The 144,179-nt window shown below is 42.4% G+C and overlaps 1 protein-coding gene across 1 annotated transcript; it reads right to left on the reverse strand.

Moving 5' to 3' along the window:
* Nucleotides 1–15,637: 15,637 nt before the first annotated feature.
* Nucleotides 15,638–94,783, reverse strand: PTPRJ (protein tyrosine phosphatase receptor type J; the record flags this gene model as incomplete). The annotated part of the gene is made up of 23 exons (XM_082000760.1): nucleotides 15,638–16,216; nucleotides 16,931–17,066; nucleotides 17,549–17,709; nucleotides 18,478–18,597; nucleotides 18,972–19,106; nucleotides 19,264–19,337; nucleotides 20,138–20,228; nucleotides 21,371–21,458; nucleotides 22,390–22,431; nucleotides 23,539–23,626; nucleotides 24,199–24,317; nucleotides 24,463–24,673; nucleotides 27,226–27,360; nucleotides 27,607–27,894; nucleotides 31,586–31,852; nucleotides 32,994–33,260; nucleotides 37,402–37,668; nucleotides 38,287–38,553; nucleotides 41,450–41,716; nucleotides 42,274–42,540; nucleotides 43,257–43,418; nucleotides 45,939–45,957; nucleotides 94,721–94,783. 23 exons carry the CDS (start codon nucleotides 94,781–94,783, stop codon nucleotides 16,058–16,060), a joined length of 3,693 nt encoding a protein of 1,230 aa, XP_081856886.1. The 3' UTR covers nucleotides 15,638–16,057.
* Between the last annotated feature and the right edge of the window lie 49,396 nt (nucleotides 94,784–144,179).

Here is a 144,179-nt window from a genome sequence, read left to right on the forward strand (position 1 = left end):
TTCATTTGAAGCCACTGTACACTGACATACTGCCCATTTAACAGCAGTGCTGTGCAGGCAGAACATGCCACCTTGAAGGCATGCTGGGTGCTCCCTCAAAAGGGTCCTTGGTGCTGTGGAAAGAGGCTTGTCAAGTAGTAGCTTAGGAAAACAGTGTCTTGGCTGCAAAGAGGAGCAGGACATATACTTACTGGAAGCAGCTGTCTTAAGGAAACTAGGGAAACATGACAAGCAAGTGAGGAGCCTCCATACCTTTGGGAGTAGGAGAGCACAAAGCCAGCAGCAGGCCAGGGCCCACACCAGTGGTATACGGAAGAGGGGGACACCAAGCAGGTTACCATAGCAGCCTGCCTCCAGAAACTTCTTAATTTTCATATAGCTGATGATAAAAGAAAAATCAGTCAGCCAGGCAGCTGTGCTGGTATCCCATCCCGCTGGCAAGCGTTAGAGGATTGATTTATTCTGCAAGTTGTGCACACTGCGCTAGAAACCTGGTAAATACCTACATTTTCTCCTTCTGTGTATTTGGAGTGTGGTCAAACTGCAGAGCGAGCTGCTAATGCAGGATTTGGTTTATCATTCATCATAAATTTTAGTTTCAGTGTTTAAATGTAGTAATGGAAAGCATTTTCTAAGCTACTTTCTACACATATTTGAGGTGGTTTTGGCTCTAATTAATTTGGAACAGGGCAGGGAGTTCAGAAATTTTCCTCTTCTCTCTCACATCCCTGTGTCCCACTTTACTTTTAAAGTGGTAAGGCCCATCTAGATTAAGGCACTAGGAAGAAAAGGGAGAGAAAGAAAAAAATCTAGCTGAACTAGAGATGGCTGACAGGGCATTTCATCATCACAATCGTGTGCTCAAAAGCTTTTCAGAAACCATAACATGAGTGGCCATGCAAATCAGTGAGTCATTGCAACAGCTGAAGGGGAAAAACCCTACCAAAAAGGAAAGAAAAGAAAAAAGCCAAACTGCTCACCTGCTGAACCTGCTCATTGAGGAGTTTCCATAGTACGCTTTGTGCTTTGCCTGGCCATAGCACATTTTCATTCTCTTTACTGCATTTATCCTTAGGATGGCTTTTGTGAAGTAGGGCGTTACTTCTGGAAAAGTTACATTACCTTCTTACTACTGGGAAAGCCCAGCAGTGTGCAGGAAGCCTACAACACTTCAAGGTACGGAAGCATATTTTTGTAGTTATGGTTAAAGCTGTTAAAACTGCATTGGGCTTCTCTGTAACACAAGATCAAAAGCTGCTTCCCTCCTCCCCATTCCTTCCAGCACCTGAATATGCGGCTGCATCAGTGTGTCCTCAGTGAGGGGCTTGTGCAGTCTTAGCCTTTTAACAGCAGTCTCCCATTTTTGCGTATTTTATGGGCTCAGTATTTGCATATTTTTAAAATATATGTATTTTTTTTTATGTATAGATGACCTCAATGTTTAAAGAGAACATACTGATTTTTGGGGGACAGCTGCTTTATACTCAACCCTTCAGACCTACTTTGCACGCAAGTGACAGCAAGGTGGTGTCACGTTCCATAGTTGTACCCTTTCTAGCAAGGAATGATGAAAGACCATGTATAGGAAAAACAATCAGAAGAACTCAGACTATTTTCTCCCCCACCTCATGTCTAAGCAGTCCTTGAGGGTATGGTTCTGTCAACTCCAAAAACATGGAGAAATCCAAGTGCAAACCTAGGCAAAGAACTACAAAATGCACCAGAAAGCACACATCACCTAGAGTAGAAAAACACAGCCTGCAGAGGGTAACAGATACCCTCTCTTGGGAGCAGGCAGGTCAGCAGGCATGACATCCTGTGGCCCTTGCTTTAAGGGGGAAGACAGCTCTGGAGCCGGCAGAGCTTGGAGGGAGAGACCAGATGAAAGGACGGGTGTTTCAGTAAGCCCTTGTGTGAAGGGTGCAGGAGTGGTAGGAAGGGCTCAGTGCTCAGGTACTCATGGCTTCACACAATCCTACTCCACATGCAGCCCATGATGAGCAAAAGGGATGAAGCCAGCTCTGTCAAAGCTGGGGTTTTTGTGTGCCAGAGTAGCTGTACCAGCTATCAGTAATAAACACCTTCTGTGTATGGTGTCTTGTGATCTACCCTGACAAATATCTAGCTTATTCATTAACACAGGAAAGGAGACCTTAGGTGATTCACAAGGGAAAAAAAAGTCATGTTGCTCAGTACTCAGTTTGATTCAGATGAAGCAACTTTGCAAGTCTAATAAAGCAGCTTTTGGCCTTTAGTGTTACAAAAAACTGGAAGGGACTGGGGTTTTTATTCACACCCCCTCCCCCGTCTTCCAACCAGTTTGACACATCATAGAATCGATGCCCTCTGGTTGGCAGCCTCATTACCATCTGTAGTGAATGTAACATCTTAAAATATAGATAATTTGTGTTGTAACAGCAAATACAGTTTGGAAGGAAGACATTTGGGGAAACTGGGATCAGAAAAGGCTAGAGGGAGTCAACATGGGCCTTTCGGTTTCCATGGAATTAGGAGCATTACCCTACCCACTTAACTTCAATCAAACTGCAGTCCAGACAACTGGGACGACTCTCAGCACGGGAAATATTACATCAGATTATCAAATAGGAAAGTCTAGTCTGAAGCAAGGAGGGTGATCTCCCAGGCGGGGAGCATGCTGGACTGGGACCCAGCAGGAACCAAATTTGTTTTCCAGCTGAGTTGCCAATTTCTGTCCCACCCTAGGCAGAACCCCTAACTGCAAGGGAAAGGAAATCTGTATAAATAAATGAAAAATTTTAGCAAACATCTGTTCTGGCATAAATACCTTGTCACACCCCATTTTATGCTTGTTGAAACAAACTTTATCCATGCTTCTTCTGCTGTGCTTGGACTAATTTATCATGCATTATGTATGTTGCTCCATCTCAGTATTTAATTATTCATGAATCCCTCCACCCTCGCCCCCTTTCCCCTTCCACTTGCACAACGATCAATCAATCAGCACAATTCATCTGCCTAAGCCCTTCATTGCCACCAGCCCTCAAGAGTGTGAGCCTGCAGCCCAGCCTGGCTCTGGGCATTGCTAACTTCTGCCAGGGAAACCATAATCCTGCATTTTTACTGACTGGTTTGGTTCAGTAAAACAAAAACCTTGGGAAGGCGTTGGAGAACTGTGTTAGACCAGGAGGCTGAGGCACTGAAATGTCAGCCTCCCTGTGGGCTTCCTAACAACCTTCCTGCCCCTCAAGCAGGTGCTATGGGCTGGGGAGAGCCTGGTGTACCCCCAAAAAGCATGCTGCAGCCACCAACACATGCCCCAGAATCCCTGATGTAAGGTCAAAACAACCTCCCCTCAGCCCCCAAACTGGTGGGGGGCCCTGAGGAGCTGCCTCAGCTTCCCCTCCCGCCTGCCCCAGGGCAGCGCCAGCCCCGGCAGGCCCCAAGGACACTCTCACCTGGGATGAGACTCCCTGTTTCTCTCAGCAACATTTTCACTTCATTTCTATTTGGAGGGAAATGTCTGAAGAAGGTAGACCTACCTGCTGGGTGACACAAGAGCCGGACGCTGCCTCAGGGCTGGGTGACAGCTGCAGGGCCATGCCTGTCCTGTCCCAAGCACTGGAGTGGGTTTGACGTGGTGGCCAGGTCAGACAAGGAGCCTGGGCCTAATGGCAGCGTGGTGGCAAGGAGAAGGTCCACACTGGGGGTTGGTGCTCGGGTGCTGGCAGTGGGGGGGGCACAGCAAGGCGGCCGTTCTGAGGAGAAGTGGCCGGGTCTGCCCTGTGCTGGGGGAAACCGGTTCCATCCGGTTCCAGCTGGTTCCACAGGGGCCCCACCACAGGGCACCGCCCAGTCTGTCAGTGGAGCTGGTGGCACCTCAGCCAGAGCGTTCACCAGAAAGGGCACAATGCCACACAGGCAGCGAGGACAAAGTGTGAGAAACAGCCCTGCTGGCAGCCAGCCTGGAGGGGAGGAAGGGCAGGGGGAGGTGTGAGGAGAACGGAGGGTGGAGGGACCGTTATGGCTGGCCGCAGCCCCACTCACCATCACCCTGCGCCTCCCTGGGCAGAGGAGTTGGGAATGAAGGAGCAAAGATGAGCCTGAGGAAAAGGAGTGGTCATGGTAGTATTTTAATTTGTCTTTGTTTCTCACTATCCAAATATATTTTAATCGGCAATACATTAATATTCCCCAAGCCAAGTCCATTTTGCTCATGACAGTAAATGGTAGGCAGTCTCCCTGTCTTTATTTCAGCCCATGAGCTTATTTTCTCCCCCATCCTGTTGGGGAGAGGGTGTGAGAGAGCAGCTTGGGTGGGGGTTTCCAGCCGGCCGAGGTCAACCCACTGCATATTATTATTTATAAAACAACAAGCCTTGCAGTTGTTCTTTTCTCCCCTGTTAGCTTTATGCTTGTATCTCCACTATTTATCCTTCTTTACATTTGCTGTACATGTTTCTGTGGGCAACATGGACAATTGCCCTGTGTGTCTCGCTCGCTCTAGCACACTTGGCTTTCTTCACGTCTCTATGCCTCAAGGTACGTTCCCTCAGGGTGGCAGGTACACCTTTGCTCCCACAGCAGTACCACCTCTGTGTTTAGTCCACTGATTTCAGGGCGCTTGTATATAAGCCCATGGAATAAGGTACTACATGCAGCACAGTAGCTTCTTCTGTGAGCCAGTATCTTAAAAGCTGTTCTCAACTGCCAGTGCCACAGGAGTCTTGGTTTAACTCATGTATGTGCTGAACAGGATCATGCATGGAAGCCATAAGCCTTCGTTAGAAGAAAACCTTTGATGCTGGCCTGGTACTTCCGAGTCAGCTCCCCAGCGTGCAAGACCATAGGCATAGCCAAACTGAGGAAAAGTAAGAAATTATTACTGGCTTCTGTAATCTAAGTACCAGATTTCATTGCTTGCATTTTATTCCAGCCCCCATTTCCAAACAGCCACAAATAGATTTCTGTTAAAATAAACCCCTTTCTCCTCCTTTTAGTAAGAGTGATGTGCTGCAGTTAAGAAGAGGTATAAATCTGTTGTTACCACTGTTCTGCTGGCCCGGCTCCCTCACCTGCGCTGTATTGCAATTTCAGTTAGTGCAGAATGCCTCAGACAGCATCACTGGCAAATGCATCAAGTATAATGTGCTTTTTTTAACTTTTAAGGCTTCCCCTCCAGCTGGTATAACATTACACAGTCGATCTCTTAATTTCCTACATGCAAAAATCAAGCTCTTTGTTCTGAAACCACATAGCTTTCATCTGCTGCCAAAGGGGAATCCATCTGGGTGCTGTGACTTCCGCCCTTTGAAATGCGCCCTCCCCACACAGGTTAGCAGGCAGCAGGCCTGTGGCTGCGTTCAGGATGCCTGCCTGGTTATGGTTTACCAGGGGAGCAGGGAGGATTAGAGACAGCAGGCGTACTCAGGCTGCTCACAAACCCCTCCTTGCAAGTAAATCAGTCAGCTTCCAGGGCAGAGGGATTTGCCCAGATGTAGCAAGAGCCTAATCATCACTGTGTTTTCTGTTTGCCTTCTGCCCTTGCTGTGAAATTACTTAGGAGTAGTTGGCATTTCAGTTAACTGTATGAGTTATTTTGGGTTTTCCCATCCATTGCAGCCCTTCTGGTTTCCTGTGCTGTGGCTCTGCTTGGTGCAGAGGGCCCTGGGCTAATCCCGGGGACTGGCCCATGCCAGGGAGACGGAGCCCTGCCAGCTGCTTTGCAACACCGACAAGGTACCGCAGGGAGATTCTGCTCTGACCACTGCAACTTCTTGGGCTGGCCCCTCAGCTGCTTTTGGATAGCAAGAACCAGATCAAAAAGCCAGGCACATCCTTAGATGACTGACTGACCCCAAATGTCTCTTCCCCCACCCACAGTCTTCAGCACCGGCAAGTCTCCCCAACCTGGCCACGTTCATGCCTGCTGCCTGTGACTTTGGCAGCTCTGACCGCACCTTGTGTTTCAGTTTTATCATTGAGGTTATTTATTGCTGTAATTAGTCAATTGATTCCCCCATATGTGAATGCTGAACTATCCTGAGACTGTCACTTTGAAGGACTTTTGTCACATTTGTCACCAATAATTAAACCATCTCCACCCAAGCAGACTGTGCTTTTGATCAAGAATATGCAGTTTGCTCCTGACTGTGGGCCAAGGAAAGCCATGATTTGATCATAGCGCTGGCAGATGTCCTAGTGAGCAGGGGAAGCGTGCTTTGTTATGCTTAGCAGCTCCTGCCTTTCAATCATGGGAAATCATAATTTGACTATTAGCATGTAGGAATTTTCCTTACACACCAGCAAAGTTAAAAGGCTGCTGTCAGCTTGGAGCATGATGCCTTCCCTGTGGAGGCTGATGAGAGACTCCACACTAATCTCACCCTGCTGTTTGCCTGCTGGTTTCTGGTACAGTCCCAGGTTATTAAGATGTTATATTAGTTGCAATGGAATTATTTGACTATGTGAAAATGCTTTATTTTTTCCCTTCTCTGTTGCGTGAAACAAGAAGAGGCACCACAGCCTCACTTCTGCAAATATTTGCAGTGTACACCTGCAGTGAAACACACAGGTTTTCCCCACCACAGCCCCTCAGCTCCAGCACAGCAAGAGCGCATTCTGCTTCCCCCAGCCCACGGGAAAGCGATTCAGCCCTACAGTGCAGGTGCTGGCGAAGATGTCAGTTCATTTTGCCACTCCTTTTTGTGGTATTTCATAGGTGATTGTGCATCTTTGTTAATGATACTAACATCCACTGTCTAGGCTTTGAATTGCCCACAAACCCTTCTGATTTTATTCCCAGTCCTGTTTTGTTCCCGTTTTACTGAAAGGAACTACTTGTGAAGACTTTGTAGAACCGCCTTCAAATATCTCCTAAAAATTTTGTATCTAAGAAGTCCAGAAAATGGTAGACAATTGCAAATGCTGCTTATTAGGGTGACCATGGTCATCACACTGCTGTCTCGTGCCTCACTCAGCTGCTGGTTGTATTTATCTCCTGCCTCTGGTCATACCATTTATTGCAAACTCTCATCAGGAGATGGTCCTTCCCTCCTCAGCAGCTCCATCCCCAGCTCAGAAAGCAGCCAGCTTGCCTCCCCTAGAGCCATCCTGCCTTTTCCAAAATAAACTAAATAGCGAAGTTCCTTGAAAGTTGAAATGTTTGCTGAGTGAAAGGCCAATCCTGGCAAAAATGCATGCAGTGTCGTGCTTTCCCTGAGTGCAGAGAGAGCAGCCTCTGCAGACTGCGGTGCTGGCAGTTATGTTTTCACATAGATTCTGGCTCTACCTAGTCAAAGCACTTAAAGCACATTGATCACTTTATGTAATAAATTGGCAACTACAACCATGTTTCATCTGGAACCAATTGGCCATATTCTATAGGAAAATACTTCCACATACTTCTAATATCATTTACAGCTGGTGACTTAGAGAGAGGCTTAAGGCTTTGGTTTAGTAATAACATTTTGGCTTCCTCAGACTGACTTGTAAAATTTCAGCCTCCCAGCCATGCACACTTACACAGCATTGGCTAGAGGCAAAACAATTAAGAAAAAATATCTAACTTCTGTCTGTGAAATGGAAAGATTACCTAAATACACATGACAGTGGCTCAGTGCAATGCTCTAGAGGAAAAAGCATATCCTTTCCACAGCTGCTTATAATAAGGCCCTAACTCAAATCTATAAATCAGATAAGAGAATACTGTGGAAAAAATACATTGACCTATTTATTTTCATTGACCTATTGGTATTTCATGACCTATTTCAATACCAAAATCTACATATAGGAGCATTATCAGTGTTACAGTAACTTGTCTTGAGTTCTAGATAGCTCAGATTACTATCTGCGAAGAGTTTAAAGGGATGTTACCGATTGACATCCATATATATTTAGATTCCCTATTCTCTGGCCCACCATTTTCTAACTGGGTGCTTAATTTTTCTCAAAAAATAAAAAAGAAGTTCGGTTTGCCAAGGCCCTGCACAAGCTCTGGGCATGTCTCCATTCGTTCTCTCGTCTGACTTGCAAGGGTAGGGGAGCAGGGAGAAGGTCATCTTCCACATGTGACTGAAACTGGTGCTTTCTTTGGACTTCTCAGTATTTCAGTCCCCTTGACTACAAAAACACATTTTAGAGAAACAAAAATGGAATATACTCTTAAATCCTTATTGAAACAGACAATGTTCATATTTACTTTAAATTGCTTTAAAAAAATGTCCAAATGGTGAAAAAATTAAATGGAAAGAAATTCCCAAGAAATATTTTTTTCAGGTACTGTGGAACTGTTAAAATCTTGCTTTGGTGGCATTTTTTAAAGGCAATGCTCTCTAAAACCCTAAAAAGCTCATTTTTGAAATACCAAGTGCCAATATCAGGTGTCTTAACAGAAATAACATGACTGGTACTAACATGCTGGCAATGAGCTTGACGAATGAAAACGTTGATGGTCTTACCGCAGCTAAGACTATGAAATCTATTTTGCTGGCATCTCAGTCACATTTTAGGAAAATACAGAGGAAAAACAGTTCAATAGCTTTAGACATGGCTTATTATTCAATTACAATGGTTTTAAAGGTTTGATTGATTCTTATTGTTCAAAAATTTTTCTCAGTATTTTGCTAACTGGCCTACAAACAGCCCCCAGAGCTCAGCTTTCCTCCCGCACCTGCCAACCTGGCCCGTCACTGTCAGCGCTGGGAGCATCGCTCAGGCCAGGGGCAGCAGTCAAGAGCCACTCAGCCCAGCCAAACCCCGCTCACAGCAGTGCAAGCATGGGAAGTTTGGATGTGAAGTGTTATTTCTAGTTTTGATTTATTCCTCATTCAAAGGTGGAAGGGTTTGTAAGCAGCTGGGTAGCTGTAGATACATCATCCAGTAGATTCAGAGCATTTGCTGATGCTCCCTCACACACCTATCTCCATTATAGCTGTGCTTGTAATAATATCTACCTATCACTAGAGCTTTGCATTGAAATCTTGCTGTATTTCAGGCTGGAGCTGGAAGAAGCCAAAGTAACCCAGCAGATGTTGTCAGATGCTTTAAAAGGTACATTTAAAACCTCTCGAAGGACCTACGTAAAAAAGGGCATGGAAGAATCACGGTTAGTGTTACACACACACACAAAAACAGATCCATTAACTGAAATAGCCTTTTAACTGTTATTCATATTGAGCGGTATGAGCAAGCACATTGCTGTTCACTGTCTTTATTGATGTATTTGCACTGTGTTCAGCAATCTTATAAATCCGTTATCGCTGGGAACAGCTGTGGAGCAGACTGTTAAGCTGGGAAATGAGCACACAGCCAATAATGCTGAATAACCAACTCCAGACTGGTCCAAGCCAGAGTCCTTACACCTTGGACTACACGCACCATCAGAAGATAGGTATCAGCAGGACTCAAGCGTAAAAGCACTTCCCAAGGAAGCAGAGGATTATTTGGCATTGTCAGGCTATTGCTGAACTTAAGAGTTTCTGAAAAAAAAAAAAAGTCACCTGGTCAGGTGTACAACACTCTACAGATGAGCATGAGCTACCTAACCCCCATTGGAGTAGGCAGACAGCCTTACACAGCCACGGTGACCTTGGCTTGACCACTGACATGGGCCAGGGCTGGAGGGGACATTAGGCGGCGCTGGAGGAGACAGGCTTTGTACCTACAACGTGGGGAGAAGGAAAGGGAAACAGCACATGGGGTGGAGGGAGGTTATTAGAATCTGGGAAGGAAGTGAAAAAGCGAGCAGCCTCGCAGGAAGAGTGGAAAGAACAGTGGTATCATGTGCCATCTGCAGGCTTAAAGCAGAAATGATCAGGCTGTATTTCCCTTCTGGAGTGACAGCAATCACCTTTTAGGTAGATACATACCTTAATCAGAGCTGACACTAGATCAGCCTGTTTTCCTTCTGATAGTACATTCCCAACACTAGAAACACCACATCTGAAAACTGCCAGATTAAAAAAAAAAAAAAGTCCAGAAATCTCTTACAGAGGATACATCTACTTGCCCATCCTGCCCTGTATTGAAACAAGGGCAGAGACATGGCATGGTGCGTGGAGAACACTCTGTCCCCAGCACACAGCTCTTGTGTCCCTAGAAAGCTTCTTGTAAGCACTACTAATATACTAAGGATGTCCATGAAACCCTAGCATTACATCCAGAACATCATTCCAAAGAATCTGGCTTTTTCCTGGTCACTTGGAAAGTTGGAGGTAAAACGTGAGTTAAAGTAACTAATTTTGTATCAAAGTAGACTACCTTTTCTCAGTGAGAGGGGCTAATTTGCCAGCTTTGCTTCTGGCTGTCAGGAGATTACGGCTATCAACTTAAGATGAAAAAAAAAAAAAGGCAACTTGAATTATTACTTGAATTAAGTAACAGAGACAAAGAAGAACAGGCCTGGATCCTGAATCTTTTTCTTCAGAGGTAATAAATAGTCCAAGAGGGGCTCTCAGCTTCTCCCCCTTGTGATATGTACAAAGAGCTCTTTCCCTTCTGCCAGCGAAGCAGGCAGGAAGCTGCTCCTCCTGGTGCTTCCAAGTCAGGTTTTCTGCTTCGTTTGCCTCCTCTTCCTCCCCTGCAGGCAGGAGGATGGCTTGGGCGAAGAGTTTGCCCAAGCTGAGAGGAGGGAGAATGGCATGAAGCACAATGCTAGAGAGAGGTGCTGTTTGGTACCAACTCCATAAACATTTCTGCAAAGTGCTGGAAATGAAACTGTTTAAAGCCGTTGGTTTCAACAACACGATGTCTTCTGTGAAGAGCAGAAAGGGACTCCCTGAGGCAGAGCCATGGTGACTGGAAAAAGGAAGTACAGTAACTTTGCTGGTGGGTATGAGAAGTGGGAGAACGCTGTACCTACCTACTTCAGAAGCAAGTAAACCATGGATCTTTGCTTGCCCCTCATTCTGCCCCTGGATAAAAGTGATTGCATCTGCATCTTTTAATTAGTTTTTACTCAGATCACCCATTAAGACCTATTAAGACCTAGTATCCTTCCCATCGCTAAGAGGCTTTTTCTTTTTGCTTGGACAAAGCAGAATGCACAAAGCTTTCAAGTATTTTTCCTTTCCAAGCTCCCACTTCTGACCCTCTTCTGCAAGAACATCCACAACTGTTCATCTCCAAAGTCCATGCTGGAGATAACACCCAGCCAGGGAGGGCATACAAGGGCAACAGTATTTCTGACTGCATCCCATTTATCAAGCAAATAACTGGGCAAAAATGTTACATCCTCTCCTCTCTGACCTCCACCTTTTTAGTCTCAAAGGCAGTAACACCAGTAAATGACAAGACCAGGTACAGAACGTGATTTCCAGATACATGGGTTCAACTCAGAATCACAGAATCACTAGGTTGGAAAGGACCTTTAAGATCATCAAGTCCAACCATTAATCCAGCGCCACCATGTCCCCTAAACCATGTCCTGAAGCGCCACATCCACACGTTTTTTGAACACTTCCAGAGATGGCGACTCCACCACCTCCCTGGGCAGCCTGTTCCAATGCCTGACCACACCCTCAGTGAAGAAATTTTTCCTAATATCCAATCTAAACCTCCCCTGGCGCAACTTGAGGCCATTTCCTCTTGTCCTATCACTAGTTACTTGGGAGAAGAGGCCAACACCCTTGTCGCCACAACCCCCTTTCAGGTAGTTGTAGAGAGCGATAAGGTCTCCTCTCAGCCTCCTCTTCTCCAGACTAAACAACCCCTGTTCCCTCAGCCGCTCCTCATAAGACTTGTGCTCCAGACCCCTCACCAGCTTCGTTGCCCCTTCTCTGGACACGCTCCAGCACCTCAACATCCTTCTTGTAGTGAGCGGCCCAAAACTGAACACAGTATTCAAGGTGCGGCCTCACCAGTGCTGAGTACAGGGGCACGATCACTTCCCTACTCCTGCTGGCCACACTATTCCTGACACAGGCCAGGACGCTGTTGGCCTTCTTGGCCACCTGGGCACACTGCCGGCTCATGTTCTCTACCCGCCCGAACAAACTAACACTCCAAATGACAGCCAAAACAGTTGGTTTTACTGAAGTTCTAGCATTTCAAACAAACCTATGTGATTTAAAGTGTGTGGGGGGGAGGGAAGTGAGGAATTTTGCTCCCTGAAAGTCTCCCTGAGGCTGATTGCCCCTGGCACTGATGGTCAGCTGCTGCAGGTCCTGCACTGGGAGGTTCATTGTCACAGCTTCTCTTCTGCAGCCTGAGTCTCAGCAAGAGCACTCAGACAACCATTGTGTGGCTGGCACATGCTCCCACTGGAAGATGATGAGACAATCATGCTTTGCTCTCACCATCTCACCATGCAGTCATTTCCAAAAACGCAGCTGAGTTACCATGGAGGATCACAAGATTCTACAGCGTCAGCACCCAGTGAGGAATTGGAAAGCTGCTGAGTTCCACTATTACCCTCCAGGCATGTGATCCTCCTTGAGAGTGAGTCAGATGACAACCAGGAATGGAAACTAAGAATTTTAGAAGAAATGGACTTAACTGAGGTAATTTTATATGCATCTGCAGCCAGGTAATCTGTAATCAAGATGACAGCTGTAACAAAGATATTTCTGCACCCCTTCAACAATCTCCTCCTGACAAAAGAAAATCCCCTTCAAGGGACAAAAGAGTCCTCACTCTTGTTTTTCTGGAAGTAAATGAGTCCTAGAAACACGGGTCCTCTCCCAAGGCTATTTCAGGGAGTGGAAATCTTTTGATTGACCACAGAGGAAGGTATTGTTCCTTTAACTGGTACCAAGCTCTTCGTTTAGAGAAGCCACCAACTGCCAGGACACATAAGCATCAGGCCCTGCTCCTGCCAGGCAAGTCTCAATGACAGATGAACACCCTCGCAGGGAGCCTCAGTGACTGTAACACACACCTGACTCAAGTGGACTGGAGTCCACTTTCCTTATCCATTCTAAAGCCCTTATAAATGAAATGGGCAATTTGTCAAACTGATTTTATTCAACAGGAACTGAAAAAAAAAAAAATCCAAGAAAGAAAACAAGACAGAAAATGCTCTAGGATGATGCTTTTTAATTGTTATTTTTATATCTTTAAAAAGAAATCAAACCATTAAAAACATTATAGACATGTGCTGAAACTTCCTGTACAACAAATATGAAAACAATAAAATTTGTACATCATTTCAAGATATTCAACAGTCACTTATTTGAAACACATCAACTTTTCCCTTCTTAAGCAGGCCTCAAATGGGAAAAAGAGTAGAACAGAAATGCAGGAGATGCTATTGCCACACAGCGGAGCTTTCAGCCCAAAAAGCAGATAGGCAACAACAAGAGAAAACATTGACCAAAGAGACAGATCTCTGCAATTGTAACACCGAGAACATCAGAAGGCAGGGAAAAGTTATTTGGAGGAATTCAAGTCATCTCGACCAAGACAGTTCCACAAGGTAGTAGAGCGTTATCTGCAATCCTCCTCCTCCTGCAGAGCTACCCTATGAGGCAAGTCCTCCTTATTCCCATTGACACTATGGCCAACTTCATGTTTACAACATTTTAAGCCTTACCAACTTTTTCCAACTATGCCTGGGATCAGTAGGTCATTTACTTCAGTCTCTTCTTACAATGAGTCAGTTTTGGGAAAACACGTGCATACAGTTGTATTAAAAATGGATACTCATTAGATGATGACACAAGCGAGAATTTGGCACCTGCTTACAACATCAGAATTATAGGAAAGATACTTTTGTGTTCTGCAAGAATATCTGGGCAGTGGTTAGGCAGAAACAGATACGATTCTAGCTAGTTTTCTGATGTTCTCCTGCAATGTAACGCAAACGCATGATCTAGCATAGAAGATCCATCTCCCTCTCTCCTGTGCTATAGAAAACAAGGGCCTTCTGTAGCAAGAGAGCATTCATCACTCTAAGGCAGCAAGTTCTTGTGAGACCTGGAATAATGAATACTGGCTCTGTGCTCTGCACAGATGTGCAGTAATTAAAAGATAATGAGAGAAAAAAACAATGCGACTGTAAGGGACAGGCTTTCCTCCCTCCCAGTTCCTTTGGAATGGTTCTGTTTGGTCCAGGTGGTTTATCTTTGTTTGTCATCCGACAGCAGCTTAGGAAGAATGCTGGGGAGAGATCCACTATGTGAACTGCCAGTTTGGATGGAGTTGGGCAGGATTATCAATGCTGTTTTTTTTAAAAAAAAATTTTTTTTTTTTAAAGTATTTCAGAGAAAGAGAGAAAAAAGTATATTCAAGAACACACAAGTGGCTGCTACAAAAAAAAAGCTGAAGCGCACTGTGGTTTGTCCTCCAGTTTTGCTCACGTAGCACACCACAATTTCACACTAGGTTGTAAAAAATTCCTCTGGGTGTCTGTAAAGTTACAGTTGTGCACCAGGAATTCCCGTGTTTTCCTTCAGCTGACAGTGGATTCTGCAAGGTTGCCAGGTTCCACTGTAATGCCACATATACTCCTAGTATCTGTAGCTTTTTCTTACAACTCTGCTAAAACAAACAAAAACAAAAAAAATCCAAAAAAGCAGCAGAATTCCAGGGACTCTGGTTATTAAACCTTCATAAGATTTTTCACCACTTTATAGCTATTCTATAGCATTATTCATAAACTTCATATTCCTCTGCAATGCAACCAGTGCAATGACCCGAAGACCAACCCGCCCCCCCAGCTAATTAAGAAGTCCTTCAATGGTAATGCCTTCGTAAATCTAACAGTTCTGTACCAGCAAAATAAATCCATGCTAATTCCTGACTCGTAAAATCAGCAACTAGGGGTCTTCTGCTTGTTTGTTCTGTTTTTAAAAGGACCAGTTAAAACAACAGCAGCAGTATATCACAAATAATTATAAAACAATCATTAATGAGATGCAGGCAAGTAAGATGTGTCTCAGTTCTGAATGGCTAAAACAACTGAGAAATTGGTCTTTACAGCAGAATTTTGTGCAATTTGTTCTGGTAGAAATAGTAAAGCCAGTCAATCTGTTTGGGAGTGCTTGGACACTTGGAACCTTAGTTCGACATTTTCACAGATTTCTATATTTGAGGAAAAAGAACAACAATAATAAGACACCAACCTGAGTAAAACTCTATTAGAATAGAGTGATCATTATTCAGTAAATCATATATTGCACCTTTAAATAAGTCATTATAAATTGTATAAAAACAGGAATATCAGCCAGGAACAGGGAGGAGCTATTCTGTCCTTCATACACACTCACACACACCCCCGCACACACGTTCATGTATTCGCTTGCTCAGGTTTTTTACTTATAGTTAAAGCTTGGAGTGACAGACCACACTCCTCTTCCTCTAGCAGAGGCACCGAAACATTAAGGCAGGGGATATTTGTGGTGAAATGCAAAAAGAAAGCTCACCTCCAAACTTCTGGAGAGTCCTGCCAACAGTGCAACTACAGTTAAGTTTGACATAAGCCTTAGTTAAAAAAAATCTGTGTTCTCATTAAGAGTTTCAGTATAAAAATAGAATCTCTGCTGGTTTTTTTTCTAGAGTAGCAACTAGAAAAGGCACAATTTCCAAGTATAAATGTCCATTTGTAGGAGTTGTTTGTACTCCTTTTTTAAATAAAAAGGAACACAGAAAAAAAATAAAAATCACAGAGGCACATATCTATTAGCTAAGTAACCAGATACAGTAGATAAAATATGTTCCTGAAACTTATAATTAAATATATTAAAACAGCCCACAAGTCTGGTGTCTGTAAATGAAATAATATAAAATTGTAATAAAAAGCTTGTGTTATTATTTTAATATTTAAATTGTAGTTCACCATTCATACTGCAAATGCTATTTCATCTATCAGCACTGTTAAATTCCCAAGAAAAAGCAGGATTCCTCTGTTAACTTTAAACAGTTTTGCTTGGGTGTTTTTTGTTTTTTTTTTTTTTTTAATATCAATCTGCAGCTCCTGCCAGCATTGTGTTTTCCCTCCTGTAGGTCACATCTTCGAATGCGGACAGAACTGGAGCAGCCAGACATGAGACACTGCACACAATCCCGGAAAACATGAGTAAAACATCTCCCTTTCCCATGCGCAGGCAACACCTCCTGGAGACGCTGCGTTCCTTCCAGGCTATGTGTGGTAGCCATTGGCCTTCCCAAAGCCTGGCCCAGGTGTGAAGTTTTCATAGATTGCCATTGCTGTCGTGTTTTGGTAAATAAGATCAGTTTTCTTCTCTTTCTGGGATCTAATAATATCCATAACACACTGGTTTAGGAAGACGTACTGGTCCTGATGGGAGAAAAAGAAAAAGGAGGGTAATATATTTCTAGAAAAGACCTGATTTTGGAAGTAATTCTGCTCCTAAATTTTTGGATTCACTGCATTTAATGTTATCCCAGAGTATTTTTTAGAAGTTGTATGTATAGTTCATAGAAAATAGGGCTGGAAAGGACCTCATGGTGTCATCTGATCAATTTCCCCATACAAAGTAGGGCCAAATTTACTGTCATGCCTAACACTGTCTTAAGAGACTTTCACGATGGAGGTTTTTTACAGCCTTTTCCAAATCAGCTTGAGTTAATCCACACATCTTTTTGGATCAAAGTGATAATTTCAGGAGGAACATGTGTGTTTCTGCAGAACACAAAAGAAAAGATGCGCACCGAGACCTCTCGACTCAAGATAATTCTGGCTCACAGCTATAGAGATAAAACTCACATGGGTAAAACAAGCTGCAAAAAAAACCAAAACTTTCCAGCTGCAAATGCCAGTCCTACAAAATACTCTGTAACAAAGAGATTGCTTGGACGTGCGACGGCCACTGCCTGCCACTACTGTTGTGGGAAGAGATGAGGCACGAAGGAGGGAAGTTAATACAGAGCCGTTTCAAATTGCTCCTTAATACCTCATCTCCCTGCAATTCTGAGCTACATCTTGAATCCACCTTTTCTGGATTATTATGCACATTTGAAAAACATGCTGCTGGATGAAAGACAGCCTTACCTCAGTTTGCACCATTAAAGGTCGGTGCATGCGAAGATCATACACCACTCCATACACATCCACAGTATTCTCCATTTCAATCTGCTGAATCAGGCGGTCAATGGCGATGAACGTCCCTGTCCTCCCGACACCAGCACTGTGGTGACACGGGGAAGTTAGTTAGTGCTTTCTCTCAACTACCTGCTCACGGGTGGCCTGATGAAAAGCCAGTGAAGCTCATAAAATGCTTTCTGTTGTTTCAGTGGCACAGGTATTACAAGCCTCTGCAGTCCAGAAAGATGGTTCTTACCACCGCCAAGAGGGAGGGAGGGAGGACATGCTTCTGGGCTTCCCAGCCTTACACTTGCACGAGATTACATATGAAAGCACTTGAAAAGGCAACTTTTTCAGCTAAGTTTTCCAGGCTAGGAGAGACAGTCTATTTTAATGAAATTTTGTATCATGTACTTTGCTACCTGTACAGCATTGCTATGTTGGGGCAAAGGTTTTAATTCCGCAGGGTGAACAGCCCATGTCCTTCAGCAAAGAGACTTATTTTTCCTTTTTTTTTTTTAATCACATTGTTCTTTAAAAAGCCACAAAATAAAAGCGTTTCTAACACAAACGTGTTCTTCCTACCTGCAGTGCACCAGAGTAGGAGAGTCGATTGGATTTTGACTGCTATATTCATGAACAAGGTGCCTGAAGTTGATGAGAAGGTCTGTTGTCTCTGGCACTCCGTGATCTGGCCAGGAGGTGAAATGGAACTGGCGCACCGTGTGGCTCTCTGGTGTGTTGGACTACAGGAATACACGTTAAAAAAACACAGAAAACAAACAGGCTTCAGAGGAGCAACAGTAGGGCTCCCTACCGTAAGTACCAGGCAAAGCTCAGCTTCATTAAAGATACCTGTTAAAAACTGCACAGTAATTTGATCAATGATATTTCAGTTTCCCTCTTCCTTCTACTCTGGGAGAGAATACTTTGAAATAATTTCCTTTTACTTTTCACTTTACTCCAAGATCATATCTGCTGCATTACATTTGCTGACACTGCTAATTGTGCAGTCTAGCAGATATGCCAAGTATCTGCACAAACCAAAGGTTTGGTGCAAGTCTCGGGCAGGGAAACAGGAGCTGCAGGATCACTGATGGGACAATCGGTAATTCCCATTAGCGGGCTGGATTTTGCTGGCAGATAGCTTTCTGCCACAGAGAGGGTCTTACTGACAACTCACTCCCATCTCTGGATACGTTACTAAAACACTGTTGTGGGATGCCAGGACATATAAACAAATGCATATACATGAATATCACCAGAACCTCATTGTCAGTAAATGCCATGAAAGATTTTAAATCAGACTTTTGGCAGAAAGCAGACCAATACATTCAAAGCCTCAAATTAAAATAAACCACTCTTACCCTTTCCCCTCAGTTAACTTTGATTACATTTTAGTGAAATTATTATATTCTGTCACTCCAGTGCTGCTTGACATTTGAAGTCACAGTTATATGATAAACCACTTCTACAGATAGGTGTACACAGCTCACAGCTGAGGGGGTACTCACCTTTTCTACAGTGAAGTCCCTTATTGTCCATTCTGGAAGGACAATCTCCGAGACCATTGTCACAATAACGTCACCGTAGCTCTTGGATTGTTTGTCTGGCCAGTACTGCTCACATTTTGTCTAAGAAAAGAGTTACAAGGTTAGACACATTACACACAGCAACGAAGCAACTGACGGTTAGTTTTAAGTAACACACCACCTGAAGCATGTCGCCCTTCCCAATGGTCTATCTCAAGGCAGGAGAAGCTCTACCAAAATCATTCTTTAGGGAGAAGAACCCAGCCTTAAATGCAGCGAATCCACAACCCTCCTGAGACAATCTATTCTGACAGTCGGCAGATATAAGAAAAGGGAAAAAGCTAAAAAAATTTGGCCTATTTAATTTAGAAAACAGTCTTCCAGTAAGTGGATGGTTGTTAAAAGAAAGTCTAACAACAAAATTAGAAGAGATCCAACCTTCTTCAAGAGACAGTTCAGTTTTAATAAAAACATACCCGGGCTTGTTCAACACATTTTGTCAACATAACAATAGAGTAGATGTTCTTTTCCCAAATCATGCGCCAGAAGTCTTCAATGGTATTGGGTAAAGGACCCTGTGCAGCAATAAATGCCTTCTTTGAGTTATAGCCCTAAGAAGAAGAATAAAAAATCAAAATAAATAAATATACACAGACATGCTTGCACCAGCGAGACATAAAAAGCTGATTTTAAACGTCATTATGATCTGTTAAGCCCACATAATAAAAACACACATTGTATTTAATTTCAACTAATGAAGCAACTTACAGGCATATAGTTTGCATTAATATAGTCATCAGCTGCAGAGCTTTGATCTGAAAGTTTAACACGAGAAATATCATCTGCCAAAACAAAAAAGGAAAAGAAAATTACGAATTTTAGAACTAGAACCTTTCAGCAAAATACTGCTTATCTAATGCATGGTTTCTAAACAAAAGGTGTTTTAGAACAATATGCATTCTAAGAATAAGAATATAACTTCAGGAATCATAAATAGATGATGAGTTTAGAATTTTTATAATGAAAGCCTTCAGAAAAATGAGTGGCCAGGATAAAAATTCAGAATACTCAGATTACTTTTTTAAACATGGTTTGGTTTTGCATATTTATATATTTTTAATCCACACAAAATTTACTATAGTTTTAATTACTGAAGAAAAATAGGTAATTTGTCTCCTGCTGCCATTGCAGATGATGTTTTTCCTCCAAAGCATTCCTAAGTACCCTTCACTGTTTGCCTTCCAATTCCTTCTTGCACTCTGCTACTTTGGGGTGCCCGCAGACAGCCTGGCAGGACTTAGGCTCTTGGTTCATCTGCACAGCTGGCCAGCAGGGTCTTAATATTTCTCATAGCTCCACACATCTGTCTGTCCATATTCAACCGTTAACCTCTGGTTTTTTCAATCTGGACTGCAGGTTTCTCATGAATGGAAAATTAAAATTATTTAATTAAGGGAAAGTTAGGTTTGCTTACACAGTGATTTTGGGAAAGCAACAGCCCAAATTAATTCACTTGGAAATTGATGACATTAACTCCTCTTTGAAACTTCTGGGTACTATTAAAGACAGATTAGCCAAACCCAAGGTTTTTCACCTAAAAACTCAACCAGTAAAAGATGCAAAACCTAAGAGAGTAACTCACAAGGTAAGACGTTGTTATATCTGTTTTTTCCCCTGTTCTCAGCCAGTTCAGCAGCAAATTTGGGCTGATGAATGCCAGCAGACTTGAGTTCCTACAATAAAAGAAGTATTCATGAGCACCTGGTTGTGGTTTAGGAATAACACAGAAACATGTGACTGAAACAGACAAATACTCCAAACCCTCTTGGACTTTGCTGTAAAAGTTGGCATGTGAAACTGGCATAAATGATGATAAAAATCAGCTTTTTACAGAGTGTGATGGTGACAGTAGCAAACTGGATAGAGAAAGGATTAATACAGAATGTAGGAACAGTAGCATGTTTAAAACCCAGAGGTGAGCTTTTAAAAGCCCAGCAATGGTTTTGCAGAAATACAGGACATTGACATCAGCTGCACACTCACTGGGACCCCAAGGCAGCAAACGACTTCGCTGTAAACTATGAGGATGTTACAGGCAGAAAGGGAGCAAGTACATCATGAAAGGACTGAAGGAAGCAAAATCTGAGATGAAGTCAAGGCAGAGCACCAGCCTGCAAAGTACGATCAAAAGGACAGAATCTGATCTAGAAAGAAGGAGGAAGTCAATTAATAGCTTCAAGGAGATGAAGGGAAAAAAAAAAAGAGATTCTTTAAAACAGCAGACATGACAACACAGAATCCTTACTGACGCTCGATTCCTGTCTTTCATACCTTATAGCAACTGAGCTTTAGCACATTTCGTAGAAGAACAGTTACGGTCACTAAGCAAATCATAACTGCTGTTTCTCTGACTGCTCCCTCGAGCTACTCACAGGTGTGGGTTGCAAATCACACCTGCGCATTAAAGAAGTCAGTGATATTAGCAAGAGACCTGTCTTGCTGTGTAGAAAAGCAACAAGAAGATTAAAAAACCCTAAGTGCAGGGAAGTTAAACAGCTTTCCCTAGGCCAATTCTGCAGTGCAACTAGGGCAAGGACTCTGGAAATCCCAGCTCTGGTGAGAGCTGTGTGCAGCAGGCCATGCTATAAGCTCACAGGTAGAGATAATGGTTCAGGATGTGAAGTATTTATCATGCACTTCAACTAAATTTGTAGCTGAATCAGGGAAGGGAAGGCTATACATGCGGCTTTATAGTCTCTGTAATAAAGTCCCTTTTCTTCGCCCTCAGTAAGCCTTGCGTACACTCTCCACAGCAAAGCTAATTTGCCTTTCCAAAAATATTTGTCATGAAGCAGTCTCCACTGAGGGCACATACCTCGTACTCTTCAGCAAAGCCACAGTTGGAGTCAGCTTGCTGCTTCTTAAAGTAGGACTCAAAGTTCTCCACTTTAATCATTTTTGATCTAAAATGAGAAAAGCCACGTATTGGTAACTGGTATTAGGTAAATAAACCATGAATTCAGTTAATGTGTTAGAAAGTGTGCTTTACTTACTTCTTGACTCTTCAGGGGAGGGTGGGGGGAAGAAAAAAAGGTTGATTAGACACATGCAGCTGTATTTTTCACTATGTGAATCTAAGAATGAAAGCATGACTGTTAGTAGCAGCCACAAAACTGTGCATTTACAGGGGACAGGATATCAAGCATAGCATTTAACCCATCTGTTAAACCAAGGAGAGAACAGCACATCCTTCAGGAGAAGATTATCACAGAAGGTATCAGTCAGCCACTTTGGTACTTCCATCGGATTGGCCCCATTCCCTGGTGTATTTTAATGTCAACTATTAAAGTCTACACAGGTGGGACTTCATGGGATGCTCTGGCCATGCCTTTCCCTCAGCACAAAAATTGGTACAAGAACCAATAATGTGATTCAACTGCACTGCCTGTCATTTGCAATACATTGTGGTTACCCTCCCATGGCCAGCTTTTACAATCTCAACATTATCCACATTAATGGCTCAAAGTAGTCATAAAGCAAAGGAAAACTCAGGCCACAGTGCAGAATTTTGGCTATGTGCACTTTATCAACAATTTGGATTGTTTCCTCAATGTGCACAGAAGCCTGCGTTTCATTCAAACATCCAGTTCTTCAAAACTACGTGGAGCATTTGCGTGTCTAATAGCAATTCATGAAGTGAGCACTCAAATCCCTGCGGCAGTTCTGGAAGTCTCAATCAATATGATTATTTTTAGTCTGCAGACTGGAGTCTTTAAATTCCATACTGCAAAATTCTGTGTAACACTGCACAGAAAACAAGTATCAGGGTTCAGAGTGAGTTTTGCAAATATCACTTGAGCTCAGAAAACAATGTGTGAAAGGATATGGACTTACTTAATTGGAGAAAAGGACACTTCAGTATTTCTTTTATCTTTCCTATAACGAGAAAGAAAATAACACAATAGGTTCACACCAGAATTTAATGGAATGTGTATGAGATTTCTGATGACAGCTATTTCCTCTGCCTGTTCAGAACAATTTCTTTTAAAGCATCTCCTTCTGTGCAAAAAAAAACCCTCCTGAGGCAAACCTTACACTTGGAGTAAGAACAAAATACTTTATCCTTCATTCAGTGATGTTGTGCAATGGGACCGTTTCTTTCTGTTGGAACCAGAGTGTAACACCTGAACACAAAGCACATAGTTCGGTGGCAGAAGTACATCTGAGGGGTCTGCATTGCTACCTAACATCTCAGGAGAATTACTACTAATGTCAGCATCCCTACAGTAAGCGTTCAACAGTGATGTGTCAGTGGTACTGAAACACTATACACTGTAGTATAGTGGTACTACAAGTGGTAGTTGAATGAAAATAATTGTTTCTAGCTTTAAGGAAGCTCTTCTCATTATTGTCCACAGCTATTGGACATGCTTGTAGAAATAACACCAGTTAATCAAAGAAACTAAGAAAACTGGACTAAAGGCCCTATAGCCAACTCTTTAGAAAGGATATACCACATGATCAGAAGCAGGAAAAAGCCTTTGTGGACTCTTAAGTCCCAGATTATTTGGAAAAGACTGGAAACTGAGAGACCAGCTCAAACACTAGGGAACTCATCAGCTTCTGGAAACTCCAGAATGGAAGTTTCATATGACAGGCCATCAAGCAATTAAAAAGCGTGATTAATGGATAATTTAAAATAAAACCATCTAAGATACAATTACATATGTCTTTTAGCACAACAATTTGTGATGTTTGCTCAATTCTGACTGAATTACTTCATCAGCATGCATGAACTCAAAAGAGCTAAACAAAACAAATCTTAACTCATTAGTTTGTAACTATGGGGTTGAACAGTCATTTAACTAGTTTAATACATCAACTGTAATCTGTAACATGCAAACAAGATTTTTAATAGAATGTATTTTAAAGCATCATGATGGAAGTGTATAAAACAGAGAGAGAGGCCTTTTTGGAGAAAGATACAGAAGTGAAATACTGGTGTTCCTCATCACAACAAATACAATAATGAACACACATTACCTTCTCCTTTTCCAGAATATGAAACCCCCTACAGCGACTACAGCCAATATAGCTAAAAGGCATCCAATAACAGCTCCAGCAATAACACCTGATAAAAGAGAACAAGTATTACTCATGACTGATTTACCTCTTTGGTAACGATCTAACTCAATCAACATGCTACAAGAGAACCTCACAAGTGACAGAGCACACTCTGCTCTACTAAATGTCTTTCCTTTACTGTGTCCTTTGGCAGTACCAGTATTGAAATCTCATTAAGAATAATAAACCAAGAATGATAAATTAATAAAAAATTGGGATCAAAAGACCAGTATTTGCATTCCAGTACACCCGCTTCTAATTTACCGGAACTGTTAGAACACTAACTGCTTTTTGCCACTTGTTTCCGTGCCAAAGTCTCACTGTGCCATACAATCCCTTCTGGCATGCCATGAATAGCACAACGTTTGATTACTTCCACATTAGAAATCATACATGGTGACCCACAGAATTAGCAAGGTATGAATTTACAGAGCAGCGTCACTGCAAAGCTAGAAAGACACAGTCCATCACAAAGAAACCAACAGGTGTTTTGCTATTATGAAACTTGCCATAATTAAAGAACCTCCACACACTGTATATGTGCCAAGCTGCCAGTCCTGTATTTGACATTAACAATACCTGGATCCTGGGGTAGCAAAACCGCCTCAGAACAGGGTGAAAACGATACATAACTATCTTCTGCGACAATGATGTTGACCATACTAAAGGTTATGTTAGTGAAACCTGCAACACTTGCCCTGTTGATAAAGGAGAAGAAAAAACAAAAACATGTACATTACATGGTTTTAATAGCCCTAAGCAAGATCTGTAATCTTTTCATTAGATCATCTTCTAGATTTCAACTGCAGCAAAATTAACCAAACAAAGGTTTGAGATAAATACCTGTATGAACGAAGTGGAATCAATGGTCCATTTTCGTAGCCATACATTGTGTTTCCCTTGCCTATATTAACAATGTTTGTACCATTCTGAGAGTGGAAAGAAGGTGATTTTGCCTGCTCTGCATCTATGACATACGTTACATAGGCGACTGCCGTCATCTTCTTGAAATCTTTGTATGTGTTGTTCAATTTAGACTTCAAAGACCCACAACCTTCAGGAAAAAAACAAGGATATATGCGGTATACATCATCCATTGATTTTGTATCAATCAGCACAGTGGCCGAGACAGTAATACAGCGTGTCACATTAACCACAGTTGTCATTACTCTGTAAATACTGCCTGAAATGAAAGGCTGAGTGCAACAGACAGTCTCAGAAATCTCTGCTACTACAGTACAATTTACTGAACTATCTCCCTACTCCCCAGTGTTATTTGTTTTAATCTCCTTTTGGTTTTACTTCTACCATGTATAGTGGACCTTCTCTGTGAAGGTACATATGTACTCTATCAACTATCATATGTAGAGAGTGCAATGCAAACGGTGTAGAAAAAGTCAGTTGGTATTTGGTAACACTGTGCTACCCAAACAGCATTAAGCCTCACTCAGGGTACCACTAAACTCATCCTGACCTATACTACCTTGCTGTGTCTTACAAGAAGTCTCACACCTTAACTCTAAGAGATGAAAGAGTTAATTTCTGTCTTCTCTTGACATAGACAAGCACTGGACAAAACTGTGATCAGAACAGTTTCTCTTCCAGAAGACTAAGAACGGGCTACCACAGTCAAACAGTGACCAACAGGACACCATGTGAAGAACAGCATCACTTTACAGTGTCTGTTGTTAGAATGGGAACCCTAGAAACTTGAGGCAGATTATACAGTTGAGGCACATGTGACCTAAGAGGTAATAAAGAAGCTCAAATTACCAGTTGTCCAACAACTCAAAAGCATGCAAACTGATGTATATATTCAAAGTGTTGCAGAAAGAAGAAGAATCTTACTCATTTGACTGAAATTTGCATACATTGCTCTCTACGGAGTGCCTTTATAAAGCTAAAAGCTCCTTCTAAAAGCAGATACAGTATTGAATTCACCTTTAAGAAGGAGAAGCCTTACAGGAGCTCTGAAAGTTGGAAAAGCTCTAGTAAGTCTTCCACAGCTGTGTAGACAAGGTTTGATCTGCCACCAGTGAGCTGGTGGCTCACTGCCACCAGCAGCAAAGCTTTCATCAACTATAACTGTGCAAGAACAGGATGCAAGACAGCTCTTCCAAAGCACTAGTTTAGTTACATTAAAAGCAGCTGAGGTTGCAGTTAATTCAGTTGCCTAGAAATTGGTGTTCAATACTATCTGAGATACGTTATACGTCCTGTCTAGTCCCTAGTTTCTATTCCAAATGGATGTACACCCCAGGTTACATCTGCAGCTCCTCGTGGATGTCTGAGATGTTCTAGGGTAATATCCAAAACAGCCTTAGACATCACTGCTTACACAATGGAATAAAGTCCCCTCTCTCCATCCTAAAGGTAATGATGGCTGTTTTAAGACGGAGAAAGATATCTCAAGCATATTACTGCTATTTCAACACTATAAAGCTGAAGCAATCGTTGGCCACGGGGATGGCTTTCTACTCCTATCAAAGCACTCAGACTCTATATTATAAATACAAGTGATCTTCCTTCCTTATTTCTTTCAATCACATCTTGAAAGTCCTCTTTCTTGAATACCTTGCAATCAAAACCACACAGAAGAACACACTGAATCTCATCAAAACTAAAACAGGATTGGCTGAAGGTACAAGCAAAGCTCTGTGTAAGAGATCAACAATTCAAATCAGCAACTGTGGGGCAGCTGAATAGGTATACAAAAAATAGGAATTTTCTACACTGATGTACTATACATATATATACGTGCATTTCTTGGACATATATTGTATGGGAAACCACAGAAGAAAGACCTACAGTCAAAATGCTGCAAGTTGAATTTCCAGTGTTAAGACTAGATAGATAAGCATGAATGTCAAATCCCACTTGGGGGAAACCATCTCCATCAGCTGCTTTACTCCTCCAGTACACTGGCAGAAATGAAAAGAACACTGCAAAGGTAAGTTCCTTAATTTTATGATTCATCACTAGACATTCACCAATTAAAGACCTTTCTCTGTTTTGATGCTCTAAAGAGGTGAGTTTGATAGACTTCCCTCTCTGGCTTTCCCTGGCATTCAACCTCCCATGGCATGTAATGCTGACAATGCTATTCAAGCCTTCCACCTGCACTCCATCTCTCTCAGTTAATAAAGTGTTTTAAGTAAAAACAGAAGGAAAGCTTTTTTTTTTTTTTTTTTTAAAGATCTTACTTCAAATACTTCCAGCTGAAGAAGGGAGAAAAAACATCCTACATTCCAAAGTTGATTATATTAGTAGCTCTGAAAATTATTCTGTGGGGAAAAAAAAAAGCATACTACACGATCTTGTGGCAGGAATCACTGGCAAATCAAGATGGCAACAAGCACAATGGCAATACATATGAGACATATGCAAGGATAAGTCAAGCTGGAAAAGGGTGAGTGAAAACAGTGGCTTTCTGAAAACAAGGATCTGATTTCAAGCAAGCAAGGTATTTGTCTCATGACTTTTGAAAGGTGATTGAAAATACTGAGTCAGCTTTTTCTCTTATCCACTTAACACCTAGAGTTTAAAACATAATACTGTCTGATAAATGTTTCTCACACACTACAAGATAATATCATAACATCTTACCTTGTTCTTCTGTTGTGATCATTACTGCATAGGCTTTCAATGGTCCATTCACTGACTCAAAATCAGAGAATTCAACAGACAACGAGCTGTGACTAACTGCCTTGACTAAAGGAGCTTTGCTTGGAGCAGGTGGGTCTATGAAAAGAAATATGTTTTAGTACCTTAATGACAGATAAAGTTTTCCAAACAAGAAAATGCTGTAATACTGATGCTGTTCATATAATGCATATTTATTGTGCATCACATTTCACTTTGCATGAAGGTAGTGTTTTATTCATAATCCGTAGGCTAATAATGGCATATCAAGTTTGGTATCCTGCAATCACGATGTTAATATTTTGGTCCTATGAATATCTTTCATTCTCAAATCTTGATGCTTACCAGTAATGCTCGTATTACACATTTTCTGCACTGAAGGGCTTTCAGAACTATTTGAAAGAGTTGCAATAGTAACAGTATAGGTGCTGAAATAATCTAAAGATGCTATTCTGAAGGTTTCCTCTGAGCCTTCTGTGATGCAGGATAGAGTCTGTTCTTCTTTTTCCCACGTATCATTAAATATTTTAATTTTGAAGCCAGAATTGTTACCAGAAGGACATTCCCACTTCAGCATTAGGGAAGACTCCCTGGCCACTGGTTCACACTGGAATGAATTCACTAAGGCAGGAACTGAAAAAAAAAACCAACAAAAAGAATACTATAAAAAAGAGGAGTAAGGAATCAAGTATTGCAGTAAATAGAAAAAGCTGTCTATTTGTAAGTTCTGTGTATAAACGTTTGTAAAACCTCAGTATCCCTTTCCACTTTTAAAAAGATGAAGCTACTGCCTACAAGGATTTACTACCCCATAAGGAAGGGAAATGAGAGACCAGTGACGAGTGGCATTCCTCAGGGGTCAGTACCGGGACTGGCACTGTTTAACATCTTTGCCAGTGACACGGACGGCAGTATTGAGTGCACCCTCAGCAGGTTTGCCAACAACACCAAGCTGTGTGGTGCAGTTGACACACTGGAGAGAAGGGATGCCATCCAGAGGGACCTTGACAGGCTGGAGAAGTGGGCCTATGCGAACCTCATGAAGTTTAACAAGGCCAAGTGCAGGGTCCTGCACCTGGGTTGGAGCAATCCCAAATATGGATACAGGCTGGGTGGAGAATGGATTCAGAGCAGCCTTGAGGAGAAGGACTCGGGGGTGTTGGTTGATGAAAGAAGCTCAACATCACCTGGCAATGTGCCCTCGCAGCATAGAAGGCCAATCGCATCCTGGGCTGCTTCAAAAGAAGTGTGGCCAGCAGGTCAAGAGAAGTGATTCTGCCCCTCTACTCCACTCTGGTGAGACCCCACCTGGAGTATTTCATCCAGCTCTGGGGCTCCCAACATAAGAAAGACATGGACCTGTTGGAGCAGGTCCATAGGAGGGCCATGCAGATGATCAGGGGGCTGGAACACCTCTCCTGTGAAGACAGTCTGAGAGAGTTGGGGTTGTTCAGCCCAGAAAAGAGAAGGCTCTGGGGAGACCTTATAGCAGCCTTCCAGTACCTGAAGGAAAGCTGGAGAGGGACTTTTTACTAGGACATGTAGTGATGGGACATGGGGCAATGGCTTTAAACTGCAAGAGGGTAGATTTAGATTACAGAATCACAGAATCACAGAATCACTAGGTTGGAAAGGACCTTCAAGATCATCAAGTCCAACCATTAATCCAGCGCCACCATGTGCTGAAGTGCCACATCCACACGTTTTTTGAACACTTCCAGAGATGGCGACTCCACCACCTCCCTGGGCAGCCTGTTCCAATGCCTGACCACTCTCCCAGTGAAGAAATTTTTCCTAATATCCAATCTAAACCTCCCCTGGCGCAACTTGAGGCCATTTCCTCTTGTCCTATCACTAGTTACTTGGGAGAAGAGGCCAACACCCTCGTCGCCACAACCCCCTTTCAGGTAGTTGTAGAGAGCAATAAGGTCTCCCCTCAGCCTCCTCTGCTCCAGACTGAACAACCCCTGTTCTCTCAGCCGCTCCTCATAAGACTTGTGCTCCAGACCCCTCATCAGCTTCATTGCCCTTCTCTGGACATGCTCCAGCACCTCAACATCCTTCTTGTAGTGAGGGGCCCAAAACTGAACACAGGATTCAAGGTGTGGCCTCACCAGTGCTGAGTGCAGGGGCACGATCACTTCCCTTCTCCTGCTGGCCACACTATTTCTGATACAGGCCAGGACATTGTTGGCCTTCTTGGCCACCTGGGCACACTGCCGGCTCATGTTCAGCCGGCTGTCAACCAGCAACCCCAGGTCCCTTTCCGCTGGGCTGCTCTCCAGCCACTCCTCCCCAAGCCTGTAGCGTTGCATGGGGTTGTTGTGGCCGAAGTGCAGGACCCGGCACTTGGCCTTGTTAAACCTCATACAGTTGACCTCAGCCCATTGATCCAGCCTGTCCAGATCCCTCTGCAGAGCCCTCCTACCCTCCAGCAGATCAACACTCCCACCCAACTTGGTGTCATCTGCAAACTTACTGAGGGAGCACTCTATCTATTCCCTCATCCAGATCATCTATAAAGATATTGAACAAGACCGGTCCCAGAACCGAGCCCTGGGGAACACTGCTTGTGACCGGCCGCCAGCCTCTTTACTATGAAGGTAGTGAGACACTAGAACAGGTTGCCCAGAGAAGTTGTGGATGCCCCTGCCCTGGAAGCATTCAAGGCTAGGCTGGATGGGGCTTTGAGCAACCTGGTCTAATGGAAGATGTCCCTGCCAATGGCAGGGGGGATGGAACTAGGTGATCTTCAAGGTCCCTTCCAATCTAAACCATTCTATGATTCAGCATACTAAGTACACAGACCTCTTCTGTGCTAACTCCTCTGCAGACAGGTTTACTGAGAAAATTTAGGTTGAGTATCTGTCAAGATTAGTAAGTTTTCAAAATACTGTTCAATCATTGAACATACTACTTTAAGAACATTTTTAGAGTAGTATGTAGATTGATACTATGTCCCTGGATAATTATGTAAAATTCTTAGTGGCCAACAAACAAGAAAACAAATAAGCTCTGTACATTAAGAGCATAGCAGTAGCCACCCTTAAAAGCAGCAACTACATGTCCATTTGTGTGAGAGTCCCATAGGACATAACATAAAAATTGCAACCTTATGACCAAATACAAAAAGATATTTAAAAAGTTAATATAGCAGTAACACTGAGAAGAGAGGTCCCTCTAAACTAAACATCTTATAAAGCTTGGCTTTCAAGATCAAAACTCTGGTAACTTCTACAGTTGTAACACAGAGCAAATTTATTTCCTCTCTTGATAAAGAAGTTATTTGGTATTTCCAAATGCAGGGGTAAAAGACTCATGGACTAAATTATTTTTTATAAAAAGGGGTATTTTTTTAAAGAAAGTAAGGAGAAACAGAATTGTGTACCAGAAGAAACAGATTTAGTTAAAAGATAGATGTGAGTGACTGGGACTTATTTCTACTGCATTTTAAAAGATATTTCTTTCCTTCAGTAACACTGTCAGCTACTCCTATAAATATGGTGACATTGTAGAAAGGTTACAGGGTTTATGTCTGTAGTAACAGCTCTGATGGCACTGGATGTCTGGTTTCTAGAGGAGGAACCATGACTTTGGATCTCTACCCTGTAGGTGTAATTAGAAGAAATATCAAATGGAGCTGGGCTTTGTAAAAGTCAAAACAAGACTCCGTCAATGCTCACGGATATTTGCTGACAAGAACAGACAGAAGAGGCACTGCCATGCTTCCACGTTTTGGACAAACTGAACATTGCGAGTAGCCAAGTAGCACTTTTACTGCACCAGAGACTCTTAACAGGTTCATCCTGGGGCACCTCTGGAAACCTCACTGAGGAGCTCTGGGACAGATTCACTTCACCTCAGTTAAAACAGGAGAAAACAAAGGAAAGGACACAGCAGCACATACTCACAACAAGGGGGAAAAATGGTCACAATGCCTCGCATGATGAACAGAGGAGCACCTCAACCTTCTCCTCTTTGCTGATGAGCTGAGCTGAGCAGAGCAGTGTGGCTGCCCACAGCCCAGCTGGAGCCACAGGCCCCTCCAATGGGGGTAAGTCTCACAGGCACACAATGGACTCACAACGTATAGGAGCCATACAAAACAGGGACCTGAGAGCCTCATCCAGAAAGAAGAGGAGGCAACAAAACCTCCCACAGAACCCTCTTCCACACATTAACATCGCTGACTGCAGGTACGCCATGTGCAGCACTTCTGCTTGAAATAATACTGTATTTCAACCCTCAGGCAGGTAGGCAGAACCCTGTGTTGCACAGCAAAATAAAGCCCACCAGAACAGGGCTGCAAGAAACTGTTACTTACTTGTATACAGGGATCTGGACACTCCTTCTCCTTCCACGTGACCATCACCCACTACTGCAAATACTGTGAAATTGTACATCGTCCCAGGAATTAAGTCAGTAACTTCAGTTTTGGTGACACTGGACATAAGGTTCCTAACAGAGGTCCCATTTACAACCTCTATCCTGTACGTGTAGGAGTCAGAAGCAGCGTCGCTCACCATCCATGTTAAGTTGACAGAAGTCACGCCAACATATTCTGCCTTGAGACCAAGAACTGGGCTGGGCTCTGTGAAAGGCAAGACAACAATCTGTCAAGACAGAGAAATAAAGACAGAAGAGCCACAGCCACATTTCCCTATTCCACATAGAACGAGCATTATTTGTGGCCAAGCAGCACTTCTACAGTATCAATGCCCAGTTTCAGACATTCACACTGGTGCATCTGTGGAAAGGCCACAGGAGTTCTGGGGGATATTCTCCTTATTTCATTTCACGTGCTAAAATTGTTTGTTTCCACAGTGGGTTTCCTGGCAGAGAAACAGATGGAAATCAGGGAAGGAAGCAGAGTGCAGGGTGATCTTGGTCTGTTAACTCAAAATTGGGCCTGCTAGTGTTAATCTGAGGCCTTCAGCCCAGCCTCTCCCCAACATCAGCAGAAGGAAATGGGCTCCTTGAGCAGGTCTAACAGCTGACCCACCCTGGGGGGCTGTGTCTGCAAGCCTGATTCAGCATCAACACTAGGCAGACAGGACTTCCCTCAGGCAGCTCAGACAAGCTCATCTACTCAGCAGCAGCTCCAGGACCACTGCTTTTAAGTGCTTTGTAAGGAGTTTGTGTGTTCCCTTTCCACTCCCGAGCTAAACACAAAAAAAATACCTTCTCATCCCATCTATCCCTCTGACCTGGGAAAAAGGTACCATGGAGCATGCCAACAAAAATGGGACCACGCTCGATAATGTGGCCCTAGGCACTGTCACAGCCCACGGGAGTCCCAGGCGAGGGACTCTGCAAAGAGCTCAAAAAAGTCCTCAAGCATAAAAAGCTTCTGTGATCCTGGCCACCACACCCCTGCACACCATGTTCTTTGATATAAGCTGTGATAACCTACTCCCAGAAGCATTGTAGGGGGCCTATTCAGCCATCAAGTCTAGAGAAAGCCATGCTGTTGTAGCAGCTGGATGTCTACCTAGTCTTGAGCAGCCAAGCTGATAAGTAACTGCTTTACAGGCAACACACACACACAGACACATACAATCTCAGTCCGTTTCCCTTTACCAAAGACACATTGGTACTCATGCTCACAAGCACCTGGAGCAAAGCAACATTACAATGAGAAATAGTACGAAGTTGGAAACCCAAGGGAAAAAGCAGGGCAATTTGGTACAAACTGCATATTTACATGTGATTGAGAGGCACCATTTCCTTACTTGTATACAGGGATCTGGACACTCCTTCTCCTTCCACGTGACCAGCACCCACTACTGCAAATACTGTGAAATTGTACATCGTCCCAGGAATTAAGTCAGTAACTTCAGTTTTGGTGACACTGGACATCAGGTTCCTAACAATGGTACCATTTACAACCTCTATCCTGTACGTGTAGGAGTCGGAAGCAGCGTCGCTCACCACCCATGTTAAATTGACAGAAGTCACGCCAACATATTCTGCCTTGAGACCAAGAACTGGGCTGGGCTCTGTGAAAGGCAAGACAACAATCTGTCAACCTGCACGAACATCTGCTCACAAACATGGACAGAAGAAACACAGGCACAACACTACTTCGCCGTCTTCACATCACTCATCGTTCGGAGTGCAGGAGCACCCCAACACCACCACCAGATACTCATGGAGGCTTTTGCAGCAATGGGCAGCTAAGAGAAAAATGAGGAAGTGGCATCTTAAGTGGGATTCAACCTCCTTTCACATTCAAAAGCGTAAGCACAGGTTACCACGGTGCCAGCACTCCCAAGGTTTTGCTTGGGAATACAGAGAGGTTGGCAGGAAAGATAGAAGGTTGCAGTGGGACATGGGGAAAAAAGACGGTGGTGTGCCTGTGCACAGGAAAAGGTGAGGAACATCAAATATCACTGGAGGAGGAACACAGGTAATGACAGAGGCACCCTACTCCTCCTCCATCCTTCAAACCCTGAGTTCACTCCTGAGCTAGTGCTGCCTAAAGCTCACTCTCCTGCTGCAGCCCAATGGCAGTCATAGGCCCCCAAATCACAGAAGTTCCCTGGGCACAACATGCTTCTCTGTGTGGGAAACCTTTAAAATAAGGGTCTCGGGCCCCCATTCTCCAAGAAGTGAAGGTGGCAAAACCACCCACACAAATCCCAGACCAGGAAGGCAGGTTCTCAGGAAGAGTTCCTTCATGGTAAGGGAATCTGGAGCCCAGGTTATTTTTTCCTCTCTCCTTTCAGTTGCAGGCAGCAACACAGGGAGGAACAGATGGGCCCAGTCTATAAATATATAACTCTGTGACTGGTGCCACTGCCACAATTTCGGGTTTTTTGATAATGGGATGGCCTACATGGCACCTGGCTCACTGGCATCAGATGGGATTAACATTTCTCAAAGGGGGAAGAGGGTCTTTGCTCGCAAGCTAGCAGGGCTCATTGACAGGGCTTTAAACTAGACTTGAAGAGGGAGGGGGATAATATCAGGCTTACCCTCCACAAGCTGTGGGATGACACACCAGGGGTAGAGGGATGGGGTGCTAGCAAGGCCCCTCAGCCTGCTGCACCAGAGAAAGATCTCAAAGGAACTAAAGAGTGTTCCTCCAAGAGGGTGACATGGCCAACAGCCCAGCTGAAGTGCCTCTACACCAATGCACACAGCATGGGCAACAAACAGGAGGAGTTGGAAGCCACCGTGCTGCTAGAAAGCTATGGGATGGTTGCCATTACTGAAACTTGGTGGGATGAATCCCACAACTGGAGTGTGGCTATCAATGGCTACAGGCTGTTCAGTAAGGACAGACGAGGAAGGAGGAGTGGAGGTATTGCCCTCTATGTCAAGAAATAGATAGAGTGCGAAGAGCTGTTCTCTGAAGAATAGCCACGAGCAGGTCAAAAGCTTGTGGGTAAGAATCAGGGACTGAGACAACAAAGGGAACCTTGTGGTGTCTACTACAGGCCACCAGATCAAGGGGGGTCTATTGATGAAGCCTTCTCACTCCAGCTACAGGAGGCATCGTGCTCACAGGCTCTCGTCCTGCTGGGGAACGTCAACCACCCTCACATCTGCTGGAAAAGTTGCACGGTGAGCTGTAGGCAATCCAGGAGACTCCTGGAGTGCACAGAGGATAACTTCACACATAGCCCTACCAAAGGGGGTGCCATACTGGACCTGTTGGTCACCCATGCATGTGAGCTAACTGGTAATGTCAAGACTGGAAGCAGCCTGGGCTGCAGCGATCATGCACTCGTGGAGTTCGCAGTCCTGAGGGATATGGGGCAGGCAAAGAGTCAAGTCAGGACCCTGAATTTTAGGAAAGGAAAATTCCAGCTCTTCAGGGAGTTAGTCCATAGGACCTCCTGGGAAACTGCCCTCAGGGACAAGGGAGCAGAACACAGCTGGCAGATCTTTAAGGATGCTTTCCATAGAGAGCAAGAGGTCTCGATCAAAGGTGTAAGAAATCAGGAAAGGAAGGCAAGACATCAGCATGGCTGAGTCAAGACCTGCTGGGCAAACTAAGGGGTAAGAAGGAAATGCACAGGCAGTGCAAGCAGGGACACGTATCCTGGGATGAGTACAGGGATGCTGCCCCGTTGTGTAGGGATGGTGCCTGGAGGGTCAAGGCACAGCTGGAGCTGAACTTGGCAAGGGATGCAAAGAATAATAAGAAGGGTTTCTACAGCTATGTCAGCCAGAAAAGGCTGAGGTACTCAACGACTTCTTTGCCTTGGTCTTCAATGGCAATCTCTCTTCCCACACCTCTCAAGGGGATGAACTGCAAGACGAGGACTGGAGGAGCAAAGTTCCTCCCACTGTAAGAAAAGATCAAGTTTGAGACCACCTGAGGAACCTGACCATGCACAAGTCTATGTGACGTGATGAGGTGCATCCCAGAGTCCTCAGGGGAATTGGCTGATGTAGTTGCCAAGCCAGTCTCCATGATACTTGAAAAGTCATGGCAGTCAGGCCCTGGAGACTGGAAAAAGGGAAACATTGCACCCATCTTTAAAAAAGGTAGGTAAGGAGGATCCTGGGAACTACCAAGCCATTAGCCTCACCTCTGTGCCTGGGAAGATCGTGGAATAGATCCTGCTAGAACCTATGCTAAAGCTTATGCCATGGAGGGCAGGGAGGTGATTCGAGACAGCCAGCATGGCTTCACCAAGGGCAAGTCCTGCCTGACCAACCTACTGGCCTTCTGTGATGGAGTGACCACATCAGTCGACAAGGAAAGAGCTACCGATATCGTCTATCTGGACTTCTGTAAGGCCTTTGACACGGTCCCCCACAACATCCTTCTCTCTAAATTGGAGAGGTATGGATTTGATGGGTGGACTGTTCAATGGATGAGGAAATGGTTGGATGGTCACATCCAGATGGTAGTGGTCAATGGCTCAATGTCCAGATGGAGACTGGTGACAAGTGGTGTCCCTCAGGGGTCCGTATTCGGACCAGTACTCTTTAATGTCTTCAGCAACGACATAGACAGTGGGATCAAGTGCACCGTCAGCAAGTTTGCAGATGACACCAAGCTGAGTGGTGAGGATGACATGCCTGAGGGATGGGATGCCACCTAGAGGGACCTGGACAAGCTCAAGGAGTGGGCCCATGTGAACCTCATGAGGTTCAACAAAGCCAAGTGCAGGGTCCTACACCTGGGTCGGGCCAACCCCCATTATCAGTACAGGCTGGGGGATGAAGGGATTGAGAGCAGCCCTGCCGAGAAGGACTTGGGGGCGCTGGTGGATGAAAAGCTGGACATGAGCCAGCAATGTGCACTCATAGCCCAGAAGCCCAACTGCATCCTGGGCTGCATCAAATGAAGCATGGCCAGCAGGTCGAGGGAGGTGATTCTGCCCCTCTGCTCCACTCTGGTGAGACCCCACCTGCAGTACTGCGTCCAGCTGTGGAGCCCTCAGGACAGGAAGGACATGGACCTGTTGCAGAGGGTCCAGAGGAGGGCCACAAAAAATGGTCAGTGAGCTGAAGCACCTCTCCTATGAAGACAGTCTGAGAGAGTTGGGGCTGTTCAGCCTGCAGAAGAGAAGACTCTGGGGAGACTTTATTGCAGCCTTCCAGTACCTAATGGGGGCTTATAAGAAATTTAGAGACAGACTGTTCAGCTGTTCAGCAGCGATAGGACAAGGAGTAATGGTTTTAAACTAAAAGAGGGTAGATTCAGGCTAGATAGAAGGAAGAAATTTTTCCCAATGAGGATGGTGAAACACTGGCATACGTTGTCCAGAGAGGTGGCAGATGCCCCATCCCTGGAAACACTCAAGGTCAGGTTGGACAGGGCTCTGAGCAACCTGATCTAGTTGAAGATGTCTCTGCTCATTGCAGGGAGGTTGGACTAGATGACTTTAAAAGGTTCCTTCCAACCCAAAGATTCTATGATTCTATGATTGCGTGACAGGCCTTCATGACCACCTTCAAAAACCACTGTTTTTGAGGGGTTTTCATGGAATCATTTTGTTTTATTTTGTTTTTAAAATGAAGGCTTCCACACAAGTATCTCTTACTGCAGTAGGCAAAGCACAGAACCTCTACCTGCAACACTATTAAATTTCAACCCTCGGGCAGGTAGGCACAGGCCTGTGCTGCACAGCAAAATAAAGCCCAGCAGGAATAGATGTGCAAGCAACTGTGACTTACTTGTATACAGGGCTCTGGACACTCCTTCCCCTTCCGCCTGACCAGCGCCCACTACTGCAAATACTGTGAAATTGTACATCGTCCCAGGAATTAAGTCAGTAACTTCAGTTTTGGTGACACTGGACATCAGGTTCCTAACAGTGGTACCATTTACAACCTCTATCTTGTACGTATAGGAGTCGGAAGCAGCGTCGCTCACCACCCATGTTAAGTTGACAGAAGTCACGCCAACATATTCTGCCTTGAGACTCAGAACTGGGCTGGGCTCTGTGAAAGGCAAGACAACAATCTGTCAACATGCAAGAACATCTGCTCACAAACATGGACAGAAGAAACACAGGCACAACACTACTTCGCCGTCTTCACATCACTCATCGTTCAGAGTGCAGGAGCACCCCAACACCACCACCAGACGCTCATGGAGGCTTTTGCAGCAATGGGCAGCTAAGAGAGAACTGAAGAAAAGTCATCTTGAGTGGGATTCATCTCCCTTTGACACTCCAAAGCAGAAGCACACATAACCATTGTGCCATCACTCCCAGGGCTTCCCTTGGGAATCTAGAGAGGTTGGCGGGAAAAGGGTGAGGATGGTGGGGAAGGAACAGTAATTTTTTTGTTTGGTTCATTTTTCTTTTGTTATTCTCATGGAGGATTTTTTGTTTTGGGCGTGGTGGTGAAAGGGGTTTGGTGTTTAAAAAAAAAAACCAAAAAACCAACACAAAGAACCAGGGCTATGTTTCTTCTACATGTTAACACCCCATTCCTAGTAGACATCCTAGGTAAGACTTGTATTATATTACAACCCTTGGGCAGGTAGGCCCAGCCCTGCGCTGCACAGCAAAATAAAGCCCAGCAAGAAGAGATGTGCAAGAAACTGTGACTTACTTGTATACAGGGATCTGGACACTCCTTCTCCTTCCGCCTGACCATCACCCACTACTGCAAATACTGTGAAATTGTACATCGTCCCAGGAATTAAGTCAGTAACTTCAGTTTTGGTGACACTGGACATAAGGTTCCTAACAGAGGTCCCATTTACAACCTCTATCTTGTACGTATAGGAGTCGGAAGCAGCGTCGCTCACCATCCATGTTAAGTTGACAGAAGTCACGCCAACATATTCTGCCTTGAGACCAAGAACTGGGCTGGGCTCTGTGAAAGGCAAGACAACAATCTGTCAACCGGCACGAACATCTGCTCACAAACATGGACAGAAGAAACACAGGCACAACACTACTTCGCCGTCTTCACATCACTCATTGTTCAGACTGCAGGAGCACCCCTACAACATCACTTTTGGATGCTTCTGCATCAATGGGCAGCTAAGGGAAAATTGAAGAAAAATCATCCTGAGTGGGGTTCATCCCCCTTTGACACTCCAAAGCAGAAGCACAGGCCATAGTCAGACAGCACTCCCAAGGCTTCATCTGGGAGTGAAGAGAGGTGGGCAGGAAAGAGAATGCCATAGAATAGCATAGAATTTCAGTTGGAAGGGATGATCCAGTCCCTCTGCCTGACCACTTCAGGGATGATCAAAACTTAAAGTATGTTACTGAGGGCATTGTCCAAATGCCTCAAACACTCACAGGCCTGGGGCATCAACCACCTCTCTAGGAAGCCTGTTCCAGTGTTTGACCACCCTCTTGGTAAAGAAACACTTCCTAATGTCCTGTCTAAACCTCCTTTGGCACAGCTTTGAACCATTCCCACACGTCCTGTCACTGGGTACCAGGGAGAAGAGATCAGCACCTCCCTCTCCACTTCCCCTCCTCAGGAAGCTGTAGAAGGCAATGAGGTCACCTCTCAGTCTCCTTTTCTCCAAACTAGACAAACCCAAGTCCTTAGTCGATCCTCACAGGACATTGCTTCCAGCCCTTCCACCAGCTTTGTTGACCTCCTCTGGACACATTCAAGGCCCTTAATATTCTTCTTAAATTTTGGGGCTCAGAACTGCACGCAGTACTCAAGCTGAGGCCACACCAACGCTGAATACAGCAGGATACTCACCTCTTTTGATTGGCTGGTTATGCTGTGTGTGATGCACTCCAGGGTGCAGTTTGTCCCCTTGGCTGCCAGGACACACTGCTGACTCCTGTTGAGCCTGCTGCTGACCAGCACCCCCAGATCCCTTTCTGCAAGGCTGCTCTCCAGCCACTCCTCTCCCAATTTATATTTGTGCCTGGGGTTACTCCATCCCAGGTGCAGAATCTGGCATTTCAACTTCTTGAATTTCATCCCACTAATCATAGCCCAATCGCTCCAATCTATCTAGATCCCTCTGCAAGGCCTCCTGTCTGTCAAGAGAGCCAACAGCACCTCCCAGTTTGGTATCATCAGCAAACTTGCTAATGGTGCATTCAACTCCTGCATCTAAATCACTGGTAAATGTATTGAGAAGGACTGGCCATAGAATTGAACCCTGAGGAACAGTGCTTCTGACCGGTCACCAGTCAGATGTAGTCCCATTCACTGCAGCCCTCTGAGCTCTGCCCTTCAACCAGTTTTTCACCCAGCGCTCCGTGAACCAACTCATCCCACGGTTGGACAACTTGTCCAGAGGATGCTGTGAGGGACAGTATAAAAAGCCTTATTAAAATCCATAAAAACTACATCCACCACCCTCCCTTCACCCACTAGGCCAGTGACCTTGTCATAGAAGGATATCAGATTAGCTAAACGGGACTTTTCCTTTGTGAACCCATGTACACAGTGTGTGATGACTCCATTATTCTTTAAATGCCTTTCTATAGTACCCAGTTTTGGAACTGAGGTTAGACTAACAAGTCTCTAGTTCCCTGGGTCTTCCCTCACACCGTTCTTGTACATGGGGGTAATACTGGCTAGCTTCCAGCCAGCAGGGACTTCCCCGACTCCCAAGACCTTTGGTAGATGATCAAGAGGGGTCCTGCCGTAACATCCATTAGCTCCTTTAGTACTCTGGGACGAATCCCATTAGGGCCCATGGACTTATGAACATTCAGCTGATACAGCTCGTCCCTGACAATTTCAGTGTCCACAAGTAGAAAGTCACTGTTCCTGCATTAGTGGTACTCCGATTCAGGGGACCAGGCAGCCCAAGGTCTATCCATATTATTAAAGGCTGAGGCAAAAAAAGGATTGAATGCCTCCATTTTTTCTTCATTCCTATTAGTCAGACGACCATCTTCAACAAATATTAGTCCAATGCTTTTTTAGACCTCCTCTTGCTATTAACATATTTAAAAAAAGTTGTTTTCTTGTCTGACACAACACTGGCCAGTTTCAACTCTGAGTTTTGGCCTTTCGTGTCTTCTCCCTGCATATAGGAACCACAGCTCTGTAATCTTTCTGTGAAACCTGACCTTGATTCCACAGATCATACAATTTATTTTTCTTCCTGAGCAACACGAGGATTTCCCTGTTCAGCCAAGATGGTCTTCTGCCCCGCTTGCTTGACGTACGACACAGTGGAATTGCCTGCTCCTGTGCTTCTAAAAGGTGGTTATTAAAAACTGACCAGCATTGGTGGACTCCTAAGCCCTCAAAAGCAGGTTCCCAGGGTACTCTGCTAAGTGGCTCCCTGAATAGGATAAATAGCTTAAAGTTTGCTTTCTTGAAATCCAGGGTGGCAAATCTGCTGTCTTTTTTTCTTATTACACTGAAAAATATAAACTCAACCATTTAATGATCACTTTGGCCAAGACAGCCACATCTCCTGTGAGTCCTTCTCTATTCACAAATAGCAAGTCTAGGAGGCCGTCTTTCCTAGCTGGCCAAGTACTTGTAACAAAAAGTTATCTCCCATATGAGGAGTTATGAGATGAGAATGGAGGGGAAGGAAGGTAGGTTTTGTTTGGCTGGTTTTACTTTGTTTTTTTTTTTTTTTAAGCAGCGATATGTCTCTTCCACACATTAAGACCGCATGCTTAGTGGCAGCCCAGATTAGGATAATAAATATATATGTTTATATAAAATATAAACCACAATAGTTTTATATTTTAGCCCTCAGACAGGTAGGCAGAGCTCTGAGCTGCCCAGCAGAACAAGGCTGCAAGAAACTGTGACTTACTTGTATACTGGCTTATGGACACTCCTTCTCCTTCCGTCTGACCATCACCCACTACTGCAAATACTGTGAAATTGTACATCGTCCCAGGAATTAAGTCAGTAACTTCAGTTTTGGTGACACTGGACATCAGGTTCCTAACAGTGGTACCATTTACAACCTCTATCCTGTACGTATAGGAGTCGGAAGCAGCGTCGCTCACCACCCATGTTAAGTTGACAGAAGTCACGCCAACATATTCTGCCTTGAGACTCAGAACTGGGCTGGGCTCTGTGAAAGGCAAGACAACAATCTGTCAACATGCAAGAACATCTGCTCACAAACATGGACAGAAGAAACACAGGCACAACACTACTTCGCCGTCTTCACATCACTCATCGTTCAGAGTGCAGGAGCACCCCAACACCACCACCAGACGCTCATGGAGGCTTTTGCAGCAATGGGCATCTAAGAGAAAAATGAGGAAGAGGCATCTTGAGTGGGATTCATCTCCCCTTGACACTCCAAAGCAGAAGCACACATAACCACTGTGCCATCACTCCCAGGGCTTCCCTTGGGAATCTAGAGAGGTTGGCAGGAAAGAGATGAGGATGGAGAAGAAGGAGGGAAAGGAAGATAATTAAAAGAAAACAAAAACTTCAGGGCTACCCTGCCCCACACTAACATCCCATCCTTTGCATATAGCCCAGATCAGGCTCCAAGACTAAAGTATCATGTCTATACACAACAGTATTGAATTACAATCCTGACATAGGTAGGTAGAGACCTGTGCTACATAGCAAAATACAGTCCACCAGAAGAAGGGGCTGCAAACAACTGTGACTTACTTGTATATAGGCTTATGGACATTCCTCCTCCTTCTGTCTCACTACCATTCACCACCAAAAATACTGTGAAATTATACAGTGTCCCAGCGATTAACTCTGTAATTTCGGCTTTGGTGACACTGGACGTCAGGTACCTAACAGTGGTACCATTTACCACCTCTATCCTGTACGTGTAAGAGTTGGAAACAGTGTTGTTCACCACCCATGTTAAATTGACAGAAGTCACGCCAACATATTCTGCCTTGAGATGAAGAACTGGGTTGGGCTCTGTGAAAGGTAAGAAGGAAAAAAAAAATTTTAAAAAACCCCAAAACTTTTAACCTGCAAGAATATTTGCTGACAAACACATAAAGTACTCTTCTCCCTGCCTTACCCAAACAACAAGTCTCTGTAAAACAGTAATCAGCCTGGGAAAATAATCAAGCCATCCTTACATGTTGCAAGGCACACTTGCTAGCTCTGCAATCTAACTCCTGAAGTTTCTTTTCATCTCAAGGAGTAAAACCATCTAGGTGCAGCAGTGATTGCAGTCCTGCCTCAGCTGTCAACTTCACGCAGCGTGCTGAGAAAGACTGGAACACACAACCTGCTGTTATTTTTTCCTAAGCTGGCTATCCCTAAAAGAGCCTTTCTAGCTGCAACATTCACACCGCTCTCCTCTAGATACACAGTACCCTCTATACTTGGTAGAGTACTTCAGCTGTACTGTGTTACACATGTATTTCAAATCTGTATGTCACAGTATGTTTGAACTGTTGCAGCTGTAACATAAAAAGCCATGATAAGCAGGGAAGGGAGCCCACGTCTAACAGTGATAAAACTATTTCAAGACGACATGATGATCATTCTTTACTCCAGTAAAGCAGTTGGATCCACCTGCCTGCATGCTCTTTGCACTCTGGTCTAGAGTTCAGGCTTAAAATGCTAACGCAGTGTTAAAGGCACAAAACCCTGAAGATTCACATCCCATTCATGTTCCTTACGTGTTACATTGTTCTGATCACTTATTGCGCTGTCAGATACATCTGTGGACAATCTTCCACCTCCGTAGGTTTTGTTCCCATTTGTAGAGTTTACTGATAAATTATCATCACTACTGGTTCCTGTTTCCGCAGTTACATTTTTTGAACTACAATTCTCAGTGCCTGAAAGAAAGAATACAAAGCAATTAGTATCTTTAAAAGACTTCTAGGTTTCCCATTTGTAACAGTACAGTCATAGAATCATAGAATCTTTGTGTTGGAAGGAACCTCGTCCAACCTGACCTTGAATGTTTCCAGGGATGGGGCATCTGCCACCTCTCTGGACAACGTATGCCAGTGTTTCACCATCCTCATTGGGAAAAATTTCTTCCTTCTATCTAGCCTGAATCTACCCTCTTTTAGTTTAAAACCATTACTCCTTGTCCTATCGCTGCTGAACAGCTGAACAGTCTGTCTCTAAATTTCTTATAAGCCCCCATTAGGTACTGGAAGGCTGCAATAAAGTCTCCCCAGAGTCTTCTCTTCTGCAGGCTGAACAGCCCCAACTCTCTCAGACTGTCTTCATAGGAGAGGTGCTTCAGCTCACTGACCATTTTTTGTGGCCCTCCTCTGGACCCTCTGCAACAGGTCCATGTCCTTCCTGTCCTGAGGGCTCCACAGCTGGACGCAGTACTGCAGGTGGGGTCTCACCAGAGTGGAGCAGAGGGGCAGAATCACCTCCCTCGACCTGCTGGCCATGCTTCATTTGATGCAGCCCAGGATGCAGTTGGGCTTCTGGGCTATGAGTGCACATTGCTGGCTCATGTCCAGCTTTTCATCCACCAGCGCCCCCAAGTCCTTCTCGGCAGGGCTGCTCTCAATCCCTTCATCCCCCAGCCTGTACTGATAATGGGGGTTGGCCCGACCCAGGTGTAGGACCCTGCACTTGGCTTTGTTGAACCTCATGAGGTTCACATGGGCCCACTCCTTGAGCTTGTCCAGGTCCCTCTAGGTGGCATCCCATCCCTCAGGCATGTCATCCTCACCACTCAGCTTGGTGTCATCTGCAAACTTGCTGACGGTGCACTTGATCCCACTGTCTATGTCGTTGCTGAAGACATTAAAGAGTACTGGTCCGAATACGGACCCCTGAGGGACACCACTTGTCACCAGTCTCCATCTGGACATTGAGCCATTGACCACTACCATCTGGATGTGACCATCCAACCATTTCCTCATCCATTGAACAGTCCACCCATCAAATCCATACCTCTCCAATTTAGAGAGAAGGATGTTGTGGGGGACCGTGTCAAAGGCCTTACAGAAGTCCAGATAGACGATATCGGTAGCTCTTTCCTTGTCGACTGATGTGGTCACTCCATCACAGAAGGCCAGTAGGTTGGTCAGGCAGGACTTGCCCTTGGTGAAGCCATGCTGGCTGTCTCGAATCACCTCCCTGCCCTCCATGGCATAAGCTTTAGCATAGGTTCTAGCAGGATCTATTCCACGATCTTCCCAGGCACAGAGGTGAGGCTAATGGCTTGGTAGTTCCCAGGATCCTCCTTACCTACCTTTTTTAAAGATGGGTGCAATGTTTCCCTTTTTCCAGTCTCCAGGGCCTGACTGCCATGACTTTTCAAGTATCATGGAGACTGGCTTGGCAACTACATCAGCCAATTCCCCTGAGGACTCTGGGATGCATCTCATCCGGTCACATAAACTTGTGTATGTTGTTTATAGGTATCATGCACAGACCCACAGTCACTTCTGTTTTCCTAGATCGCTCTCCCACAGATATTTCACTGCACATTTCCTAGTTTTACCATTTTTAACTTCTGTCAGGCGACTTGATTTAGATTAAGAGACTGTCAAATTACGTTAGTCATTCACTGACTCATAGTTTGGATGAAAGCTACAATGACATGCTCTTTTTTCAGTGCAGTTTCGTTTGAATATAATTGAAGAAACTTGTAGCCACATTTTGTGTGTGTATTTTTCTCATGTATTATCAGAAACTAGCTGCTTTACTTAACGTGGCATAGCAATTTTGTCTCTTCCTGTCAGTGTATGAGCAAAAAAGTTCTCATATTCCCACAGTGTGTTCCCACAAGTAAGGAAAAGACATGATACACCTACAGAAAACAACTTCAGGTTGAAGTAGTGCAGCCCACAGTGTGGAGAGAGTTGATTCATGCCCTAAAATTTAAAGGCTAACGTGCAAATCTGCTGTTCAATATTAAGGTAGAACTCATCTGCATGTACTTTCGGCAACTTCTGCCACATGAAAACTTGTCATCTTGGCAAGTAAAGCAGCTGCTATACTCACTTCAGAAAATCCTGAAGCATCACTTTGGGTGTCTTTTTTTGCTTTGGGGTTTCTTTGTTTTGATTTGCTTTTAAATATATTTTCCAATCTTTCTAAGCATGTTAAATCTGTACTTGATTTTACCAGAACTCTTTACAAACTGAAAAACAAAGGGATTAAAGTGCAAATTTATATCTTTAACAATCCTTAAATGCATTGCAGGCATTATAGTCACTAAAATAAGCGAGTTTACATTTTTGAATGCTATTTCTAAAAATCATTTTCAGGAAGTTTTTTGAAAAATATTTAGCTAATACTGTTCAATCTTTCTTAAATGAAATCAAGATAATGAAAGTTATATTAAAAAATAAATAACTGAGAAACAGAATGATACTTACAGGCAACTGTACATCTGACCTGGAAAACAAAAATAAATAATAGAAATTAAAACTTTAAAACTACTGGAAGCTCAAATAAAATAAGGACTGGGTTAATTAACACAGACAGGGGGGAATACCAGTTAAAAAAAAAAAAAAAGGATTAAAAAAAACCCCTGTTGTTGTGCTCCAGATTTTTCAATCTGGAAAAGAGATACCTAAAAATGTATTGACATAAAAATAACACCAGAAGTATACTAAACTATTAGAGAAAAAAACCAAACATGCTGCTAAAATGTTAGTTTCCACTTTTTTTTTTTAAACCGAAGTTTATTTTGTCAGAAGAACAGCTTGTATAACATATACTGATTATTCTGCACATATAAACTTGAAAAAAAACCCTAAAAGATCTTAGTCAAAAGACACTTTAGTTAGTACCTTCGACACCATCCTACAAAAAGCAGCAGATGTGAATTAGGTCTTTTTTATTCCTAAGATTTTTCCTTTCATCCTATGGCTGTATAAACTTTATCATTACTTCTTACAAAAGAGTATTTTTCTTTTTCTGAAACAAACTCAGTGTAGTCAAAGTTTGAAACACTTAGTATATATGCTGAAATCTAGTTTATGTATGTGTACATATCCATAAACTACCAGCAGTTGCCATTTAACTGCAACCTGAAACTACTTTGCTACTAATACTGGCAAGCACACCAGAATTTTGCTTTGAAAATGTTTTTTTAGTCTTTCAACTTCATGCTTTTACTTCCAAATAAGCCATTTCCCTTCCTGATAGTATGCAAACTGGCTTGTACACTGTTTTGTTCATCTCCCTACAGGTGGCAGCACAAAATGCTCCTAACAGGAGTGAAATAAAAGCCCCAGACTGAGGTCTACAGGAAACCTGTGATTCTGGGGACTCTTGCAGGCAGCTTATGCCAACCAACTGCAGCAGCTACTTTTGTCATGTAACAAACATATTACGTCAGCACTTGTGTCTGGGATTAAATACAGCTATTCACCTTGCCAAGCCACACATGACAAGGCAAAAACAAGCACGCAGAGATACATGCCCCAAAGACAGGCAGGTCCCCAGCGTGGTGCTGGACATCCGCAGGTCACCGTGTCTTGTGCCAGGGAGGCTTGCAGGCATGGAAGGTTTCTGCCTGTGCACCTCTGGGTTGGTTTTTGGCATCACGGTGGATGCAGGCAGAGGTAGTCTCCTAGTGCTTTGGTTGGACCTTATACTGTGCTGCCCCTAGAAAATCCAGCTGAACTCCATGCTGGATGATGCCTTACCCACACAAAGCACCAAGCCTGCCAACTGCAGAGGTTGACACGCTTACCTAAAGCACTTCAAATTGTCTTATTTTCTCTTTCCACCTTGTTTTCTTATGCAGTTTCTTAGTTGTTTCTGCGATTCCATGAGCTAACTCAAAGTAAGCAGCTATATCACAATAACCCAATGCAAAGCTTGAATCCCAAATCACTCACCCCCCAGCTCTCACATTGCTGGTACCACAGGTAGCTCCCATCAGCAGTAGCTCCCCACATCACTGTCATGTATCCAACCAGGCACACCCTCAAAAAGTAGTCAGAAGATACCATTAAATCCTGTTCTCCATATGAGAGACCAAAAAAAGTACTCTCCACAAAGATGAGGCAGGCCAGCTGACTAGAAGCAACACTAGCAGCAAGCCCTCCAGCTTTACAGTAAAGAGAAATGCAGCAGAAGCAAATTTCAAGTGTAGAGACCCCCTTCCAGCCTGTGATGGTCTTGGTGCCACAGCAAGAAGAGTTTGGGCACACTTCCTGGGCAAAAGAGCACTTGTAAGCATCAAAGAACTAACTCCTGGTCTTCTCTAGTACAGCCCTACTGATAACTCGGGACACGAAGGTCATTACTTAGAATGCAAATGTCTTACGTACAAGCTCCTCCTCAACCTTTCTGAATATTTGAGAGCTCAGACAAACTGCGAGGCTATTAGGAAGTGAGGATATGTTCATCTGCACTCAGGTCAAGAGCCCTTCTGTATTCTTGCACAAAGGCTTGGCCAAGGAAGAAGAGACTACAAAGGAAAAAGCCACCCTTCAGGCAGGAAGACACTGCTGTGCAGCGTCCGGGGTAGTAGTGCTAAGTTATGTGAAAACAGCTGCTGAATGATGAGCAAGAGGTGAGATCCCCTGAAAAGCAGGGCAATCTAAAAGCAAAGCCAAAAAGATGCTATGTTTAATAAGAAAGGGAAATTGGAAAAAGAATAACAAAAGCAACAAGAAACACCACAGGATGGAGTAAGCCAGTGATTTCTTCATCCCTAAAGACAAAAGAGCAAAAGCCTGACATCATTTACAACCTGTCCTTCAGTTACTTTCTCTTCTGTAAAACTGCCTGAGGACGATGAAGTTTCTTGTCTCCTTCTCCCCACATTTCAAGTTCAGAGGCACAGCATCCTTCTGGAGCAACAGCAACGACAGACAATCATAAGACTGAGAAACAAGTATGCCACTACCAAGTCCCCTGCAGCCCTGCTTCTCACGTCCCCATTTCTTCGCTGCCAGCTCAAACATGCAGCATGTTCATTCCTGTTTTACCCCCAGCTACAGCCATTTGATCTAACGGCAAATTATTACCATGCTGCTAGAAACTTGGTTGTACTGTCACACAAGGGTTTTGTTAATGATGCTCAAACAACAAAAGGAAAGTTATGCTAAAACTCCTGTCACGTGATGAATGAACAGCTTCCCATCATTTTACTTGCTTTTGTTTATCACACATTTTGGCAATACCCCCTCACAATACCCTCCAACTTTCCAAAACCCTATGTACCAACCAAATTCAAAAAAAGCACATCCTGCCAGCAGCAGGCAGGCCTCCTTCTGAAACACAAAACCACGCAGAACAAATGATCCCATTCCCAAGTGTCAGTCTGCCTGACTCAGTCATTCCATGCTGTATTTTTCAACACAAGCCATGAATTGAACTGTTCTCTGGCCTTATGTTATTACTTAATGAGATGCTATTTATACAAAACATGTGTTTATTATTTCAGAGGATATTTGTGCTGAACACCTGATTCTCCTTGTGCTTGCATCCAATATATCAAGAACCCTGTCATCTCTACTTTTCAATGACATGAATCCGTATTATTCATGTATAGAGTTGGGTATTTTTTGAACCAAAAAAATGGAACTTGAGGTAGGGGTGGAACATCCCTCACCAAGAAAACAAAAGACAGCAAAATGCTAAGCACTGAACATTTCAACTGAACAACAGGAGAGATGTGCATACACAAACTCAGCATTATCATCAGCTTTGGCAAATGAATCTTTTCATGTGTCACACAGCCACACTCAGAGCCTGATCAAAGGCTGTACGTTCCAAAGGAGCTGAATAATTCATCTGCACTTGTGCAAGGTCTGTCCTGTGCTCCTTGTGTGCAGTTTATTATGGACCAGGAATTGGTGGTGTGTAATAGATGCAGGATTCAGCTCTATTCTCCTCAAGTATACAGTGGGTTGCCTAATTGAGGCAGTATTATTATTAGTCTCACAGGTAATCTCACCAAGGAAGAAATAAGATACGTTGCAGGAAAACATCTTCAAAAATACAAAGTGACTGAGAAGCCCAAGTTCCACTGATATCTGATAAAAGACTAAGACTAAGATAATTTCAGGAGTAGCACTTAAAACATGCCTGCTGTACACATGCATCGGGGCAGCCACGGTAGCTGGTCAGCAGTGGGAAAGACAGTAGTGCCTCCCCTTCTCCTGGCCACAAAACTTTAGATCAGCTTGACTCTGCTGCCAAACTGTACCCTTTAATGAAGTTAGGATCCCTGCACCGGGGGGGTGGAATCCTTGTTCACAGCAGCCCACTTGCCTGAGGTGCTCAGGTTTAGTTCATGTAAAAACATGGTTAAGAAGCTGGCTAAACAGCCAAAGTGAGCAAACCAAAAAATCCTAATCAAAATCCCCCTTAGCCACAAATCCTTTCTGAGAATACTACTTGAGGCTGCTGCTTACTATTTCTTTTGTGCTCACTAGTGTGTGCCTTGTGACTCAGATGCAAAAAGCCAGGAAATTAATCACACCCCTCTCAAAGTTAACAATCTTTCACATGTGTACCTTCAGATCTTCTCCACCCACCCATCCTCTCGGGTTTGAAGCAGCTCCACAAAAATACCACCAAGCTATCACAGTGGTCTCCAAATTCTTTCTCCAACACCATTTCACAAAAGCAACAGCATAATTAAGATCACTGCTCCAATAACCCTGGTCTCATTTCCTTTTCTTTCCCCCGCTGTGCCCATCTACCACTAGCTGTCCCACACGTACAACTATGGGCTTTAGGGCAAGCCACCACGCTGTAACCACCACGCTGGTTTTAAGATTCCAGTCTTTGCTTCACTGATGTTATCAGTCACCACCACTCAGCCAACAAACATTAACCAGCAAAGACGCACTAACTTGGCCACTTGCAGACCGCTCTGTCACCTCTGGTATTTCATACGTGGCATAGGTTTATTCAAAAAGCATTCCCACAGAAAGGTTTTATTCAAGGTCACACAAAGTAAGTGAAAATTAAACCCTGTAATGCCACTGGGAAGCCACACAATAATGGAAGTGGGATTGCCTGGGTATTGCATCCACAGACTGATACAGCTTTCCAATACTTGCTGATTGTCTAGGATTTGTAAGGCACTGACTGCTATTCCAGCTGGGGACATCTTCCCACTTCACTGGAAGTGTAAAGTCTAAATCATCAGGGAGTGACACCTTCCTGCCGGAGACAGTCTCAGAGGCAGGACAGGGTCTGGAAAGACGTAATGTTTCTGTCTCCTGCAACCCATCTCAGGGCTGTTTCACCTTATTCATTTACACATTATGTCCAAATTAATGAAGTCTGTAGGCTTACAGCGCCAGGCAAGGAAAAGGAGATCACCTGAGCTAGGGCACGAAACTATGTGCTTAAACCTGTATGAACCTAGTTCAAGTAACATGCCTTACTGTGGCAATTTCTGGGTTTTGGGGTGAAAAAATATTATACTGGAAAATGAGCTAAAATATACATGTGCAATATTTTGTCCTATTTTCTAATTTCTTCCTAAAATGTCATAAGTCTTCAACTGCAAAGCATTTCTCTGCATTCAGACAACTTCGAAGCACAAATCATTATACAGTTAGACTATTGTAAAATGCATAGAAATTTGTATGCAATTAAAGATATGCCAAGCCAAGGAAAGCAAGTGTTTCCCCCTGTGCTTATTGTATGAAAAGAAAAAAGATGATGTAGATTAAGCCTGTGTGCTATAGATTCGACCCAAGTTACACTACCAGTTCAGTTACTGATTTCAGCGGCATTTAGGAATACTTGGCCCTCCTGCATCAAGTCCTTGCTACTTGAAGGGGGAAACAGTCAACAGGAGGCTAAGTCAGAAGTTAACATTTAATTATGCTATATAGTTTCATTTAAGATTGACTACTTTCTGGATTTAACAACAGCTCAACAATATGACACATTCATTTCCAATGAAAAACTGAAAATGCTGCGGCAAGCATCAGCTCCACGTGTTGTCCCTCCTGTATCTTAGGCAGGCACTGACGGCCCATCCATAAAACACCATTTCACAGAATGTTTAGTTTAAGTTTGGTTTATCCTGGGGCAAAAAAGCTCTAAGTTTTTGCAAGATCTTCAGAGTCTTCTCTTCTTTTAACCCTAAAAGAGCAGCTCCGCTAATAAGACTGTATGGGCCCAGATGGAGATGCAGCACCCAGAAGAAACACGAGCTGATGTTTGTTATTCATTGGGTAGGGCTGGACCCTCTGAGGACACCACCTTGTATTAGGAAGCTATGCAAAACCCTAAAGCAGTCAACAGCCATACACAACTGTCCACATGCTAGTTTGAGCTATTATGTGGTTATGTGAAAGAGGAAAGACTATTTCCACTTCGCATGTATTTATATTTTACCCCTGACATTTCTAAATTCTGTCTTCCTTGAAGCAAGCTTTTCTATAACGAAAGATAATTTTTTCCACTGGCTTTTATGAAAACAGATGAGGAGATTCTGGTTTATGCAGCACCTCCAGTGAACTAAAACTGTTGTAAAAGACAAAGCCTTGTAGGAAAGCCAAGATGAGACACCAAATGAAAACTTGTGGTGAAACAAAGTTCATGCTTTCTCTCCTGATTTTTCTCCAAATTCTACCTGTATCTGCTTCTCAGATAGCTAGCCTAGGAGCGAGGAGTCTTCTGGGCAACACATCCAAAATAAAAAGAAAAAATATAGAATGGATCTCATCTGAATTGTACCTGTTAGATCTGTTTCCCCTTCCTCAGTCCTACCTTCAAGAAAAGGTTTCTTGGGTAAGTCTTCCTGTGGTTTGGTACAAGGAAGTGATTCGCCTACCTGTGCACATACAAAACACACAAGCAACAGAAATACCTAAGACCAAGCAGCACCGATTCTCGTAGGAAATGGGCTGATAATAGGCCCAGGCACCATGCCCAGACTGCATCGCAACTGATAGCTCTCTCACCACTGACCCTAAGAAGCACCATTAGACTTCCTTCCAATGGCTACCAGATCAAACATCAGTTTAAAACTTTCCCATGCAAGCCAGTAGTTCTTCTCAATTTCCCCCAAACCTGCAAGTCCTCATGAACTACATACAGGCAGTAGGTACTGCAAGCCACCTCACAGTTCAGTAGCATCCCCTCCGAGCATCCTGCAATCTTCCAACTGAGAAAACAACAACAAAACTTCATCCTGGAAAAAGGCTGAGAAGTTTCAACGAGTTTAAATTATTCAAATAACCCAATACATCCTACATGTAATGTCTCTTCCAAGATGATTCTGCTGAAGGAGTTTACAAAGAGAACAATGTGCTTATTTGACAGTGGCAATGACTTAAAGAACTTTAAAACAACTACTTACCAAACCCCAAATTGTTACACTGCTTGAGCTGTACATCACACCTGCATCAGTAGAACTGCAGCTGGGTGTGTAATGGGCAATTCCTGAATCGAAAGACCTCCTCTTTTAATAAGAATTTTCAGTTAACACTACCAGTCATTTCCTTTCAAAACTAAGAAAGTATCAACCTTTATTTTATGCGAACAAGGCGCATTCCTGCTTGTAGCCTAACCGCGCTATTTTTTCACTCTGAGTCATTACTCAGGCACACCCTGGAAGAAAGAGGTTACAATGAAAAAAAGAAGGAAAAAAACCCCAAAAACAAAACCAACAAAAAAAGCCCAGACTCTTGTGGCAATGACACAATGCTAACTGTCCCCAAATCAGCAGGGTTGACCACCCAGGCAACATGGAAAATGCACACCAGAGCCAGCAGCCGCCGGGCCTTTGCAGCACAGCCATGAAAATGAGGGGCATTTCCTGACAGGGCCCTATTTCAGGTCTGCTTAGCTGAGAACAATCAAAACTCAAGTTTCTCTCTCATCACAAGAAAATTTCACTTTACTGAGTCGGACACTTTAGACTCTACACAGTCTCTGCTCAGGGAAGTGTTAAAAGATACTTTACAAGGAGAACAGCACTTTTTCCAAGTAAAACTATCTGTAAGGAGATTTCAAAACTTCTACAAAAGCTCAAATAGATCAATTTTTCATCTATGACATCCTGTCTGGGGGCAGGAGAACCATAGCCTTTGAAAGCCTTCAGCTTACTCACAAAGAGCTCAAAACTGTTTTGCTAGACAGAAAATAGTCTTTTTTTTGTGGCAGTCTTGATGCTGGTACATGAAGGGCTTGTTTCCTGCTTTACTTCTATACTTTTCTTAGGACAGTTTATCTTTTTGCCCTTACCAGGGTCCTGAAAACTTCCTAATTTAAAAAGCAATGAGGTATGCAGTTGGGAGAAACTGGCCTGTGACCACTGCCTGACACGGAGATCTCTCAGGCTAACCTTCATCTCCTCCTTCACGCTCTGTTACAGTTTATTACCATGTATTTATGCTCCTTCAGCACGTTCAGTTCTAACTCCACGTAAAATGCTCCACTAGAATCCAAATAAATTATCTGTATGGCACTGCAATACCATTACCCCGTAGCTAGGTAAATCTACACGAAGGGAAGGGGGGAGGCAAGCAATCCTTCCTCACCATCTCCAAACAGCAGCTCTGGTTTGGTAATGCAGTCTTGAGACCACTAGAGGCCCCAGTAAAACCGTCAAACTTCAGCCCGAGTGACTCAGAGCAGTGAAACACGGCTAAATTCATTCTGGAAAGTACAGGGCTAAGGATGACCACGCTAAAGCATAAAGTGTAGACGTAGATGTAAACGCTGGCTCATATGCAGATCGTGGGAGCTAACGACACCATGCCGAGCTAAGGCAGTCTCAGTGCATCTTCAAGCATCACAAACCTGTCACAAGGGAAGTAATTTTATACAATAAATTACTTGCTGGAACTTATAATTTTTTTCAAGGCACTTCTCTTCCACATCTTCAGCAGCACAGTTTTGTATTGAATCTGTATTTTTCAAATGGACCCTAAAAGCAAAGTAGCATTTAATCAACTTTTTCAAAACAAATGCAAATTACCACACAGCAAAAATGTGGTGCTAAACCTTTTCCAACTCTAAAGTAAGTCAGAGATCTGGCTGATCTACAAGGGTCAGATTATCAATAACACAAACGATTCAATTAAACAAATGATGTTTTCACATATGCTGTTTTCACACGCAGCAACATGGGGCTGGGACATCCCCCCCGCCTTCCTTGAGGTTTGCCTGCAACTATCAGCCCATTTAATCCTTTAATGAATTTAAACTGTAGCAAAAGACAAATGGACTGCAAGCGTTCAAAACATGCAGTAGTACTCCTGGGAGGGAACAAAAGATCTCATTGTATGGCTCCACTAAGTTCATCTAGCGCTCTGGTAGAGTTTCTCTTTTCCTCCTCTTTGAACAGAAGCTGAATAGAAACAGGAATGAGAATTGGCTCCGCCATCACCCCATCGCCAGACTCGCCTCTATGAATACATTAAGGCTGCATGAGAAGTTATTCACTGACAACAACATGGGCTCTCACTCACTCGCATGTCTATCAAAGGTCATCTTCATGGCCATCTGGGAGGACCAGCTATGGTGCAAAAAGGCTGGGTGATGCACAGTGAGAACCAGAGATCAAACTGACACTGCAGCCTGACACCAGCTGCAAACTTTTTATTCTAGGAGAACAATATCCATGGCTTCCTTCTCCTTCCAAGATACATGAAGGAGTCCCTGCTGATCTGAATGGTTGTCTTGGCTCTGATACAGATCAAATAGCTCCGTAGTTCATTTCAAACTCTCATATTTAAGAGGAAGCTATGTTTACATTATTTATTATGAGTCTCAAAACATGTTAATTTCAAAGAAATTGCATGTTGTATCACTGTGCAGTGTTTGCTTAGCCTTGTACATCACTTGAAAAAAGAAACAGAGAAAGCTTTGAAAACTAAGAGTCAATTTTTACAACATTTTGATCATCATTTGCAATAGTACCACTGATAGGGCTTCCCACAGCCTTTGCTATTTCCATACAATTACGGGTTTTCTGCTACCTGTATCACCAGAATACAAAAGCATGTCTCTTTCCACAGCACGGTCTTAACAGACAAATCCAAAGTTTTCATAAAAGATTACTGAAGATAACCTTTTAAAAAAATGCAATTAAGTGAAAGACAAACATTCCTTAAATTTACCCAACTTCATCCAAACTGAATGTATTACCACTAAATGAATATCCACTACCAGCACCTTTAGTGAGGAAGCACAATTATGTCAATCAGAAATTCACCTTCCACTTGATGATGGTTCTTGCAAATTTTAAAAACACAAAATTTTAAAAGAAAATTTCTATAGAAGTTTTATTCTGAAGGCACACATATATATTTTATACAGCCTTCTGTTTAACAGATTGCCTTGGCAAAATATTTTAAAAGCACTTTGAAGATTTATTAGAAATAGTGGTGCACCATTAAGAACAATTTTGTCACACAGGCCTTGACAACATTTGATTGTGTTACTCCCTAATGGAAAACCAGAAAGGGGTAGCAACAAGTGCCGTACCATCCTCCAAGCACTTTGGCAGGATCTCACTTTGACAGAGTCTGTAGTGGCAACTATTGCCTCAACTGGCTGGAAAAAAGTGAGCTATTAAAAAAACCTAATACTAGTAAGGCACCAACACTGCAGAAGAGACTGGGGGTAGGGGAGGGCTTTATCAGTATCTCTCTTTTCCCTAGCTATATTATTAACACATTTAGTCAAATTATTTTTTTAAAAGCGTATTTGGGACAGTTAGAAATTCAAGTCTAGGGATGTCCCCCAGATATCCTCAATGTATTTTAGACAAGCGTCTCTTAATACTTACATACAAAATGGCAGGATGAAAGAAGAGTAGCAGTCAATCACAACTGCTCATCCTCCTGCACCTTCAACAACACCTAAACAGTTGCTTCAATTAATTATTCTTTGACTCAAATTGGAAGTCACAAGGATAGATTTGATTTTATTTCACCCAGATTATATTTTCAAAGTCTTTGAAACATCAGACGTATTCTCTTTTGCTCCTATGTCCTCAACAAACCACAAACACAGAAACTGAAAATATCACTATTTCTTCTAGCTTTCTAACCTTGAGTTAAACTGTATAAACAGTTTCCCTGCATCACCCCAAAATGCTTTGGAAGCCTAGGAGGACAAGAACTTTATGATTTATATACATACAGGTTTATATGGATTTCACATGTTAAAGATGAAACAATGCCTACAATAAATAGTAGCAAAGCATTTCCAACCAAAAGAATAACAAATCGTAGTAAAACATTTCCATATCAGAGACATTTCTTTCTTGCCTGATATTTAGTGTTTTATTTTTCATATTTTGCAATAGCTAGAGTATAACATCTCTATCATTTTCAGGGAGGAAACAAGGACATACCCAAAACCAGCTAGAGGACAATCACTGCTATTATTTATTTGCTTAACAAAAAAAGAGGTAAAATTCAGGTGAAAAAATACTATGAAAAATAATGCTGAAGCACTGCATTAAAAGATATCTAGGTCACAAATGGGATTTTGATTGATCTCTTAAAAATGTCTGACAAGTACCAAAGCTTAGACTAGAAAACCCACGTAAATATGTCTTTACATTTGGAGCAGGAGCTATGGAGAAGGGTAGAGGAGAAATTCTTCAGTTCACTGTGATGTATTTCACCATGCACACAGCGGACAAAGCTTCATCTTCCCACTCAAATACGAAAGCCGCGTTAAACTGGCATTAACACAAAGATGAAATAAAGTCCTCCATGCCTGCATCATATTTTATGTGCATGTCACAGAACGCTAAGTCATTTACTGTATTTGCTCATGTAATAGCCAGATTTTCCCCAGATCAGGGGGATAACATACATATTTGTAACTATCTATAAACTGCTGCTTGCCAACAGTAAAGCCTGTAAAGCAGCAACATAAAACAGGAGTTACGCAAACCTTAAGCACCCTGCACCACACTGCTGGGTGGGATCTTCTTAGGTCTTTAAAGTTCAGCACATTAAAAAAAACATATGTGACAAGTCAGGGTGCAGAGTCAGAAGCCAAAGCCTTGTATCAGATGACATAAATAATTGACCTTTGCTACGTGCCACATGGCTATTCACCTGCATGAAATGTGCAGGTAGGGGAGAGAGAGAGGAGTGAAGAGGAAGTTTGATGCATTCCAGCTGCTAGAACCTCATTATCTTGTACCTTTTAATTGATGTGGTTGTGCAGACTTCCACACCCCTTTCCCTGAACTGCTCCCTTGGTGGCTTTGTGCTCTTTCCCCACCTTCCAGTAAGGGTTAAACCAAGGGTGATTCACAAGCTTGGATTCCTTTGCACCTCTCCTGTCTCTAACAGAGATAGTAAAAATGTCACAGAGTTATATAACGCTGACAGAAACGTGACTACCTGAAAAACAGGTTTGAATAAAGAATGTAGAACTTTTGTAAGTATGATTACATACCAGAACAAAGCAGTGCATGCTGTCATCATCTCTACGAGATACTGCTTTATTGCTGCTTATAGCAACTAGATTACAGCAGTTCAACTGCTGAAAGCAAACTTAAGAAGAAAAGGCACTTCAGACCACTATTGCCTTACTGGCAAAAGGTGCCAGCAGGGCTTTATCCCTTGCCTGCATGGCAGAACCCCCACCCTATGTTTCAGCATCGGTGAGGAGGCATCTTGCAGACACTGACCGGGATGAGTTTTACCAAGATGAAAGACATGGCTAAGACGACACATACAAATGGGACTGAATGCATACCAAGCCAAGTCAAACTAAAAACCACTGTTCACTGCATCCAGACTGCCCGGTGCAAAGCTGAAAGACTTTTCAAATGACTGAGAAACACTTTAGCCTGAATGCACTAGTGCAGACAAGGCCCTAGTTTAGAAAGATGCCTGATCCATCACCTGACTCAAGCTATAAAAATGTGAATGTACCTGCAAACTTTTTTTCTGTCAAGGGAATACCATGTATTGGGATATATGAGTCTCCAGGTGCCAAAAGGCATGTTGTGTAGACAACCCCTAAGGACTGAACATCTTTATAAAAAGACATTGTCTCCCTTTCTTTTCTAGTGATATATCCTGTCTGTATGACTCATAACCTTTTAAAATCCAGTGTTACAACGCACTGTACAGTGGGTTTTTAAGGTCTGTGCCTCTTATAACAGCAACTGCATGTTCTGAAGGCTGTGTTCAGAAACGGCTTTAAATCCAGACTTTTAAGATTTAGAGCTAAACCCATGCTCTGTCTCTCAAAGACACTTACCAAAGCACATTCCTTACAAGTAAGCCAAACAAACAGAAAAGTGTTTAGATAACTAAGGGGTTTCCTTCTTGTTTTAAACAGAGAAGAGACCAGCAAGTGTGTGCCCCTGCACTGTTACCCAGGGGGTTCAGATGCAGGTTACCAAAAATACAAGCTCTGATCATATTGTTGCACGTAAGAGGGACGACGTAGCATTACCCATTTCTCAAGATCATGGTTTAAAAGACCAACCAAAAAAAAACCCTCACCCCAAAAAACAACCATCAACTAGAATGTCCTATCAGGGGACATCTCTAAAATCAGGGATATGTTTATAGAAAACATTTCAAGATTAAACGATCCCATATGAAGCAAGTAGGTAGGGTTTTGTAGGTGCCAAAAAAAAAAAAAAAAGTTTTTGCACTGCATATACTTCAACTAAACACGTTTCATTATGGATTGCAAGAACGTGAAGTTACCTACTTTAATTCAAACACTACTACTCTGGAGACAGGAATCCAACACCAGCAGAGACAATCCAAGCACAGAAGAAACAAAACACAAAAGAATTACCTTTGTACTGACAGAAGTAGATGGCATGGTCAGTCATTAAACCCAGGGATAGTTCTGCACTGAAAGTCACAAGCACTACAATAATAGGCAGTAATTAAATGGGAAAGTGCCTGGTAACATATTCCACGTTTTTGATCCACTGAATATTTCCTAGACAATTTCTCAAAAACAGTAGTTAGATGATATGAGTTACCAGAATTTAACCTTCATATTTAAATGAAAGAAAATGATTTGCACTTGTGGTGTTGCTAACTTTCACTCAAAGCATTTATATTGCAGGTTTACCAAAACTGTCTCATCTGAATAATGTCCTTTGTACCTTACATTCAAAATACTCACAGTGGAAACTGTAGAGTGAAACAACTGAAGAAGGGGATAGTATTTTGTTATTTTTATTCTTTACCCTGATTTAACTAGAATTTCATCCCAAAAGATACTGCCAGTTTCCCTAATATCTCTCTAACCCCATTTCAACATATGCTGTATGAAGATCCCCTGATCCCCAAATATTAGGACAGCAACGTTTTAAGCTCTTAGATTGTTCTTTCACATACCTCTCCTGTGTCATATGAACATTTCATGTATCTATCAAGTCTTAGCACCTGTAATATGCAGCCTGTGAGGTTTCTTTCGTTAATTTCATCGGTATTAATTTTATTGCAATTCCATCAACAGAACACAGCATGTATTTATAGCAACTAACAGAAAAGCTGGGTGTAAATGGTGGCTCAGTCACCCCAGAAACACGGTGCCTGCACAGCCACGCAACCCAAAACAGACTGAAACATCATCTTCCAACTGAGCTGATTCTCTGCAGAAACAGCCTTTCCGATCAAGCACCAGAGCTTCCTCCTTTATTCCAAACACTGAACAGACACCCGAGAGCCAGAACAGCTTTGAATAAGGATGAGTTTAAAATGACTAATCATTTCCTCTATTATTATAGAGAGTTTATGTTGCCACTTAGATATCTTGTTTATGTTACCATGTGAGCTAGTTCCTTCTACTGCAGTACCACAGCTTTTGGTGAAAAGCTCTCTTTTTAAAGCTATAGGCTTAAAAAACCCCAAAACAAAAGCCCGCACCTGTCTGAGGGAGTCAAGTTTGCTTATCAGCTGAACTGGATCCACACCACTCATGACGAGCCTGAAGACTATGTAACAATAAAGAAACAGGCCTAGCAGATGTTAATATTGCTGTTCCTGGATGGAACCTTTTTCTTCCCCTTGTTGAATCATTTATTCATTAAAAAACACAGTTTCAGGGAAGCCAAAACTATTCATGAATTTGGGCTGAACTTAAAGAAGGGTTCACTCCAGGACAACCCCCTCCAACTCACATTGAAACCACCACAGGAGATCGAAATGAACTATTTCGATCATGACAAAAATGTTCAGATGCTGTGTGCAGGGAATAAAAGCCAAGGCAACAAAGGGCTACATTCAGCCATAAGACGGTGAAAGTAGTTCCCAGTAGCCAAACGCTTACAGCACTTAGCTGGCATGCAGTAGATTCAGGTTGAAATCTCCCTGCTGCCTGGTCAACAGACTAATCCTTCTTTATGCGGGTTCGTGTTTTGGACAGGCACACTGAGCTGCCTGCAGGGCCACCTGCTCGCTGGCCCACAGAGGCAATAGGAAAGAGTGGGGCCACAGCTCCCTCTCCAAGAGCCATCAGCGTGGCTTAGACGTGTCCTCCACCGTGTGCCCAGTTACCCTTAATTACCGCCGAGCAATAAACAAGTTCCTGCTGCCCCAAAGAAGAAAAAGGTCTTCAACAAAAGACACACAGGGATGCACCGCTGGGGAAAAACATGGGCTACCCTCCTCTCCCACTGCCTTCCCCCCAACTCTTTCCCTTGTGGCTCTTGGTTTTAAACACACAAACCACACAGGCAAGAAGCCCAAGCTAAACCACTCAAACATGAGGTCATGCCAAACAGTCAAATTAACTTCAAAATAGCCAAATTGGGGTTTTCTGTGTTTCTGTAAGACTTCCCTCTGTCTCCCATCTCCCCCCTCCCCCAATACTGTGTTGAATTGCCACAATTTTTTCCCCTTGAAAAATTTTTTTTGGAAGGAAAAAAAAAAAAAAATTTCTCCGTATCTATGCCACCAAATGCAAAGATAAAGAAAGAAGTAGCTTTTTGTTATAAAAAAAATCTGGCCACTGCACAACTGCTTGCACTTAGGAGAGGGCAAGTCTGGGACACATTCACATTTTATTAGCACCTAGAGGCCAACAGCCCTGGGAGCAGAAAATACTGTAAAAACAATAAATAAATGTTAAAAAGAAGCACTGGGGAAAGGCATCTGTTTTCACGCCAGGGTGGGGAGGCAGCAGAGTACAAATCACGGGCATAAATCTCTCTTTTTCCTTTCTGTTTAGCTGTCTGCGTAATCCCACTGAATAGCAGTAATTTGGGGAACAGCATTAAGTCCCTCTATCAGAGGCCACTCAGTACATTCCCCTCATTCAAAACCAGCTGGAGCACAATGGTAAGAACGTTATTCATTATTTCCTATTATTTAGGGTGGGGCTAAACGCTACTCAAGAAGCCTGTATATCAGATAGAGACATCTATAATACATCCACTGAAATTAATATCCTGGGGAGGGAGAGGTCTGAAACATTTAATGCTGGTTTTGTTTGTAGGCAAAAATAGTAAGAAGCTAGACCCAAAAGTAATCTCATTAATCAAAGTTATGGGCAGGACAATGTTATGAAGTGACAGCAGTGAGATGATGATGCAATGCTCTGATTAACACCAGTGAAGGTGAGCTGATGTATGCACAGCAAAGCAAGATTCTCCAGCCTGGGGTATTTTGGGAATCTGTGTTCTAATACATGCTCTAATTGCAGCATTCACAGCCCTCACAATTAGGCCCAGACCGCTCCTTTTATTGTGTTTTTTTTACTGGAGAGAAAATACTGTGTTGCAGGTATAGTTTCTTACCTAGAAAGTGGCCATTCATACACAAAATTCTGTCAGTACCCATACAGCTTTCATGAGGCATTGTATCCAATTATGTACCAGCAGGAATGCTGTTCGTGATTACTCAAGAGACTGGACGTTTTCAACTTCATGGCTTTGGACACAAACTTGCAATCAGCTGAAAATGCTGCCCCGCTTACCCAAGCTTGCTCATCTCTTGCATCTTTACAATTGATCTGCAAATTTACACCCCCTTATGACAATGAAAAGTAAATAGAAAAATATAAAAAAGGGGCCAGTTGCTAAGGTTGAGATGAATTTCGCATTTCTCCCATAACGACAGCTTCTGTGAACTGCTTTTCCCACTCGCTGCTCTGACACCTGGCCAAGCTGGCAGGACCCCCAGCCACATTTCCCAGTCCTGAGCATCAGCAGCCGCTTTGCACAAGAGACCAGGCAGAAGCAGAGGAAAGCCTCCACCCTGCGGCACAGCTTTTTCAATCACCAGTCAGCGTCAAGACTTCTAAAAACAAGATCGAGACAATGAAAGATCTCAGTGATATGATGGGAGCCAAAATTGCCTGATTTTTTTTTGTGTGTGTGTGCACGCAAATGAATCAAAAGTTCCTGTCTGATAATGTCTTCCAGCGCACAACTCCCAGCCAGTGGCACATGCCAGGCGGGGGTGGAGAGCTGCAGACATTCACAGCTCTAACTGGAAGGACACTCGGTGCTTGTCAGGATCAGAGTCTTAGTTCCCAATTTCCACTCCAGTAACAGCTACTGCAGAAAGAGGTGGGAAAATTTTTTTTATATATATGTATGTGTGTTTGTTATAAAAAAAGTTTGTATAGTTTAATAAAAATAATCAATATTTGAAATATCTTTTCTGCTATTGATTCTGGATTAATGTTCTGCCCAAGCAGCAAATCTCTGTTTTTTGCAGGCACTGGAATCTCGCATTCCTCCATACACAAAAAAAGGGCTGCTTTAAAATAATAGGGGAAGAAAAAATGACGACTTTTAGCATTTTTTCCCACAGTGGTTTCCCCCCACCCCCCAGCAAGAGCAAGGCTCTAAATATATAAATAGCCTGGCAAGTGTGTAGTATAAACCACACCCCATCTCAGGGCCACTGTCTTAAAGGAAACTATTAATATTAAAAAACCCAGGGATAGGGAGAACACGATAAAGCTTGCACTTGACATATTTATGTATCTACTTTTGTAAGACGCCAAGTACCTCTCACAAAAATGCTGTACGTACCAGGTGCTTTCCCCTGCCCTCATTTTATTTTTCATGGACAGAAGACTTTTCAGCAGCTCTCCCAGCTCCACTGTTACTTGGCTCCTCCTGAAGCCATGACAGCTTTTAATCAAGAACAGTGGCTAACAGGGCATATGCCCTAGGGTTTGGGGGAGGGAGGGTTCCCCCCAGAAAACCCACACATGAGTTTCAGGATGTTAAGGCAGGAAGACGCGAAGAGCACATCTTTTTGCAAGACCGAGGTCCCATCCCACTGCAGAGGGTTTTACTTGAACCCAAGGGGTACATGGCTGCCCCAGCCTCCAGCTTGCTCCAAGTTTCCAGAGCAATTGTACCAGCAGGAGCCGCAGTCTTCCCTCATGCAAGTGGACACTTGACACCCACAAGGTACCACATTTCCAAATGAAGCAAGCAAGCAAATTTCCACGCAATGCACACTATTTCTGTGGAGCTCATGATTATAGTTATAGGAAGTTGTCGAGAAGTAAGAACTCGGGAAGCTGAGAAGAGGAACCAGAGCTTCGTGGGACTAACAAGAATCATAAGAGTTGTAATACGATTGCTAAGAAAGAAAAAAAAAAAAAAAAATCCCTTAAGGGCAGGGTTAAACCTTGCACTTCAGTTATAAAGACAATCCCTGTGTTCAGGGGAGATGGAGAACTAATATGGAATTTCTCTCCACAGCTGAATTTTAAGTTCCTTTGTTCTGCCAGAGCTGGTGGATATATCTACCGTTCACTGGCACTTTCCTCTCTTGCTGCACAGTTTAAGTGGTGGGTGAATGCCAGCTTCCATGCCCCCTGTAAAAGCAGTCAGCATTTTGCTGTGCATTGAGTGAATAACAGGAAAATAGAAAGGGACTCCCCAAGAAGCCAAGACTTTGCTAGCTCTGCTGAAGCTGGAAACTACAGCCTCAGCCTGTGCTGTTCTGTGTCTGCTGAAAACCTTTGAAGTTAAGTTCTTTGAAGTTGGCCAGAAGCAGCTCTGAGCTGGAGGGAGTGATGAGCCAGGGTGGCTGGGGGGCCAGCTGGGGGCCTTTGATTCCCATACAGTCGAGTCCAAGTCAAGCTTGGATTCAGCAAATAAATGTGCATTTTTTTAAAAGTCATTGTTTCTTTTACAGGTAAAAGGAGACTTAATCCTAACTTACATTCACAAGATGACCAGTGGGCAAAACTGCAAGTTTCAACAAGTGTAACGAGACAGGAAGCATACACTCAGCTCGGTCTCTCGCACTACTGCAAATACCATCCCTTGAAAAGTCACATCTGTGATAGGACTGGACCAGGTACCAGAACTGTCCACTGTATGTATTTCTGCAGAAATGATTGAAAATTCTGCCAAAACTTGCTGCAGCATTTCTGCTACAGGGACAAAAGGAGCACTTAATGCAAGTTCGATTTTCTCGGGGACAAATAATCTGGAATCTGTCTGCAAAGGACATCTCTGATCCTCATTTTCAGTATGTAAGCTAGTATCACACAGCCTGTAGTTTTAAGGGTTACAACTTTGGAGAGCAGAAGTAAGAAGTCTGGCTTAAAGTAACAGCTTGCCTGAAAACAATCCTGATCCACTGAGCCCCGAGTATACATTATCCCTCTGAGCAAGGGGCAAAGGAACACGGTAATTAAAAAAAAAAAGCTGAAACTATTACACATTAGAAACATCTCATCCTCCTTATGATGGCTGAGAACCAAGGGAACAGAGGCAATAACTGCAGTGCTGAACACACACAGGCACAGAGTTTTTTAGCAAACTGATGGGAATTAGTAAAGTTTCTGTTGCGCTGAGTAAGGAATCAGGTACAGCAGGCAGCCAGGCTTTGGCCAACAGAATTATGAAAATGTTAGACATGTTTTGATTCTTTAAATTTAAAAAAAACAACTTAAAATGAAACCAGTTGCATGTAGAAGATTGCACCAGGAACAAAGTGCCTGAAATTTTGGGACACTGGGTTTAGCCATACTCCCATAGTGCTTCTGTTTTTCCTTTCCCAAAAGCTGTATATTCCTTAATACAACCAATTTCCCTCATAATTTAGGGCTTATTGTAGAAGTGTTTTTCATTCAGTCCCTGACCAGCTGCACATAACAACCAAGAGGATAGATCAAGATTTCTTTCACTGTTGAAGTTCTCTTGCTGCATTTTATAACCATTACTCAAAGGCCTTTTTACAAGCCAGTATTTTTAATAATTATGGTAAGGAAAAGGAACCTGTCAACACTATTTCCTCTTTATTTGCCCTGCTAATTTTGTGGCTTTCCACAACAGTCTAAATCAAATAATTTTCAATTTTGAAATCTAAAAAAGTTTTGGGGTTTTTTTCCCTTTAAAGTCTGCCATTTAACACATTTAAGCTTTAGAGTACACATACTATTTGAAACACAACATCAGAGCACACAAAGCAGCAAAGTCTTATACTGAAAAGAAAAGATTCCCCTGTGATATAGCATATTTATTGTACAGCCCCAAGTGCAAAGTTCTTGTAAGGCTGCTACAAACAGTGCCACAGGTTTCTACATTATTGTGTCTTGGCGATTTGAACATTGAATTTGCAGAGTTTGCAAGACAAGTTGCCAGTGTTACTCTATTCAAGTTCACAGGGTTTGTTTTTGTGTTGTTGTTGTTGGTTTTTTTAATTAATTAGTTAAAATCTGCAATTTGAAATCACTTAACAGTTCCACTCAGCTGCTTTTAGGAACCCTTCTCATCTACTTGCCTACAGAAGCATGACTTGCAAGAAATTACATGAAGAAATATTACAGTTATATTGCAGGAAGAAGAGATTACTCAAAATAAGCACAGTAGCATTTAAGTTGAGTAAAAATACATTTAACTGGCCTGCTGACCATGGCCAGATACTGAAGCCTTGGAGATCTTTATGCAAAGTAACTCCACTTAACATCATATTAAAGCCACCTAGTACTATTTTAACAGCTTTCAGTTTCAACGGTGTTTAACCAGATAAAGCATGGATCTTAGCACTAAGGTCTCTAAGCCTCCAGACATAAGAATTCATTTTCCTTAAGGACACCATAACACATGAATGAAAAGACTTTGAACTAGACCCTGAGCTAAGCCCTCTCAAGTCTTTTTCTCTGCGCTTGTGTATTTAGCATGTCATCAACACAATGAGCCAATAAATTGCTGCCCCTTCCTTCCATGCTTTGTTTTTAAAGGCGTCACTGTATTTTATTTCAGCTTATTTAAGCAAGATTCCTATCGCTGCTGGTACAGAAATGGGCAAATCTTGTTGTGTTTGCAAATATTAAAAAAGCCTCTGAAAATACGTCTACATATATTAATTGCTCTGACCTTACAATTTAACAACTTAAAACTTGTTTGTTCACTCTAATCAGCAACCACGAATCAATAAGCCTTTAAACCTTGACAAGTTACGGAAATTAATGACATCAGGAGCAGTGCTTTTTACATTTTCAGTTTCTGCCTGACAATCTCCGAGATCAGCAATAAAGTTGTACAGAGATCAGCATCAGTTATAAAACTATTACTGAGCTTGCAGTGCTTTCTTGAACAGGCAACCTTTGGGAAAACCTTCACACTGAAGAAAAAACTTCATGTTAAAAAGTTGAAGGCTAATCACTGCACTTTGTGGGGAGTTCCTGCAACCCCACAGACACCGTATTTGAAGAATGGATTTGACAGTGGCTCCCAGACATTTTTTCAGATCAGCTGCTTGGGTTCAGATGCATACACGAGGGTTAGCAAGAACAGTTTTGACAGACTTTCTCCTATTGCATATGCTTTCTGAATCACCCCAGACATTAAATACATGTGACTTATTTTCCCAACCAACTGCTTACAAGGATTATTGCTTTCATGGGTCATTAGACACGTTCCTGCCCTTTTTCATTGTTTCTGCTGCAGAGTGGGCATGGCACTTCCAAAATAATTTTGAATTTAAGAGCAATGACAGAGGATGAAAAAAAAAGGGAGGGGGGAGGGCAGGGGAGAACACCAGTAGTTTTAGTACAAGAGTTCCCAAAATACACCGAAGAATGTCAAGCCATCTTTTTCTTCGCAAAGTGCCATAAGGCAACTGCAAACAAGAGGAGGAGGATTTGAGTTTGATAAGGAAAGAGCTGCAGCAGAGCTGGGAACTGTGTTTGCTGTTTGCTTCCCTGGGTTTGGGTAAACATCCAAACGTTTGTATGACTAACTGATCCTCATAATTAGATTTATGTGTAAACTTCCCTATATCAAAACATTTCGTCTGCATATATTTAGAAGAGAGGTTTTTGCTGCTTTTAAAAAAAAATTCTTTCAGAAGCATAAAAGAAACGGGGCACAGATTACTCTTATTTCTCTGATTACTTTTTTCAGGTGGAAACTCATAATTAAAATATCTCAAATAGAGATATTAATAGAAGTCAACATATCTCAAATAGATGAAAACAGGTAACTTACATCCAACTACATGCAAAAAGGCTTGCTTATATTATGAACAATGGTATATAGTACTTCTCTGCATCAGCTCAGTACTAATTCCTTGGCTGAGCCTTTAGAGTGGGAAGAGATGGCAAATGGCAATGGGAGAAAAGAACTTCTGTTTAGCTTTGTTCTTCTACTCCAATCTGTGACTATTTTTTTGGTCCTTTTTAAGGGACCAAGTCTGCATTTTGAGGTCTGCTCTGTGTGAATGGACCAAGTACCTCTCTCTGTAGGAGGCTACGGACAAGGGCCAAGCTTGCCTCCCATTCCTGATTATACTTAACACTCCTACAACAGCCGTCTTCGCAGACAGCCTGGTGCTCCATAAGCCAGGTCCAAATTCCTGCCTACCCACACAGTGCCTCTTGCAAACCTCTGCTCTGCTCCGTTGCCACTCCATTTCAGGTGCAGGATGTGGGCAAGCTGAGAAGTGGTGAGTTTCACTGTTGAAGTCTGCAACATTACTGAGCCCAGCTACCAAGCCAGTCCCTGCCAGGCAAGGCAGGTAATATCTTAAATTTCCAGGGCAAATTTTGTCACAGGACCTTCCAAATCCTTAGAAGAATCCCTTCTTCCTCTGGCCCCTCTGATCAATGTAGCCCAACCACCAGTCCCAGCTCAGGAGCCAGCTGCCTGGGAGAGGAAACTACACCATAAAAAGAGACCCACGTTCACCTCACCGAATATCCCTCCCACCAAACCAAGACCCAAAAGCCAAGATGGGCTTTTCCTACCACTTTTGTTCAAAAAGTTATTAGTGTCATGTTGCAAATGGATGCTGTTCCCAAAGAAAAATTCAAGGGTACAAAAATCACATTGAATAAAGGTTACAATATTTCTATCCATTTTCACATCACCATTTTCACAGCTCCCTTGTTCGTAGGTACAGATAAACACAGAAGAAAGGTGGAGTAGACCCATATGGACATAACATTTACAAGTGAAAACATCTGGCAACAGTAGCTTAAGACTGTCAGAGCTGGAAAGAGGACTTCAGCCTGCTTCACAGCTTTTACTAACTGGTAAAAACTAACAGGCTTTAAACTCAGTCTCCTAACCAGAAATAATTCCTTGCCAGCAGGACTACAACAAAAGTCTAAAAATCATCTTTTTTGTTAAAATGTGTAATAAATGTCTCAGCACGAATATTAAGTCTCAAAAGAAACAAAATGTGTTTGGGGAAACAGATAAGAGCCTTTGGATAAAATAAACAACAAAGAAACAAAAATTAATTCCCTAATGTAAACTGGAGGAGGAAGAAAAAAGATTTTGCCAGTAGATTCCCATGTTCTGACCTCTGCATGAACTCTAAGTAACCAGTCTGCAATTTCTAACAGCAACAAGAATGGAAAGTGCATAGGAAGATATTGAAGGATCCCAGTCCTTCCAACTTTTGCTAAGCAGTCAAGGAACAAGTCAATTGATGAAAAACGTACACTGCACAAAGTTGCAACACTCTGTTGCAAATCACCAAAACACTTCACTGCAAGTATCATAGGTGGAGCAAGGCAAGTCAGAGAGCTTTACATGCCTTAGAGCCAGCCATGGCCCAGTTCCTTCTGCACAAAATCTATGCCTTTGGGTTTAGCTAGATTATCAGTTCTAGGAAAAAAAACAGTTTGATTTAAAACCACCAAGCAGTGGAGAATCTATCGCTCCCTGTGCTAATGACTGCATACCTTAATTAGTTTTCGCATTATCACCTGCATCTATCCCAAAGGAAAATGTGTTAAGTAACAAATATTCAAACTATTTTAGTGTACTTGAATGTATGGATTTTTTCCAGCTTATGCTGAAATAACACCCACTGAATGCATCAGAAAAATTGCCCAAGACCTTTAGCAAAGTAGGTGTTTTGCCCTCACATAGCGTTAACAAACATAACTCTACTCAAGTTAGTGGGGACAAGCTGGCGTTAGGTGGCATAAATATTGGAGAAAGGTAAAAGTTAAGACTACAGTATCTAGATTAGACTACATATTATTATTAAAAGAGGGTTAGTTCTAAACAATTAAGAAATTAATTTTTGCCTTGTTCAACAAGATACTAATACTTGCTTTCTCTATATCCCATGGCTAGTAGCAGACAACTCTCCAGAAAAAGCTGGTAAATTCATTTTGTTTCAGGTGATAAGAAATACTTGCTTCTGCTACAGAGGTGTGCAACATTGCCACCACCTTATTTCTGTTTTTCCTCCAAAAACCAGGCACAAAAATTATTTTAAAAAGGAAAACTTATTTTTATGCTTGATAGAGCTTCTAGTCTTTGCAGATGTAAAGAAAAATCTGAATTCTGAAACAAACTCATTGTTCATCAGCATATTGTCATTACCATCATGCTGGGCTTTGACTTGCTCTATTAAAATGGTTCAGGCACTTAGTTCTGAAATTGGCATTTTAGGTTTGCAGAGATGGATGATATGAAACTACATAAGAAACTAAAGTATTATGAATACAACTTTTACTACTACTCATTACAGAATGTAGCTGAACCTACCCGATTCTGGTTGTTGCTGAAAGGGGCAAGCCATGCCTCCTCTCCTCAGGCTGCCCGTACTGAGGCACAGTCACTCACTTGACTGCACAGTGAATTTAAGGAGTTAATTTGGCAGAGAAGTACTCTGCCAGAATAATGGAAATAGCTTTCTGCTAGTTCAGCTATGTCACCCAGCCCAACAGGGGGCCAGACACAGGCTAGCAGAGTGAAAGGGAGCAGCTCACGTCACTGGATGACAACAGGGAAGTAGATGGCCATTAGATTGGCTCAGCTTTTTCGTAAAGCCTCACCCTCTTGCAAACATAAAGGGAAAGATCTAGAGCTTATCCTTACCAATGGTAGGTGAGGCAGGAAAATGTTCACCTTCTGCTAGGAACAGACATTTCACAGAGGTGACATATTTCAATGAGGTAAAGGAAGTAAACAGAATAATTTGCCTTTCTGTCTGGTGAAAGCTCTACAGGTTGCCTGCAAAATGAAGGTATGCTCTACTGACCAGGAATCTCAAAAGCATCACTTCTACAATCCACTCATTCCCTACCTGCCTGCCTTATTTTTCTTTCTTTTGCCTATGTGACCGAGTTGAAGGCCACAAGAGGGGCAAGTCACACAGATCAAGGTCCTTTTGCCGTAACAGTGTACATTTCTGAAAGACTGTTTTCAAAAGCACTTACTATATGTTAGTTTATCATTATCATTACTGAGATGCACCAGGCACTTGCGTCAGGATTATTCTCACAGCACAGGAACAAACCATCTTTCAGCCAGCACCAGCAGCGACATGAATGAACCAGCTGGGTAGCACATGATGCAAAATACTTCATTAGATAACCTGCACTACTCCTTAGCAGAGCTTAGTACAGTTTTTATTCACAACAGAAAGGTACCAAGTGTTCTTCAAGTAATTGCTATAAATACCGCACAAATTAACTGCTATGAAATACTTGTTTTTAAATAAACTGTCCTCCTTCCTCTGCACAATAATATTAGCAGAGAAGACAAATACAGCAGCTTGAAATAGCAGAACCTGAAGAAAGCAGGAGGAAATTTAGCACCCCTTATTTTGCCTCTTCATGCAAATTGCATATATCTGCACTTCAGTAACACCTAGAAACAGCAACCCAGGCACCGTTCTGCTGAGAATGGTGCTCACATCTGGAAATAATATCTCCTGCCCATTGTCCTTCCAACCCAACTACAGTAATACAGAGTTGGGTCTTTCAGGTAGTTGGCATTTGCAAAGGATTTCCCCCCAGAGGAAAAAATCAATTCTATTTCCCACAACACATTTTTGAAAGATCAATCTACAGATTCGCCAGACATAAATACTTCACGGTCCAGCAAAAGCTTAGCAAGGAATTCGCCTTCTGTGGCGCACGTGGAGGGTCCAAAACACAGGAATGACGAAGTGAGATAATTTACCCTGTGCTGTTTTAGGAGTCATTCCCAAACTTCTGCTTCTTTGGTAAGGAGACTCAAGAAAGTTGCCAAGATAAACAGACTAAGCTTAAGAATTAAAGAGAACCCAGGTTTGCAAAAAGAGAAAATTACGTCATATGCAGAAATGCAAAGCCAGCAGCACCTTGGCATAGAAAGGAAACAAGCAAGTTAGATGTCAGAAGAGCTAAGTGGTCATGGGCTGCAATTCCACTTCCCATCATCAACAACCAACAGACGTCTGGGTTCACTTCACTACACAACCAGACCTTCAGTCTTCCATTAGAAAGGGAGGAAATTTCACCCAGGGCAAGTAGTGATGCTGAAAATAAAATATAAATTCCAAGAGGAAGGACACACTAAATGACTAAAGCCCTTCTGAGACAAATGAGGGAGTCAGAAAAAAGGGTGGGAGAAATAATGACCCTGGAGCTCTTCACAGCTTTGAGCCGTTTTACGAAATGGTAATTGAACTGTACATAGCCAGTCAAAAATGTGTAACATGCCTTCTTAAGTGAGATATATTTTCCCTACCATTTTAAAAAGTGAATGAAAAAATACGAAGAAGTCATGCAAGAAAAAGAGAAGCTGCATAAAAGTCACGATGTTCAAAACGAAGGCAATGGCAGAACCAGTATTAAGTGCGCTTCTTGCATGTAATAGAACCTTATTATGTATAATCACAGAATATATTAAAGCAATGCAAAATGCCACATATGCATTTAAAGATTAGACAGAAAGCTCAGTGCAAAACAATACACTACCTTGTACCCTGAGCCCTTCTGATGAGCAGTAGAAGAAAAGCAGAATTTCTGTTGCTGTACATGCCAAACAAATTGTACTACTGTAATCTTTTCTCCAGCATATTCTTAAGTTCCTTCTTTTGACAGAAGGAAAATACAAGTTAACCCTCCATTTACTGAACTCAGCATAAACAGAATTTTAGCTTAAAAGTTGCACTACTAATTAATTTTTTTCTCATTTTAATTCGTTAAGAATATTTTCAGTTACTGTGTTTATTCCTGATAATCTACAATGACTTTTGGGTTCACAGACATATCTTATTGTTTCCTACTGTACTTTTTCCTTCCCTGTTTTGTGCCCGACACATGCAACATGACTGAATACACAGAGCAAACGTGACACTGACCTGGCCAAGGTGCTGCCAAAAGCTCCAGGAGAAGGAAGCACATGTTTTGAGGTTGGTTTTGTTTTTTAAAGAACTTCCAGTAATCATCATGTTAAGGGTCACAGCAGTAGAAAAGTATTATAAAAAATAAAATCAGAAGAGCTGCTGTTTTGTGACTTCATAATGTCTGCTGGATTAGGGGCTAGAGGAATTTAGGCTAAGTTACTGCTTAAACCTTCCCCAAAAGAACTCCCAACAGACTACACCAAGTGGCAATTTTTAACCCCCAGAAGCTGTAGTTGTTCTGAAATGGATTCGAAACTTCTGTGAAAACATGAAGACAAGAGTTACAACAGTCACCGATACCTTTATTACTTTTTCTATATATACACCTGTATTAAACTAATCTCTCAAGACTGGGGTGGAAAACTGAAGTGAAAAAGTGAAATAGAGAAGAACTTCTGAGTGTATATTCATATATCCAAAAGGAAGGAAAGTTTACTAAACATTCATAAGCAACACTGAAATACTGAAAGCTAGAGCACATACCCCAAGCTGAATGACACAGTAAGAGCAGAGTATGTCTTACTCTGCAGTTCATGTTTTCCTTCATAACAATTTGTAAAGAAAACATGTATCTTAATATTTAAGATTTACGTAATACTTAAGGAAAGCTAAAGAGCAGATTTAGCCAGCTCTACAATTGCAGACCTCAGTGCACACATGCAGCTCTGGTAAAATGAAGGAGAGGTAAGAGCCACTAGCCCCACCGGTACCACTGGTGAGGGGATGGGAAAGGGCAGGGCAGTGCCCAAGTTCACATCACAGAATTGTGATTTCAGCCGAGTTGCTTCTTGCTGTCATTTATATCAGGGTTGTCTGCCATGAGGTCAGCTGGGCTGTCCTTGGAAATAAGTGTTAGGTGACACATGGAGAGGTTGCAGAATTAGGGGAAGAATGAAGCACAAAAAACAAAGCTTCCAAATTCAGAATAATCTTATTTCTGTATGTTTGGTATATTGAGAGCTTCTCTGTAGCTCACGTGGTGTGTACTCATTGCAACCCCTGGTTATTAATTCATATTAGAGAGTACTCCATAACAGGTGCTACTTTCAAGAACTAAGCAGAGGGCAGTTGGTTATGTGGGGGAAAATGCTGTGGGCTGTTGAGAACTTCTTTTGTTTAATGAGTAATAGTCCCTCCCCATTCCCTCCACAACTGAAAGCCAAGGAAGAAAAGCAAACACTGAGTAAGGTTACTGTTTTCCAATTTGCCTGTGCTGCTTCTAGTTACTCATCAACTTTCGCACACATTAACCAAACAATGAGACAGGATCTGGGTTGGCTCCCCCTCCCCACCAAGAAGCAAATGAAGCAAATGGTAGGTTTAGAAGCACCAAAATTGCTTTGTAGAGATGTATCCTTCCATGGACAACAGCAGTACAGCCCAACTCTTGCTAAAAACTCAGTGATGGATACTTACTATCACCATGGGGCCACAGAGGCAGCAAACAGTCCCTAAGCCAAGGTTTTATCTGCAAATTAACATTCTGTAAGGTAGCCAGATATAATACATCAAGCAATGCCCAGAAAAAATGAAACCTAAAAAAATCAGGTATCACTGACCATCCATTCTAACAACTTCATAGACAAAGTTCCTGCCACATCTGCTTAAGAAGCTGGATTACAATAAAAAACCCAACCCAAACAAAAAACTCAACACATACCACAAAATACCAGTTAGCTGTAATTTCAAGCACCTGACCTAAAGTATTCTCATCTGTAATGCAACCCACTACATCCAAAGCAAGACCTCAAAAGCAGGTTTAAGGGAGACCACGCCAAGCCATAGACTTTGACATTAGATAGATTTTGACTTCAGCAGCTCTCAGGACTTAGATTTTGCCCTAAGCAGTAAGCGAGGCTCTAGTGACAGCTCAGGAGACTCTGTGAGCAGTCCCACAGGTAAGAAGCCAGCTAACGGAGGAGAAGAGCAGTACTGTGATGAGCTCCTGACATCAGGGAGCAAAGGAGTAGGTGCTCTTCCTCCACAAAGACACCAAGCTGGTACAGGGTCAGCACCCACCTGAGAAAGATGCCAGCCAGCATCGCCACAGTCCAACAACACCGGCATCCTTGTAACTGCCACCAAGCAAAATCACAGCAGGTGCTAGAGAATTTCTCCCAATAAAAGGGCTTGCTTTCTATTAGCAATGAAAGATGAACAAAACCAAGACCATGAAGCACAAACCCCCCTGTTGTGACCCCTAAAATGATGCACAGTCTACAAAAGACAAACTAAAATGGACAGAGCAATGGACCTTTCACTCCCCTTAACTCAATTCTCTCCTTTAAGTCAGTGCACTGTTATTACCCTAGCAATAAGACTGTAACACTGAAGTTTTTCAGCTTGATGGTAAAATCATGTAGTGTCCATCCATCTCCAATAATAGCAATATTGAGACAATGAACTCTATTGAGGCATCTAATAAGGCAGATAGTCATTTGCATAGTACATTTTCTGTGACTCTCTGTAGTACAACATCTCAAAGACTCAATTCAGACTATTCTCCTTTCCCACAGACATTTTAAAAAAAGGATTCTTTTACTAGAAAAAGAAACAATGACCCCTCCCATAATAGGAGAAAGCAAAAGATAGGATTTTCCTGCCTACGATGGGTACATACTTTTGTCTGTGTATTTTTATCTGGTTGGGCTTGCCTTTTTTTTTTTTTTTTTTTTTTTAAAAAACCTCTATGTGCTTTTCATTTCCATTGTGGATTGAATGCTCAGAAGTGTATTTCTGATTTTGTCCTAACAGACTTCTGAGCGAGAAGCACTTTGGGATCCCCACCCACCAGCACAGGCAAATTTCATCTTTAATTCCTGTGCCGCAGCCTTTTCCGTCATCTCTCCACATAATCCTCTCCTACGTGACTCACCAAATTATTATTTGCTGGACATACTGGGACATACCACAGTTCTGTAGATATGCTAGCCTGCTTATGAGTCCTGAGTTTTAAGACAAGCTCTGCAATGTAGTACTTGGGTAAACTTGACAAATCACTTCCTCTCCAACAGACTGTAACAGCCTTGAAGACAATGTACACTCATCTAGTGTACGCTGTGCCTCAAAGTGCATCTCAAACGACATCTCCAAGCACTGCTGTATAGAAGCAGTAATGATTGCTTCCTTGATCTTCACAATCTTTACACTTTGTCCTTTTTCAGTAAACAAGCCTGGACTTTTGTCAGTGTTTTATTTAGCACAAGGAAGCACATATGTTATTCCTGGAGGTAATTAAACTACCTTTACCTATACAGGAAGGACGCACACTCAAAATACTGCTTCAGTATACTGAAAGAGCTCCTGTCTGCTCTGCCCTTTGTCCCTCAGCCTAGTCACAGGCAAGCTCCAGGAGGTTTTGCTAAATCCTCCATCCCATTTCCTCTACCAAAGGCCACAAAAGGAACAGCAGGAGGGAACACATATCCATAACTCATTATCCCAACTCCCAGCCCGTGATATGAACATTAATCCACCTTTGGCTGTGAACACAAGCTCTCTGCAGCCACCCAGGCCATGGTGCAGAGGAGACAGGCACTGAGCTACCAGGAAAACCTTGGACGCTCCCCTGGCACATTCCACAAAACCAGCAGTGACACACACTCTTCAGATGGGTCGGGCATGAGAGTATCCCTGCAGAAGACCGAGTCATAGCACTGCTCTTAGGTTATCCTTGGGCAACTCAGTGTCGGGCCCCTGTGAAAACAAAACTAGATGGCATTTTTGGCAAGTCAGAGAAGGTCATCGGAAAGGGAGAAAAAGATGCCATACAAGAGCCCCAGTGAGGAACAGCACTGCACTCTTTGTCCAAGTTTCTGATTTTATCAGATTATGCCACAGTGTTAACATTGTTTATGGCCTTATTTTGTGTCTGTGAATCACCCACTCCCAGAGACTCTTCCTCCACCCCAGTTTATAAATAGCACCACATACAGAACGGAGTTTGTGAAGCAAAGGAGACTTGCCGAAACAAAATAATGTATATAGAGTCGACAAAAACCTTTCAAAAGCCTTTCTCATTTATTTATAGTGCTGGCTAGACAGGCAGATTCCCACATTTTGTAAACCCCATAGGTCACTATCTCTATGGCTCATTCACAAACAATTCTGCTAATAATAATAAAAAAAAAAAGCCTCCAGTTTCAACTGAACTTATTCCCCAGCACACGGCTTCTTGGCACACGCCTTTTGAAAAGGCAGATTTTTAAGTATGCAGTATTATGTATTTTTCCTATTTGAAGGCAACATATGCCTAGACCATGATAAGATAATATGACATTATTTATATATCTGGAGACATTCAGACTTTGCAACCAACCTCATGGAGCTCTATCAGTACAAGAGAAGTCATTTTCTACCATGTCATAAGAGGACTGTGACTTAAATTTCCATAAATTGTATTTTTATAGGAAAGCACATTCTCAATTGCGAGCATAAAACCCATCAGGGGTTTTTTAATTCCCTCTTTTCTCCAGGAACCATTTGCTTGCAGTGGGAAGTTCACAGCACTATCATCCAGAAAACAAAGCAGACAAAGAAATATGCAACCAAAAGTTTCAGAGAACAGATTCTTGGAGCCTGAATACACATGACACCTTGTTGAGCCAACACATAACCAGCCATAGCCCCTGGGACCCAAACAAGCAGAGCCTGGGTACAAAGAAACCCAAGTTCCCCATCATATAGATGACTTTAAAAGGTCCATTTCAACCCAAAAATTCTATGATCATACAGGCTGGGTGGAAAGCAAGCTACGAGGCTCTGCTTTGGCAAGGAAAATCTTCAGTGCTGGTGCTGAACCCCAGGCAACTCATCCCATCTTTCCATCCCCACGCTTGGACGTATTTGCAACGTGTCAACTTGACACCAGAGAAGGATCTGGACCGGATGCACGCCAGCCTCGCAAGGGACTGCTGAGCTCATAAACGCCCACGTCAAACCCACACTTGCAAATATATACCACTGCAATGTCCCCCCCAGTTCCCCAGCCCTGTTTACCAGGCAGCCACATCAACACTAGTGATGCTGCGGCTGGAAGAAGCCCTTGATTTTTCCACCAATCGCAGAGATGTGGGCACACAAAATGCCTGTGAAAAGACATCCTGCCCAGATCAATTTAACAGAAACAGAAGAGCCACTGAAATAACACTGGCATGTTCTACTGATAAAATTCCTTCTAAGTGCCTAAGATGAAAACATTCAAGTCCTTCTCTATTTGATTCACCAATTTTTTTTCACTGTGATTAATCACATGGTTATTTGTCAAGCTAGTGGTTCCTTAATCAGTTGTAGAAGTCAAAACCTGCTATAACAAGGCTCCTCTTTAAACACAAAGGACAAGTAAAACAATGCACTCAAATGTATACTTCAGGAACAGTTAAATGTATTAATACTGTAGCTCTTTATTGTTGTTTTGTAGACTCAACAAAAATCAACTGTTTATAATCTTAACAAAAAAGGAAAATACCAGTGCCTGGAAAATATCACAGTAAGTCTGGACATCATTTAAGCCAAGTACATGTCTTTTTTTTTTATTCTCCTACTGCTTATCTCAACACACAGTTCCTTTTCCTTTAGCCTCTTTCAAACAATTCTTGATACTAAACAAATAAAACTAAATACCAAAATAAATTACTTCTCACTAAAGGCTCATTTCTTCTCTCCTGTTCTACATTCACAAATGTATACACACACACACATATACTTGAACTCACTAATGCTACTAAAAGTATCCTATTATCTTACAGTTGTATGAAAGCTGACTAGTATTAACCAGGACTTTCTGGCAGAAAGAAAAAACAAGAGTAGGGTCCTCTTGAAATTAGATAGCAGCACTGAAATTCAGAAAGTCCAAGCTGTGTGTCACCAGTTCACAGTGTTACTTCAGACCCTCACACCTTCTCCTCCACACTTAGGAACAGAAGCTTTCCTGGGGGGCTCAATACATTGATCTTCATTATCACTCTGAAATACTGACCAAAGGACTTGCAGAAGTAATATTTAACCTACCATAACCTCTTCCCATTTAAAGAACCTGTTATTACAATCGTTGGTAACATGTCTGATCAACACAGAGGGAACTCTGAGATCATAAAACAGGACCGTGACACGATAACAACGAAGGGGATCTCCCACGTATGTTCTCACTTACACACACAAAGGGGAAACAACTTGAAATCAGGGAGGAAAAAGAAATTTAATTCAAGATGACTGAAAAGTGAGGCATATGGTTCACAGGAATTTTTGCTTTCAATTAAAATACCCTGCTCCTCCTAGGCAAACTAAATAAATACAAATTAAATAAAACTATTCTGTGACAGGCATACACAAAAATGAAGACAAGCATGACACAAAATTTGGGTGGAAGCTGTGCCATACACCATGTGCAATTACAATCCAAGTTCTGCAACAAGCACTATTTTGTCACTATACTACACAGGCATTTATTCCTTCGCCATCATCACTGCATGTAGCTATCCATTTCCCCTACGTTACTAAAACCGATTCCACCCACATACCTAAAATTTTACTTGAGGCGTGGGCAGAAAAGGAAAGGGGGAGAGATAAAGGTGTAAAGAACAGGACTGAATTTTAGAAATAGACTTTTTAAAAGAGAAATCACGCTCTGAAGTCTCATATTGATAAAAATGCTAAAATATGAAAACCGCCATGTTTCTAAAATAATATATAACAGGGAACAGTGTAAAAGATGGGCCATTAGAGAAGGATTTGCAATTAAAATGACTGACAAATTGCAATTGCAGAGATACAGAGAAGACTTAAGAAAACTGGATACATTTGATTTAGAAATGAGTAGATGGCTATGAGAAAGACCGTCCACACTTGCATTGGGAAAACGCAAAGATTTTACAGAATGGGTGGACCTTTCACCTACTTTAAGTTATAACAGGATTATTTGGTCCAGAGACGGGAGAATTTAGTGAGGAAATGTTGCAACATCGGGCTGTGGCACAGCTCTGTCAGGGCATCCCCTCTCAGGTGCGCTCGGAGATTTCACCAAAGCATCACCTCAGTGACTGCTATAACTGAGGACATCCCTAACACACAGTGCATCCAAAATCACAGAGCTCGGCTGGAGATGCAAATGCCTGCAGCAAGACAAGAGGGAGAAGTAGGAAGAGTGGTTTTGTTTGAAAGGGAGGAAGGCACCGATACTCTGAAAATCAAGGCCAACTAGTTAAATGAGAAGTCTGAATGGTAATAGCACAGGGTGTAATGTGACACTGCCCAGGGTTTCCTAACAGAAGACCTCTTTTCATTGGCTAATAACTTACCCCAAATGCCTCAAATTTGGAGGGAAATTTTTAAGACTATGTTGCAGCATCTGGATAAATATATTTACTTAATTATGAAATGTTGCAGTCAAAATGCTTCAAAACATATGAGAATGAGGGAAAACACATTGCTGTACCATTACTAAACACCCCAGTGACCTTTTCTCCTACTTATGGCCTGGGAAGAAATGGACTTCCCCCAACCCCCTCAGTCCTCCCTTCACTAAGGTAGCCTTTGCTATCGCTGGGAAAAACTTACATATATCAGAAAAACTTAGGATATCAAAATAAAAAGTCCTAACTGACTTATGCCTCCTGGAGCCTTTGCAGAACTGGAGCAGAGGGAAATAAATGCAGCATAAAGCAACTTAGAGAAAAACTAAGCTAAGTCAAGCACTGAAAGATGCTCTGTAAGCAACCCTAACCATCCTATACATGGAAGGAGAGGGAGACTGGGGAAGAGGAAGGACAGGAAAAAATTAGGTGAAATAACCGGAAGACACATGGAAGGTGTGTAAGGAAGGTGCATGGGAAGGCATGGAAAGGGGAGCAGGGAGCTGAGCAGGACAGCACAGCAGGAGGTGGAGGCTCTACCAGCCAGGGGCGCGCTGCCATGGTACCTGAGTTTGGCAGACCCTGCAATGAATGGTACCCAGGCTCAGCCCAGCCAGCCATGGCCATAGTAACGATGTAAGTCCAAGGTCAAGCCAGGAAGTTGATCCGATGGGACAGGATCCAGGTCAGCAAGGCACCCAGTGGGTCACCTCACCAGGCAGCCACTCAACTGCAATGCGCCCACAGCCCAGCCAGGCAGGCTCTCACCTCTGAAAGCTGCTCCAAAATCAAAGCAGGGGAATAGAGTTCTTGGAACGGCTGTATAGGGGGAGCTGCACAGGGACATCTTCCATCTTCATCGCACAATGCATCCAGGCAAGCCGAAGCTTCTCCAACAGCTCCCTCTCATGATAGGGCTGGCAGTGAGCAAATGCAGCTAAACATGGTGAGGGGGGGAAGAGTGTGCTCTCTGGGCCCTGCTTCCATCCTTTGGAAAGGGGTAGATGAAAGTCAAATGGGCAGCCTTAATTCCACACTTCCTAGCTTTTCAGAGATGGATTTTGCAGCTGTAGAAATGTTCGCTAAATACAGACTCTGTGTGTGCACATGTGCATGCTTAAAATAACACACGTTCAGGCATTTCAGAACACAGACTGCCTTCCTGTGCATTTTCACAACAAGCAAGGCAAGCCCACTCTTAGCTAGGGAGCTTTAAGCGATGCCCTGAAGTATACATATATAAAGGGAACAGTAATACCTATCACATCCTCCCCTCAATAGCGGTAACTGTAGAGACTGCAGACTTCGCTACTGTGTAGTGCAGCAGATGAATCAGACAGGCTAACTCCTCCTTAAGCTCTCAGATGATCGTGGTTTTGACCATCAGCAGACACCGATTATCATCACCTCATTGTAAGCAGCATACAGCTGGTAACCTCATGTAGCAAGAGCCTGCAAGCTCACCACTAGCTACCTAGAAATGCCTTCTATCACTTTTAAGCAGAATCCAAATTACAGGGGATAGTGTCATATTATCACAGCTGTCAAGCATGCAAAGGTCTGGGGCGGGGGGGTGAATTTTACCTTTCTCTCATTTCAGGAAGGGATGTCTCATCCCCACAGGATCTAATTAAAAAGGAGGCGGTGGATTGGTCAGTTTTATTTCAGGGATGAATACGGTTCAGCTCTATGTAATGAAACAGCACATACTTGGGCACTGCTTCAACAGTTGATACACGCTGTTAACTTACGTAGGCTGCAGCAGTCTTGCTCCTCATGTACACTCTGTGTTTTCTCATCATCCTCCCCCAACAATCTACTTCCTTTTCTTTAGAAACTTGGCTTTGCTTTTGGTTTCATAGAGATGGACATGATGAAAGCGCACTTACACCCCAAACTCAATTAGCCTCTCATATGCTTGCTTTTCTGTGTCATCCTCAGCTGTACCCACACACAGTACTCGTTTAGGTCTCTTCATTGCATTAAAGCAGGGATAGGAACATCAAATTAGAGTCCTCCGAACACCACTCAATACATACAAACCACAGACTGCCCACAAGACCAGTCACTGCACTATGGGTCATCTAGAAACAAACTGTGGGTTTTCTTCCTCAGTAAAAAGAAGCATTTGCTGCGCAAAGGAAACAACCGGGTTTGTTTCAGTTACATACAACACACACAGTTTGGAGGTTGAACAGCCTGATGGTAGCTGTTTACAAAGCAGACATTTTACTAGCATACTGATTTTTGCACCATTTCAGTATAACGGGTGTTACCTTTAGCCCTGATTTCTCCACAGGACCTGCACAGCCACGCACCATCCTTTCATAGGGTCCGAGGTACTGTTTGCTCCCTAGCATCCCAATCCCTCTCACTGCCCCCAGTTGCTTTGAGTAGCTGTTTCACAACGGGGACTTGCTCCATGACACGCTGAGCATCCAGGATGAAAGTCACTGTCCCACTAAATGCCTGCCAAGGTTTTGTACTGCCTCAATCACACTGCTACCCCCTTCTCCCGAGCATTCAAGTGGTTTACCACAGGCTGCCCTATGTCTAGAGGTGAATGTCTATCTCACAGCACAAGAAACCCTTCCCCATCTGTGCCTGATGTAAGGAATGTCTTTCCTATCTACAAAACCCCCAAGAATTAACCAATTCACTTAGAGAAGAAAGGGACGAGACCCTACAACCCAGCTTTTGTCTGATTTATAACCCATTCATGACCAAAAAGGAATACTGTATTCACAAAATACAGGAAGCTGTGCGAGGGAATTTTTTTTCCCCCTCCAGCTGTGATTTTTGACAGTTTGTGAGCAGACGTGAATCCTGGTGGAGACAGATGTCATGGGGCACTATGCTGACTTCCTACATGCACCTGGGGACCGAGAAAGATTTCTTTTTTGAAGTCATTGCCAGAGGGCCTAACCCCATCAAGATTCCCTAGTACTAGCCATGTACAAATGCACAACATCCCATGGCATTTACAACCTCCAGGTCACAAAACACAACCGGTGCAACAAGGAAGAGGAAAGAGTGAAGATATGAAGGACAGCAGGTGAGCAGCTCCTGTGTCCTTAGACAAATCTTGATAGCACAACCTACTGCAAGTCCTAAAACTCTCAGTCATTAACTTAATCTTCAAAACTCTAGCAGGATTTCAGAAGTCCTACAGACTCCCTGGAAGATGGAGCAGCAAACATCTGACTTCAGGAGAGCAAAAAGTAAGAGGCCTTTGCTCAAAAGGGAAACTGAAGTTTGACGGTATCTTATCTCCTACCTTTTCCACACATTTCTACAGTAGGAGACAAAATGTTCAGCTGACCAGTTTTCATTGCAAATCTCAGATTAACAGAGCTGGAATGAACTTTGATGCAATCTTGGAGACCGTAGTGACAAATACCACATGTAGCAATGACTCTGAATATATGTCTGCACATGAGATAGCCGTCTTCTTGTTCACCTGCCCTTTTTTTTAAAAAAAAACAAACAAACAAAAACCCCCAAAAAACCAACAACATTCAGAAAGGAGCAGAAGCAACTAGGGTAGCCAATTTGCAGGAACAGGAGTGCAGGGGACTCGCATCATTTGAGGCAACTGGTCTTTGGCAGAGTTGGGCATTGCAACTTACTACTCTTCTTACCTTGAAGAGGAGCTGGAATTTAAATAAAAACTAGCAACTGTGACAGTCGTTGTGAATAGCCTTAAACTTAGACTTAGTAAGAATCACCGCACATGCTGCTTGCAAGCCTAATCATAAATGCACTGCACAGAATTTTGCACGTAAGCATAACCTATGGGGCACAGTGAAGCTTATCAGAAATGACTTTCTGCCTGGTAACAGCACAGCAAGCAGGCAATGGATTTGCTAGGATGGAGCAGGGGCTGCTCTGTGAATCACCCAGAACTGCTGCTGGAGAAACAGTAGTCCCTTCCTGCAACTCAAAAAACAAAACAGTGCAAGTGAATGAAAAGGAGAAATGTGGGTTTTTTTGTAGGCTGATCAAACTTCCAGAAATTTAGAAGAGAACTATTTTATTTGCACCTTTTTGATGAAGTCCTGACCAATTTCACCATGAAGAAAACTAGACTCCATTACCAGGAGATCGCTGGGGTGGAGAAGATGGAAAAGTAGGCTCTGCAGTAAATAATTAGCAGCTCTGGCCTTCTGCTCACTCCTCCTGCAGCATTATGCTTTGCACTGAACCAAGAAATAGTTGAACAGACAAATCTTAAAGTATGAAGACTGAGTCAGAAGACAACAGTTAAATACCAGTTAAACCACATACCGTAGGTCTGTCTTGTACTGGGAAATGAGTACTGCTTAAGGCTGTTCCAGATATTGCATCCACCTGCAAATATTTGCTACTGGCTAGAGCTCAGCAGTTACACTCTCACTAGCAGTGTCAGTACTTTGCAAAATATGGCAGACAAGAAAGAAAAAGAAAGTTAACTTAATACAGAGCACAATAAACTAATCATATGTTTTAATCATCAAAAGCATATAATGCCCGATTGAGGGGGATCTTGTAGGGTTTTTTATTGTTTTTTTTTAAAACAGGTTATATGATTATAAAGTCAGTTAAGGATATAGCTGCTTTCAATTTCATTAATATAGAGCGCTAATTATTAGCTTCTTTAATGTGAATCTTTTACTACCAGTGTATAGCAGAGATCAGAAGTTACAACGTCACAGAGAAATTGGGCACACACTCACAATAAAAGCACAGAAGCAATTACGCTTTCATTACATAGTCTCAAATCCACATTAAAAAATACATTGCATTAAGACACATATTTTAGATGGACTACCTTTCAGCAATAATGAAAAATCATTACAGCTGGAGAAAGAGATGACAAGAACATAGAAATGCACTGACATGGTGTTGGAGGACATTGGCCTAACATTAAAGTCTTACCTCATGAAGAAACAGCTAAACACTTTATAAAAATACTACATCTGTAACTGTTAAGCTGGAAAAGATGCCTGTTTCCAAATGGATTCAACACATAAAAGAAATATTTTTTTTATTTGCTTCTGTTAGCTGGCTAGCTTTATTTGTAAATATCTCCTAGGAATTTTTAGATCTCCAAATGCAAGTCCTTGATAAGTTACAGACAAAGTAAAGTTTTCTTTCCTTTAACAGGGACAAAGGAGAGTATTGTTGAAGTTTATTATATACATACAATTACCTGCATTGTTATGGAGATTAAAGGACAAAGGGCCAACAGATCTAATTCCACATCTTACCGCCTTGTCCCTTCCCATAATTATGTCTTAAAATTGGATTTCAGTCAACACATTCACAATACCAATATCTATCGATGCTTTGCATGTACTTAGAGATAGTTTCAACTATTCTAACATGGATGCGGTAACACATTCAATTTGTCATTGATCATTTAAGTGAACGTGTTTAATTTAATAGTACCAATAAAGTGCATTTTTTCATTTAGTTGTAAGACAAGTCTTAAAACTAGTAAAAGGTTCATTAGACAGAATAACTGGCTAGTCTATTAGTCATTTAAAAAAAAAAGGGGGGGGCAAAAAAAACTTTCACAAAACTCTTCTCATTTTTCTTCTTCCATCTCAGAAATATTTCCAGAAATAGGATATTGAACTGCAGAGAGATGCTGAAAAAAGAAAAAGAAAGTATTTTCATTCTGCAGATGTTAATGCTCCCCTCTATCTCATGTGAGGGTACGTCAGTCTCCTTTCTTTAGCTGCCAGATACAACACCTATTGGAAACTCTGAGTTTAAAATACCAGGCCTGTGTCTGGTCTGTCATGTCCACAGCATGCCAGCTAAAAAGGCCAGATCCTGACCTCAAAGCTAGGCTGCTTATTTCTCCCTGCTGCCCAGCTGCAAGGAACTAGACCCTAGAGGTGAATTCCCCTCAAAGAATTATGCAAACTGAACCAAAGATAATGAACTTCCCCAAAGCAAGAGCTTCTCCACCCCTGCTTTTTTGTAAACGTATATCTCCTACAAAACTGCAAAGACGGTGGGAAGAAAACTGTGGCTATACTTCCTGTATTTCTCCTTTACAAAAAAAGGTATAAATCCATAGAAGGTAAAACCACCAAAGACCCCATTTAACCGGGCACAGCCTACTTTGCAAAAAAAATTGCATCGGAATTGACCAGAACAAGTACATTCTTATTGATACTGAACACCAAGCCTAGTACTAGAAGAAGTGGCGATCCTGCAAGGAGACTGAAAGAACACTAGAATTTAGAAAGCACGATTCATGTAGCAGGAAGGCATGAGCTGTCAATTCCCTAACCCCAAATTTGGTTATAAATGACTGATTATAATATGTGCGGCATCAATACAACACTAGAATTCCCACATCTGCTTTTGCTGGAGAAACATAATTAAAGAAAACAAAATTTTATGACCTAAAAGGACCCTACCAATTTATCACTGTTCACTTTATTTCCCCCTCGGTTTGAGGCATTTGTAAGTATATAAAGCTCCTGCAGAATCAGAGAAAAGAACTGAACATGATCACAAGTGGAGGAAAACCCTAAACTCCCTTACTAACACAATACAATTTTGCATATGTAAATTTGATGCCAGACACAGGCACCCACTTTTTCCCTTCACACCGCTTTTCATAACAAGTCAGATTTTAAGGTTTAAAAAGTACACTGAAACCATGGCACACCTAATATTGTAATAAATACACTTGCAAGGCTGAGTCAATCTCTTCTGACGGTTCCACACTGCTAATTTTCTGCTACAGTGAAACTACTAATATGCATTTCTTTCACCTCCATCCCAGAGGGTAATGGTGGAAGCCCTTTCTCAGCCAAAGCTACATCTCGGTCTCAGAGAGAGGTCATTTGCCCCAAGTCCCTGCCAGCACAGAAAACTAGGCCCCTTTCCAATCAGGGGTATTCTTCCTGTTTCAGGTGTCACTAGTGGTGGAGGCCTCTTCTATTTTCAGCTGGACACTATTTACCACTCTAGCATCCTCCCTGACCCTTCCACTTCAAAACGCACAGGCCACCTTGCACAAAGACAAGTAGCAGAGCAAGTTCCAACAAAGACAAAGTTGTGATCCCTCTTACTATGAATTCAGACAGTGACTAACAAATCATCTGAAGCTAACTAAATGAACTCTCCCGATTTTCCCCTTTGCCCCTCTGTATCATGACACCTTTGGCAAAATTAAGTTCAAAGTTTCAAGGGAATACTCTGAGAATCAGTTGGTTGAGCCGCTTTGGGCACGAGGAAACCCTGGGGCGGACAGGCAGCAAAAAGAAGCAACTTCCATTTACCTGCAAGGACTATTGACATTGCAGGCAGAAGAAGCACTAGAGGGAGGCAGCAGGAGGCTTTCACAGCCTGTAATATCACCGAGGGTCCCATGCTTTGCTGCATATGTAGGCTGGCCTGCCCCAAAACAAAGCTGCACCCTTCTCTGGCCACAGCCTGCTGCTCCATCCTTTACAGCATCCTCCTGTCTCGTGAGGCGATATAATGTTCCTAAGCCAACCCTCTGGCTGGGCACCCACCTGCCCTTTGCATGGCTCTCTCCTTATTTCCAGGGACAGAGCTGATAGAAATTATAATTTGAAAATGAGGACTCAAAAGCAGGCATGTAAAAATAGACCTGCCAGCAGTGACCTGTTTGTGTGCGTATATAAGAAAATAAAGAAGGAAGCTTATTAAAAATGCTCTAACTTCACAGAATCCAAGTGCCCAAGAAGACATAACAAGAGAAAGTTCAATCAAAGCTCCACCATGATGGGAAATGCAGAAACAAAACTCCTGTGAGAAAACAGCCTCCAGAGCTATCTCCCACTGCAGAGATGAACCATGAGCAAACAGAGCAAGATGCATAAACATCATAACCTTGGCTACGAGTCTTCATAGAGTCTCCTATCTTACCACCCATCTACCAAGATGTCCTAAAACCATTAATGATTCATCTTGATACACTCTGTTAAAAAAAAAAAAAAAAATCCCACTGAACTAATAAAAGCAGAGGTTTTCAAATACACATTTAAACCCATCAGAAGGTGCCAGGCTATGACCCCCCAATGACCAGGGACAGGCTGGGCTTCTACAAAGTTGGTTTGCACAAATAACCCCTCTTTAGGGAGCATTCACATTCAGGCTAGGTTCAACCCAACTCCTTTCAAGCTGGCAGACAATCAAAATATTGCCAAAAGGAAGTAAGGAATTTAGCTGAGAATTCACTTATTCACAGAGCCAGCTGTGTTTTAGATACAAACTACAAAATACTAACAAGGAAAAGCTTCCAGGCACTTAAGTCATTCCTCTCACCTGGGCTATGATGGGAGAGAATGCTACAGCACCTTTGGGCTCAGAAGAGACCCACTCACAGAGCTAGGACCAGATGTCACCCTCACCCTTTCTCAAACACACACAGCCTCCAACACGGCTATGCCAAGAGACTGCATCTGTTTACCAGGCTATAACAGACAGACTGTAATTTACAATAAAGCTCTGGACCTGATGTTCAAGTCTTTACTTGATGATTTTGTAGTCTCAGAAGCAGAAATTTCCTACCTTCAATGGGGGAAATAGGGGTCAAGTTCACACAAATTATTCCTTATACTCAATCTCTGGCCCATACGGTGCACAGTAAACAGAAAACAATACTATGGTATGTAGATGGGATTCTCCTGCACACCACAAAGCCAAACCAATCAACCAAAAAACCATGAAGTCTTTCCAATAAACAAAACACCCAACCCAACATTTAAAAAAACCCCTACATTCTAAAGCCTAAAGTAGAACCCCGGATGCAGTACACAACAAAAACTTTGCATGCATTAGGAAGTTACCAATGACATACTAAGTATTTCTTTTACTTGTTTAGTTTGGCTAAAACTGTACAAAGCAATGAGAAAAGTCAGAAGCGTACCAAACAAAAGCGACGTACGAGAAGAATAGGAAAAGGAAACCAAGAACAAGCAGATATGCAGCACTGGAGAGAAAGGGTTTTCTAGGCATTGGCTATGAGAACTTAAACGTAATTCTTCCAGTGGTCCCTTCTCCTCCCCAAAGTAGGACCTGTTGTCAAACACAGGCCTTAGCCCTCTTCCCCACATGTATCAGCTGGCTTGGAAGCACCATGTAAAGCCAAGATCAGTTACAGACCCCACAGACACCAACATCATTCCTTCCTCCACTTGAAGCTGCAGGCACAATTTCCTTTATTCTGAGATGCAGTTAAAAGCAATTTCCTTTTCTCCCATTACATTTCTACAGGTGGAGAAAGAGGCTTTCATATATGGCCCTAGGTGTTTCAGATAAATCACAGTGGGAAAAGAGCGATGGTTGTATGGTTTCTAATACCAAGGGATTCTTCCAATTTCCTGGTGATGGTAGGAAAATAACCTTAACTACATTCAGTGACATGCCAAATACCAACATTTACGGAAAGATACGGACATTAAGTCTGTGTTGCCCTGCCTCTTCCACTGAATGCCCATGAATGGCATAGAAGATAACTAAATGAGGCCACAAGTTTATTGATCCAGCTCTGGTTAGACCACATGTACATGTCCATTCTTTGGTGATTAACAGAAATACCTTTCCCACTTAATCTTGGATTTTCTCCTGGAGTTTTGGATTAATAACCCCAGGATGCCTGTTTATGTGCAGATACACTTGGGAACAGCTGGAAAGCACTTAGAGAAAAGCCTTGGTGCAGCCTTCCTGAGCAGTGCATCTGTTTTGTTCTTCTCTTCCTGCCAATGCCTGATCACTCTTTCCCCTCCACACGTTGCTTTCTAACGTTTCATATTAGCACATGCTCACCTACACTTAGCTGTCTTCCCACACACACAATTAAAGTCCTCCCCTGCAGAGTCATCTCCTGCTGAAAGTTCATTTCCTACTGATGGCTCCATTTAAGGCAAGGCTCTCTCTCACTCTCCCCTTCCTACATAGCAGTAGGCCCTCTCTGCTGGAGAAAACTCAGCTAGCTCCTCCTACACTTCCAGCGACCTTTCCTGATGTTCAAGGTACTATATACATTCAAATTTCAGATCTGAATAAAAGCAGTCACATCAGGCTAACAACCAGATGTGCAGCCACTGATTGTTTTAATAGCTTTTCTCTCCTTTGCTCATATTGGGAATCTTCTTTCAAGCAAGTATGCAAAGAACCCCAAATAAATGACATGAGACAGGCTTCATACCTATAAACATCAAAATCCCAGTCCCCACTCTCCAACATTGTTGAAATGCTCACTCTATGATCCACTGTAATTCTAGCAGGAAGAAGGAAATGCATAAATTAAAATTATATGGATTGTGCCCTACACAATCAACAACCAAAGATTTTAAAACAGTAGCAATTTCTCTCTCTCATATTTAGAAACTCCAACCAAAAAAATTTACATGCCATGAAAACCCTCAACAAAGACTTGCATGTAGCTCACATAATTGAGGAAGTACTAATAATAGCGTGGCTGTTTGCACAGACAACATTTCCACTGTGGGCCTGAATTCTGATCTCAAACATGCAGAAGAAGATATTTTGTTGTGTGTTTGCTGGCTGGAGACTAAAATCGAAGTACTGGAAACCATCTGAGTGTGCTGCAATGTGCAGTCAGCCTATGCAGCTAAGGATGCACTACGCACATCCATGCCACACTGAAAACAAAGCATCTATTGAGTACTGCAGAAGGTGTTCGTGTTATGTGTTCTTGTAATGAACCTAATGCAGCACGTGAAATTAACCTGTGTTCGAGTTTTAAACAAAAATGAAAGCCTTTGCATTTCAGCACCAACTGTCAGTCATCACAGAAAAACAACTTGTCCTGACAGATGAGAAGTGTACTTTTAAGCTCCTCTGACACAAGCAAACTTAGTTCACAGCCACAGCTTCCCTTCCCAGTGTACACTGCATAAGTCCAGGCCTATTCAGGTCTCCAGATCAGTGATGTCCACACCTGTGTTTCTAATGGCAGTCATTAAAGGTTTTACCCCAGAAGTATATTTACAGTAGCAGTAAGGGAGCCTCACATTTCTCAAGCTTTATTCCTTTTAAAAGCTCTAAATGACCTATACATAGACCCATGTCACAAAGTAAGTGCAAAATATTTTTGTTAAATGGTACTTACTTTTAATTTTTTTTCTTTCATGTGGTCAAGACTACCCAGAGTAATTTCACAAACTAAAATTTAGAGTACCATACAAGAGAAGATTCAACAAGGATGACTGACAATGACCAATATGTAGCAGAAATTAACTGACATGCAACATACACACATGGCAAGCCCACATTTTAGATATGATGGTGCTTCATTTAAATTCCTCAGATGGGAATTCAGATCAGTAATTAAGTCATAAACCTACACAATCAACTCAAACAGTATCAGTAGGAGTACCAAAACAAGCACACAAATACCGGAGCTTAAAGGTCTGTTGCTCTTGAGTAGTAGATGTTATGTTGTCATATCACTAATATGACCATTCTCAAGTCACTAGCTCCCATAAAAAACACATAGCAAGGTTTTTTAACAAATCCAACCTTGCCCACTATGTTGTAATTCATTAAAAATAAGGAAGATGCTTATCTTTGAGTAGAAGACTCCACAGAAAGATCATATGCCTGTCACACCACCCAGGAGCTTCCATGACACAGCCGTTCCACAGCTCGGGATGCATCCGAGCCCTCGCATGTGCTCAGGCTGACAATGCTGTCTGTGTTAGGAGCACTGTTGCCTTATGGATCCCACAGTTGTCTAAAAGGCAACACGGGAGGCCTGACCCAGCCAAGAGCCACTTCCACCCAACTCACTGCCTCTCCTCTGGCAGAGAGACTGTAGACAAGGGGCAATAGTTCTTACTGGCATTGCACAGAAGTCCAGCTCATGCCACATGCCTGACAGTCTTGCCAGCTGCTGTCATCTTCCTACACCAGCTAAATACCTCACCAGGTAGTCCCAGGCCATGTCCTTGTAACTGCACACATGCCACACCATGAATGACACTGGACAACTCTGGCATCTGCCTTAACCTGGGCAAAGAGCACACCACAAAGAGTAAAACTGTTCCCTATTAGAGACCATCCTGATTTTTAGAGAGCAAGACCATGTGAACGCTACTTGGAACAGGCAACAAGACCATTGTGCTTAGAGCAAGCATTCCCCCCAAGCAAGGCTTTATTCTGAATCCTTATTGCCGGCCCTAATGGGTTATATGAACATAACACACTTTTCTCACATGAGTTATCCTCCCTAACTGCCACGCTGAAATTTAGTGATTTCAAATGAGTGAACTATTTGCAGAATCACACCAACATAGAGGACTCAGTTTACGTACTATTCCTCTAAGAAAAAAGGCCCTCATGGGCCTTCCCCTCCCCCCCCCAATCTCTCTCTCCCATTCAAAACTCCACAAGGTGCTGACCAGCACCAGCTAAGAGGTCTGGTGAACAGAGACTTCCTTGCACCAGCCTTCACATTCACAGGTACACCTAAAGTCACAACGGAGACCATCAAAAACTGGTGTTTTCTGAATATTCAAGACCATGACACTGTCATGGCAGCTCCCACCTAAAATTGTGAGCCACATCAAAATCTGCAGACCTGGCCTGTGTCCTGTAGTACGTTGATGGGAGCTCTGATACTATCAGGGGATGACAGGACCTAGTCAAGGGTCCCACAGGCGTGGGGGTGTGCAGCTGGGCCTCAAGATGGTGAATGCATAAATGTAACTACATGTGATTGATGAGAGGATCCAATTTTTTACATTATTATTTATCATACTAGACACCAATTAAGAGCCAGACTTAGAAGACAAGTAGATAATGACATCACAAGATTTCACACCCTGCTTCAGAAGAAAACCTACAAACAATAGAGGTCATGGCTGGCAGATCTTCACACAAAGGCTCCTCTGCTTCAAGGAAGAGAAGTCAATGCAAGCCACATGCCCACATAAGGCTCCTGTTCCCTGGGTGAGTCTGCAAGGCTATACCCAAGGACAATCCAGGCCTGCCCTGAGCTTTTCCAAAATACTGGAGTACTTTGATTCCAGAGTCAGTCTTAGCTCTTATTCATCAGAGGTTTTTAAACATAGGCTTGGTATGACAGCAAACAGAGATGGAACAACAAAACACTGCAAGGTATCCCAAACACAAAAGACGGATGAAGCAAAGGTTTACAAAAGCCACTGTCTGAAATCACAAGCTGTGACAATGTAAGATAAGGAAAAAATAGTTAAAAATCTAAAGCAGCGGTGTAGTTCTGCTCTACAGCTCTCAGGGTGGGACTGAAATATAGGCCAGGCAGAACTGTCGCCACAGATTACTGAGCACCTTGGTCCATACCAACACATATTCATGCTTCTGTAGCAGAAACTGTTCAGGCAGAGGCCAAGCTGGTACATCTGGAAGCAAAAGTTCAGCAAGCCCCAAAACATTAGAGTTCACAGCAGTCATGAAGCATTCCTACAGGAATGCTAGGAAGCTATCAGCTAAGAAGCATAGGGTGAAAGTCTATGCCAGCATGCGATGAGTGGGTCACCTGGCAAATGATTTTGATTTACATCACTGAAAGGTGTTCTTGGAAGAACATCCTGCAACACACTCAGGCACAGAGAGAGGTTTAAATACAAGTATTCTGGCAGAGGCCTCCTGTTGACCTGTGGCCCTACACTGCCAGGTCCGCTCTCTATGCACCGTGGCAGAATTTTCCCACTCCTCAAGGCTGTAACTCAGTGTGTAATGTGCGCCATCAGCACAGACGATGTGCAAATAACGTATTACTAATTAACCAGCAGCGACACGACGAGGGCAGGCTACAATACTCAGCGGGGAGACCGGAGCCGTTCCTGCTCTACCTAAGGCGGCTTTTACCGAGGTAAACAACCGGGGCTGCCTCACTCCCCGAAAGATGCCACGCGGCTGTACCACAGGGTCATACTCCCACCACATCCCCGCCGGTGCCGGCCAGCGGCCGCCCCCCACGTTGCGGCGGGGCGGGGCTCAGAACCCCGAAGGGCAGGCGGAGAGCCCCGGGGGAGGCCGAGGCCTCGGGGATCCCGCCGGCGGCGGCCCCAGGTGAGCGCCGTCTCCGCCCGGCCACGCCGCGGCGTCCCCCCAGCCTCCCCTTCCCGCCCCGGGCAGCACCGCTGCGGGACAAAGCCCGAGCCCCCGGCGCACACCTGCCCCAGCAACCGTACGCCTCCCCGCGGAGCCGCGGCCGCCGCCGGAGCAGCTCCCAGCGGGGGCAGGTGCGGCGGCCGCGGCGCGGTAGACCCCCGCCTCCTGCGCCCTACTCTGTCCCCCGCGCCGCGGTCTCACCTCGGGCGGCAGCAGCAGCAGCGGCGGCAGCAACAGCAGGCAGGGCAGGGGCAGCCGCCTCATGGTGGCAGAGAGCGCTCCCCGCTGCGCGCACGGCCGCTCAGCCCGACGCCGCCTCCCCCGGAGACATGGCCGGGCTGCGCGCCCCGCACCGCCCGGCGGCCCACCCCTTCACCGCCCTCACAGGCGGCGGCACCTCACCCTCCCGCCGCTCCCTCTAGCGCTCCCTGAATGGAAAGGCGGGTGGCCGGAGCCGCCGCTGCGGGGGAAGCCCTGTGCGGGTGCGAGCGGAACAACCGGCCGCGGGAGGGCCAGGCCGGGCCGGTCACCTCCCTCCGGCGCCGCTCCCCCAGGCCCCTCGGCCAAGGCTTAAATGGCCGTCTTGCAGCGGGTGGGGGGGGGGCTGTGGTTGGCTCTTCCCGGCCTTCACCCCTCCCTGCCGGCATCTGACATCCCCCCCGCTCGCCCCGGGCGAGGAAGTAGCTCCCTCCGAAAGTTTCCTGGCCTCCGTGCGCACCCCCGGAGGAAGCGCCGCCGCGGCGTGTGCCCCACCGCCCTGCCCCGGCCTTGGGACGGTGCTCGGGGCGGGTGATACGCAGAAGAGTCGGTGGCAAAACGAAGATAACCCCAGCCTCGGGGGACCTCTACCGCCCTCCCCTCCGCCGGCGGGAGGGCAGCGCTGCGGCGGCTGCAAGGGGCTGCCAAGACCGGCAGAGAGGGCCGTGGTTTTGCCGCAGTGAATGGCTCGGCTTGTTGCACCATTCATCACCCCCAGCAGGCCCCTCAAAAAGTCCTGTCCCTCTCTCGGCACTGGTTTGGATATGTTTTATGCATGTCATCAAAAAGAACATGACATCATCAAATGTAATCACTTTTGTAACCTTAACTTACTTCCCAGGCTTAAGGCACTGTTTCACATTTAATTTCATCCTGTGTAAGGGAAAAGGAGAGACAGGGTCAGTTTACAGAAGCATATCTTTAATTATGGAAACACTGGCAGTCTTCATTTTCTCAAAAATTCTAAGCTCACATGTTTGTAATTTCCCTGTCTTTCCTAAGCCCTCAAAACATATGCATAGCATTATGGAAGCAACTATTTCCACAGGAGTTTATGCGAAGACTCACAGGAATAAGGGCACGTGCATACCTTACTGTTTTGGAGGCTGAGACTTGCATCTGGAGCTAGATAAACAGTGTGGGGCCATCCCTTCCCTATCAATGAGATTTGTAGGAAATAGAGAATTACTTCAAAAAAGTACTTTAAAATAGGGTGCATTTGAACAAGGAAACACTATACCAAACCCCATTACTAAACCCATCTTTTCTACACTTTCCATTCAGTGCAAAGCTGCTGAGAACTGTTCTCCAGCTGAAGACTCTTCCTGGTAAAACACACACCTGCCAGAAGTCTCACCGGCTGCAGTGAAGTTGTTACGCTGAGATAACTTCTGCAGATCAAACCCTACCATTTGGAAATTACGGCTCTGACTCTCAAAAGAAATTCCCTGGTACAGCTCCCTATGCCTGGGCAGAGCCCCGGTGGGTGTGAGTTGCCAAACTGCAGCTTCTGGCCAGGCTAAAATGCAACCAACTGCCTTCATGGTGGCAGATCAGGGTTACACTGCACAGCTGCACTTGAGCAATCATAACTTGGTCATCCTTGGCTCCAACTCGGTGAGAACATGGCTGCTTTAATTGCATGCCTTTCCAGTACGACAACCTAGCAACTAATCCAGTTACCCCTGAAATTCAGTGGGAACCTCTCCACTGATTTAAGCAGTAATGGCAGCCAGCCCTAAGGGAAGAAATAAAAAAAATGCACTGAGACAGCAAGAAGGGGGATTCTGACCTGTTCAAATTTATAAGTATCTTCAAGCCATCCCCAGACTCTACACATCCCTGGACTCTCAAGTTCACTCATTCTTCTGTCCTTAACAGGCTTAGAAGCAAGGAGCACTGTAATTCTTAGGCTATGTTAATTCCTTGCTCCAGAGAGCAACTGGGCAGCCACATCATTGCTACTATAAGCTAAAGTTCTTCCACCACACCATGTCTGTCTGGATCCAGTATAGCTGGTGGGGCTTTTGGTATGTGAAAAGCTACATGGAATCTGTGATTAATTACTGTCTCATATAACACTTGTGGCTGAGTCCTCACAACTACTTGTATGTCAAATACCTCAACCAGGAGGCCTATGAAGTTCTGGGAGACAGTCTCATTTTTGGAGCATCCAAAATAGTAGAGGACTGGATTAAATTTGCTTGTAGAGATATCTAAGCAGAGTATTTATAGGGCTGTAGTATAAAATTACTGTAATGCATATTTTTAAGTATAACCGTTAACTAGTGCCAGTCATCAGTAGGATTTATACATAGTAGGTTAAAGTGGCACAAAGAGAGTATAAGAGGTTTGTTACTGTTTTAGGGTACATCCCTGACTGACTGTTACCAGACCTCAAGGAAAGGACTAACTCCTTTCCAGAGACATTTCTTGGGTGCAAGAAGTACACAGTCTGCCCTGAAGGAGTAAGCTTCCAAGATCCATAGACATTTGATTAGGCTCAGATATGCTGAAGATGTCCAAAAAAAGTGCCAAGAAACATAGGACACTACAAAGCGTAATTATTTTGTAACGTAAAACAGCAGTGCAGTTTCCATTTGATTCATTGAAAAAATAAAACTGGTAGCAATCAAACTTTTTTTTGTACATACAGGTTCTGATGAAAAGTTTGTCTCCTCCAGATTGCTTAAAATTCTGGAAGGAATGTTCCAAATAAAGCTTTTCTAATTAGGTTTTGAGATCTCCATGGAGAAAGAATCATACACGTACCTGATCGCTTCCTTGGATCAATGCCTCTACTCTTTATAGTATGCTCTGGTTGACTGCTAGCCATGCAGACCCCAGGGAAGAGCTGGATGGCAAAGAGCTGTGATTCATGCCAGAATCAGAGACTTCACATGCTGAAAACGGAAAAGAGAATTAAAAGCCAAATTTTTTTAAAGTCTTCCAGGTGTTAATTGCTCAGCAGCAATAGCCATCACAACACAAATAATTTCCTAGGAATTAGAGGCTCAAGGTTGCATTTCAGGCCACTGGCTCTTCACAGCTTGTTACTAATCTGCTGGAAATTCCCTGAATTACAACTGCTGTTGCTTAATTGTTTCGATAGGTAAGTTTTGTTTATTTGACAGGCTTTTATTAAAGCTGTATGTGTGACAGGATTATAAAATTGGGTAGGTGTTGCTCCTGGGCTAAATCTTCTACTATACTTTTCATCTGGAAGTTTAATTTGTACATCTGAGTCATAAAACCTCTTCAAAAGGAAGCGTCAGAAAGAAGTGTTTCCACATCTTTATGATCAAGTTTTTCAATAAGAAACCTAAGCTTAAAAGTCGCTTCGGGCTCTTGCACACAAATTCATGAAGAATGTGCAGGCGTATTACTTATGGGTGCTCTAGTTTACACAGTAAGCTATACTACCAATGCTCTGGGCAGAGAGAAAGGGGAGACTGCAAAAATATAGCGACCCAAAGCTGTCCACTTTGGAGCTGTTGCCCTGGCTGATAATATTTGTCTTTCACTGAGACTGGCAATTAAATATGGTTTCTAAAAAAAAAAAAAAAAAAAAAAAAAAATCAGTATGGCTATATTTAACTGCATACCACAGCCAGCCTTGATCACAAAAGTATATTCTCATTAGTTATTCAGTTTCATTCATCAGCTCAATGTGCAGCTTCAGCCAAAAGAGGCATCAAATTGTTGAGCATCATCAGGAAGGGTGTTGAGAACAATGCAGAGAACATCATTTTGCCAATGCGTAAAACCCAGGTGCACCCACATCCTGACTAAGGTGTGCCACTCTGCTCTCAGCATGGCAAGAAGGACATAATGGACTGAGGGAAGGTACCAAGAAGGGCAGTTAAAGTGATGTGGATGATGGTACAGCTGACTTACCAGAGGAAACTTGAAGCTGAGACTTTTCAATTAAGAGAGGAGAAGGCTACCTGGCAATAAGATGAATGAAAAACTTTTTCACTAAATCCCACCTAGAACTAGGGATCACTAACACTAATAAGAGATTTGTTTAACAGATATAATAATTTCTTACATAGCAGTCAATGATCTTGTGGCATATGCAGTCACAGCAGGTTTTAAAGGCAAACAGTATGAGCAGTTCCAAAAAAAGGGTAGACAAATTCATTGACATGTCCATAAACAGGGAAAAGGCAGAGATGAGTCTATAACAGCTCTAATTGATGACTGTGGATGCTGGGAAGGGAACTCAGATAGCAGTCAGGTTTGTTTGCTCTTTCTAAACAGAATCTCCTAATGCCACTGTTGGAGACAGGATATTGGGTTGGATGGATTCATCACTGGTCTGACCAAATAGTGCATTTCTTAGCTGCTTACAGTAGCAATGTCCAAAACAGAGCCTCAGTGTACAAACTACTGTATAAGCATATAGCAAGAAACAAGTCTGCTAGCATCTGCTTGCTAGTTCAGTAAGCAAGACAGGTAAAATGGCAAGGAAAGTATGTATTACTACTGTCATTCATAAGAAAGGAAGCACTCTATGTCATGATTTCAGACTGAGGTCCAAAAAGTGCCATGTGGTTTTGCTTGCCATTGGAAGTCCTCACATTCAGACAAGATGGGACCTATGTGAGTCACGCAGAATGACAAATGGTGTTCCGTCCTGTCCATCATTGCTCAGTGTCCTGAAGCTATGTAAGCCCAAAGTGCTGTTTCTGGTTGACATTGCTCTGGCTCTTATTCACACCACTTCTTCTGACCCCAAAAGGGTCCTTCAGGCTTCCATGTACCACTGAACTCAGAGATGAATCTCCAGGAAACAGCTCACAAAGCAGAACTACAAGTCTCTTTTATATCACAACAGAGGAATAAGGAGAATAAACTGAATTGTACATGAACACAATGTAACAGTGTTCTCCCTAGAACAAATGCAGCTCTACTACTTTTACTACAATTTTGAAATTAAAAATATTGACTAGAGGTCTTTAACAAAGGGATATTTTAAATTTTTTTTTTACATATACACAAAAGTAGTAACAAAAGAGAACACAGATTTGTACAAATATATTTTGGTTCCTATGTTCTTGGCTCAAATGGAAGATCAGAGCATGCAATTCATTCTCTTTGCCTGAGCTTATCAGGGACATGATAAATACTGGACATTAAATTAGAAATCTTCCTTGAGAGCAGAGCAGCCCATGGGAAAGTTGTTACACTCATGGAAAGGTTATTGAGATGAATGTCTTAACGAGTGCTCAGGACCTTCCTGGAATGTCAACCTGCAGGCAGAAATTGAAGAATTTACAGCAAACATTACACTAGCCTCAGCAGCGGCTTTGGTGAAAAAGCAGAAAGTGGCTAAATATGGTCCTACCATTAGAAGTGATGCAGAAAGGTCTCAGATGTTGGATGTGGCTCTAACCTGGTTTCTGCTGGTACAAGCTCTCCACAGCCTGTAGCTGCAGGAGGTACTGGCTGGGGACTGCTGTATAAGTATTTTAACTCCTAAACAGTACCTTTCCCCCCTCGCCCCCCACGTTCCTCACAAGGAATTAAACGTGTATTGAGCTGCTGGCAGAGCCATCTTTCAGATGGAGGATAAAACATGAGCAGACAGGATATTCAAAGACAACATGTCACTTTTTACTACAAGAGGAAAGTTAACTTGAGTTCTGGTTAGGCCAGGTTTGGGATGGTTTTATTTTGACTGAGGTGGAGGAGAAAGAGTTTTTGTGGTTGTGGTGGGGGCTAGCAAAGAGAACAAATTGAAAACAAGCTTTTGGGGTTTTTTTTTTTACTGAACTTTCAACAAGACTCCAAAGTGCAGTAACTGAAAACAACTTTTGGAGGTGGGCAACATCTTCAATCTATTATGCTCTTTCTGTGGCCAGTTTCCTCTGTGTGGGAAGGAGGCTATCTTTTACATAATAATTGAAGGGAAAATATGCATTAAAGCCCCAGACTAGCACACTCCAAAGCATCTGCAGCACCTGAGCTACTTCCAACACAACAAAACATTTTTGTAAGTGACTCAAGTTCAAACAGACACCAGCCTTTTAAACAGGTCATCTTCTACACAGCAACAAATGGACTGTTTCAGTGGAGTTAGGGAAGAGGTCATGGTCCTATAGCTTGTCTCACAAATGCAAGGTCCCATGTAATCACTAAGCTTCAGCCAGGCATAACGTCATGGGTTGCAAAGGGCTCTAGCACAATAAATATGCATCAGTTTTACTCAGACCTGTAGAAAGGGCAGGAGGAAAGCAATGCTCGTGACAGTCAGTCTCTGTAGGGATCACCAAAGGGCACAGCCATAGCTCAGCTGCCCCACGCAGGAGAGAGAGGTTTGGGGTAGCATATAGAGCAAGAGGAAGCAGTGACTGGCAGGATTCTGGGGAATACCAGAAGCAGCTGGCAGCCTATGTAGCTGGCAGAAAGATTTCCCATTCTCCACCTGCCAATTTTTTTGTTCTTGTCTTCCCTGCTCACTAAAGAAATGCATAGATGTTTATCAGCATATAAAACCTCCGTGGAATCACTTTCAATTACTATTTAAGTTCCCAAAAAGACAGCATATAATCCAAATGGAGTAACATCAAGCTAGCTTCTAAACTTGCACTACAAAACATTACAATAGCTGAGTCTGCTCTAGTGAAAGAGGGAAATCACCTGTGTCGTGTAAACTAGCAGGTGTGTCTATGACTGGGGACCTCTGTCAAGGGCAGTAGAACAGGGACCGGCTGAACAGCTTATGCTGTCCAGAGGTCCCGTTTGCCATGCTCTCCTACAACACATCCTGCCATCTCTAAGAAGTGAAACCTTAACAAACTTGTCAGCAAAACCATGGTTCTGTGACACCACTTGCAAATCCACTGATACTTTAACAGCACCAAGATTTCCACAGAGGATTTTCATCTCTAGTCACAGATGACCACTCAAATCTCAAAGTGTCAGATATCCATTAAAGAAGGAACAAATCAAAGGTTAAAAATTAAATGCGTTGAAATCTTTGACAAAATGACTGAGCCTCCTTTTTCCTTTCTTCTGATGTTACAAATTGGGGGGTGAGCACAGTTTGAATGCTGGGCTTTTATAGTGTCTTTTGCTTATCCCTCCAAGAAATATATATAATAATGTGGAGAAATTATGCAAAATTGCAGGTGTCTTCCAAGTGTGATGTGTATCAACTACATCAGGAAAGGACCATTTATGGACATCCTAGGAGAGCAATTAGTCTTCATAGTCATTTAACTCTTGCTCCATTGCCCCTAAAAGTGTAGACATCTCCTTGTGTTTATTTCACACATGATACTGAAGCATGGACCATTTTCATATGTTTGGCAATACTGTAATAAAATGGGAGAAGCAGTTATTTAACCAATAAAACCGCTGGCTGGAGCACAACTGGCCTGTTTTACATATGACCAGTATTCTCCTGCACAAATACCTGCTTTAAGCTAAACATTTCTTGCTTTTTACAAAGGCTTACAAAAAAATGTCAGGAAGCAAAAAGCAAGGAAGAGATGAGACTAAATCCCTGGCGTGTTGGTATCCAAAACTGAGAGACCAAGATCAGCAAGATATTGTTAAGACTCCTCTTGGTAGATATCAGGTCCTATTTACTGCGCTCAAACCACTATGGTTGAATTGGGATGGTTTCAAGCATCTTGGCAGTAACACCTAACAATTGAGCTTGAAAAGCAAGATGGCAAGGCGGCTAGGAAGACATCTGCCTGGAAAGAAAACAAAAGCTGACATCAAAAAAATTATCAGTTCACATCCCAGCTAGCATGGCTTAACTCCCTGGCTCCAAATTTGCATCCCTGCACTTGCAATTCTAATGTCCTGGTAATGTGCTCTGGTCTTTGTTCATTTACTTGTCCTGTCTGACTGGAAATGATGTTTTGGCAACAACCTGCTATTTACTGTGGCACCACAGCCCTAAACATCCTTTAAGACATGCTGAGGCTTAGCTGGCCAAATTCTTATGCTGGCCTTTCAACTCTCAACAAGAGCTGACTGCCTAGCTTGCTTACATCCTTTTCAAAAATCCCAGGTTCTGTTTTTCAATAACATTTTTTAAAATATCTGCTTTTAAAAAACTCCCTGCAACCTACCACTTGAACAGCGAGTGCTATACAACTTTCTGATACTACTGGGAAAAACTCTTATGTTCACTAAACTCTAGTAAGTGAAATAACCTACAAATCAAATAATGAAGTATTGCTATTGCTGTCCCCCCATGTTCTAATACTGTGCACTTGCATAAAAACAAAAATGATACACCAGCAGATTGTTCTTTGGATTAGTTTCCATATGCAATGCTTCCACCTGCAATTCCTCAGTTAAACAATAGGCTGTTCTGAAAAGTACTTCTGCTCCCCAAGAAAACAAGGGTCCAAAAGGCAAGGAAACCACATCAACAACTAACAATAAACCCTGTGGGAAGTACAGATCCTTTTAAAAACTGATGGATTAGATTCAACCTCCTTCAATAGGTACTCATCAGCAATAGTCCAAATTAATTTTACAGCTGACAGCTTAAAACGGTTGGGTGACTTAATCTCTCCTCTCAAAATGGAGAACTTCCATTTTCCTAAAGATCCTGAACTTTCCAAAATGCATCTTCAAAGATATATGCTGTTTCAGCAGCTTTGCAGGATATTAAAACAAGCAATCATTTGTTATTTTCTACACTTGTCCTCCTTGTTAATTGCTGCAGAGCAGCGTAAATCCAAAACAAGGTAGTACAGAAGGGCAATGGCTCTACAGACTATATTCTCTGCCAGAGGTGATGTGGATTTGTTCTCTTAGCCCCCATGAGTGACTGGCTAAGGAGCTGTACCTGTCACCTCTGTTGCTAGTTGAGAGATTAAGCACGTAACTTGTTTCAAGTATATACTATAGATGGTTCTACAGCAGTACAGTTACTCAAATTAACTGTGTCACTGTAAAAACAATCCTTTTTATCAAGAAATAACTTAACAGTGGCCAGGGAAAGAGGAAACGGGAAGAGAATAGGGTGAGGGGGAAACAGATACCAAGGGCATGGCAGAAATGTCTGCCCTGTCTCTCCACAAAACTCATACCTCCAGGTGATACCAAAGCACGGAAATAAAGAATTGAAGCAGCTGATCAGGAACAAATCAAACTGTCCAGAACCTCAACATGAAAACAGCAGGTCAAAAGCAGGGAAACACTGAAACTATTTTTTTTTCTTGTTGAAGCAGCATGGCTGCTGCTGCACCATCAGCCTAGAAGCAGGAATCAATCCGTGACTGCAAGCACTGCAAAAGTGGCCATAAACACATTGCATGGGTCTATCAGACTATGAGAATATCAGATGATGCTGTCATATTCCACAAACCAGATAGGGTTGAGGCTTTCTGCTAGGACTAAGGTCTTCCCTCTCAGTCACTGGCTTCTTTGCTCTAATGCACTTTAAGAGGGACACTTAACAACTGATACAGGGGAAGAATCATTGTCATGAGAATGCTTGCCACACCTATCTACTACAACTGACCAGCCTTACACCTGGGTCCCAGGCAGGTGGGTGTCTTGTAGTTTCAAGGTGTATGTCCTTTTGAGATATTTCTAATCCCTGCAGCTCAGGAAGGCAGGAGATAATGGAGGATGTGCTTGGGCTTCTTGGTGATTATGAGAGGGAATCATAATGGATCATTTACACAATTAATTCATTTCCTATATCCAGCATATTTAATTAATCTAGGAAATAAAACTGATTATGTTTCTTCTAGAAAGCATATTCCTTCTGCACCAGAACTCGATCTTGCCTTTACTATTAATATATGGCTTGGCGAGATAAATACAATGCAATTTTTTTAAAATTATTTGTCCCAGCATCAATCTTACCTAGTCTTTTAGCCAGTTCTGATTCTACAGGAAGTACATATCTCCAGGATGCAGCAATTCTTTGTCTAAAGGTAGAAGATTCAAAATTAAAGTTAAAACTATAAATGTATTGATCCCAGTAACCAAGAGAGTCTGATTAACTCTCAAAAATTCCACTTGCTGCTCCCCTTCTGAAGAGGTCCTTAGGCTTTGGCTTGTCCAGGTCTTGAGAGACATGAGGATTAATCTTGATTGCTGTCTACATGCTCATTAAAAGTTTTAATTACCTAAACAAGCCTTATAGTTAAGAGAGATCATTTAGATTTTTCTTTACAGAATTTAAGATAGGAAGGTGAATAATCTACTTAGTTTGGTGCAGTAATTCCTTCCTTTCTGGTAGGAACTGACCTTTCTGGTGTGTCTTACTGGAGTTTGGGACACTGTATACAAGCTGGTCTGAGGTAGAGGCAGGCATAGGCAAAATAAAAACAATAGCTACAGGAGAAAAACGGAAGAGGTAGGAAATTTATTTAGCAGTCAGTGGTGGTGCTATTCCTTTCTAGAGGCTAGTTGTCAAGTAGATTCCGTAATTTCTCTCCCCTTGATCCTCAACTCTCCTTTTCTGGACACAGAAGACTGCTGTACATGGCCTATTACTTCTAGAACTCATTTATCCACAAATGTGGGATATATTCCTTCCCAGCATCCCACTAGCTACAGAACATGCTTTAGCTATGTAAACTTTACTGCCTCATCTGGGCTTTAGCAGAATAAACCGGAAGACAGCTGTTAGCCAACAGATAACCTTTCTCTCAGGATACCCTGCCAGTCCCCATTCCCTCCCCAGACAATATCAGGTAGACACAGCATATTTGCTAAGAGACACCTATTGACTAGTAAAGCTAGTAAGGAAGCAGAAGCTGCCTAAATGCAATGCATAGTCTGACCCTACCTCCATCCAACTATAAATATTTGCAGTCATCCGAGTTTCTCTGATTTCATTTCACTTTAACTACAGCACCACCACCTTTAACAGTTTGGACTGCCAGCCTCATGACAGTGGACTTTTTTCCTTGCAGAAGGACCTGCATTTGCATCACAAGCAGAAAAAACTCCCAGCTTTTCTTTAAAAATTAAATATGACTGGATCCCTCCTGATTGCAGGAGTAAGCCTGGAAACATGATCCAATAGCTCCCTAAAGGATCATAACCCAGAAGGCAGTGTTGGGGAAGTGTGGGGGGCCAGAGCCACAATGGAAGCATGGCTTTTGAGGAGCTTTTGACACTTTAGAGGTCACAGACTTTCATTCAGTCCTTTGTGATCTTTACCTTGGACTGCAAATGGACATTCAAGATGCATAGGGTAAAGAAGGCACACCTTGAATTCCTATGTTCCTCACACTGCTAAAGCTGTTCAGCATCTGAATCTCTGACACTAAAGGCCTGGCCTGCCTTGACAGTGCTGTTTGGACAAGGAAAGTCTGCCCAGGTGCTTTTAATTATTAGGAAAGTAGTTTTCCAGAAATAGCTTGCTGGCTGTTTGCCAGTTCTATTTCTTCCAACAGGAAAAGCTAAATGTAAACATCCAACACTTCATAACAGACCACAGAAAACTCCCTCCAACTGGAGCAGGACCCTGAAAAGACTACACTATCCTCTCATCTCTTTTACAAAAAGCTGGACTAGCTCATAAGCAGAATTATCCCACATACCTTAGCAGATTGCTATACGGAGATTCCAAAAGCTATTTCACACTACAGGAGACACTGCAGTGCCAAAGACTCTCCCAAGTCTTGATACAGAAATGCTCCTTGTAGGCTTGTGAGAGTAGGGTGAACAGGGAACTGCTGCCATGCAAATACTTACAAAGCCCTTGGGTACTGCCAAAAGAGACCACTCCCACCCAGTTGCCTAAGAGAGGCAAAATTGGGCCCACCTGAAACTGATTGAGAAGGAAGGTTGGTGGATATATATATGTCTGCTCTCTTTTATTCCCTTCTTCAGCATTTGCTTCTTCTCAAAACCTGCTAATATGGCTACTGTCAGGTTTGCCTGAACTTCAGAAAAAATTACTGTTTAGTTACATGGCAGTGTGCTTACTTATGACATGTTTATAGAGGTATCTTATGTGTTGTAGCCTCTCCTAGGCTCCAAGAAGAACTCCTTAGGGAGTATTTCACCTCCTGCTTCCTTGCACTGTACCTCGGAATGTCTTACAGGAGGCAGAGCCTCAGGTGCAAATCCAATAGGAAAAAAGTGGCCCCTTATAACTCTAAGCATGACACATGGGGAGGCAAGAAAGCATGTTTTCTGGGTTCTGCCACCTACGTACAATGCTCTGTCAGGAAGAAAATGAGACAGAGAATGTTACAGTGAATAAATAGAATTTCACTCTTTGCAGTAACTGCTAGGCAGCTCATGGCTCCAATTCTCCCTTTGCAGCCTTGTTCCCCACTGGCACGGCATCTGTGCTCAGTCTTTCAGCATTGAAAGTTCCTTATTTCTGGAATCTGTAGCCAAACTACATGACAGGAGAAACATTCTTATTAGTGCTTTAGTTTCTAGTTGGGCAATTTTTGGAAGACATCCAGGACTGTAGGCTGAAGTAAGGAAATGGCATGGTTTGATTGCTCAGGTATTACTACTTTACTCTTAATTCCAGCAATGCCTAGGGGTTACCAGGAACAAAGTTCCTTTGTTGGTAAGTGCTATACAAATCTGTAGGATAACAGTTGCAGTAAAGAGGTGATGGATAAAATAGGAGACACAGAGAAGGGAAGTTTTTTACAGCTGGCACAGTAAGTGATTAAGTAGCTTGTCCAATATTGCAGAAAGAAATTGTGTAAGAGCCAGAAATGGAGACTATGTCTGCTGAGTCATAAAACATGAGTTTACTCATCTAAATTTTTTCCCATTGCATAAACGCCAAGGAGCTCGGCTGTGATATAATACACAGAAGTTGCTTAAATGTAACTGAACTCAGTAAACAGGGAGTGGTTTCATTAGCTTAAAAGAAAAGAAGACCTTTATCTTAGAGAGGGTGGAAAATAAATTACGTATTTGCAAGAAAGGCAGTGGCCTAGTCTTCTGGGTCACTGCTGGGCAGTGTTACCATCGTGCTAATTCCAACAGGGAGATGACTCAGTAGCGTTGACACTGTGGCACTGATGTTGGTCTCTCTTGCACATCCGACTTCCTTGTTTTGGGCAATTTTTATAACTGTACCCATCCTCCACAGTTCTTCAGCTCATTCAAAGTTTCCATAGCCAAACTCATAGGTCTGGAGAGACCTATGTGAAAATATTGCCTATCTGCTACAGGTACAGGTAGATGCCAAGGGAGGCTTGCAGCTAAATGGTGAAGTCCTTGCAATTGACAGCAAAGGAAGGAGGGAAGAGGGTGTCAGGAGAGAATTGCATTGCAGAGCACTGAAGATTGAATTGGGAATTTCTCCTTTGGAGACCCGTTGTGAAAAAATAAAGGATCATCTTGCTTCCTCTTCACAGGAAGTCAGGCAAGGCAGGGAGCTGGCGTCAGCCTCAGCCAGCTGAAATTAGCAAGAATTAGCATGAAATCCAGTGTCCAAAAGTAACGTTTATAAAAATTAAGACCCTTATATGGCACCAAAATAATGCAAAGGAGAGCTTCCCAGGAGGACTGTGGAAGCATCGGCACTGTCCCATCACACAGTCCTTCACATCTGCCTGTAAGGCAAACAAATAGCTCATTCAGTCAACTGAAGAGATTTGATGCTTTCCATGGTAGGTCTGGGAATTGAAGAGGTGGTATGATACAGGATGGTAAAGAAAGAAACAAAGCTGGGGCAGAGGGTCCCCACTGTGTAGGAAAAAGCCTCCAGTTGGCAGGTGTTCGACTGTTTGCCCTGACAGTCAGCCTCTGATCTGGCAGAGTACTAACAGCTATTTAACTGGCAGCATTTAAGTAGTTCGTTGAAAGCAACATGGCTGCATCTGGGCTTGGAGTGTAACACACAAATTAAATGCTCTACTACAGTGCTGCCTTGAAGTACTTCCCAAAAATGCAAGAATGAGCATCTTTGGCATTGCCTAGGTTAGATTTTTGCTAAAAATTTCCCACCAGTTCACATCCGCTCTGAAGGGGAGATAGCAGCAATGTGGACTCTTGCGCAAAACAGACTGTGAACTTGAATGTCAAAGGTCTGAGTCCATGAGGAAGGATTTTTAGAAGGCCCAAACACATTAGGAGATCAGATACCATTGATTTGTGTGCATTCTAGAAAGAAAATTTGTACCTCGGAACCCATATATATGTTTCTGGAAAAGTAATTTGACTTTCAAATTAGCACCTGTTCTCCATCTCCAATGAGATTTGCACATGTCCAGAACTTACAAAACACCAATATATTCCTCTGTAGAATGCTAAACCTAAACATTTATTAACATAACTTTAGACATTCACATTTGTAAAATGTTGACCTTCCTCTAAAATATTGTTTTACTAACTGATTTTTCTCATTATCTAAAAGTTGTACATGTAGTGCTTTCTAACCATACCAGTAGGTTGGATATGAAAATGAAGACTATGTTAAAACAAACCTAGAAAAAAAATCTTGAAAATTTGGGTCTGTTTGGGTGGTTCCTGCAATTTGTCTTTTCATAAAATGGCCTCTTTTGCCTGGGGAAAAATTTATATGCTCTTAGTTTTTGAATGTTGTCCAATGAAAATTTCTGAAGGTTATTTTTTTCCATTTGAGAACAGAAACATGTCCGCTCCATGCTCCCCTGCCCACAGCTGTTAAAAGATATGTAAAAGCACAGAAAAAAGCCCAACCCAAAACATTAGTTATTAAACTTCCCCCTTCCTCTTATTTTGCAATAACAGTTCAGAAGCATGCACAGTTAACTTTTCATCATGAAAATTATTCTCATCTAAGTTGCTAATACACCCATAGAACTGATAAGCTAAGAATATTTCCTGGATATTTTTTTTTTCCACTTAGTATATATTTCCATGCCAAGCAGAAGTGTGTTCTCTACCCGCTCTGAAATTCATATCCAAAGACACATTGCCTGCAGAAAGGCAGACTTTAGGAGGCTTTTTTTTTCTTGTCTATTTTTTGCTATCTAATAGTTTTGGTGGTTACAGAAAGTTGTTCAAGACTGATCACTCAGAGTGCTCTGAAAGAACTTTTATTAGTAACAACCAAGGCTAATAGGCCAAGGCAGCACATAAACAAGAGGTTTCTTCTTTTAACATCAGGATCCCTAAACAAAGGGATCTATTGATCTTCTAAACTATAATGCAGAGCACTCAGCTTTCTATATTTTGCCTACAAAAGCTGCTCTAACTTCCTGCCAGGAAAATTATGCCAGGCTGACTTTATAAAGCAATCTGAAAAAGGTCTGAGCTCTTACGAAAACTGGAAATTCCATGGCTATTCTTAATACTCTTATAAATATTATTAATATTCTCTGATTAATATTCTGTTAAGAATATTCTGTATTATCTTCCTCTATGACTTTTTACTGAAATAGCATTATACAGATCCTTACTACATAAGCACACTTAGGTGCTGGCAGGTAGAGAATTTTGAGCACCTGAGCACAGGCACCCACACAACTTGTCACAGGACCCCAAGAGGACCTCAGTGAGTGGGAGTTCTGTTTCTGCCCAAGGGGTAACTCTTGCTTTTCAGTCTCATGAGCATTGCTAGTGTTGGCCTTGCTTGAGTAAACCGTCCACCAGTTGACTCCCTGCATTTAAGCATCAAGCCAGATAGCCTTGCTAGCTCAGGCGCCATGTTGTGCCACCTCAGTGATGTGTTGCTTGGGATTTGTGAAGGTTGGTAGGACTGGCCACACTGGAACTCAACCAGGAGAACAGTGACAGCTCTGCAACCATGACAGGTGCTTGTGTTATGCCGGAAGTAAGACCTGGCAGACAATGTCAAATCTCCCATTAGCCCACTATCCTGTAAATGACAGTAGCCAATAGCAGAAGCCTAGGGAATAAACGGAGAAGGAGTAACAACATTCTAAGCATGTAGTAGTTCTTTCGGAGGGTCTCTCCAGAAGTTTTTCTCCAGCATCCAACAATCTGCATGTAGCTCAGGACTCTGGGATGTAAAGATATAGGGATCTGTAGCGCATCTATGTGGTTAGACCCTGACATTGATGCTTTCTGTGGGAAAGAGCACAATTCATCAAGAATCAAAATACAGATGTTTCATTCTTCAAAAGTTAATTCAGACTTATAAACACCAGAATCATTTGATGAAAGCCTGGAGAATTTTATGGAAAAAAGAAATTAAAAAGCAAGAAAGAGGGAACTTGCCAGCCTGCCGTGGTCTCACATTCCCTTGTCTGCACCCCACCCATTTGACCCTGTTGAGCTAAATTGGTATCAGTGATATGGTAAACTGCAAACTAGGCGAGGTTATGCCAGTGGTACAGTCAGTCATCCTGTCTTAGCTAAACCACTTTCACAGGAGCAAGAGGAAGGACTAGGAAGACCTTTGTAATGTGCACAAGTATATCAGTGCTTTTATGGCCTGGTGACTGGAAGCCCTACACATGTTTCAGTTGATAAGGCAATCACAAGGCTTTCATTCTCATCTGAATAAGAACATTTCATCTTTGCAGTATTAAGTCCCATGTGCTAAATTAAATTTCCTGCCAGCTCAGCAAACAGTTTTGATACTTTGAACTGCATTGTACATGCTTTCCTTTCATCACAGGATGCATTCTGTCTCAGCATCAACAGCCAAGAGGAGAAACACCACTTAGGCCAGGGAGCTATGTCTGCTTCAGCACAAGTATCAATATACTGCGGTCAGTGAGCTGTGATATTTGGAACCACCATCAAGCAGCTGGGATGGGATTAAGATGACCAAGCAGAGGTACCTGCAGTGGGGGCAATGATGTCTGAACTACTCACTGCAGGCTCCTTTAACTGTCCAGGGAGATAAAAGGCTACTTGGTTGGCACAGTGTAGCTCATCTGATGCAAACAGCTGGGCAGACAGCATCCTAGAAGTGCCTCTTTCAAAGTGCTGTTGAATTTTAAGGCTGTGCAGAGAATTAACTCAGGTGTAGACAGCGACATTGCAAATCTCTATGGTCAGGAAGGAAGAATCTGACTTTCAGTTCCCTCCCAGTTCTAGCCTAATAAAAGTCTTTGCCACAGTAGGTTTGGGGAGGCTTCTCTATTTCCCCTGCTGCAACTCACTCATCTGTAAGTGTGTTTCAAAATGCTTCATACTTACAGGCTAAATTTTGCATCTTCATTCAGGAGTTGCCTAAAAACCTAAAGCAGAGAAAGCTGGACATATTTTGCTTTCAAGAGAATTGAAGGAAGAGGGGAAGCAACTGATGGCATTATTGAAAAAGCAGAGGGTTTTTTTCACATCATAAATTCTCAACAATTTTAAAACATTGCATCTTGTTAAAGTTCGCCAAATACTTGTGCTGATTTTGTAAACAAGTTTGAACTGTTTTAAATCTTTGTTACACTTTCCTTATTTACATTTTTACTAGATAAGAGTGGGTGACAGTTGTGATTAAGTAGGTTTTAAAGAAACAAAAGTTCTCTGGATGCTACAATACAAAGTAAAAGGTAGACTGGGGGAACAATACACAGTGAAAATTGTCTGGGCACAGAAATTCGGTTGTCTTTTGGTCAGCTCTATTCACAGCTCAGTGCCTTCCCAGCTTTTTTTGCATCATCTGAAGTTCATAGCATTTTACAGATTTGCTGGCATAGATTCAGAAGTATAGGGGGTTTAGCTATTAAAATAAACTCAAAAATGCACTTTTCTTTGTTATACCAGTGAAACATCACAGGAAAACGGGCTTGACCTACAAACCTCAATTTCTCAGTATCCCAAACTCTAGCCTTACTTGATCAGAGTAACCGAACATGCCCAAGGACGAAAAGCTTAATTTGCTATAAGAAGGAATTAAATGTGTATAAACAGAAACTAGGTTTTGGCAGGCTATCCTCTTTCCTAATCCTTCAGTATTTCCCCAATTACTATACAGCCCAATCATTCTACAGAAGTTGTTTCTATTAACACTGCAAGAGGCCATCTGTCTACAAATACCCAGTCAAATAATAGAAAACACCACAAGAATAATCAAATTCAGCTACTGACAGATCTAAAAGATTTGTGTGCAGAATAAATATTTACTTTTTAGGCACTTCAGTGACATTCTGGGATTTTTCCAAGCATGTATCATTTCAGGGTGGCAGGGAACTGTAACAATTTTTTCTCCACCCATTTCAAGAATTTTTACTTTCAGTCATCAAAGATGATGTAACATGAGGCCTTTCCAATCTGCATCCTGCTGTTACACACCCCCAAAATATTGTTCATGCTGTGAATGTTACAAGCTTGTAGAAAACATAACAGCACGTTCTGATCCCAAAAATTCTACCTTTCTTAGAGGTGTCTCATCTGAAAGATCAGAGTTCCTCTACAAAACTGTAGTTGTAGCAATGGGTGGATCCTCTGGATGGGTCCCCTGAACCAGTGTAGATGCATTGGATTTTGTAATCTAAACTAAAATACTTGAAATAGTCAAACAGTTTATGTTGAGAACTATTTTAGATTTGTTTTTAAATGCACTAATTTGCATAGAAGTTTCCTTTAAAAGCTTCAGTTTGAAATCAGTATTGCTTGTCATATTCAATATTCCTGTTGAAAGGGAGGGAGAAAAGGAAGAAAAATGGGGAGGCTGCACAGAACTAACCTGCTGGCCAGTGCTAGCAAATATAGCAGCTGGTATCATATTGTGCTGTTATTTTCTGCTATTCAAAGTTTCCATGGGGACAGAAGAGACAGATTAAAAAGATTAACTAGGAGTGGCAATATATCTCTGAGCAATGAACGTAACAGAATACGTGCAAGTGTGGAAGAGGGTGGTTTCCCCTCCTGTTCAACAGTCTAAGAAATTATAGCGATCCTGTAGTGGGTAGCTATTTTTCAGCTACTTTTCACCTTCCATGTTTCACCACTGCTCATCTGGATGCCTGAGAGGAATACCCACTTAACCTATGAAAGAAATACCCTGGTACTCACAGTGCCTTTCAAGGGAGAATGTTGCTGCCCTGTACACAGAGAGCTGTACAGCTGTGCACTTCCCACTTTGCCACATGTAGGCTTGAGCCCCCAGCCTCTTAGTAGAGCAGTCGCTTGAGTCTGGCCCTGATACTGGGAGGTAAAATTTCAGAAATGATGCAGGCACATATGATCGCTCTGTTACATTGATTTTCACCAACCTGCCTCAGAACTGAATTTGCCTCAGTGGCCATAATGATTCTAACCTGTAATTGTAGGTTTTAAATTAAGTGTCAAAATATATTAAAATCAGCTGATCACAATGAAAGCAAATTTAGATATGACGAAGAAAGATCAAAAGAGTTTTATGGAAATGGACTAAATTGCCTCTTGAATGATTATCTCTGCTTGAATACACAGATACTTTAAATAAAAGCCTGTCTGTCTGAGAAAATCTTGCCTTCAAAAAATATCCTGGGATTTCTGATTCTTGAGAGAATGAAATATACAGGAGGGATATCTTTTCATAACTACCTTATGCTGTAGAGTTATGATATACTGCAAACAACAACCACAGTAACTAAAAAGGTACACATACAGCAGGTTTGTGTAAAAACAAATTACATATATGTTTGCAATATGGTCTGAAGTAGTATCATTACTGCTTAGAGAACTAAAACATTACACCAGGGATAACTACAGCAGCCAAAAATCAGCTATTATGTAATAGCTGAAAAAAAAGAGGGAAAGAGGGAGAGTTAAAAAACCTACACTGCATCTCCTGATGGTCCCTGGGGTATCTATCCAGACCAGATGTTAGGAGGGAAGGATGTGCTTGTACAGCCTGCTGTACAACAAATGACAGAAGGACTATGCTTCTTGCAATAGGGTAAGTAAAGAGGTGTTAGAAATGCTGGGGAACTCCTGCTTGTGGAAGGCAATGGGGAGGAAGAAACTCTCGTGCTTAGTTGTAGGTCTCACCTTCAGAAGATGGGGGGCCAGTTCCTGGCTGCAGTGTTTGGTAAATCGACTCATCTCTTTCTATGCCTTGGCCACCTATCTGATGGCTTAAGCCAAATAGCAATTCTGCATCATTCAGAGCTATGTTAAAAAAAGGAATCATTAATTTTAAAATCAAATAGATATTAGTTATTATATGTTGCTATACAATAATATAGTTCTTATAAACTACTAGTTATTATTTGTATCTGCTCTGCAGATAAAACAGTTCATTTGGAAAGCAGTTCTTCAACTATGAAAACTGCACTAATATAGAATGTATTCCCCTTCCTGCATAAGCTATACTGTTATAAGGCACTTACCACCCACGTAACTGTGGCCACATTCAGTAGGAGTTGTTTCTTTTTTTACTAGCTCAGTAGAGCGAATGCAGTATGAGTTCAGAGCACAGAGAGGGACCAGCAATAAAAATGCTCTTCGGCTGTTAAACCTTCACGCCATTTTGCTGCGACCGAGAAAAGGATGGACAAGTAGCAGGAGAGTTAATGTCAGGAAATAATAATAACACTAATACTTCACTAATTACTCTTTTCCTCTGCACTCGATCAAAAGTGAGATTAGGACTGCAGCTAACCAAAAAATAAACCCCAACAATTTATGTTAAGAATAAGAGGATACATCTGTTTCCTGCCTTAGCCAGATCTGCTCACCCTTGTCATCAGAATAGCTGCAGAGACGCAAAGTTCTGAAGATTAAAGCTGAGGGTCACTATTTTTACCCAGAAGAGCTCAAGAATATGCGTAAGAGTATTTCATTATGTCATCTCTGCCTGTGACAATGCAGAAGTATTGCCAAATGGGGAAACTCCTAATTGTGAAAAGCTCATCTGAGTGAAAGCAAGTGAGAGATTAAGGAAATATCTGGCCCCAAAGAGTTCTTTACTCCATTTCAGGAAGCCAAAAAGACAAGTTTACCGTGGATTTAACTAAGTGCAGCACTGACATTTGGCTTTAGCAGGACTTTGCCAGTATGTCCAATGTGTCTCAGTTTCTACAGTGGAAATTCCTTTACATATTTTAGAGCTGGTAAAGACATATTTTGAAAATGAACTCCATTTAATTTTTCTTTTACATACCTCCAGTTTTGGCCTGTTGGCAGGATTTTTTAAAAGATGAAATTTGCTACAAAAACTATCATAGTGGGAATACCTAGTCACGCTGACAACTTACTACCATCTGTTCACTGATTACTCATGAGTGGTTGGAGTCCCCTTTGTGCTAAGCACTGCATCTACACATAGCAAATGAGAAAGTGCCTGTCCCAAACACCTCAGAATAGATGGAGCTAAGATTTGCACAAGACTGCAAGATGTACATGGCAGAGCTGGGAAATGAGCCCAGGTTCTCTCATTTCAAGTCTAATTCCGGTTCATCTTTCTTTCTGAAATGGATTCGAAACTGTCCTATGTCTGTAGGGAAAAAAGGTACATATCACTGACTAATATGCACACGGTTTTAGTAATCTGTGTTTAAACATAGGAGGATGTACAGATGCTGTGAATGGAAAGACTAAATTAGTATTTAAGCTGAATGAAGGTGGAGGCTCTGCTACAGCCTGCACTGTTCAGCTTGATAGCAGCAGAAGTAATCACTTTGTTTCACACAGACTTCTCTCTCTGTGAAGCCTCCTGTCTTAGAGGAAATAATGCTTTGGTTTTTGCCATCCTGTTTCTCCCATCCCCAATATAAACCCCAACTTCTTGTCATTCTAGCAACCTTCTACCTTCAAAACACCTGAGCTAGGTTTCTACAGAGCTGAGATTTACAAAAGAAAAATACCTTTGGAACCATTTTCAGTTGTCTTGTTTGTCTTTTTTTTTGTTGAGTATGACAAAAAATGCCCAACTGGACCTGGTTGGGCAATGGGGAGATCTGAGCAGGGAGGGAGAAAGGGAGAAAAGATCCCTGCTCAAATAAACAGCCTGTTCCTGTTCCTCATTGGTCCCTTGCCCAAAAGCTCTGCTAATACCACAGAATCTATGTTGTAGAAGATTTTCATGACATCTTGAACCATTAACCTACAGAACCTGGTGTTACTGCACTCCTAACTCAGGCATTCAGTTAGATGGAACAAATCTCAGTCCAAGTAACATGTCTGGATTACTGGTATATCGGAGCCTCAGAGCCAGGGAGGTGCAGAAGGCCCAGAGAAGCAATGTGCAGGAATTGCACGTATTGGTGCAGCGATTCCTTCTGTAGCGGGCAAACAGCAAGAGCTGTTGTGTGCCCAAGGAGATAGGTCTGTGTTTGTCCTACTGATCTGCACTCAAGTCTGTTTCTGAAAGTCCTCGACACAGGAGCATGGAGAAGGTCAAAGCTACTACTGCAGGCCAGGAGCTGTAGTGATGACCACGCAGCTGCTCTATGCTATGTCAGCAATAATGTTGTATCACCACCAATTCCTGAGCCAAGGAGGTCCACACACAGAGTGCTTGACCCTAGCTCTGCAAGCAATTAGTTTTTTGACCAAAAGGCACTTAATTATAATGTAAATGAAGAACTATGGAAGGTGGTGTCTAGGTTTTTGACAGCATGATTCACAGAAAGCAACGTAATTAAGGAAAGCACAGTCAGACCGAGTTTGCCTTGCAGGAGGAGACAGAACTACAGTGACTGAAGCACATAACAAAGCGATGGAAAATCAACACTCCTCCACAGTTCATGCAATGAAGCACTCACAGTGTCAGCTTTGAACTATTCTGCAGTGTATTTTGAATAACAGATTACTTATATGCCTGGAATAAAACATAGGAATCTTAACACTACATTGATTTGACTCTGTAAGTGGTTAACTCATAAATCCTCTTAATCAAACAAATGCATCCAGGCTGAAGACTAAGGTTGTTTTTAGATTTACTTTTTTTAAAGTCATCACTACCAAATTTCAAATGTGAGGGAAAGTGTTATATGTGCAGTTTGTAATGTTACTGCTCAGCCTGCACATAATCTCAAACCTAATGAGATTATGGTATTGTTAAGCTGAAGGAATTCCTGTTCCGTGGTGTTGTTTTTGGCTGATTCAGTATTGTGGGTTAACTTCATGTGATGTATTTTCTTTATATGAAATTTCCTTCAATTCATCAGCAGAGGTTCAAGCTGCTCTGCTAGGAGTTTGTGACTTTTATTGAAGTTGTTATGAACACACCAATGAAAAGTTAACAGATTGTCAGAAACATTCCCTTGGGAATGATGTTTCTAATTTTTCTTTATTCTTTATCTTTTGTTTATTCTCTTTTCCCTTTCAAGACTATATCTTTCCAGCCCGGCAAAACTGTTGTGAGGAGCTATCTATTTATGACACAATCCTAGAGAGCTGCAGAAGACCCCAGACCAGGCAAGAACAATCTAATTATCTGCTAGAATGGAGGCCTTGAGCAACAGAGATTCAAGAGCAAACCCACAGTTAATGGCTACTGTAGACTCTGTTCCTGGGTCTCTCATAGCCTCATTGGATAACCATTGCCAACTGATTACAATCAGGTATTTCAGACCCAGCCATAAAGATAAACATCAACAAATTATCAGTGGTGCAACTGGTGCAGAACAACCAGCAGGTCACCTGTGGAATTGTCTGTGAACAAAAATAGGTGTGTTCCTATGCTTCACAAAGGATAGAACCAGATAACACACACAGTAAAACTGGAATGAGCTCTCTGACAGAGTAATCTGGATCATGACAAGAGTATGCCATTAAGTATTTAGTCAGTGGGAAGAGGCATGTGATTGTAGGTAACATAGCTAAGTCATCAATCTTGGTAATTACAGATAAGAAAACAGTATACTCAGCCAAGCAGTGGAGAAAGATGGGTTAAAATAATATGGTGTCAGTAAGAACAGGTAGGAAGAAATTCTTTTGCTTTCAAGCAAAAGAATGCTTCCTGTTTATCTTCCTCTGAAGTTCTTTATATTTTATAGAAATGGACCATTTTGAAAAGTTCTAACTGGTTCACTTAATACAAATGCCTGTCCAGACCTCTTCAAATCCATTGAGAGAGGCAGAGAGGACTATCAAGACAAAAGAAGCAATGGAAACAGTCAATGAATGACCCTTGTCATATAGCCCTGTTCAAACATATACTTTCCTTAACAAGTGCAGTAAACTGCAGCTTTGAATTGGATACGGAAAGAAATATCCCCCCAGAAAAGTTAGATTTAGCTCAGCCATGAAAGCTGCTCTCTTTAATGTGGCAACAACAGGAATACAAGAGCTTCACATTCCCCTTTTATATGTTTAACCTTTGACAAAAAGGTTAAACACTTTCCTCACAACTGACTCACATCAGGAAACGCAAGAACTATACTCTCCAGATGAAGCCTGGCTAGCTGCAAAATGCAACGTCAGCGTCCGAAGCATAGTAAAACAAGGATTCCTTGTGCAGTTCCTAGTACTGCTACAGGGGCAGGAAGTGGGTCAGCAAGAGCGTCTTTTCCAGATGGGAGAGAGCTGAAATGGTGATGGGAACAATAAGGAAGTTTGGGGCGGGAGGAGAATTGGCTCCAATTTCAAACATTTCATTGAGATCTATTTTAAATGCGTTGATGTATTAAAATCTCCCTAGCAACACAGCAGGAAAGTTTACAAAACATTAAATGGAATATCTATAAAAGCTTTCTGTGTTTTCCATTCTTTGCCTCACAGATATTTTAGGGCCAGATTCTCATCTGGTGTCAATACGCCTAACTCCCTTCACTTGGCTGATGAATGTAAGCTCAGGTTTGTCTGGATGTGTTGGTTTACTCATCAGAAGGCTGGTCTCCAAACTCCTGAACAGTAGCAGCTCCGAAGTCAATCAAATCTGCAAGTATTTAGCACCTCTGAAATTCAGGTCTAGGAACCAGATAGTGCCACTGATTCTTACTTAGTGCCTGAACTGGCTAGAGATGTACTCCAGGTTAAACACAGGCCCTGTGAGGTGGGACAGAGCTGCTTGCAGAGTGCTGAGGAACAAAGGCTGCAGGAAACAAGAAAGTGTTGAGCACTGGCCTCTACCCAGCATAAAGCATAAAGCAATGATGGGTGGTATGTCCAAGGGTGACTCCCCTCCCCAGTTTAGTATTTGGAGGGGGCCACCTACACAGGCAAAAGTGCACCTGCAGGACCCAGCATAGGACGATCCAGGAGTGCAGTTCCTCCACCTGGAGTACGTTGGAGAAGGGAAAGAGAAGAGAAATAGCTATGAACATGGCAATCAGAATGTGGAAGTAAGGTCTGTCTGCGTCCATGGACAGATCATGGCTACTATGACAGCTGGGCAACAGAGATCCCAAAAAGGTCTTGGTGGGGGTAGATGGTGCTACTCCCCTTCCCCATGGCATACTCTGGGAGGGAAAGGGGGATGTAAGTATGTGAAGAACCAAGCATTGTTTCCAGGAGCAGATCCTCTCCGAGGTGACCCCTGAGCAGTGAACTTGCCTTCTGCCTCAACTTAATCCCTCTGCTCCAGCCCCCACTGCTCTGATCAGCTGCCTTCTTTTTACATTTTGATTTGACTCATTCTTCTCTGACAGGAGAAAGCCCACCAGAAAAAGTCATAAGGCTCTAGCACTTCTTGCTCTTCCAGGCTTCCTAGCTGCCCCACCTTTCCCTGTTGCTGGCAACAAACATACCCCATTGCCCTGCTCATCCCTCTCATGACATCATACGGCCTCATGGTACCCATGCTTTTAGTGGTGGCAGGAAGACACAGGAGAATGCTTCTCTTGCCTGAAGCATACATTTTAGGGTAAAAGGGTGAGCTGGCATCTCCACTTGGCCCAGGACATAAAAGCTCTTGAAAACCACAGCACAGTGTAAGGAACTTAGGAAATGGTTGTGGCCAAGTTCCCGGTTCACTTCAGCACAGCAAGGCGGTTGTGAAACTCTCTGTAGCACAGCACAGCATGAGATATTGTCCGGGTGTTGTCCAAAAGTAATGCCTTCAAGACAATGTGCAGAGAGAATGTGAGGAAGAGGCTGTTCCAGGACTCTCTTGACTCAGAGGGAACAGAGCTGCTTGTCACAGCAGCAGAGACCCCTTCAGCCAAGTTGGTGTGGATGCAGGCTTCACAGCGTATTAGGGCATAGAAATGGAGTCTTCTCTGTATTCAGCCTACAAGGAGGTGATCCTAAACCGTGAAATCAAATTATAGAATAAAATCAGATCTGTAGGTGTGATCTGTCCAGCATATCTAGAGAGTGACAACGCTCTACTATCTGCTGTCCTGAGGGTCTGTTTCCTGCTTCCTTCGTTAGATGTGCAGTATAGCAAAGGGTAACTCCCAGGTCTGGAACCTTGTGAGACTTCTCCCATGATCAAGAACAAATTCACTTTAAGGGAAGCAGAATCTGGCTCTTAATTAGTGATTCAATTTCCCTCCAACACCAAAGCAAAACAAACAAAAAGGAACTCTTCTGCATTTGAAGAGTATTAAAAAAATCTGAAGTTTTCTTGGACACTGGGATGAAGAGGCACTGCCAATGCACTGATCTGCAGCACACGTTGTACTGCACAGTGGTAACAGGGAATGCAGACGCCACCTCAGTGTCCCCCAGGAGACCCACCACTGCAGTAAACTACAGGGTTATACTGGGTTTACAAATGGCAGTGAGGACTGTGGCAACCAGCACATTCCAAAATCATCAGACACGCAGGCTCCAGCATTTTGGTATCAACCATGCCCATAACCTTTCAAGCCCAATGCTTTACATCAAACCCACAGCATTTGCTACAGAAATTGTTATAGAAACACTGCATTTTCTGCAGATTGGTCTATGATGCTAGCAGGCACCAGGTGGCGATGTAATTACAAGATTAGCAGTGGTATCACAAAATCATGTTGTAGCAGAAGTGTTAAAATTATTATCTAGACACTTTCATATATCATTATCGATCAAAAATGAAAATTTTATCACTCTCTGGCAACTGCCTAATCTGACGCACTAACTTTCTGATCCTCTGTAACAGGATAGATTTGACCTTTAAAAAACTTAAAGGAAGGTCACCTCAGTGTGGGATAATTGACAGCTTTCAGCAAGAGTTTTTGAGACAGATTCTGGGTAAGTTTGCTCATGTTTTTGTGTGTGCACATGCATGTGTGTTTCAAAGAGTAGGAATAACTTGTGAATGGGCAGAATGAACTCCTGCCCTGACCATGGAAATGGCAGACACTGTGCATCACCATACTTTGCAATGATTGTCCACTGGGGAGGAAGGGGAAAAAAGGAGTGGGTAGAACAGGCATGTAAGGAGTGACTCAGTGAACAAATGTTCACTTAGTGGAACAAACAGAAGAAAGTAATAACAGAGTTAACGAACATCCCAGCTTGCTGACCAGAATAGCTGGCACAAAGTGCTCAGACTTGTAGCACTGATGGGCTCTCCAATTCAGGATCAGGAGCAAACAGCCCTCAGGCCTGTTTCTCCTCTCATCAGGAGTAGCACATTAAAGTTAGCAGAGCTATTCTGACATACAGTCCCATATCTGGATGCCAGATGGGAAATAAGTAACATATTTTTAAGAGTGAGAGTGACTAACCATTGGAACATACTAGCAGGGAAAGCAGCAGATTCTCTGTCTTCTGAGACTAAACTGGATGCCTGCTTTGTGCAGGCTGTGTTTTAGTGAGACACACAAAGCTCACTGCAAGGACAGCAGCCTCTGGTCTGTGATTAGAGAACATAGTAGTCAATCTGGGTCTTAATTTTATGAATTTTTAAATGAAGGGAGAATTGGGCCCTCACTACTGTTTCTCAAGTGGGTGCATGAACCAAGCTTCTCGTGTAAATACTTGCAATGCAGGATTCAAAGTTCATTTTTTTGGTAACTCATCTACTGGTATAATCACATAATTTGAAATTCATATTAGCTCATCTAAACTGGTTATAATACAAGTGAATTAATTTCCTTTGGGGAATGAGTACCATTGCTCTGCATTGTGATTTTGGACAACCAATATCAAGCCTAATTTACAGGCAAAATCTGTGACTCCAACACTTTGGTTTTACTATTGCATTCCTGCGGGTTAATCCCACTTAAGATTCCTGCCAACTTGCAAGAGATGTCCACAAATCATTCGGGTAGAATCTGCCTCTCTCTGCAATAAAGTATGACCTTGGAAGTTCAAAATAAATATAGTCACATCAAAGATTCATTTGCACATAATCTCTTCCAGGCAACAAAGCCTGTGAATCCTGTGAGCTAGTTTAAAATTATTTCTTATCCAAAAGACATACATTTCTCTCCAAGCAACTAATATACTTTGTAAATGTTTGTCTATGTGTCCTCAGACACATACATTTACCTCTAATGAACTGTGGTTCAAAAGTATCCAATGAAGATGGCTATATGCTACTGTAACTGGAGATTGGCAAAACTGATTCAGAAAACTTCATCAGCTGAGTTTTGTAACAAGTTCTAGATGAACCACCTTTTGATAAATAGGCTAAATTGTACCTGCACTTTAATTCTTTTTAAGTAGAAATGAACATGCCACCAGCCATAAAGTTTAGTACTGGTTCAATTAATTCTGATAGTCTAGTACATGGAAGAGCTAAGATATAGTATCTCTAAATGATGACATAATATTCTTGGTGTTTCATTATTATTCATTCACTATTCATTGCAATGCATCTCATCTTGATTAATACAGTGGATATTCATGAGGATCTCCCTTTACTTCAATTAAAACCGTGTCATAATTCACAATTGGCATAACTAATGGAAATAATGCTTCCTTTTTCAATCACATACTCTTCACATTATAGAAATATACAACAGTCTTTTTGGCTACTCGTTAGTAAGTTGCATAAAAAGAATTAGACCAGAACTCTGTTTCTTGAGATAAAGATGAAAAACTTGTTTTCTTCTGCCATTTCTATATGCATATGGTTACATATAATTTGTGAATTTCCTGTACAGATACGTGCCCATCTCCACCTCCAAACATCACTGCACATAAAAAAGGAACTATCCTGTTCAGAAAGCAGTGGTCCAGAATAGTCCCAAGATACCTCACAGGACTGTATGCAAGAGAACACAGTGAACTAGCTCTTTGTGGCTGTCTGTCAACTAGCTCCATTTTCAGTCACTGTGCCATTCTACATTCTGTGTTAAAACGACTAAAACTATTTGGGATCTCTGCTGCCTTCCACCTTCAGAGTTCAGCATAAAAGACAACTTCTTTGCTGCTCCCAGGCAGAAAAGCCTGAAGCTCAAAAGGACTGACTGCAGTGGAGCAGGCCAAAAAGATTTTCCCCACCAGCAGCAGGGCTCAGCCTCTCAGTACTGGTGTTCAGGTAAAGCTGACTCCTTGCAAAACCTCAGCTTTGGGTCCCAAGGTTATTTTTCAAATTTTGAGATCAGACATAAATCTACATAATAGATGACTTGCAGGGATTAAGTCATGTGTCATGATCAATAAGGTGAATGAACCTATTTTTTTGGTCCTTATTTTACATAGTGCTGCAAAAAATGGACTCCCCATCACTTCTAATGTGATTTTGCAGTCTCTTGGGTGGTTGCCCCTTTTCTTGAACAGTGTGTTTTGTTTGATGTCAAACAATAAACCCCAACTAAGCACTTCCTCACAGTACTTTTCCAGTTTTTCATCTCCTTTTCACTGAACAGGATTTTAAAACAGTGCTTCAAACATATTTTTGACACAATCTTGCACTGCACCAAATTTAAATGGTAAGTTCCCTGGGGTAGGCAGATACTTGTTCTCTCTTCAGTTAGTGGTGCACGTCATAAAGCACAAACAACAGCCAGCTATTTCAGTAAGGCCGAGCTTAAGCTGTGTTTTCCTGGAAAAATACATTACCAAGCAGTAACAAACACAGCTGTCTGTTTTTTGTTTTGGGTAAGGTGGAAAGAGATCTGAAATTAATTCAACCTCCAAGATTCAAATCCTGAATGAAAATAGATAATATGAAAATCTACCACTCAGGGAATTACAGTATACATTCATTTTTCACTGCTTCTCTTGTAGGGACAAATTCTATGTCCTATTACACCAACGCAAATTCATAGCAACAGCACTGACACAGGTGGGCTTGCACTGAAATATATCCTTAAATACAAATTAGGGTATGGCCCTCCACCCAAATGTGAAAGGCATGGTATGAAAAATGCCGATTACTTATCAACAGTGGGGTGTCTGCAGTGTCATTACCAGCTGAGCTAATATGTATTTTCAAATCATTGAGGATCATTTACTAACAAAGCTTTTAAATATATTTTAAGCTGTGAGTTTAAAAAATTGAAATGCCAAAGAAAGCATGCATTGTTTTTTAGCATTTCTCCTCACTACTCTGAGAAATTTGCTCAAAATCCAAGAGAAAAGCACTGCCCTGCTCTGTATCCCCCCACAAGATGCACTCCTGTGGGCTATCCAACTGTTGTGATATCATGGACAAACCACTGGCCTGAGGATCCCAGCAACCAGACCTACTGCCCACCCTGCCATGACCTGTCCCTCTCCTAACCTCAGTCTGATCTCTCCATCCTGCTCCCTGCGCCTTACTTACACTTCAAGCTGGGAAAATACCATTGTTTGGGGCAGCCTGGAAAGTAAGTCTTGAGTAGAGATTGAATGAAGCCTGCGTTGAAACACTCTCCTGGGACTGATGCGTGTACATTTTCTGAGCATAGTCTGTTTGGCCAGGACTTGTCTCTCAGAGTCACAGACAAGCTCTAGATATGCTGGCAAAGCCCCTCGCAGACCCTTGTCATACAATGACTAAAGAGTTTCTCTGAAAGCATTGCTACATTGGGGTGCCTTTCTCCTCATGCCTCTGGCTAGCAACTACTCCGGTCAAATACTGTAGTACAAACCTGACCTCAATCTATCTGCTTCTTCCCACAAACACAACAGCAATCAGTTACAGCTTTTCCCCATTGATGTAACAGAGATCAGTTGTGCTCAGAGCCCTAAGCAGGGGTCTGATTACAGGAGGCAATAGACCCCCAGTACCACCAAATAGAGGTATGTGTGGTAGGACAGTGGCACAGCCACCCTCTCCAGTACAGCTACAGTTGCTCCACTTGGGACTCAAACCTGAAATCTCTGGGGTGTTGCTGTAGAATGTCCAAATTGAGTTATTAATTAAAAGAGGCTGCATCATGCTCCAAAAACCTCAACTCAACAAGCAAACCCATCTTCTTGTTCTCTGTTCCCCTCACACCTTGCCCATCTTCACACTTTTGGCTCCTTACATGAAGTTAGCACCTAAGACATCTCTGCAAGGACGTAAGGGGGTCATTTTCCTTATGTACTGTTTTTTGGTGGGGTGTGGTTTTTTTTTTTTTGGAACTGTCCCTGCCATTTTGCAGACAAGCTCCCAGCTCCAAGAGAACAGTGCATACCTGCTGTGGGTGTTATATGAACGGAAATTATGTGGTTTGGATTTTTACGTGAGAATTTCAGGAGAAGGAGAAATGTTGCAAATAACCTCCATAAATCATTTCAAACAAAGCTCAGGAAATGCCGTAATGATTTAGCTGGCAATATCTAAAAAGTTCACACTGTTCTCTGACTCCTGGTCAGTAAGTACGCTTGCTTAAGATGTAATTGAAAAAGTACTGTGTTACCGTTTGCGTTTTCCATTTTGTATCTCCTCTCCAGGCACAGCTCACTGCTGACAGATCTTAATTTGTACTATGCAGTATTTCATCATCCAAACAACAGTCCCTCTGGGGCTACAAAATGAATGGCTGGAGGGAGATAGGTACCAACCAGAAAACGGCTGGGGAAGGCTAGAGTGAAAGGCTGGTGACATCTATAGAGCTGCGGAGTTACTGCAGTTTTCTTTGCCCTTTACTTTCCTCAGTCATTCAGGCTGAGAAACGACAGCCCTTTACGCAGTGGGAGATTCCACACTTAAAACACCAGTTTGGTTATTTGTTGTCCTGTACTGCCTCACACATTTATTTATGTCACTGCAAAATCCTGCCTAACCAGATTACTGTTTTTTAAGAAATACTCTTTGCAGGTGGATAGCCAGGCAGTGAAGAACCAGGCTTGTTTAGTCCAAATCAGTGATGAGTATTGGTTGGGAAGGAGATATATTCTCTACTGTAAAACACCAGTTTTAGTAAACAAGTTTAAGGAAACAAAGTTAATATTACTAACCAGAGACATAGTTTCAAGACAGCAGCAGATGTCTTGTTGCCATCAACCTTTGACATCCAAAGTCATGCTGGAATGAGCTATGGGAAGAAAAAGAACAAAATTTGGAGCACAATAGTAAAATCTGGGAGTTTGTGATCATTCCCCATACCAATCTTCCACTAGGCTTAAAGATAGGATAGTGGATGAGCTGTTTTGAGAGCATACGCAGTTAAAAAATTCTCTCTTGCCTCATTGGTTTTATATGAGGAAAATAGTTGTCTACAGTTAAATCTATTCGCTCGCTTTTCTGTCAAGTAAGTTTTATACCGTTCAATAAAAGCTCACCTGTCTTCATAAACAGATTAATCTTACTTATTTAGTATATAAAAGCAATACCAATGCATCCCACATTAATTCCAAGGTGTTAGAAATCACATATTTACCTACTTACTACAATTTTTACTTCTATTTTTATTGCTTAGCTGGCTGGGAGGGCTGGGGTTCAAATACATCTATTTAGTGAGAAATAGCCTCAGTCTGGTGCTCTGATACAAGACAAAGTCAGAGAGAAGAAATATTATCATCCTTTTTTTTTTTTTTTTAACCAGTAGGAACTGAGGCACATGGTAATTTGCTCATACACTCCAAAAGTCTGTGTCAGAGCTGGAATTTTAATTTAGATCTCTTGAGTCTCTACAGTGCCATTTCTAATGTCTCAGTGAAAGCAGACATGAATTTCTGTCACATTTCTGAAGGCAGCAAGCCTCAGACAGGCCTCCTTCAGCTTCTCTACATGACTGCAATGCCTCAGAGAGTTGCTCTGAGTGACAGGAGGCACTTTCTTTCCCTACTGGCAAGATAAGTGTGTTTATTATTTGCTCAACCTGCGTTTTGGAAGGTTACTTACGCAGGCTTAGAAGCTCATGTGTGACTCTTCTGTGCCAGTCCTTAGAATCATGGTCCCTGCTGCTGAATATTTGCAATGCTCTTTTGATCCACAGCTTTGAAGAGAGTTCTATCAGAGAGGAGGGGGAATGGCCACAGCTGTCTTTTCTATAAGTACTTATTTATGCTTTTAAAAGTAGATGGGAAAGGTGCCCATCCTGTGCCCTAGGCACTCTTGATGATTATTTAAAAGCACAACATAACAGAAAGACAAAAACAGTAGACACAGGCAGCAGCAACCTTTGCTTAGAGACTACATCAAACGTGAGAGAGTAACATGAAAGAGGAAGAATATCCAGACCTCCAGGGTGGAAAAAAACCAAACACCACACACTAGGAAACAGCCATATTTCCAAAAGCCCTAGAATTTGCCAACTCCTAATTTGGGACTTAATCACAACAGATTGGGGAATTCTACACAGAGATAGGGTAGAAGTACCCAGGTCAGGCAGTATGACCATCATAGAGCAGGTTCCTGGAACATCCAGAACGTGGTTTATCTATGCAAATAACAAAAAAATTAACAGTAATTTTTCTTGACTACTGAAGAGCTTCTCAGAAATTCTGATGTGGAAAGCTCAAGCAATGTGCATGTGATTGGTCACAAGTATTGACAAGTCTGTATAAAAATCCCCCTCTGGCTCCTCTCTCTTGCTCATAATCCTAAAGGTACCAGGGATAAAATGCAGTAACATCACAGTCTCTGTTCTGATCCAGTACAATGGCATTCAAACACAGGATGCAACCATTTACTTCAATCTTACCCTGAGAAAAAAAAAAACACCAAAAAAATTGATAAATATCTTCCCCCCGCCTCCTTCTGAGGTTTTTATAATCATTCAGTGCCATTCATCAGAGGCTGTTGTTTTCTACCACGAGGTGACAGCTGCCTTGAGAGAGTATTCCTGAAGTACCTTAAGTGGCTTTCAGAGGAAGCTGTGACATTTAGATGCAGGCAGAACAATCCAGGAGGTATAGAACACCCCACTGGTGGGGTAGCTGAGAGCTGAGCACGCACAGAGTGCCTCAGGACACAGAATTACACCTCTCCTCAGATAGGAGGCAGGAGTTGAGAACCCATTTTCAACACATCCCAGTGAAACCCCAGCCACTCCAGTCACAATTCTTTTTCTTCCTGCAGCTGAGTTGGCAGCCAAAGACTAAATCTTGTACTGCAAGAAAATATGCTATTATTTTCTTCAAGAATCATATCCTAGTTCATATTCTCCTTAGATGTTCATTTTCTAGGAGGTCCATGTTGGTTTCTGTAGGTTCTGTGTATTCTAACCAACTTTTTGAAATGTATCTACATTTGACATGTTGGAAAATATTGGGACACCATAAAGGTTTGCTGAATTTACTCTTATTAGACATATATAAACATTTCTCAACTGATGACCAGCTCTCCCCTTAGGAGGATGGGAACAGTTTGCTAAAGTCACTGATTGTGGTTTTGAAAGGCATTCTCCTGGTAAGAATATAGACTAGCTTCAGGCATTGTGAACCACTTACGCCATGGGTCTGTGCCAGAGCCTGTAACAGAATTGCAAGCCTCTGGAATTTTATGTTAACCATTTTTTCCCTCACAAAGGCACAACCATTTCACCCCATCCAGGTTTCCAAACTCATATTAACACTGTTCTTTCATATTTTGTGTTCTTATGTTTGTTCAGCCACATGTTCTGTTGGATTCTACCCTGACATCACTAGCATTTACGCGAACATGGTGGACGAAAGGATTGCTTCAGTCTTCTGATGCCATGAGCCCTGGCCTTTGCTCCTTCTCACCAATAAACTTCAAGTTGTTGAGCCAAATTGGAATGGTTCCAAGTCACATCAATGTTAATTCGCACACCGCTGCTGCGGTGCCTCATGTGAACTGCAGTACAGCTGCCTTGTGCTTCTTTTCCTTTTGGTCCCAGCTATCTGAGATCTCCTGTTGCTACTGAATGGGCACAAGGTAGGGCAACTAACACAGTATGCCCTGGGACTCAACTGACCTGAGGGAATTTAGAGAAACCCAGTGGGTTGGCATGAGAATCCCAAATTATTTAGGTGACACAGTGACAAGTCAAACTGAACTCAAAACAAAATGTTCCTTTTCTGTTCAGGAAATATAATACAACCAATTCACTTTGGGACTACAGAAATATCTGAGGCCTTTCATTTCCTAATCAGCATTTATTGGAACTTTTCAACCAACAGAAAGGAAAACATATCAATATTATCATGTTTGGTCCAAGTCCTGATAAATACAAATTTTCAAATACCAGAATTTCACATGGGACAAAATGTTTATCTTTATTTGCTCTTTTACTGCAGAGAGTGGGAAAGAATCCTAAGCATAAATATATCAACCTCCAGATTATTTCTGCTTTCAGATGGAAAGATGGAGGCATAAAGGGACTGAACTCTGACTGATCCAAGGAGAAAAAAAACCCAGTAAATCACCCAAATTACTCTCAGGGGCCAGGAATTCTGACTCTTTGTCCACCACTGTAATGATTAAATGATAATGCCAGTCATGATAAAAACTATATAACAGGAGAAGGTGGGTGTTAGAACACCTGTAATTGGCAACAACTAGGCTAATCACATATAGTCTGTGTAAACCGAATACTTAAAAAACCCCAAAACTTTCTCCAACCCACACAGGAAAATGGTATCACTCCATACTCCTACAATGCATTGTACTAATTTCTTCTTGTTAAAACGATCAACAGTTTGTGTAACTGTTACTAACACATTCTTAAGTTAGAAATAGGAAGTGAGTAATAATGCAAGCAAGAGCAACTCTTGTGTTACTTTTATGTGTGCATGCAATATATTAGCAGTATGTGTCACTACTCTGAATCAACAAGAGAGATATTAGATTGCTTGATTCCTGGGTGACATTAAATTCAAACTGAAGATCACCCTTTCATTGTTCTCTTTCTCTCAGGGACATTGCATCAATAAATATAAACAGGACTTCCATGTTGTAAAAGTTCATGTCCAGAGAATTGACATTTAAATTAATGGATTAAAATGCTGTAAATTTAACAAAGCAAAATGGATCTCAGATAGAATTTACTTTGAAATATGGATCTAGTCATGGCTCAGTACTGCTTTAGGTGAGTCTGTCACCATCACATTGCAATGAAAACTGGGAAGGGAACCTTCAGTTGATACTTTAGCAAATAAACAAAAACTTATTCTTAACTCTTTTGTTTCCCAGTTGTTGAACTGTTCCAATAGCTACTTGAATTCAAAGAGCTCTAGCCAGTCACACAAAGAACATGGAAAGAGAAAAATCAAGGCTTAGGCCTTTTAAGACTTAGCCCACTCTGGATATAAGCAGACAGAACTTGCATCAGCTTCAAAAAGAATTGCCCTGGCTTATGTCATGGATGAGTGTGACCTTAAAGCACATTTGCTTTATATACTAAATCAAATATATGCAGGTATGAGCTCAGAATAGCACCTTTGAAATTAGGGCCTTGGGGCAAGAGGTTAAGGAGGCTGTAAGGTTGGCTTTGTCCACAGCCATACCATCTTAATAAATTACAAAAGTTCAAAGTAAAGTAAGCTCTGAAGAATTCAAGAAAGAATTTTACTGCAGAGAGTGGGAAAGAATCCTAAGCATAAATATATCAACCTCCAGATTATTTCTGCTTTCAGATGGAAAGATGGAGGCATAAAGGGACTGAACTCTGACTGATCCTCCAGTACCTAATAGTTTTGACCCATCATTTGGGTTTAGAAAGGATTTTCCTGTTACTTCAGCTAGGATTGCTGATATATTTGCACCTTCAATGACACTAATATACAAAATAGTACTGCAGTCTCATCACAAAATGCCATATCTTGACCCTCCAGACCAGGAATGAGACAGTCTCCAGGCTGTGAGGACTTCTTCTTCCCTCATATACCATCCACGCCACAGAGCACTGATCTTGCTGGAAGCTGAAATATCCTCATCCAGGACTTCAACACAATGACCACACTGGAGCTCTTGCTTCCTTAGATGTTGTGCTTCACCACAAGCCTGCACCCTTCCTACATTTGTGACACCCTGGCATCCATAGGTAGCCACTGTCCCAATAGGCATGGAAGCTGTGGACCTTCACTAAGATGGAGGAACATTCCAAGAAAAAGAGCCATTTCCAGCTCCTTCACCATCATGATGCTAGAGCTGAGAGACCAAATGGCCCTCTTGGATGGTCCAGAGCATGACTTACACTCTGGAGAGAAGGAATTGTGGGGAGGTAAAAGCAAAAGAATCTGTAAAGGTTCAGTCAGAGTAGAATCAGTCTGGGTCATGCAGAAAACATTACCGCAATACTTAAGAAATGCTGTCACCTTGTGGTTTTGGTACTGTTTTAAATCACATATGTTTAGATTCAGGATACTGACTTCCCATCATTTACTGCTGACTACCTCATATACCTCCTCTTACTTCTGCTATTACACCTTATCCAGACTAGAGGATCCATGGGTAAATGCTGATGTTTGTCACAGCTGTGAAACCCTACTGAAGTTAGCAGGATTGAAAGCATTCAGTTAAAAGAAGAGTTAGCCCAACTTATGATAATACAATGAGAGTCGCATCTGATGTTATATTTTTGTCTTATTTCAGTTTTGTTCTCATATTTCACTGCAGCCAAGCAATCCAAAACCATGATAATGGCAGAAAAAACCCTCACTAAATATCTCAAATAATGAACCGTGATTCTTTTTGTTCTCCTCCTGGGTTTTGGTCCCTGAAGACTCAGGTCAGGAGAAAAAAATATTTTTATTTTAAATGTTAAGATTCTTATAATGTAGCTATGGTTTAGCCAAAACAGCATCAAATGCTGCAATTGCATTTTCTTGACACTGCCTTTGAACTCTGTCATATCACTAGTATTGACTCATGGAAATGCATGTCTCTCAGTCACTTCCTGTAGGGCAACAACATCTGCACAAAGATTCCTCTCACATCAACAGCTACAGCAACACTTTTCTGAGGTAAAGCTTCATGACTATTCCATAGATAAAAGAATGATATGCTGAGAGATTAAGATTCAAGATCATTACCCCTCTCCATGCTCCAGATGTAAACTTCAGCAATCTCCCAGCTCCAGGCTGAGTTGTTGTCTGGGCAAGGTGCTATTTTCCCCACTATCTTCTTTATCTGAAAACCTGATTTATGTGGATTAAAAAAATAGGTAGTCAAGCTTGAAGATTGACAGGGAGGTTTCCAGTCAGGTCCCCTGTCTGGGGCTCTCTCTGGTAAAGCCTGAGAGCACACAGAGTCATTAAGCACCCTTTGCTATTTGTCTTCATAGGGATTTGGTGGCACTACAGGGAAGTCAAGATACATCTCCAGAGATGCCTGCTAGATCTGCAGCTTGTCCCTTTTACAACTCCAGTCAGAGGGAGACTCTTCTCATCAAGTAATAGCTAAGAGGTACAGTGCTGAAATTAATCCCTCACTTTCTCCTGCAGTACCAAGCTATCAGGTGAACATTAACAAACCAGGTAAAACCAAAACAGCTTTCAGCAGCCTTCTTCAGTTAACCAGGCCTCATTTCCCTGACAAAGTAGCACTTTCAAATAGGCCCTTATGACCACTACTCACAGTTTTCAAGCTTGTTTATTGCTTTGTTCTGTTGACGTTATTTTATATAGGAAATAGATGGAAAGATGAAATATAACTATTGCCATTCAGGAACAGAACAATACTCCAGTTTGCTCTAAATCCTGCTTCTGTATCTGGCTTATACAGAATGCTTAAAAAGAGGACATGAAAGAAAGGAGGCGGGGTGGGGAGAAAATCCACCTTCTTACCCTCTTCAGTGCCATGGCTTTAGCCACGTTTCTTAGAAAACTCTTTACCTGACCCCAGCTGGTCATGAGCCAGTATCAGGAAATGTGAAGACCAGCGTCGTGGTTTAACCCCAGCCCGCAACTAAACCCCACGCAGCCGCTCGCTCACTCCCCCACAGCGAGATGGGGGAGACAATCAGAAGAGTAAAAGTCAGAAAACTCATGTGCTGAGATAAAGACACTTTAATAGGTAAAGCAAAAGCCACAAACACAAGGAAAATGAGGAATTCATTCACGACTTCCCATCGGCAGGCAGGTTTTAAGCCATCTCCAGAAAAGCAGAACTCCATCCCATGTATCAGTTACTTGGGAAGACAAAACGCCATCACTCTGAATGCCCCCTCTCCCCGCCTTCTTCCTCCTCAGCTTTATATGCTGAGCATGACATCATATGGTATGGAATATCCCTTTGGTCAGTTGGGGTCTGCTGTCCCAGCTGCGTCCCCTCTCATCTTCTTGTGCACCCCTAGCCTACTCGCTGGCAGGGTGGGGAACAGAAAAGACTTTGACTCTGTATAAGCACTGCTCAGCAATTACAAAAGCATCCCTGTACTATCAACACTGTTTTCAGAACAAATGTAAACCATAGCCCCATACCAGCTACTATAAAGAAAATTAACTCTATCCCAGCCAAAACCAGCACAACCAGTAACTGTCAGAGCTGTACAGCTTGGAGTAGGTACACTTGCTTTCTTTAATAATACCTGTTTACTTCTTAACTCCTCCTCTGAAGGCCTGTGACAGTCCACCCCCTGCTTCATTTTAAGAAAATACAGCAACAGGGTTGGGATATAGATGCAGGGTAGGGATATACATGTTGTATCACTATATACAATGATATAACAGTTGGCCACAGGTAAGTAATTTTTTTCTTAAGATGAAGCTCATCCTCTAGTTTAAGTTTGGATGAACTTCCAGTTTCTCTTGTTAAATTCTATGCTTAAATGCCATATGGATCCTATGTCAGTTACTCCTACTGTAAGTAACATCCACATCAATCAGTATGCATTACCCAAGCACTAAATAATGGAAACTGCTTATTACTTTCTCAAATGGTTATTACAGAAAATTAAAATTCTATGTTTCTTCCAATATATAACCTTTAACAGCATTCATATTTTGTATGCAGAGAGGTACTAAACTACATGGCTGACAGTAGTCTTAAGCAATAGCAATACGGCTTTTCAAAGACAGTTACTCCCAACCGGTTAGTTTTAGTAAATGAGGCTCAAATCAAGCATTCTTGAAATGGTATATTTATAGTCTCTGTATTTTTTCTCCCAAGCAAAAGTAAGTTGGACTCTATTACGGTTATTTGTACAGATACAGTTTGTGTAACCACAAAAACAGACTAAAAATTAAAGACACATGACACGAAAGACTGATGCCATTAACAATGGGTTCCTGCATATATTCTGTAAATAGCATTCTAGAAAAACAATTAGTTTAATCTACTGCAAAAGGAGTATCTACACAAGTGCCAAAATTGCACTAAAAAACTTTCACCTGACATAGGCTATAGCTATTCATTTTTTAATTGTCATTCTTCATTATTAATATTTTTCAAATTGCAGAAAACTTAATTCATAAGCTCCCATATATCAGAATTTGTAGTAACTTTTGAGCACTGCCTCATGAACTAGGCTTTGTCACAACAGGCAGAAAGAAAGGGTGCTGCTGCTGCTGGCAATTCAGTAATGCTAAGTGACAATGAGACTGGGAACAAATACCAACTAGAAGAATTCAAAGAAAACACTTGAAAACAGCTTCAGGTGCCAGACAAAGCAGTCTTGCAGAGCATATGCCAACTTCTGATGACTACTCACAATATGCAGGTCCTCGGTTTCTTAATCAAGTTATTTTCAGCAAAGGGATATATATCTTGTCTTTATGTTACCTGCTGTGACATGTAAGTTAAAATTCTTAGCTGATTATATGCCCTGAAACCTAATTAAACCAGAGACAAATCTTGTCTTTTTCCAATATACTGAAAGCATTTTTTAAGACATCAAGATAATATTGAAACAAAAAAAGTTTTTTCTATGATGGCAATCTCTTAGAAATACAATATCAAACTTTACCCTGCTCAAGCTATCGATCATAGGACCCTAATCAGTTTGACACCCCTGGTTTAGTATTTTGGCTTGCCATACAGTGATCCCCTGGGGCCACCATTATTCATATACATAATCATATACATGTCCCTGTACAGCCATAATTGCTGGTGCATATCGGCAATGAATGAACTTCAGTAGCAAAGGATATTTATTTATCCCAGACACATAGAAAGCTTAAGAAGTGTTACTGAAATGACTCTTTTCTGAATGAGTTATCTGAAATCCCATGTTTTCCAATATTTCTGACCTTGGTAGGACTATTCCAAGTCAGAAGATACTTGCTATGAAACATTCTGCTATGGGAATCTGGAACTAAATGTACATGCGGTCTCTTGCTACCAGAGCTTGTATTTCTCTTCCCAAGGATGATTTTTGACGTTAATTTTCTTCAATCTGGAGCAAGACAACTATCAAATCAGAGAGATAAACAGGTAAAAGTCTTTAGCCATACCCATCTATATAGACTTCAGTTATCTCAAGTGTCTATCAATTCTGCTTAGCAGCAACGCTTGCTGTGAAATGCTTGTTTACTGATATTTGCACAACTACAACAGATGTACAAAATCAGCTAGGCTACAGTGAACATTAAGAAAGAGCAGCTGATTGCTTAATCTAGAGAGAGAATATTTGTAAGAAACACCGCTAGCTGTTTGCTGGCATGGAAATTTTTATAGCCAAGAGGCAATATTCTGTACAGTGACAGGCCTTCCCTTCAGATTTGTGCTTTTGTCCCCCTTCATTCCCCCTGAAATGATAGCAGCTGAAGCTAGACTATTGATTTTTACGTATAGGGAGATCCAGCTGGTGATTGCTGTTGTTTTTGCCAAAATTTTGGCAATTTGACTATTTGTGTGTAAAATATGCAACAGCAAGAATGCAAAAAGCACGCAGAGCCAATGTTTTGAATGTTAGATGTGGACAGAAAGGATCCTACAGGGGTCAAATGAATCTAGAGATAACTGGGGTACTTTAATGCTTTGGGAAGATTGACATGTATTAAACAACAACATTTTAGAGTCAACTGTATACATCTCATTGATTTCTTTATGGTTAGGTTTCCACAGCAGCCATTAGTCCTCTTTCTTGTTGGCTAATACCACAAATTTTTATGGGCTACTTCTCAATGGACTGCATTTCTGTTTGCAAAAAAAGATGTCTTTTAGCACCTAAAATGCAGCTTGTGTAGTTTCATGCTTTTCTAAGTCTCTCCTGCTTTGAAAACTACAATCTTGGCCTCAGAATTTACTATCCAATTCAGAAAAAGATACATTAATCAGTGATAACAAATATTAGGGGAAAATGGAGGAAGAACAATACAGGTGATAAGACCAAGCAATTACAGACGCTAACAAAATTATCTTGATTTTAGAATTTCCCCATCAAATCTTAATACCTAATATTTCATAAATCTATCTTTCTACCGTTTCAAAATCAGCCCCACACCAACTGAGCAATCCTGAACTCCCAAGAATGTCAAAAGTCAATTTGAATTTTAAATGTGCTGCATCTATGGATTCTGTCTAGAACTATCTCCCAGGACCCGATACTGACAATGCGCAGAATGCCCACCAATTTCCCTAAGCAGTCTTAAATTGAGCAGCTACTAATACCAAAGGTCTTGTACACCTTGAACACCGCCTGCTTTTGAGAATATATGCATGGCCTGTTTTATTTTTGTTCCTTCTCATATTCATATATAAAGTGGTCTAAAGTTCTTCCAGTTCTCATTATCAGAACATTTTCAAAATTGTACACTCTCGCAGTATCAGAACACATGTTCTCTCCTTCAGCAAAGGTATCTTTCATGCTGTAGCCATAGAGGTCTGCAGGCATGATCCCCTGAAAGCATGCTGCCATCAGTGTACTTTTTGTCCTCAAACAAGGAATAGCAAGCTGCCATTCTCATTTTCTCTGAGCCATGTGCTTTGGCACCTTGAAAGCATCCAAGCCAAGACTTCTTTTGTTTTTCTTGAACATCTAAAGTGAGATTACCTCACAGCTCCAATCTTAAACTTTCAGATTTTTTAGTTCTGACTTTTGTGCAAATTGAGGTTTTTACCTCAAGTAGAAATTATGCTTCCAAAGTTTTGAATGTGACCATGTTAGCCTTCTGCAGTGTGCGTTTATCAAAAGAGTTGCTGGTGACCCAAGCTGAGAGAGGGGAAACCCCAGGACATGCACCATATGATGATAGGGACAGCAGCAGAAACAGCAATTATTAATTTAAACATTTCTTCATGATTTCAAAATGGTTTTTCCACAAAGTATTAATAACTGATGGTTATTAACAACTTCCTTATGGCTACTTAATTCTGAATAAAAACATCTGTCCCAACTTTGGGAAAAGTTTTTTTTTTTTTCTCCTTCTGCCTTTTTGAACATTTGAAATATAAGGAGTATTATAGTAACCATGGTATCCTGATGACATAATGGTTACCATGAGAACAAAGCTGAAATAGTGCCATCAGAGCCACTTCTCTGTGCTGTGTATTGAGTTTTACATTTAATAGAGATGGCCAGACTGCTGCCACCCAGCCTGGCCAATTCTATCCTGCTTCACTTGGGTTTCAAAGCTTGTAAAAGCAAAGCTGCCCTGCGCTGCTGCCTTCCACCTTAGTTAGTTCTGCTTCAGGGCAGCAGTGCCACCAGCTTATAAGTCTGCATAGAAGCCCAGTAAGAGTATAAGTTTTAAGTGTTGTCGCAGATTCCCCTAAGACAGTGGCGTTTTGTCATATGCCAGTATAGCCTTTGGCCACGTGTAAAATGGCAGTTCTTGGTCTTTTCTTGCCAGACAACCATATTTTAAATCATGTTTACTTAACTGTGCTAGAAGATGTCTTTGCTAATCTATGCAGGATCTCTCAACACACGATTGCCTGTGATCCAGTCCTGCAATAACCTTTGCCCAAAGAGTGCTTTGTACGCACAAAGGGATTCACTGGCTTCAGCAGCTAAGTGCAGAGGTGCATCACACCCAACCTCTCATAGGACAAGAGTGCTGAAGCAGTCGCCAAGACTCAAGACAACACTGTGACTCAAGTTGCACGCGATTCGTCTTTATGAGTGCTCCTGAGTGCTGACAATTCAGAAATTAGTTCAGATGCTCTGCTACCATCAGTATGACTGCTGTGAACACCAAGTACTACCCTCCCCTGGGGCCAGCACACCCTCTTGCTACAGGGCAAACAGGCACTGCCAAAACGCTGTACCCAGATGGTAGCTCCAGCTTCAGATAAGCAAAACCTATTCCCAGTTAGTTTCTCAGTGAAGCTCCTCTTTCTTTTACTGCAAGAACCGCTGGACATGACTCACCGCATATTGTTTGTTCATTTTCCTATATATATTTCCCAAATGCTATTTTAAATCGCATTTCTCCTTTATGCTCCTATCAAGTTTACTGCTCAAAAACAACCCTCTAATTTTAATTTCATATTTAACCAAAACAAATGTGGCATGGCTCTGTTCACTTCAATAAAGCTATCCTGATTTATATCATGCATACCAATATAAGAAAAGTGGTCAGAGGAGAAGACATGGAGGGTACTACAAAACAAAGGGGCCAATGAAGCAGGCAGCATTTCATACAAAGCTCCCTGCATTCTGCCTGTTTTAACAAAAATGTTTCCACACCAACCCAAGACAGTTCCTGTGGATAGATCACATACATTTCGTTCCTCCTCTAACCAGAATCAACCGCACAGGCTCTTCCTAAAGCTTCTGTCCCTAAAGTTTCTATTGTAGTCCCTTTTTAGTACCAACTATCTGACTTTCTTACCCCACTGTTTCACACAGTTCTTCCTCTTTCCTTTCCTTAACCTTACACTCCCTTCTTGAAAAATCAGGACACAGAGTCATTGTCAAAGGCTAACTGCAAAGATTCCCTCTAAAATAATTTAATAATTCAGGTTGGAAGGGACCTCTGCAGGTCGTCTGGTCCAACTCCTACTAAAAGCAGGACCAACTTGGAAGTTAAATGAGGTTAACTCAGGGCGTTGTCCAGCCGAGTTCTGAGTACCACCAAGTATGGAGATACCACAATCTCTCTGGGCAGCCTGTGCCAGTTTTTAATCACGCTCGTGTGAAAGTGAAAGTAGTCACTATTTCCTTATATTTGGTCAGAATGTAGCTCTTGCTACAACTTAAAGAGCACTTGCCCCCTGTTCTTTTGCTATGCAGAGTCTGATTCTGTCTTTGTTACTCACTGTTAGGTAGACAGCACTATGATCCTCCCTTTGCCTTCTCTTATCCAGGTTAAAAAAAAAAAACCTCAGCGCTCTCGATGCCTCTTTTGTGGCCGCATGCTTCAGCCCCTAACCATCTTAGGGACCCCTCCACTAGACTCTCTCAAGTTTGTTAATCTCTCTTTTGTACAGTGACTCAGAACTCCAGATGCAGCCTCACAAGTACCTCACAGGGGGAAGAAATCACTTCTCTCAACTACTGCCTATGCTTTTGCTAATACAACATGGTATACAGTTGGCCTTCACTGCTGCAAGGGCACACTGCTGATTCAGGTTCAACTTGTCATACACTGGGACTCCCACATCCTTTCCTGCCAAGCTGCTCTCTGGCCAGATGGTCCCCAGCTTGTACTGTCACATGGCATTACTCCATCAATACAAAAAGTACAGTACAAAACACACAAAAGCATAAAACTTTACATTTGCCTCAGAATATCATGAAGTTTCTTCCAGATCATTCCTCAGCTTCTTGACATCCCTCTAAACAGCAGCCCTAATTTGGTTTCATCTGTGAAATGAGAGTATAGTCTGTCCCCTCTTGTAGGTCATTGATAACAATGTTAAACAGCAACAGCCCCAGAGGAACACCACTAATAACCAGTCACCAGATAAATTTTGAATTGTTGACCACTACCCTTCAAGCTCTGGGGCTCAGCCAATTTTTCACCCACCTTGCAACTCACCTACTATTCCATACCTCCCAAATAGTCTCCTATAGCATTCTTGTAGACAAAGTCAAAAGCCTTGCTAATGTCAAGGTAAACAACATCTACTGCTTTCCTCTATTTCCTTTAGTTCCCTCAACTAAACTTTTCATCGTACAAGATAATCTGACTGGTCAGGTATGGTTTGCATTTGGAAAGCCCATTCCTGATGTTCCCAATCACCATGTTCTCAGTCACGTGCCTAGAAATTGCTTTCAGGCAAATCTCCTTCCTAGCCTTCCCAGCGACTAAGGTAGGACCGATCAGCCTGCAGTAACACAAATCTTACTCTTTGCCCTTTTTGAAGATGGGCACCACATTTGCCTTTCTCCAGTCACCAGGGACCTCCCCCAGTTGCCACAACCTTTCAAAGACAGGAGAAAGCAGAGTTTTACTGACATAAACGACTCCCTTAGCACCCCTAGATGCATCTTGTCTGGTCCCATGGACATGTATTTATACGTATTTTTTTTAGGAAAGGTAAACTTGAAAAAAATACAACAGACACAGTAGGTCATAGCTCAAAGTCAAAATAAACATAACTACATATGCAATAGTTCATGATTTTTGGAATAATCTTTTGTAGTAAAAAAACCCCCAACTAACCCTCCATTACTGAAGGACCTGCTCTTCGTAGTTTGAAGATACTTGGACAGAGTAAGTCCATCTGATCACTTCTTCCTTGCCTTACCTTCGGACAGGAAAGAGATGGGGAGATAGGACCTGACTTTGAGGTCAAATGTAAGCTGTCCGTAATATGGTTTGGAGAAGTCTTAAGGAAATGTGGGCATGTTCATTTTGTATAACCTCACATACCTGATACAGAACTACCGAGCTGGGCTGGAAACAGTTCTCCCATCAGTGTAAAATGGACTTCATCATCTCTCTCTGCTGCCTCTGGTTAGCCTTTTGGGTCTTTTATTCCACCATCTCTGCATGAGATCTATCCTGTTTAAAAGAAGACATAGGCTGAAGTAATCAAGAGAAGGAAAAGAAATATAAAAGCCCGCTAGGTTCCACTGGAAGCGGGATTAGCCCTTTCCTTACACTGCAAAGTTACGTGGGGCAGGGGGAAAGATGTGGCCCATATGTATCAACATGGCCAGATAAATGCAGCAGGTTTGGCTAATTTGAAAGAACTGAGCCATTTGGGAATGAGGTCCAGAGCTGTTGCATTAATTATGAACTGTTACTTTCCCCTAGGACAACACAAGTCTATTAGGAACTGTGTTACTGTGTTGTTTTGTCTGCTATGTTATCAATGGGATCCTCCTCTTTTTAGGAGGAAAAACTGAGTGGCAACAAGAAGCATGACAGCTACAGCTGAACATCATTCTTCTGAGGGCATAACCTTGATGTTTGGAGAGGGCTTTCACTGCAGAAAGCTGCTGCTACTCTCTCAGCCACAGGTCCTCAAAAAACCCCCACAAAGGTTACTCACAATGGTGCCTGTGGTTCCACGAGGGTTGCCCTTTTGTCTAAGTAGAACTGGGCTAGTGTTAAGGCATAGCTGCTAGTGCAGGTTGGCTGTTTTGCTGCAGATGAAATGAAGGGAAAGGAAGCAACCTCACCAGTGCATCCCAGGTAACATTTTGACCTCAGTGTGTCTATCTTGTCATAAAACTAAAACCTTCACTGACTTCTTACCTCCAGAAGGCTGATTTGCATTTATGAACCTGAGGTTTAAAAAAATACATATCTCTCTCTATCAAAGACAGTCCCAGAGAGCAGTCTCAACCCATATCCCTCATTCACTAACAGGAATTTCACCAAAAGCAGCATGTTGTGACAGCCTGTTTTTTGCTGCAAGCAGTTGGAAGGTCAAAAGGGAAATAAAAAACAAAGTTATTTAGAAACCAGCTGGACTAGATTTTTTAATGACTTCCTGAGCCACAAAATCAAACAGACATATAGCATTAACAAGGACACAAATACAGCAGTGTACCAAACTTCAAAAGTTACCAATTCCCAGCTATTCCCACCTTAACCCTTACCCAGGATCCTTTACCTGCTCCAACAGCTGCCTCAGACCTAGCTTAGTGCAAGTGCTTCACTCTCAGCAAGATCAAACTTTAACCCAGACTTCAGCTATAGACTCTGCTCCACAACCATATCAGTGGATGCCCCAAAATTATTTAGGTAGCACCTCCTGAACACTACTTCAAATCTGGCACATCAGCTGTGCTTCACCCAAAGTTCAACCCTGATCCCAGCTGTAACTCTAAGTGAGCAACCTCTGCCTGCCTAGCAGAAAGCTGCTGCCAGAGTCAACACTGAAGTTCCTATCATAGCTGGCCATAAACCCAGCTGAATGGTCACTGAATCTCTAACCTTCACTCTCAGCTTCGTGTCTGATTTCAACCTCACCCCAATCTCACACTTAAACCCTTCCTAATTGTGGCAGGCTAGTGATTTCTGCCTTCCCCAGCAACGATTCCCTCTCACTGCCCTCCACAGACTCAAACCAGGCCCTAACCCTCCTAGACCTTGACTGGCAGGTGACAAACACCAAAACAAACCCTAATGCCAGATTGCAACCAGCCTAAATTCAAGCTCATTGTGCCCTCATGGCTCAGCCATACACCAAAATGTAAATGTCAGCCCTTTTTTTTCTGACATAATTTTAACAGAGAATAGCTGGTTAACTGATACCACCAACATGTGAGCTGTTGGCAGAGTACAGGGTACCCAAATTTTGCTATTCAAAATCAGTTGGGGCAGATTTGGGCTGTTTTTCAGTCAAAAAAAATGCAGAGAACCACATGTGGAAACACATGTGGTTTTATTGTCATACCTCCTGCACTTTGGCAAGCCCAAGAAGCAAAATGGTTTCTCAGAGCAAAGCAGAGAAGCCCTGCTGCCTCTCAACTATTTACTGCTGCTGGCCCCATCCACTGCAGCACCCCACATGCAATGAGCATCAGTATTTGGGACCGAGGAGAACCAATTCCCTGATTCACTGCAGTCTCTCTGAACTCTAAGAGGAGTTCCCATCACAGGCTCATTCCAGGTTTCCATGCCACTGACTTTTGGAAGGGAAGAGGGTACTGAGCTAGTCAGTAGGAATTGGCAAGTCCTGTTTTGCCTCTTACATCAAGCTCTGACTCACCCCGCACCGATACCAACTTGCAATTCTCTCTTAATTGGGAAAATCACTAGGATAGTACTCACTGCCAGCATTCTGGGTCATAAAGTCATTCTCTGACTCAGAAAAAGGTTTACAACAGCTGTGGCAGTGATATGTACTGGAGGTGAGTCATGTTGAACTATTAGCACAAACATAAAAACCTTATAAAATAAATACATAAAGAATTGTATTGACCTATCTAAATTATAATCTTATATGTGTTATTCTATAGCAAAGGACTTGATGATGTTTTATTGTTCACTCAGTTTTCAGGAATGAAAAATTTTAAAAATAAAGTTACTAAGACACTTCTCATCACATGAATTCCAAGCAGCTTTATAAATTCGGAAGCTAAAATTTTAGCTGATATAAATTTTCTGGCAGGCATTAAATTTGTGGAGGCATACTGATGTAAAACAGCTCAGAATCTGATTCCAGATTCAT

Source organism: Phaethon aethereus (genome assembly GCF_964289735.1).
Source record: "Phaethon aethereus genome assembly, chromosome: 5".
NCBI lineage: Eukaryota > Metazoa > Chordata > Aves > Phaethontiformes > Phaethontidae > Phaethon > Phaethon aethereus.